Below are 138919 nucleotides of genomic sequence, written 5' to 3' on the forward strand. Positions count from 1 at the left end.
CATTTCTGAGCATAGTTTTAATCTTACTTGTTAACTATTTGTTTGATTCCCTCATACAATTTATAGTTCTTACAGTAATTTGTGATGTTGATTATCATTAGCTTTTTCTTTGTTGGTTGTTGATGCACTTGGTTATTTTGTTGATGCAATTAGCTCTTGATACTTTCATACTATCAATTCTTATTTACAACACTTATTGCTCTTTTCATTATCGGGTTTAGAATGCAATACAAACCCCCATTGTCCAATCGAAAATACAAATCCCCAATTGCCTAATAACCCCTAGGATTACCTTACACTGACTACAGTCGTTGGGAGACGACTCGAGTTACCCTATACTACTTTAGTTTAGGGAATTCGGTATTAAACTAAATTGGCGTGCTCATTTTAGACAACAAAAATGAGTTAAATCAGTGATCAAAAATCAATTTGAATTTATGTTTGAAAAGTCAACAATAAAAATTATACATCTTCTCAGATAACTAATTGAAAAGTATCGAGAATAGAATCAAGATTTACATATGATATTCATCGACCAAAAAAAGCAAATTAGATAGAGAATTCTAGAAAAGTGAGGCGTTAGCATAATGTATATTGAACTAATTAAAGATATGTATGAGACAATAGTGAAGACTTCGGACGGATTAACCGAAATATTTCCCATAAAGATAGGATTACATCAAGGATTAGCGATAAACCTCTATCTTTTTACACTAATCCTGGACGAACTCAATAGACACATCCAAGATACGATACCGCAGTACATGTTATTTGCAGATGATATTATTAGTAGATAAAATATGTGAAGGAATAAATCCTAAACTTGAATCTTAGCGGGAAATGCTAGAAATGAAAGGTTTTAGGCTTAATAATAAAAATAAACTATATATAAAATTTAAGTTTAGTAATATTATACGTAATGAGATAATTGTTAAGACAGGAGATGACGAGTTGTCTGTAACTGAACGTTTTAAGTATTTAGCATCATTTTTGCAAAACGATGAAGGAATTGAGAGATGTCTTACATAGAATACAAATGGAATGGTTAAAATAAAAGAAAGTGTCAAGTGTTCTATGCAATCATAAAGTACTTTTAAAATTTTTATTAAAAAATTACAAAACAACAGTTAGACCTGCTATGTTATATGGAGCTTAATGTTAGACTATGACTCAAGCACATGAACAGAAGATGAAAGTTACAGAGATAAGGATGTTACGGTGTATATATAGACATACAAGGATGGAGAAAATAAGAAATGAAAATATTAAAAAAGAAAGTCGGAGTTGCACCTATTAAGGGAAAATTCTGGGAGACACGTTTAAAATGGAACGAACATATACTTAGACGACCAATAAATGCTTCAGTTAGACAATATGAAACTATGACAAATGTGCACATCAAACGTGGAAAAGAAAGATCAAAAAAGATTTGGTTAGTAATAATAAAATAAAATAAAATTTATTAAATATTGTAAAATAATATAATGGATTTCTTATTTTATTACAAGGAATAAGACCCTATTTATACATCAATATAGGAACTATTCTAAGAGACATATTCTATATAAAAATATATTTGTATATAGGAATATCCCTAAATATTCTAACATTCTCCCTCAAATTAGAGAATATAAATCATATGCACCCAGCTTGTTACATATGTAATCAATTCGAGAACCTCTCAATGACTTAGTGAATATATCTACTGATCATGCGAGTTAACAAAACTAATAAATATTTCATCAGATATGACTTTCTCTCTGACAAAGTGACAGTCGACTTCAATATGTTTTATCCTCTCATTAAAAACTGAATTCAAGGTGATATCCATGGTGGCTTGATTGTCACATATAAGTGACATTTGTGTAACCTCTCCAAATCTTTGACAAAACAAAAAAGAAATTCTGGAAAAAATCGTATGTCTTTCATTAAGAGAATTACAATATATATACATCAATATATTCCTTGATCCTAGGGTCTGAAATAGTAAGCATAATCAGATCCCTTAATCTTAGACCTGTACAATCGTCTCGTATATTGATCAGTAGGATTCTTGATCAATAAGGTTACCTCATGAACATATCATCTCAGCTTCTATATTGATCAATAAGCAGCAGCTGGTTTGTTTGATTTGGAGTGGGAGTAAATGATAGTCTCTCATCCTACAATCATTAACTCTCCACACATGCAATTTGCAAACCATGTACATAATAATTCAATACAATTTGCTTGCTCAGGAGCTCATCGTAGCTCTTGGGCAGTTTCCACCTGAAGAAATCTTCTTCCTTCAGGCTTTGAGAGAAGACACTGTTCAGTATTTCTTATTGTTAGTCTCTCAATAGTTTAAAATCAGGGTATTTAAGCATATTCAAGCTCAAGAGAGTGCTAGAAAGAGAATGTTTTAGATTTGGAGTGATTTTGATGTCTATATTTATTAATGAGTTTTGATCAAAATTTATTCATGATCTAAAAAATTTTGAATTTACGAAAATATAATAGTGATTATGATGTATTTAAGCCTATCCATGAGAGTATGTATTAAATTCATTAATGATTAAATTTTTTAATTTCTCACTAATAGCTTAAAAAGTTTTGGAATCAAGGAATTTAAGTAGGTTGAGACTTGTGATAGAGATTGAATATTTCAGATTTTGAGTGATCTTGATGAGTTTAGACCGTTTAATAATTTTTTATCATAACTCATAAACGGTTGAAAAAAAAAATCTAGAATATAAGAATTTAAATATGGTTAAATTTAGGAGAATGCCAGAGAGAGAGGATAATGCTGGCTTAAAGTGATTCTAATGAGTTTTTGCACATCAATGACTATGATTTAAACTCATTGTGAATTTTTTAAACTCTCACTAAAATATTTTTAAATTAGGGAATTTAAGCATGAATTTCATGCTAAACCTTATTCTAATAAATTTAAATTTATTAATAACTTTTGATCAAAATTTATTAATGATTAAAATAAATATCAAAAGAATTTTAATATAATTAAGACTTAGGAGGGTCATACGGTGAAGTCTCTGAACTTGCATGTGATTGTTGTTGGAACATCACATTGTTGTAAAATAGGAAGGAGTAGAATCATTAAGAAATATTAGATAAAATTCGAAAGACGAATAATTGATAGGCTTACGCCCCTAGGTCCTATTGGTAGTTGTCCCTAAGGTCTAAGGCTTAACATCAACACTTGCTAGACATCACGTGTTGATCCCATCTTGGCCTCAAAGCTTTCCGCTCTCAGCACTCACTCAGGTCACACGTTGATCCCATCTCCACCTCGAGTTCCGACCTCAACATTCATTTGACATCACGTGTCGATCTCATCTCGCAGCCTTGAGTCCTGACCTCGAGTCTGGCCTCAGCACTCACTCGACATCACGTGTCGATTCCATCTCGGCCTTGAAACGCAACCTCGAGTTCCGCTCTTAACACTCACTCGGCATCACACGCTGACTCCATCTCAACCTCGAGCTTCACTCTCAGCACTAACTCGGCATCACGTGTCGACCCTATTTTGACCTTGCATTTTGGTCTTAGTACTCACTCGGTATCACGTGCCGATCTTATCCTAGCCTCAGGACTCCATCCTAGAGCCTAAGAAGTTGATTGGCCTATGCAATCAAGAGAGCTTAAGACTGTGTCTTTCGAAAAAAAATAAAAAATATTCTTAAAAAATACGATCAATTAGAATCTTTCTAAAATTAACTAGAATGGATATTTCATAATAATATCTTAAGCGGATATGAACAACTCTATAAAAGAGAGTTCATACCTATGCATACATCAACTCTAATTTTTTCTAATCATTAAATTCTTTTCTCACGTCAAAATCCTAATTTGAGCGTCGGAGTAGTTTGTTGGGACCCACCCCGGTGCTATTTTAACTCTCTTTTTAAATATTTTTCATATTTCTTCGTCTTTCTTGACAATTATTTTCAAGAACGTGCATGTCAGTAATTCATGAATCGGTGATTTGATCCTCCACAATGTATTAGAGGGAAGATGGTGTTGATGAATATGCATCAAACTTATTGATGACAAAATTGTTTCTAATTCTCTTAGATAACTTAAAATGTTTTGAAATTAAGAAATATAAGTATTTTTTAAATTAGGAGAGTACGAAAAAGAGAATATTTCATAAGTGATATATTTTAATGAATCTAAGCCCATTAATAATTTTGACTAGGTCGTATCAATATCTAAGAACTCCTGGAAAACAATTTCTCAAAAACTTTGATTGGGCTCAAAAGCATCTTTACAAAATTAAATAATTACAAATTGATGTGGTAAAGGGCAACCAAAGAAGAATCATTTTCATAGTTAAATAAGAAATCTTCCTAAAGAAGCAGGATAAAAGAGTCATCAAAAGATGACAGGACCATAAAGAGAAATTTCTCCATTACTAAAACTAAAACTAAAACGAACTAAAACAACCCTTGTAAGGGTGGAAATAATCAAATAACACAAGGAACTAAAACTAAAAGGATATAACTAGATCTCAACATAATCTTATATATTACATGGTCAGTATTATTTTGATTATACATAATACACAGACGCAGTATCATTATTCATTATTATAGAAGAGCAACACGCTTATTTATATTACATATATGAGCTAACCATCATCTCCTTTAACCGTTTGGATGGCTTAATCATGCTCGATGAGCAGTGGATTTGTCGACGACGACGCTCTCGAACGTCTCGAGGTGCACGGCCCTGCCGAAGCGCCCAATTTGCCGCTGCTCTTTCCCGTCGTCGTTTTCCTCCTTAGGCTTGACGCCGGCTTGAAGGTTGGGGAAGCGAGGTCCGTCATAGAGGCTCGTAGTCTTCTCCAACCGTCGCAAGTAGCCCGCATAGTCCTCGTGGCTTTTTTGAGAGTACCTGCTCGACGACGACATGAGTAGTGATCGATCGATCGCTCTTTCAGTTTTTGACTGAGCGAACGGCGATCGAGACTCCTTGTACCTTGGCCTTGATCTTTGTTGCTTTGGCTGGCTCTCGCTTTATAGGAAGACGCTGGGTGATGGGAGAACTTATTCAAAGTTTATTGGGGGAGCACTTTATTCGCTCTCCACTGAGCGTGTCCGATATGCTCACGCCGTTCTTCGGAATCTGCTGCGATAGCTTCGTGAACGAGGCATATATATATATTTTGTCGGATTCTATTGTAGACCCATCAGAAATTCATATGAATTTTAATTTATCGTTTATATACAGAAAGTTATTTTTAGAGAGAAATGCTATGTTGCGTGACGAAGAATTCGTGACCTGTGCTCGACACCTGCAATCCACCGTCGTTGCCGCACCCCTCGTTGTGCCGTCCGGTCACCGCCGGCCGCCGCCTCGGGTGCGATCGACGCGCCGCTCGCCGGCGCTCCGTCCAGTGTCGGATTCCGACCGAAATCCTGCGGAATTCGGCCGGAAACAGAGTTGGCAGTGGCGGCGCCGTTTCCGGGCATCCAGTTGTGATTTGGTCAGAAACGGCGCGGCCACTGTCGACGACGATTGGGTCGGATTCCAACTGAGGAAGGACTGACGCGGCTCCTCGACCGGTCTCGGGCTGCAATTCGGTCGGAATCCAGCCCGATCGCCGTCGACAGTTGCCGCACAATGGGGGTTGTTGTTTCCAGCCAAATTCGTCAGATTCCGACCACTATCTGATCGGAATCCGGTACCGATCGAAGCGCCGACGAGTGGTGCCTCGATCATGGCCGAGGCGGCGGTCGGACGACGCGGCGAGGGCGGCGACAACGATAGTGGATCGCGAGTGTCACGCACGGGTCGCGAATTCTTCGTCACGCAATGTAGCAATTCTATATTTTAATATACTCAAAACCTTTCTGAATTTAAAGAGTTCAAGCCGATCTAAGTACGATAAATATATTCATGCCTTTAAGATATCTATATGAGTACAGTCATCATCAGTCTCATCAATACAATTGCAGTTCTTTATAATTCACATTGTAATACTAGTTACTATATAAAAAGAAAACTGAACTCTAACTGTTCTCGTCAATACTGAAATTTATTGCTAACACTCATGGAATACATGTTCAGCCATGTGAAGAAACTACAGTTTGAATATTCTTGATGAACTGTTTGACTAATTCTTGTTGCTTGAAAGCTCAGAGATTTCTTCAAATTTCTTAAACTAAAGATTATCTTTCATCAAAGTAAATAGTCATATTTTAGATGATATATTTTTATAGCATAGCTTCATGCAGAATCAACCTTCGCCGAGTTTTATGCAAAACCGTGTATCGGAAGCTGTTTCGGTTCGATATCGTCGACGGTCAAGCCACCAATCATATGCCACCTCAACCCTTGCTAATCCTGTCAATGAAGGAATCTAAAAGGACAGAGCTAAGCAAAGGGATCAGCGAGGCGTCGGAATTCCCCGACAAACCACATCGACGCTCAAGTCAGCCAAGAGCAGGAAAGGAGAAAAAGAAATAGTATGCGTGTGTAAAAAGAATTCAAGAGAGAGCTCCTCTTCATATCTGCGGGGTTTATATAGTAGCTGAGAGAGCGTGATCTTCGGAGATTAACGCATGTGATTAGTTGTTAATGTGTCATTAATGCGGTAGGGATAATCTTTGACAGTTTTCGAACATCCAATGGCTCAGCGGGGTTGATTATCTTCATTCGATGGTTGTGTGCATAAGTGTGCGAGATATTCGGGGATCCAATTTGGGAATTTGGTCACCGTCCTTATCCTTTTAAATGAGCTGATAAGTCTGAGCCAAGGAGCAAAATGTCAGCGTACTTGTCCGTTGATGGCTGACCTGATGTGTGAGATTGGAAGATATGTGGTCGTACTACATGAATGACTGAACTGTGAGAGCATGTGGTCAAGCTATAAGAATGACCAAGCTGTGAGAGCATGTAGCCGAGCTGTATAAATGGCCGAGCTGTGAGAGCATGTGGGTGGGTTGTATGAATGGTCGAGCTGTGAGAGCATGTGCCTGGGTTGCATGAATGACCGAGCTGTGAGAGCATGTGGCCGGGTTGTATGAATGGGTGAGTTGATCTGTATGTGTGGCTGAGCTGAACTGAGCGAATGGCCGAGCTGATCTAAATGTGTGGTCGAGCTCACCTAAGCGTGTGACCGAGCTTACCTATATGCGTGTGGCCGAACTCAGTTGAGCATGTGACTGAGCTCACTTATATGCGTGGGCGAGCTCACTTGAGCGTGTGGTTGAGCTCACATATATGTATGACTGAGCTCAGCTGAGCGTATGGCTGAGCTCATCTATATGCGTGGGCGAGCTCACCTAAGCGTATGGGTGAGTTTATCTATATGTGTCACTGAACTCGAGTTATGATTTGCCCTTTAACCTTATACATGCTAGGTCAGATGTCATTTTAGATCGATTGTTGATCTCTTTTTGTCATGTCAGACCAGTCAAGACTTACCATATAAGAAACATCACAGGGCTTTTTGTTGTGTGATGTTATCTCAAGACAAAATTGTTATGGCGGTGTCAGAAATTTTATAATCTCTGAATTAATTTTAAATTTATCAAAAGTTTTCAGACTATCTTCCTCTTTTACACACGTAATTTTTATTTTTTTTACTATAAATTTAAACGACAGATTCTTCTTTAACTCCGTCAAACCCCAGATTAAAACTCGAATAAAGTAATACCTAACTCCGCCCTATTTATTATTTATTGATTAGCTAACAGACTTCAGTTGTACTCTCGATCGATGGCACCGGGAAGAAAGGAACAAACCTCTGAAGTCGACACATGAAAGGCCCACAATTTTCTACAGTGATGTCTACCTGTATATATGTTAGGCCAATCCTGAAAGCAGCGTTCAGCACGTGATTTGGCAGTTTCATCGAACGCAAAATCTGAAGTGAAAGCATTTTGTTTGTGTGTTCACAAAAACAAAAACAAAGAATCTCCAGTTCTCCATATTTATCCTAAGTTGCTTCTTTTTATTCAAAATCAAAAAATATATTATATATATGTCTATAAAGCATAAATTTATAAATTAACTTATTTAGATCAAAGTTCTAATTTTAAAAGTATAAATTTAAATTTATATGTACTTTATAGGCAACAAAATAAATAGTTGCACAAAGGGGGTATTTTATATTTTTAAAGCATGCTTGTTCTAGTGTTAATGTGGAGTTGCATATATACTTAAATTATTTAAGTAATTATAGTCAAAATTGCTTTTTTTATTGGTTAAAGCTATTTCAATTTAATTAAAATTGATTTAATTTAAATAAAATTTTTTAAATGCTATTTTTATTATAACTGAGTCAATTTTAATTAAAATTATTTCAAGTAATTATTGTCGAGTAATTCTTGCATTGCTGAATACTCACGTGAATACCTAGTCAAGCAGCAAGTGGGTGTTCTCAAATCTCACTCTCTTCGTCCCGCCGAAGTCCAAAACGGGAAAGAGAGACAGAGAGAGAGAGAGAGAGAGAGAGAGAGAGAGAGCAGGGAAGGCTGTGAACCCGCTTCCGATGGCGACAGCTGTCGCGGTTCTTTCCGCCCCGCTCCCACTTCGCTTATCACCGCCACAGCGGCGAAGATTTCTCTACACCTCACGGGCGGAGGTTACTTTTCGTACATCCAGAGGCGCAGTGGCCGGCAAGGTCCTAGACGACTCCGTTATCGAGCCGCGCGATCTTAGAGACTACATCGAGCAGTCCAGGGAGATGATCCGGCCGGATGGAGGCCCACCCCGCTGGTTTTCCCCGATCGAGTGTGGGGCTCGGGGGAAGGACTCGCCGTTGCTCCTTTACTTGCCTGGTTTGCTATGAGATTGATTCAGATCTTGTTTTTATTCATCTTTTCATCGTTAAATAACTGTGGAATTTACCAGTACTTCGAGTTATTGGTTAAAAACATGTTAGTTTGTCCTTGCTGATAGACACAAAATCCAGGTATTGATGGGACTGGCCTAGGATTAATACGACATCACCAGAGACTGGGAAAGTAAGCATTGCCTTAGGTTTTGAACTTCCACGATTTTTGCTCACTGCTAAAGGTTTCCTGTTTGCAATTGGTGTATAATTCCGACAAACGATTTTATTCTTTTACCTTCAGGATATTCGACATTTGGTGTTTGCATATTCCCGTCATGGACAGAACAACTTTTGCAGGTCCTCCCTATAAAATATCTCCTTTATTTCTTGATCTTCAAACTTTAGACATTTTACAATCGCAAAAAGTGTTAGAGATAAACTGTATCTATTTTCAAATTATCTTGTTTGATGAATAACTCTGTATATATTGAAGTGGATTGTTCACAAGTCCTTTGTCAATCACAAATGTTTCGGACTTTGAATTTTCAGTTTCATATCTACTCAGGGCAAACGACTAAATTCATATTTGTAGCAACTAGATGCTCCAAATATGAAATTTGGAAAGTATACTTGATGGATCATTATCTCAACAAAAGGGGAATCAATTCTATCTTTGACTGACTATGCTAGTTGCTATGTTGGGCTGAACCTTAGGGCTTGGAAAGGATGCTTTTTTCTATGCTCACAAATTTGGTTACTGCTGGCCTTGGTTCTTGTGGGCCTTTCCTCACTTTCTGAAACTCTTAGTTATAATATTGAGTTGAATGAAGTTTCAATATGTAGTTAGCAATGCGCATGCTCTTGCAGTGGTTTGACTGTATATTATGCCAAAACTGGAAAACACTTAGTTTTACATGGGCACATCTGGTTCATTTATTTGAGGTGTTTTCCATTAATATTACTTATAAATATTAAAATGAAATGAAGTTTGCCTCTAGTTTGTTGGACAATATCCTGTGCGTTTTTTTCTTCATGTTGTACTTCTCTATGTTTATCTCCATTTCAGAAATATGAAAAAGTCTATTAAGAGGTTGTCAAATTTTGACTTTACCATCTCTTCCTTTATGGGGAGTGTCTCTCAACTTTTCATTGTGTTCATCTTTGTGTTAAGCCATATCAATTCACAGATGACAATTTGGTGGTTCTTGAACTTAGTCATTAGGATTGTACATACATTTATTTTAGCGTGATCTTATCTAATAATGAGATATTCCTCCATCCTTTTCTTTTCAGATGCATCTTCATCTAACTCTCTGTGTTTCTGTTCCTCTATATATTGGCCTTCTGCATTCTTTAAACGATTCATTTGGTTTTTTAATTTTCTGCTTGAATATGGTGTGTGACATCAGTTTCTATCGTGATGATCACAATGCTAAACTAAATTCAAGTGCTTCATTATTTTATAAGAAAAGGAATATATAGTGCCATGTTATCAGCTTTTTAATACAACCAATTTGCTTAAATTTCGAAAGCAAACTCATTGTACCACACAATTAATTAGAATGTTAAAGGGATCATATGTTGCACTTTTTCCCCATTTGTTACCCTAGATATGCCTGCAATATATTAGCTGGTATAGTGTCACCATATAACTACAAATATTAGGTGTTTCTCTTCATTTGGAAATGTTCATAGATATGTTTAACATATTCAATTATTTTTCTCTGAGCATTATGTATTAGAGCTACTTAAGATTGCAGTGGGTGGATATTTAAACATTTATATCTTATGTATGCAGAAATAACATATTATCTATTTATTCTTTTCCCATAAGCTTTCTCTCTGTGCAGGTCTTGTTGAATTAGTGGAAAGAACAATCAAATCTGAAGAGTCTTATATAGAGAAGAAACCAATATATCTTGTTGGTGAATCTATTGGTGCATGTGTTGCTCTTGCTGTTGCTGCACGCAACCAAAATGTTGATTTGATATTGATTTTAGCCAATCCAGGTTCTGCAGCTCTTTACAACTTAGCTAGCCAGTAGTTCCGCTGAACAATGATGCTCTTGCATTTCTTTCTGATCTGTCGATCCTGCAGCTACATCCTTCTCCAAGTCTCAGCTTCATTCATTCACAACTTTCTTGAGAGTCCTGCCAGAACCTCTCCATGCTACTATCTCCAATTCCTTTCGTTTGATTACAGGTTTGTGGTCAAATCACTCAATTGGAACTGTGCGCTTCGAGAAAATGCTCATTGCTAGAACTGTGTTGGGATTGAGGGCAAGAAGAGGAAAAACAGAATGAAAGAAGAAATATAGAAAGGGGTATAGAGAGAAAATGGTGGGTTGAAAAATTGGAGGATAAATTTGATTGTTAATGTGTAGACATAAAAAAAAGTTAAAAGAAAGAAGTACTTGTACACAGGAGATTAATGATGTAATATGTAATATATGTAAACATATTGGGAATGGGCATTATGGAAACTAAAGACAAAGATGTAAGATCTGTAGGTATCATTGGAGGGTGACATCGACAACAGAAAAAAAATCCATATTGACATAGATCCACGTTATTCTCTATTGACTATAATTTAATACTAAACTATACAAGAAGCAAGGATTGTTAATTCATAACAACTTAACTCTGCTTTACATTAGTTCATGTCATGATCGGTGGAAGGAAATTGTAAGAATTTTGCGAATTATAATAATCCTCCTGGGAAAGACCTTATAATAACCATGACCACTATTGTAGGTGTGAATTGAGTAGAATCTTCTACAGATAGACAGGCCATGTTGGGCTATTGCATTCTTTTGGAACAAGAACAATCTCATAATTTGGAAGATCAAGAAGCAATATCCAGTGGTTAAATCAAGTGCAGATACATAATGCAAGGCTAAGTGCCTAGGTGTGTGTAGCTTATTTTGGCATAATAAATTGATGATTGAGTTAGACAATGCCTCCATTAAGCCAATGAATTTATATTGTAACGATTACAATCCAATATTTCATATATATATATATATATATATAGAAATTGGTTTGACACTTAGTAAAGGAAAAGATGCAATCCAAGGAGATTATCACCTTGTTTACCAGCTCCAATGATTATGTCTGACTTATTGACTAAGTTCTTGAGAGATTCAAGAATTAGATATAATGATAACAAGTTAGGATCCACATAATTTCAAGCAGCCTAAGGGGTAGCGTAGAATGCTTAGTTGTAAATAGTTGAACTATCAAATGGTGAGGAAACCCTAATAATTTTCCCCATATCAGGCCAAGGAATCCAATATATTATAAGACATTAAATATATTAAAGTTTACTGCTAGTTTAATGTTATTATGCCTAAGAAGATCAACATGCTGTACATTTTTTCCGAAGAATATACCACTTTTATTCAATTTACTAGTTTGATTTTTGGTTGACTAGTTAGGAAAGACAAACATTTATGCGCCAGCTTAATGGGAGCATTAAAATTAATGAGTTTAATCCTGTAAAGACAATAATAATCTACATGTTACATGATTATTAACTGTGAGTATTTATTATATGGGGTGTATTCACCTCATCAATAGATGCTGTAAATAAATCCATAATTGCAGCTAGTCAAAACTCCATTCTCCAATGACTACATATCCATTCTTGTTGTCATAGACGGTATGACCTCCTTTTCTAATTGTGCCCACCTTGGACAAGAATTTTTTGGGTCTTAACTGATAAAGAGCATGTAAGACATTCTAACTCTTATGATAAGTGATGATTCCTTGGTCACTCTAACAACCTTTACATTTGACAGATCCACCCAGAGTGTTCCTCAATAATCCTATAGTATTGACACTATCAAATTATTGATAGTCACACATAGCTTACCAGAACAATTCATGTTGGAAGGATCAATCTACACTGCCACAACATAGGATTCTCTTTTTTGACAACATCCATCTAGGGTTTCCATATAAAATTTGTATAGTAAACTCATTCTCTATTGAATACCCATCTATATATTTCCCTACATTGTTGCACATGGATGAAAATATCCTCCTAATTGTGATTCACCATACATGCTGGTCTATTTGACTCAAACATGTTGAGACCTGATGAATCTATGATAAAAAATAATTAAGATCAGGATGTAAGGCTGACAAGTTTGGTGATCTGTCATCTTTATGCATGACATTGTCATGTGACCCTATTGACCCATTAACTACAAAACACATTATGAAAAAACAATTTAGTAAATGTCAAAATACTAATTACCCGAAATGATTTTGAGAAAATAATGCCTACAAGTATTATTTCAAAATGATTTTGAGAAAAGTATTGCCTACAACGTTACCTCTCCCGATTTATTATAGTTGCTGTATATAGCTAAAGTTATAGTTGTAATAATAGAATAATGCTAGAGTATGTGTATGTATGAACATTGTGGGTGTGCTTTTCTTTCTCCTGTTTTTGATGTTATCATAGGGTAAAAACAGTTTTAATCAGACTCAATGTTATTTCTATCTTCCTCTGCCTTTGCCATGGATTTCTGGAACAATCTCATGAGTAACCTTTGGCTAGTGTAAGTTTACCAATCCACATATCTGGTTTGATCCACTGGCAAAGTTTATTTATTATCTACTTTTATCAACTCAACCTTTGATAGTGATAAGATTGTCTATTATATCACATGTAAAGTCATTCTGTAAACAAGATAATCTTATGAATATGATGCTCATCACTATTTTTTGCTAGTAAAATACCTCAATATGGCATCTTCAACCAAAGCATTTTCTGGTGAAAGTTTGAAATGTAAAAACTAAAACTATTCTTTCTTTCAGCAAAAAATGAATACCATTCATTCTAAATTTTGAATATTTTATTGTCTGATTATACAAGAATCAATTGCTATCAGGACAATAGCCTGAGTAAGCTTGCAATAATATGCTTCATCACTGCCATCAGATTAGTGGTCCAAAATAAATAATGATGCTTAACCTTGAAGTTTTCTTCCATGTGTATCATACTTAAAATTTCATATGTTCTAGGTCCAGGTATGGATGCTTCTTATGTGAAAGAAAATGATCTCTCTCTCCATCAAGTTTTTGGGGGGTTATCAGAGAACCTCAACAAAATTTTTGTTGGCCTTTCTGTGAGTGCTTACTATAATTTCAAATGCAGTGAAACCTGTCTTATACAATTTTTATTTTCCCTTGAGTACTATATAAAGTTGCATTAGTAATATCATTACTGAGTCATGTAGAACTTTTAATTAAAGGAAAGCATATACCATCCTAAAATGCATGACAAGTAATATGGAGGAAAAAATTGTGAACAAAGTAAATAACAAAGCTGCACTAGTAGCACACTATTTAGTAACATTATGCAAAATTACTTAATATCTGTTGTTACAGTTGTTTATTGTTTCTGTTCAGTGTTACAATTCTACTATCAGAAATTTGGTGTAATACACAACTAAGTGATATATAATTCTACTTTCTTTGGCAGTTTCTGGTCGATATTTTGCCAATGGAATCACTTATCTGGAAATTAGACTTGCTAAAATCAGCTTCGCTCTTTGTGAATTCTCGTCTTCATGTTGTAAAAAATCAGACATTGATTATAGCCAGGTACATCTTCAATCATTTCCTATATATGCTAAGTTCAATGCTAAAAAATAACTCACACTTCTTAATGTGTCTGCAAGTATAGCTGGACTTAAAAGTAATTGGGAAGATGTAATTACTCTGAATTATCTGTTAGTGATATTTACTCTATAATGCTGTTGAATTTATCAATGAAAATTAGCATCATTTGTCATGACCTAGGGTGCCACTTGCTTGGAGGTATCATATTAGCTAAATGTGTAACAAAAGGTAATTACAAAATTATGACAGCAATAAATAATTCAAGATGAACAAGAAGTGCTGAAAAAAATATATATTTATATTCATTTCTTTTGTTAAATGAGAATACAATGGAGATATAAAATAACAAAATAATAAATGAACAAAATGAGAAGTACATCAAGTAAAATCAAACCTGGTGTCCAGCAAGTTAAGGATCTACAAGGCAATGTGCTTCCCTCGAATGAGAATCTACAAATACTAGAATAGAAACAATTTAGAAAAAAGTTCAAGATGATTTGAATATGATAATAATATAAAATCTAAGAATTAAAATTCAAGGTTGATAGTTCTAATGATGGTCCAACTACCTCACTATAATCCAAACTCAACATCCACTACTAACACCCAACTATTATTTCCTTATCTTAATCCAAATACCAAAACATAAATACAAGAACAACCCTGAAACATAAATTTAATAAAATCAAATGTATATAACACAATTTTCCTCGGCCAATGAAATAGAGTAGGTATTTCAATTATACGAAACACCTGAGCTAATGGAACCCAAATAACAAGCCAAACACACTAAATTGTTACTTTCAACCTGCTCGAAATTGGCGTGCAAGGTTGAGGTTAGGTCACAACTATGCCTTAGACACATAATTCTTACTTTCAACCCACCCAAAATTAATGTGCGAGGTTCGGTCACAATGATGCCCTAAATGCAAGGCAACAAAAGATGGGTGTTAGGGAGTCAATAACTTAATCTTGCCCTAGGCCTGGTGGTAGTGGTGCACGAGGGTTGTAGGTAATTTAAAAGTGAGAGTTGTAGCTAGAGGGGGAAAGAAGAGAGAAAGAGTAAGGAAGGAACGAAAATGACAACGATGATTGCCCTTAGTCGAGTGGTGTTGACAACGTCGGTTTCTCATGAGAACAAACATGAGAGGGAGAGAGGAAAAGAAAAATAAAGGGAAGAGAAGGGGGAGATAGCTGATAGTGTCGTCAGTCTCTTTTTGCTATGGCAAGATCGCCTTAACAAGACAAGATAGAGAAGAGAGGTTGAGAGAGATAGAGAGTGAGAGGGAGCGAGATAGAGAGTGAGAGTGAGAGAGAGAGAGAGCTACAAAATTGATTTTTAGGTAGACTAAAGTGTATTGGTTAAGGCTCCAACTATTATAATTTTTGTCAATGCAAAAAATAATTTTGGCAACCAAAATGTTTAAGGTGATCATTCCAGCTTGGTTTAATATCCTTTTCGAAAGAAATTTTGACTTTAGAACTCAAAAAAAAAGTCTAAACATGCTCCATCTTGCTCATGTGTTAAAAGGAACATTACATTTTTTTGAAAATAAAGACAATTTTATCCTTAGATTTTAAGCTCTTTGAGGTAATAGTCTTCTAGAGACTACCTCATTGTCTCATTTAATTGTGTGGATTTTTCAAGGTGATACAATGGATGTGTTGTAGGTCGTGGAGTAGGAATGTGGTTTCTAGATCACATTATATCTTCTGGTTATCATAATGTGCATCTAGTTTATTCATTTTTGCTACATTATTATCACTTTGATCATCACACACTTGTTATTTTGTATCAAGCTTATTTATTACAAGAATTGATACAATCGCCCCCTCCCCTGTAGTCGAACTATCGATGTTCCAACACAAGGGACTATTCTTTGTCCTATCCTCATGCCCAGCTATGAGAGGCTAGAGAAATAGCATTAGGTGACGAATGATGACCGAGGGCACACATACAACAATACACTTTCGTGCACTTTGAATCCTGCAACAACAAAGATGACTGAGGGTGGAAGTTTTATCTCTTCTTCCTCTTTTTTTTTTGCCATTCCTCTTCATCTTCTTCATCTTTACTCTCCTTTGTGACACTATTACGGAACCCTTTTTGACCAAGTGTATGAAAATCTATTTGAAGGGCATTCTAGATATTGATGATAATTTGATCATCAAAAGCTTTTCATCAAATAGCACCATGTTCTCTAAGATCCCACAAGTGCCAGAGTCAACTTTCCCAAAGACACCCCTTGACTATTCTGCAACTATGCTCGAGTAGTCATAATGAACCTAGTGAACTTAGTCCCTGATTTTAGACTATGCTCGAGTAGTCATAATGAACCTGGTGAACTTAGTCCCTGATTTTAGGAGAACAGGTTGGTAGCTATTTTATTATAGGGCCGTTTAAAGGATATATCTTCAATTTTAATGAACTTTTGGCCACTTTGTGAGTTTCTTTCCATTCAGAGTTTTCTGATGTTGCATCAGTGCCATCATTAATATTTCATTGGTTGCTTAATAATGAGCAAACAAAAGGAAGTGTTTATGGTAAATTAATAATGTATCCCCATCTGTGCATGTGAAGAACATTCCACATGATATCTTTTTCATGTAACTTATTCATCATGTCTTATCTATTTTTAATTTACAATTTCCTTACATATTGATGAAGTTTGACATTAGCCTTGTTATAGTGGGAGGGATCAATTATTGCCAAGCCATGAAGAAGCTGACAGGCTTAGAAATTTACTGCCAAATTCAAGGATCCGTCATTTCCAAGAAAGTGGTCACGCCATTTTCTTAGTAAGATTTCTACTATCTTTATTCACAAGTATATCGGGGTAATTGGGTTAAATTATTTGAAGGGACCTTTGACCATTTTAGTAAGGTGGAATTCTTGAAATTAGTGCTTATCAACTTTGCTATATAATACAATTCTTTTGGTACAATCATTTTTCTGCCCATTATGATAATTTTTCGTTAGTGGTTCCTAGAAATATCTCATATTGTCGATGAAGTATTTTTTTAATCAACAAGTTGCATTTCAAATGTTCAGTGTGCATCGCATCTAACAAGAAAATATAACTTCTATGGGTTATGTCTCTCATGATTGTTATTAATGCAACAGAGACTCACATGTTGGTTACTGAAACATCATAGATATATTACTTTCGTCAATGCTGAAAGATGATATTATTTTGTAAGTTTGTGCAACTGATCATTTATCTTATAATAATGGAAGATTGCATCATATATTGAGACAGGAAAGTAGCATCGATTTGGTATCCATAGTAAAGGGTGCAGGCTTTTATCGTCGTTCAAGACAAGTTGATTATGTATCAGATTATTTATTGATGACTCCAGATGAGTTCCAGAAGGCAACAGAGCAATACAGGTGAGATATAAGAAGTTGCTTTTCAGCATAAAAGATTTTTTTTGCTGCAGCATCAAATCCTTGAGTAATTATTATATATATATATATATATATTTCAGATGGGTTGATCTTGCTGCTAACCCTGTGATGCTGTCAACTTTGCAAAATGGTAAGATAGTGAATGGCCTAAGTGGAATTTCATCAGAAGGACCTGCTGTGTTGGTGGGGAACCACATGTTAATGGGTTTAGAGCTGGGTCCCTTGTTCACAAGATTCGTCACTGAGAAAAAGATCCATCTACGAGGAATTGCTCATCCATTCTTGTTTAATAGGGATTCTGAGCAGCTAATGCCTGATTCATCATCATTTGATTCATATCGTCTCGTGGGTGCTGTTCCTGTCTCAGCACCTAATTTCTATAAGCTTCTGTCTGCCAAAGCTTTTGTCTTATTGTACCCTGGAGGTGCACGAGAAGCACTTCATAGAAAGGTAATCTTATATCTTAATGGCAGAAAATCAAAACAGCATCCTTCTTTATCTATATCATCAAAAGGGCACCCTTCTTTTAAAAATTATCAAAACAATCGCCCACCTATATTTTTCTCCCTAAAATATCCTCTGCACTACACCTTGGAGCTGTGTTCTACAAAACAGCATCACTCAGAGCTGCTTTGACCAAAGCAGATCCAAGGTGGTCTTTTTTTTAGGTTTTATAGTTTTTTTTGTTTTCTATTTTTAATAGAAAAATTTTGAAAGAGGAGTACCCTTTTGATGATATGAATAAAGACGAGTGCTGTTTTGATTCTCTGCCAATCTTAATTATGAAACCCATTCCTTAATTGTTTTTGTTTGCTGGAAGGCAGTCATTCTTCAACACTTGTTAAGTAGTAGTGACTTATACAGTTAACTTGAATTAAAATTTCAAACTATCAAAACTATTGTCTTTTTGAGTGAATAAGTTAAATAAATAAGCATTTTAATGAATGTGCAAAATGCAACAATATTCACAATCTGGAAATCCCGAGTTCCAACTATTTGAGTTAGCTACAACTTCTGGTGCAAGCAGATCCTGAAGTTGAACTCATTGAAAGGGAAATGATAAATTTAAGTTCAAGAGAAGGGTAAATAGTTGGTAACATAAACCTGGATTTTGCCAACACTGAACCATTGAACTAATGGACAAGGTTGGTTTTAAATAAGGGTAAATAGTTGGTATTTGTTGGATAAAGTCTTATATATAGAGAGGCGATGATTCCCACTAGTTATAAAATCAAATTAACGAACAATAAGAAAAAGTAAAGTGCAAGTAATGTTTGTTGTACAACTTATAGAACAGATATGTACACTGATAACTGTGATTAACATGAATTGTACATGATGCTCACTAATTAATCTACTTTGTATTTTCTGTACCATTTTTGCTTTTATGGTGTCTTAGCTGATGGTCTAATTAAACTTCAGATTGGTCAAAAACTTATTTATTACCATTTTCGTTCCTTCTACACTTGAGTAATTTTCATATTCTCTAGGGTGAAGAATACAAGTTATTTTGGCCAGAAAAGCCAGAGTTTGTCAGAATGGCATCAAGGTTTGGTGCCACAATCATTCCATTTGGGGTTATTGGAGAAGACGACATGTGTAATGTGAGTATATACTGATTACCATATTGAAATTCCTTCATTTCTTTGTATTTTTTCCTGATTATTTTTCATGTTTCTCCTCAAAGTAGAGCCATGTTATTCTGTTCCAGTATCTCATTATTTCCACCTTGATTTTTGTCATAAAGAATATGTGGCTTGTAATTTGGTAGCATCAAGTTCTGCTAGCTAAAAGGTTAAGTGATGAACTAAAGAGTCAATGTCACACATTAAGCAATGAACGTTGAGATAGAATGCTTGTAAATATTTTGGTTGTGTGATTCACCTCCCCCAACTTTAATATTTTCTATGTAGCTTATTTTTTCATTTTCCATACTCATGGAATGAAGGTAATGTATGTACCTTTCATGTTATAATATGTTATATTAAGGCCTACACACCGTCCTGATAATATTATCAGTGTTTTTTCTTTTACAACCATTACCATGCAATGACATCCAGTCATTTGTGCAGTTACCTTGTAATTCCCTCCAATTTCATTTCAAAAACCCTTAACCACCTTGTAAATATCAGAAAACTATTTCTATGTCTAGATAAGCTAAAATAGTAAGTAGAGTATATGGCATTGCATATCATGAATTACAACAAGAAACATATCCAAATTTGGATCCTGTTCAATCGAACTATGCTATTCTGTCACCTTGTTATCTTCCATTTTTTTTTTGGAAAAGAGGAAAAACTAAAAGGTGGCACTGCTAGCAATATCTTTAGATTACCTATTATACACAAAGATAAATTCTGAATTTGACTTGGGTTTACACCAGGGTGAGTTGGAATTATTTACTTAGGAATTAAACACTGTATTATGTACGAGTGTAGAACGTATTCTCGATTTGCTAATGCTGATTTAAGTCTGTGTTTCTTAGGAGTGATAAAGGTGCAAAAGAAAGTAAAGATGAGGAAAGAAAATGGGCAGAGTGATAGAATGATTCTCGTGTTGTTTATTTGGAGGGGTCAAAATCATATAAAACTCCCTCCATGTATTACCTTGTACGAAAAGAAAGAGAGAAAGAAAGCAAACTTTGTAATTTATTATAAAAACATTAAAATGAATAATAATTGCTAAAACAATTTTAATAGTTTTTTAATAGAACATCGGTTGCATGCAGTGGCTTTCTGTCTGATTTGGATGGAAGCCAAACTATTTTAGTCCGTTTAAGGAGAAAATTTTTTCCATGTATTATGGAGGAAAGGAATTAAAAAAATTAAAAAGAATTTTTTTTTCATGTGTTTAGGATGATGGGAATAAAAAAAGAAATTAAAATATGGGGAGGAAGGAGAAATAATTAAGAGGGGAAAGAATTAACCACTATAAAAGAAAAAAATAACAATTAAAAAAAATTAAAAATGAAAAAAAATTCAACGGCCTTACGTAGCTGCTACGATCTCGTGCGAGGGCTCCGTGCGGTTGCGGGGCCTTCGTGCGGTTGTGGGGTCTTGGGTGGGGCCTCCGCGCCACTATAGGGCCTTGTGCGGGGACTCTAGGGGGTGTGACGGTGTCGATGTCATATTGGTCAGTATGCAGAATGATAAATTCCGTCCGTGTTGCTCGATACGATACAAGATTTTAAACTATAGCCATAGCTAAATCAAATTTTCTCAAAAAATGAACAAGAGAAGTTTTAACAATGTTTGGAATGGAAGATGATGGAGGAACAAATAAACAATAAGGAAGATAGCTAGGCTTGAGTAAACTTGATATTTTTTTGTACTGGTTAATGGATCCATTTTGCAAAAGTTACAACACAACCTCTTACATGAGTTTTGTAGTTGAACTTCTTGAATTTTAATCCTATCAAATATTGTGGAACATGCCACCAAACATGGGTTTTGTTTACTTTCCACCAACTTACATGGTATATAGGAAACAGAACTCTCATACCAAATGAGGCCTCTCTCTTTTTGCACATTTAGTGGTTATTTGCATTTCAGTATTATACAATAAAACTGCAAAGTACCTACAAATGAATTTTTCTGTGTCCTGATAGAAAACTATTCTTTTGTGGAATCTCTTTTAGTCAGATACTGGTTTTGTTTATCAATTAGTTTCTCAATATTGTTCTTCCAGGTCTTGCTTGACTATGATGATCTTCTTAAAATTCCATTTTATCAGACATTAATCAAGCAAATAAATGAGGATGCTGTTAGGTTGAGGTACAGTGCTATTTTCATTTGATTTTTATTTTAAAGTAGTTAAATAATTGGAGATTATGACATAACACAAGTCATGGGCCTCACTAGGTCTCGTGATTAGAGAAAAGAGGGAAGGAGAATAGAAAACTTATGTTATCGATTAGATCATGGAAAAATGGATAGGCAACTTTGATCAGATTGGTTACCAACTCAATACTATCCACTCAGGCAACTCATAGGGCTACTTAATAGCTCACTAACTAATTACCTCAAGATAAAACTGACTCAAAACAATACCTCGATACAATCTCTCCAATTAGCTCCCTCTAGAACACTCACTTCAGTCTCAACGGTCATTTTGGCCTCTCCTGTAGGTTACTCCAAAATGCATGCATACAACTCTTTTAACTGCACAACATCATTCTTCTAATCCAATTTCAACCTTGTCCTATCTCGGTCTCTGTGACCAGTTACTGAACATTAAAACTTACCAATGGTCAAAATAACAATAACTCAAAAATTATAAAACAACTCAAAAGATATGAAACAATATGATAAAATTATGACTTAACTCATCTGTTCCGAAATTTTGGAAAGGGATTACTCATACTCATACTTGAATCCTCATCTCTATTTTCTTTTGGCCCAAATATTCCTTTAAGATTATCCAATGACTTCTCTCCATTAGAGGCACACACCTTTCTCTCACCCTCGCTAGGTTTGACCCAAATCATCAACCAACTCCAAACACTAACAAAACGGCCCCCTCAACTCCTCTATTCAATTCTTTTTGTTTTCTCTCTAACTCCCTATGGATTATTATCCAAAACTCCAGTCTCCCTCTTTATGGCCCTAGCCGTCTCTTTAAGGTTTCTCTTTGGTCCAAAAGAACAGACTCAAACTCAAAAATCTTTCACACAAGCATGAAATCTAAAGCTTTTTTGTGTTCTTATCTTCTGATTACTAGTTCCCCCTTTCCTATGTGGTGAAGTTGATCTTCAAGTGCAGTTCCACCCTTCCTCTCTTCTCTATCCTTTTGGTGCAACTCATTGATCTTGTATCCCTATTTTAGCTTAACTGGGGCCATGAACATTGTTGTAGATAACAAGCACACCAATTATGTAATACCAAAAAAGTTTGGCCAAATGTTACAAATTCACTCTTAAAACTATGCTTATTTGATGCTTTCGCAATGGCTTTTTAATTTATAAATTCAACATTAGTGAGATAATATGTTACACTTATTCTCAACAGGACTGACTCCAATGAAGAGGTGGGAAATCAAAACCTTTACCCTCCAGTTTTGTTACCTAAGATACCTGGCCGGGTATATTTCTTGTTCGGAAAGCCCATTGAAACAAGAGGTATAGCGTGTTTCATGCTTGTACAGGTCCATTTTATTGTTTGTCTTTTTACTATATGCTACTGATTTTTCATGCCCTTGCATGGACTAAAAGGAATGCGACTGGAACTAAGTGATAGATCTAACGCCCAACAGCTTTATCTTCACGTGAAGTCAGAGGTTGAGAATTGCATTGCATATCTAAAGGAGAAAAGAGAGGAAGACCCTTACAGGCATTTCTTGCCAAGGCTTCTTTACCAAACAACTCACGGTTTTGAAGCAGAAGTTCCCACATTTAAACTTTGATCATCTTGCCGCTGGAATGAGCTGTTCACCCTATTTTTTCTTGTTATTTATTAGTGACGAAGTCACCTCCATTTTAGCCAAAATTGGCTTTGTCATCATTCATAACATCATTGATTTAAGAATAAAGAAGAGAAATAATAGCTGAATATAATGATGACCTTCATCCATAATTTTTGTTTTGTCAGTACAAATCATTTAAGGCAGAAGTGGAATTGTCCAGCCAATGTAATATTAGACTGGCTTGATTGATGCTAGGAATTTTGCCATCTTCAAATTTCCTTGATTGAGATAAGTAAAAGATGTCAGGCCACAAGCAAGATGGCTGTATCCTCAGAATCCCGTGCATGATCTGTAGTTATTGGCAGGGAGTATGCAGCAATGCAGAAGGCTGATGGGCAAAAGCTCTTATTTAGTGAACAGCATTCATATAACAAAATGTCTCTGCAAATTGCTTTCCTCTCTGTTGTTGTGTTGAGTTACTTGTCTTACTCTCTGTTTATTTGGGAGGATAAAAATATTTAAGATGGATTTTTTTTTTCAAAAAGGATTAATTATTTTTCTTTTTTTAGGATCATTTTTAATTATTTTTTCGTCTGCCTAAATTGGATGGAAAAGCATTTCAGTCGAATTTACAATATAATTAGGGTTCGACGTATGACTTGTATTACATCGTATAATTTATAATATAAATAAATGTATTACACCGCAAGTTGCAGTTTCTCCAATCATTTAACCAAATGTGCAAAAATGCTGAAGCCTAGGAATTTTGTTTCAAAGAAAATTGAGATAAATGGGGTGTTAGGTGAGTCAGAGAATAGTTTGAACAATTACACAGGCCAAATTCCATCAATCTAAGAATTCTTAGACTGTAAACACGTTACAGATGCTGGGTTCTCTTCGATTATTATAGTGGTGAAATCTGTGTATGAAATTGTTCTGGTTGACACTTTCATGTTGACAGGTGCTCCTAAGCTTCCATATATTTTCATTGATTTGTTCTACTGTGTCTTTGATATATATGCTCAAGTTCCTTTACCGATTGATATTTTTGTTTACAGGCCCTTCTGTTGACTAAAGATGGCAGTTGGTCCAGCTCTGTTCTCTGAGATTGGGAAGAGAGCGAAAGGTAAGTATTGCATTGATATTAACTTGTAGGACGTATCAGGAGTAATATTTTGTAATCTGGGCATATCCATTAAACTTTGTAATGCTGCTCAGTTTTTGCAGTCAACACTTAAGTAGATATAGTTGCATTTATTGTATCTTGCTATCTTAGTATATTTTCAATTGTTATTACTATATCTTGCTGTTTGTTGCAACAAATTCATTGGATTTGAGAAAAAGAAAATGCATTTTTTGTTCCTTTCTTTTATTTGTGCCTGTTTCCCTCATTTTTTAAGGAAATGTCTTAGCTTTGTTTCATGTAAATTTTTGTGATCATTTAATCCCTTGTTACTACACCTTGAAATTTAACATATGTCAGATTCTTAGTCATTGTTGTAGATAGCTTCCACTACAACATATATATTTAAAGATTTTCTTGTCCGTTGACTGATTGTCAAAAGAACTTTTGTTGTCTGTAATAGAGTGACTGTTGAACTCATCTAGTCCAGAACAACTGAACAAACTTACGATAATCTTGTTCCTCTAAAAAATTTATGCTAGCACCACGGATAAATCAAATTTTTGCGTAGGTTGTTTATTACCTTTTTCTTTTGCACATTGTTTTTGTTCTTATTATTTAATCCTTACAAACATTCATGCATTAAAAACTTGATTTAAACCATATAGTTCAATTTTGGCTGGTTGATTATTAGTGGGTTTGTCTGAAATATATTTGAACTGTTATGTTACCTTGTCTAAGCTTCAGATTTGTATGTACTTCATGCATGGTAAGTAGAATTGAGAATATCCTCTTGGTGTAATGTTATCCTGATTTCATAACTCTGTTTGTTTTATGATAATTTTAATGTTATACTTGCAACTAGTGTTATAGTAATGATATTTCTTACTGTTTTTCCTCGTCAAATGATTCTGGTCCAGTAAGAACTAGTTCTTCCTTTATTATGAACATTTCATTGCTCATGTCATTCTTTAGAATTTGAATATAAATGGAACTTTCAGTCAGTACATTCTCTCAAAAAGCTCATTTGATTTCTATTACAACTTGCCCTTGGGGTAGTAAGATAAGAGGGATGTTTATGGTTAATTACATTTAGTGCTTGATTTGATCTGTCTAGCATGATTTGATGGAGGTGATGATGATGAACCAATTGGTCAAGATGACAACTGCTTGCTCACTTATATTCTTTTACTTTAGACAAATGATGTGTGAATCTAGACAAAATATATCATGTCAAAGATGATTATGAAAATAACGATATGTTTTAACCAAATATAACTATTATATATGTTGCAATTGCCTTTAATTATATTATATAGGAACAACTGGTAGAGGACTGTCAAAAGAGCCAAAAGATGATTCAAAGAAGAGGAAATATTCTTTGTTTCTCACTTCCCCTTTCCAATCCGGAAATAAAGGTTTGTGTCACTTGATATGGGTGATACATATTTGGTATTGGGTGGGATGACCAGAAATTGCAAGTTATGCTTTGTGCAATAAGTGCCAATTTTGCTCCATGGCCGGAGCAATAAGCTTTACTCTGCCGACGAATATGGATTGAACTTTGAAACAATGATTGGTACCATATTGCAATGATGAGTATTTCCTTCTTCTTGCTCCCTTAACTTTTTCCTCTCGGTATTGGACAACAAACGCTGCTAGCCTGCTATAGATTTCCTCCCTTACACAACGTGGGATAGCAAATACTGCAATACTTTACTCCATTCAGAACTAATCAGGGATAAGTACTGCTGTATAGATTAGAACTAATGGAGATATAATATTGGAGGCTGCTTCTCCTTCGTTTCATATTCTTTCACAACATTTCCTCTATTCATGTTCATTCTTTGAATTAATTATTTCTTATGCTGATTACCATGGTATCTGCATAAAAATGAAATGCCTCATATTTATGATTAACTTGGGATCACACATTTTTAGATCAAATCCAAATAGCATAATCTGTATAGTTCTATTTCAAATAATCTATGATATGCTAGTTAAATTGTGAATTTAGAAATGCCTTCTAGCTTAACCAAATCAATCTTCTCCATGTTATATTGCCTACGGTAGTATAGCCTATGTTGGCTTACCCTTCTTATTGATTTCTTATGTCATGATTGATTATGTCCTACAATTCCTCTACATGAGGTATTGATTTTCAAGTTCCAACGATAGTTTAAAAGTTTAGTTACTGATTATATGTGTATTAATACTACTACATTTTGACATTATTCTTCCAAGTAGTGCTTTCAAAAATGATCAATATACTAATTTTTTTGGCAGTTGTTTTCCAGCTTCAGTACCTGAGACTATAGCTTAATGAAAATGAGTATTCTGTATTAAGTTTCATTTTTAACCTTTTCTGTCATTTACATCTCAATGAGCTTCATCTCCTTGGTGGATCAGGGCCTTACAGCTACTGGCATTAAAGTGAATGAACAATTTCTTGGTGATATAAGTACTCAGTGCAGAAATGGTAAAACACTTATTGATGTGAAAGTTGATACAAATTCCAATGTAAGTGGTTATTTGTCCTTACCAATGTTCTAGCATACTCTCAGGTTCCATAGTATACGTCTATGAAGTCAATTGACTTCCAATTTCAAATTGCCTTGATCCTCATATTGATGATCATTTTTTGTTGGATTGCAATTGCATTTTGTAACCCCTTATGTGCATGGTATGCAATACCCAGAGGCTGACTCTCAGGATTTCAACTGACATATGCTATTTGTTATTAGGTTTCAACAACAACTACTGTAGATGAATTGTTAGCTGGTGCAAAGACGAAGTTAAGCTTCAAGCTACCTGATCAGAAGTCTGGTAAGGTTAGTTTCATGTAACTGCACATGCCTAACATTACACTGTTTATTCACTTATAATCATGCAATTGCTTCAGCATTTGATTTCTTCTTGTTTATTTCTTGTTGCCTGCAAGGCAGAGACCAATACATGCTTAATTTTTCATACCTCAAAAAGTGGTTGTTCCTTTGCAACATATCCCTTTCCTTGAGTGTTAATTAGAAAATGCTTGGCTAGCTACACTTCTATTAGTTATACTTCTTTGAAACTGAGTAAATTAGCCTGAGCCAACAATCTTAAGGACTATACCTTGGAATATATAGTTGGGATGTATATGACATCTCCTATAGTGCCTTTTATACAGATGTCACATGATAGTAGTTTATTTTGAGAAATGATTCTTGATTTGATCCCATCCAATTTGATTGATAGATATTAAACGTGCCCATTTGGAGAAGCTTTGAAATTGGTGTGGCAACTGAGACTTTTGTTGCACTTCGCATGTTGTAGTTGATGACTTGGTTTGAGCTTCAGATGGGTATAATTTAATAAACACTTGAAACTGAAGATGTACTATAGAGATTTTACGTTTGTGAAGATGAAGGCAGCAATTAAAGGATTGAGAAGGAACACAGATCATTTTATTTTTAAAAGAGATAAAGTATGACAAAATATTAAAGAGATAATATTACAAGTTGATGTTGTTTACTCATAGAGAGACAGAAATGCCTAAGAAGTAATGAGTTAAGTTCTGACATAATTTGAGAGAAGAGAGGAAGATACTATAGAAAGAATAAATAATTTTTCTTCATATCTTGCAGTCACTTGAGAGAATTGGTGAAAGTATAGAAGGAAAAAAATGGGATTATTGTTTAACCATGACATCTACTTTAAGATAGGAAAAGAAATATTGAGAGAGTAAAATTTCTGCATTTACTTTGAGAGAAGAAGATGTCAAGAGAGAGTCAAGACATTGAAACATCAATTTGGGTATGTTTCTTTTTATTAATGATGTATACTGTTCCTGTTGAGATCGGCTTCCGGACGCGTCACCGGACCCGTCAGCATGCAGGGGAAGAGAGGGGGTTGCATCCGTCGGAGAGGGCCACCACACCGAATAAGGAGAGAAGATCAGCTACCTAGAGGCCCTGAAACATCACCGGAGAAAGAGGTCATCCTGGCGCCGGGGAGACCCCGGACAGCCACTCCGACGCTCAAGTCAGCCCAGTCCGGAGGAAGAAGAAGTACAGTAAAATAGAAATACTGTAATGAAATGCTCAGCCCAAAAAAGATAAGAAGAGTGAGAGAGATCCCGAAGAGAGAGAGAGAGAGAGATCGGAGCCCCCCCCTCCTCTTTAACCTTGAGAAGATCTTGATTTATAATCTTGAGAAGATCTTGATAAGACCTTTGCTGACAAGGCATGGTCCTTGAAGAGACCTTTGTTGACAGGTCATATCCACCATTAATGCTTGCCATAGTTGACTATTAGAGAGAGAGCAATTATGGCGGATCAAATCCAAGTTGTCAAGAGAGCTTTTATGATAAGACATGGTCTTAGGAAGACCATTTCTGATGTCACATGGGCTGAGTAGACTGAGTGGGAGCTAGACTGAGTGCCGAGTGGGCTTACTGAAACTGACAGGGCTGAGCTGCTGAGCCGAACCGAATGGCAGTGCTGGACTGCTAAGCCGAGTGAGCAGGCTGTGCTGCCGAGCCGAGTGGGCAGGCTGTGCTGCCGAGCCGAGTGGGCAGAGTAGGCCAAGTCCTAGATGACCAAATCCGTGAGGGGGAGGGGGGTTATAACACCCATAACATAAGCCTCCCCGCTAGTCTAGTCGAAGGAGCGAAAGGTCGACTGACTAGACACAAATTGGCGTAGTAAAAAGGGTCAATCATAGCTTCGCACGGCTAAGATAGATACTATTCCTCCCAGGTCAGAACCCATGTTAGATAAGAATGAGATCAACTATGTTCCCCGGGAATAGTTGACTCGAGATGCTGTGCTAGAGACGAACATGCAGCTTTTGGCATTTGATCCAGGGTGAAGACTCGGATCTTGATGCATCACAAGCAAGTGTTGTATTAGGCCGAGGGGTTAGCTTGAGTCAACCTTAGTCAAGTCTATGCTGACGCGTCAGGTCCCACAGATTTTTTCTTCTCTCTTTTCTTTCTTTTTCCATATTTTTCTTTTATTTTTCTTTCTTTCTACCGCTTTTCCCGCTGCCGTCTTCCCCATGCCGGCGCCACCCAATGAGGCCAAGCTCGGAGATGAGCCGAGATGAGGGCTCGGCGGTGATGACCATGCGTGGCGGTTTGTGAGGGTTTTCGGTCAAGCGCCACGGGCAAGGAACGCACTGGTGCGAGCGAGGCTTGCCGCGAAGGGCGATGTTGTGAGCTTCGGTGGGCAAAGTTTGCCGCGAAGGGCCAAGTTGTGGGCTTCGGTGGGCGAAGTTTGCCGCGAAGGGCCAGGTTGCGGGCTTCGGTGGGCGAAGTTTGCTGCGAAGGATAAGGCTGCTGCGGAGTTTGCCGGGAAGGGCTAGGTTGCGGGCTTCGGTGGGCGAAGTTTGCCGCGAAGGATAAGGCTGCCGCGGAGTTTGCCGCGAAGGGCGAGATGGCGGACTCCGTCTGCCGCGAAGAGCGAGGTTGTCGGCTCGGTCTGCCGCGAAGGGCGAAGTGGCAGGCTTGCCGCGAAGGGCAAGATGGGGGACTCCGTCTGCCGCGAAGAGCGAGGTTGTCAGCTCGGTCTGCCACGAAGGGCGAAGTGGCGGGCTTGCCGCGAAGGGCGAGATGGCGGACTCCGTCTGCCGCGAAGAGCGAGGTTGTCGGCTCGGTCTGCCGCGAAGGGCGAAGTGGCGGGCTTTCCGCGAAGGGCGAGATGGCGGACTCCGTCTGCCACGAAGAGCGAGGTTGTCGACTCGGTCTGCCGCGAAGGGCGAAGTGGTGGGCTTGCCGCGAAGGGCAAGATGGCGGACTCCGTCTTCCGTGAAGAGCGAGGTTGTCGGCTCGGTCTGTCGCGAAGGGCGAAGTGGTGGGCTTGCCGCGAAGGGCGAGATGGTGGACTCCGTCTGCCGCGAAGAGCGAGGTTGTCGACTCGGTCTGCCGCGAAGGGCGAAGTGGCGGGCTTGCCGCGAAGGGCAAGATGGCGAACTCCGTCCCGCGTAGGCAACGACGGCTCGCTGTCGCGACTCGTCTTGGGAAAACAGCGGAAATAAGATGTTGCAGCTGCGATTCGGCTCGGGCAGGCAGCGACGAGTTTTCTGTCGCGACTTGCTTCGTGCGGGCAGCGGAGAAGAGGGGATCGGTTTGACTGCCGCGGTTCGGTCTAGGCAACGACGAAGCTTCTCGGGCGAAGATTCGAGGCCGGAGGCTCGAAGACTGGGCGAAGGTTCGAGGCTGGAGGCTCGAAGATGAAAGTTCGGGACGCCAGCGAAGGAAGGTGCGAGGGTTCGGACTTCGGCACTCGCCGGCGACAGAGAAGAAAGGGTTTCGCGATTTTGCTCGTGCTGGCCGCGGGGAGAAGAGGATTTGCTGAGTACTTTCGTCGCGCGGCAGACTTTCGGCTTGGTCAGCGTGTTTTGGCGTGCAGCTGCAAATTAACGTGGTGCAGCAGGCTTTTGATGAGGTGATGGCGATGTAACGCTGAAGTGGCGTGCAGCGATATTGGTGGCAGGCTTTCCCGTGGTTCCCCCTCTTTCACGGGGTGGTCACGTGCAGCGATGTTGACGCAGGATTGCTTGTGGGTGGGCTGCAGGCGGCCAAGGGAGTTGCCGTGGGGATGGAGTGCAGCCGCATGATGTTCTTATTGTGCAGTAGCGTGGAGGAGGGTGGCATGAGATGCTGATGTGGCAGATTTGCAGGGATACATGATGTACTGTCACGCTCGGTCGCCACTCGGCATGTTGTCCGAACTGGCGAGCTTATCCTTCGGTCCTTCTCAATCAATCGAGTAACTAATTATGTAATTGACTGAAGGGTGTTGTAATCGGCTGATCACACCATCTTTAATTAATTAAGGGTACTTTAATAGCTTAATTTCTCCATTCTGAGACCCATTCTGAGGTGGGGCTCATTTCCATATTAGCCTTCTATATTGTTTTGCCTCTACTGACCTCTGCCGTACAGGAGATTCATAAAGCGCCGTGTGTAGGGGCGGAAGAGAAAATGACGGTGTGTTGTGTTGGAGATCGTCACTATGGCGCATGGGAAACCAACGGCGTGTCGCATGGGAGCGATTGCAGAACGCCAAGTGAAAGGTAGGCCAAGTTGTGCGTGGTGTGTGCGCCAAGCTCAGTGACAAGCTTGGTACCCACGGATCAGTTTGAGGGTGGGGGACAACGCAGATGGGAGCCCGACAAAGGAGATCGACAGCTCAGATCGGGAAACTGGAGAAAGCAGTGGGCGCGCAAGAGGTAGTGCCTAGATATCTGCGTTGTGGTGGGGCCCATATTTGACTTTAGGCCAATCTTGATGGAGTGAAAGGAACAGATCATATGAAGTGATTGGTTTGACGTAGAAATTATGGTGGACGTGGAAGAATGGCTAACCCACCCCAGGTAATAATAACTCCCTGTGTAAATTATGCAGTCGGTTGATGCCGGGTCAGTAAACTCGTGGCTTGAAAGCCGACAAATCGGGTGCTACGGGCTGATGTATGTCGATCTGGAATTAGTGTAACGCCCGCCCTTACCAGAGCCTTGACGGACGCTACAGTTTGTTCATTCATTCTTAAATTCTATCTTTATATACGAAATCTATACTTAGCAGCGGAAATTAAGACATTTTGATAAGCATAGAATCGCATATATTAAATAGAACTTGTAAACATAGTTAACATGACAGTTTGACAAACACAAATTAACATAAGTTTATCAAATGAATTCATGTTTCATAGCCAGGACTTCGTCACGACACACCACACACATCCATCAGTTCTGTCCTGTCGCCTCCATCCATTGCTTAGTACCTGTTAGGATCTGCAGCATAAGAAAGTAAACTATAAGCATAACGCTTAGTAAGCTCCTTTCCTACTCACAAAATCCGAACATCACATAGAGCATAACATTTTAGACTTAAAACATGTAAACCATTCATGGCGTCATCAGGTACATTCGTTTACTTTGACCTTTACTTCCATTGTATGCATTAACCATGATTTTCATACATTTGTCTTTTCAAAACATATTATCTTAATAGATGAAAATAATAAACATCATTGTTGGGGTCCCCTAGCTTGTACCCATTCATTCATTTGCGCGCCATTCCAAGTTGGTACGAGGTAGCAAATCTCGACCTCTCGGTTACTAGGTCTTTTGTCTTTCGACCTATATTATTAATGTTAAATACAAGTATAAAATTAAAGAGAAAAATTTACCTAACAAGCCGACTTTGTAATTTCCATGAAACATTTATGAAGTGTGAAGTGATAGTCATGAATCCTCTTTTGATTGCTTGACGTCCACATATCAGTTGTCAACGCAATTCGACTAGCATTTGAGTCTAATAATTTCATTGTTTTATTTCTTTCATACTCGAATATCTTCATAATGTCATTCTTGATTGTGTTCCGAGAAACAACTTTAAATATTGGTTGCAAGGCATAAGAGTACCTTCTAAAGCCCACATGATCAACCATAGATAACGGGTACTCATGTAATATAATCATATTTGCAAGCTTCTGCTCTTGCGTGATCTTGGTTGAAATGGTATGTCCCAAGCTGCGTTGTCCCATCATTGGATTTTGTTGGTTGTAATAGAGATTGGTTTATGGTCTTCTGTTTTTTGTTCAAGCATGTTTTTATGTGGTCAAGTAAATGTTTGGTACCATTCTTAGTTTCACCACCTAAGGTCTTCTTACAATCATTACAAACTGCTTTCCATTTTCCTCCAATTAGCTTTTTTTCAAAATGATCCCATGCAATAGATCTAAAATTTTTTTTCTTTCCACCATCTGTATCCGCAATTATTTCAGCATCTAAAGTCTGATTTAGAGTTGTTTCATTTACCTCAATCGGAACACTCTCATTTTGCGAATGCGATGATGTTGATGCAAGAACTTGACTTCCCACAGTTGGAGTAGTTTGCATAACACCCTCAACCTCTTTATCATTAATTTCCATCTGAAAGGATATGAAATAATATCAAAAATCATATTTACTCATCCAAATAATCCTTACATTAACAAGATCTTGTAAGAAAAAAACAGATTTATTTTAAGGTCAGTCTGTGTTATGAGATATTAATAGTGTGCGAAAGCAAAGTAAACAAACTCTATCATCTAAATAAATAATTGAAAACTCTATCAGCAAAGAAACACTCTCAATTTTAGTAAAGTTTAAGAAAATTGAGAGGTTACATGGTTTCCACATTGCAAATACGCAAGCAAAGGAAACAAAGAAGAGATCAATCCTGCTGAAATCTTACAAGCGACTCGTGACGAACAAGAGCAGCCTTGCGTTGTGTTCCAGTGAAGCATTGCTCATGATGTCCTGCAAAAGGATTCGGCGGCCGGCCGTCGCTTGGCCCTCCATTATCTCCTACACCACCACAGCCACCTCCGCCGAAGTTTCCCTCCATCTCTTCACATCCCACCTCTTCCTCGTAATCAGCTCCGGCTAAAAGTAGTACCGAAACAGATCCAAATCCAAAGAAACGAAAGAACCAGAAACGCCAAAGTCGATCGGCAGCGAATCAAAAAACGTGAGCCGAGAAACCCGCGGATGTAGCGTCCGATCAGTGATCGCTTCACCGCCACGCCGCCCGCTCGATCCCCACGGAAAAAGGCCAGCAGAACAGAAGGTCTTCCTAGGGTTTGTCGTTTACTGCTGCAAATGAGCACGGAAAAAGGTCTAGCAGATAGGGGCGGTACCACTTTGGTAGTCGTGAACGAAAACGGTTCCACAACAAGAATCGGGTTGGCTAGGGTCAGTCTAGGGTTGACTTTTTTAAAGAATCGGGGCGGGTTCGGGGATGGGGAGTATTCCCATACCCGCCCCGAACCCGAATCCATACCCGAAAAAAAAAACCCCGAACCCGAACCTATACCCGAAAAAACTCCCAAACCCATCCCCATTTCGGATTTTCCCCGCGGGGCCCCGAACCCGCGGGAAAATTGCCACCCCTACACACGACGATCATTTTCCAAGCCCACCTCTCATGGCTATTGCCCACCACACCACCATTACATCACCGTGGATCTTGACGAAATCCAAGTACCCGAAACGCATAGTGGAATCAATAAGAACAAAGCAAATCGAGCATAAACATGGATGAGCTACCAAGACCCTGGGTGACCTTACAAAGTCTAAAGCCTTTTCCACTAACACATATAGTGGGTCTTTAGTGAGGAGTTGATGGAGACATATATAGCCAACTAGACAGGCAGAATCACTTGGTTGCATACACTATTTCTAGTCCTTTATGAGGCTCTAGACTGTTGTCTTTTTTTCTTCTATATTTCGTGCAAATAACAAAGTGAACTACTCTTTGCACTACTACTACTTTTTGTTTTTTGTTTTCTTATAAAACAAACTGTAGCTAGTCATCAGCATATATGCTTAAAAGTACTGACGTTTGAGTTTCAGAAATTAGTTTCAGCTTTTAGTGGCTCACTAGTGGTCTGAAATTATTTCACACCATACTTTGAAGAATAAATTTCAAGTCATTTTTATTTCAAGAGTCCTATCTAGAGCTAGCTACAGGACGTCCAACTCCAGGATTAATTGGGTGAGTCTAAACCCCTCATTTCATTACATTCTCCTTAAATATTTGTTTCGCTTATTAAAATGGTCTTAAAAGAACCATTGATAGTAGTTAGCTCTGTTCATCCCATTCAAAGGATCCACCCTACTGCTACTCATGCTCAGTTACGTATCTCGTCTTCACTATAGTAAGCCTATAATGCGCCTCATATTACAGATCCATACACTGATAAGTGCCATTTTAAGATTCGAATAGAAATTTTTTTAAAAAATTAATAATAATAAATAAATGAAAAGGTAGAAGAAACTTAGACTTGGCCGGCGTAAGTGTATTAATGTTCATGCATAAAAGTTGGAATAAACTTGCATAACTCATTAAATATTTATAAATTTATAATATCAAACTAACAAACAAATTAAATCTGTTGTTATTTTACTCTTGTTTTTGATACTGATGCGGGTGATCTAGATTGACGTGGCTCCCGTTGAAAGAAAAGTAACGGTCAGATAGTGATCAAAGTCTAAGTTGAGATGGCAAAATCAGTCAACATGAACTTGGCTCCATCATGTTGAAATAACCTGCGCCTCAAGTTCAAACCATGATAAAAATGTCGCATGGGGCTAGTTTTGGCCCATCCTACCAGGTCTATCTCGGTCGATCTCGTCTCGACAAATCTTGTCTGGCAATCTTTGTCTCAGTTATAATCATCTCGGTCGACCTCATCTCGGTCGACCTCATCTCGGTTGTAGTCATCTCGACAAACCTTGTCTCGGCTATAATCATCTCAGCTGACCTTATCTCGGCAAGCCTCGCCTCGGCAAACCTCATCTCGATCATCTCAAGCATTTATTCTCAGCCACTTCACTCGCCCTGCTTCATCTTGGGTTCTCACCTCAGGCCCCCTGAGCGCCAGCACGACACAACCGCTCGGAGGAGAATGTATTTGCAGGAGTCACAGATTCGGTCTCCTCCGATACCCTTTCTTTTGTGCATTGGGACAGACGGAGTACCAGATTGTTAGACGCAGTCTCCTCCGATAACCCCTCTTCTACGCATATAGTCAAGAAGAATGCAAAGTTGTCAGATGGGGTTCCCTCCGAAGTTCCCTTTTCCTACATATACAGCCAAAATGGAATGAGAATCAAAGGGAATTTCCTTTCTTGATAGACGGCCGCAAACAACTATGAAGATGTCACCCTGCCAGATGTGGAGGAGGCTAGTGCAGATGATAAATGAACCAACCTACCACCATGTTCGAGGTTCGATCTCTGAAATTCTATTCCTATCACTTTCTCTCTTGTTTTACATCATCCTCATCGAAATCCTAACTTAAGAGTCGGAGTGGCCTGTCAGGACTCCCCGATACACCAGTCTAATCTCTTTTTTGAAGTGTACTTCAAGTTCGGACAGGTTTGACTCTTTGGCTCAATCCGGAGATCGTCTATGTATATCAGATAGTTCGTTGACTGATGACTTAATCATCCGCGGTATTTGACCGGAACAGATACAATAATAAATTAAATGAGATGAATATATATTTTGTAAAAGTTAATTTTTAAATATGTATAAGTTAATTATATTTTAAATTTATCAAATATATATATATATGTCAATTGGTCTATATCATTAAAATTAATCACGTGAATTATTAAATAAATAAATCTGTGGAGTTGAATTTTAATTCCCAAGTATTGTCGGCGCCTGAAACTGAAAGTGGCCTCCTCCAATGAGGCTGGCGCGGAGTGAAGCTTCCATCCATCCATCTATCTGTCGCCGTCGCGTCGGCGACTTTCCAGGCCAGGTGACGTCTCCGCTGGACACCAATATTTTCCAATGATATATCATCACATATATTTAATCTTCCAATATTTTCTAATCTACAATGTTTGTGTGTTAATTTGTTATGTATTGACGTTAAATAACTGCCAAACCGGATCATGTTGGAGAGGTTAATTCCGGTTTCAGATTCCGATTCCGATTCCGGCCATGATTTCTTTGTCCAACCTTTACCACGTGGTGGAGGCCATGGTGCCCCTGTACGCCGCCATGGCGCTCGGCTACGCCTCCGCCAAGGCTAAAGCCTTCAGCGCCGAGCAGTGCGCCGGGATCAACCACTTCGTCGCCGTCTTCGCCATCCCCCTCCTCACCTTCCGCATGATCTCCTCCAACGGGGACACCCTTACGCGATGAACCTCCGCTTCCTCGCCGCCGACTCCCTTCAGAAGCTCATCGCGCTCGCCGGCTTCGCGGCCTGGGCCCGCCTCGCCAAGAAAGAGGACGCCCTCGCCTGGGCCGTCACCATCTTCTCCGTCTCGTCACCCTGCCCAACACCATCATCATGGGCGTGCCGGTGCTCGAAGGCATGTACGGCGCCGTCTCCGACAGCCTGATGGCGCAGACCGTGGTCCTCCAGTTCGCATTCTGGTACGTACTCCGATCGATCTCCTCCTTCTCCCATTTTAAACCTGCCAATCCCCAGCCATAATCCTGGGCTAGCTGCCGCATGCAGGTTCGTCGTCGTCGTCTTCTTGGCTCGAGTACATGGCGGCGAAGACCGCCGCGCGCTCCCAGCTGCAGGCGGATGCCGAAGCGCAGCGCGACGCTGAAGCGGACGCTCTGGCGGAAGAAGACAAGGAGGGGTGGCCGTCGGCGGTGAGCATCCTGGCGGTGGCGGCCAAGAAGATTCTTAAGCTCCCCAACACCTACAGCAGCATGCTCGGCTTATAACCTGGTCGCTCATCGCTTTCAGGTTCCATTTCTACCGATCCAACTCCTCCTGCATTTTCATGCGAATCATTTTTTAATATATATTTTTTATTCTCTCTCTCTCGCAGACTTCATCTCAAATTGCCTCCGATCATCGACAATTCACTGGCGATCATTTCAGTGTCAGCCGTTGGGCTAGCCATGTTCAGCGTGGGTCAGTCAAGAAATTTTCTTATTCTTTACGCATAATTCGATCGCAGGGTATTTCTCATAGATTATGTATATTAATTTGGGCTAAATCGATCGATTAATTAATTAATCGCAGGCACTTTCATGGCTCGTCGAAAAAGATTCATTTTATGTGGCTACAAGCTCGCACTTTTAGCCATGGTCGCGAGATTCGTGGTGGGCCCCGCGGTCATGGCCGCGGCGTCGCTCGCGGTCGGCCTTCGCGGGTTTTTTTTTGCTTGTAGGCATTGTACTAAGCCGTCAAACGGGTCAATCCATGATGGAGCGAGTCAATTCATAACGGGCCCATCAAATGGTGAAGCGGAGCGGATCGACCCACCAATTAGGCAGATTACGAAATTTTTAACCCAATCCAATTCAAAGTGGGCCGCGGGTTAGACAGACCAATCCAGGGCTTATTAAAAAATAAAAAATATTAAAAATTTTAAATTTTAAATATAATTTAAATGAATTAAATTGAAATTTTTAAGTTTGAATTATAATTTTTAAACTTAAATTGTAATTTAAATAGATCAAACCCACATATTCATTAAGTTTTCTATTTTAATTTTAAAATTTAAAATAAATAAATAAACTTTCTCAACCGATGGGTCAACCCAAGCCCACCACGGGCCAACTCATGCGAGTCATGGGCCCCACGGGCCAATCCATCTGAATCCATCTTAAAATGGGTTGATAAAATTTCAATTCAATCTGCCTAAATTACTTGACGGGGCGGACCAATCCGGCGGGCCTTACATTGTACAGGTAACTGTAATTTTCTTAAAAGATTTATTTAACATTTTTTCAGAAACAAAAAAAACGAAATAAAAAAATAATAATAGATCAGAAAATTGAAGCACTTGTATCGCTGCTGCAGGCTGCTCTTCCTCTCGCGGTGCTTTCGTTTGTTTATGCAGAGGAATACAACGTCCATGCAGACATCATGAGCACGGGGTTTGATTTCGATACCCTTTCCCTCTGTTAATTTGTTTTGATTTTTTTTTTTTTTACAATTCTACATTAATTCTAAGAATCATTAATATGTACAGGGTCATTGTGGGCATTTTGCTGTCAGTTCCTATCACACTCTTCTACTACGTTGTGTTAAGCCTGTGAAAGGGCATTTATTGAATCTGATAAATATTCTACAATAAAGGTGGAATCTGTCACATTAACGACGCTACACGATCATCCCACGACTATCTGATAAATCTCATCATGCATCAAAGGCATTTATTGCCGCAATAAAAAGGGTAATATGGTACTGACCCAAGGCCTGCGTAATAAATTGTAGTACTTGTGTGTAAACTATCTTTTTTGCGTAGAAAAATTAGATCTAATTTTTGGTCGGGGTGTGTTTTAAGTTGCATTTATAATAATTAATATTAATATTTATGCATAATTATTTTTTAAATCTAATCTAAGATGGTTCAATTAATATATCTCGCAAGATAATTTTTTACTAGCAAAAAAAAAATATCGATAAATCAATTTAAAATGCATGACCTTTAGATGATCTCGATACCTTAACTATGCATAACCCTAAATAATTTAAAATTTAACTTTAAAGAGTAAAAGCTTTTTTAAAAATCTCTTGCAATGTGATTTAAGACTAAGACTTTTTAATTGCAATGCGAATTAAAGGTTTGGCTTCATGTCCACCTTCATTTATTATTCACAGTGCCCTTAGATTGAGCATGATCAATCAAATTCTCCCAAGTCATGGTTGAACAAGGTGGTCTACAGGTACGATCATACTGTCCTAGTAAGAAAATCATCGACTGCAACAGCATCCTCAAGCTCTGGCATGTAAATTGTGGGATGAGGAACCCTATCAAATTGTGGTGAGTCAAACATTTGATGAAGTGGCTACTCTCCCTAAACGAACTGTTCAGCTAAGGATACAAGAAATTCCACTCGAGACAATCTGGCTATTATAAAACTCTGTTCCAACTTTTTCTCAAATTAAAATTTGGTCTGCACTTTTTTCCCAATTCATTCTGAAGCAACTTTGAATTACTATCATTTGCAAAGTAACCTTGATTCAATATAATCTAGTTTTCTAAACGTTCTAAAATCCATAGGGTACAAAGGTCAGAGTAGAGGTTCAAGGGAAAAGGATGCTTAAACAAATTTGCATCTCTCAAATAAGTAGAGAAAAAGAATGGTAAACACTAGGAACTCTTACTGACAGGTCAGAAAGGAAGAATAGTTCAACTCTTGTTTAAGTTAAGAGTTAGAACTTTATCTAATTCCATTTTTAACTATAAAAAAAAAGTTCTACTCTTTTTGTCAATAATAAACTGCTGATGTTACCATCTACTAAAAATTACTTTAGTCTTGTGAAGGTTTCAAGTGGAGTGGAAATTCCATCTCCAGTTCACAAGCCAGGGACTTTGGATATCTCTAGAATGACTAAGAGCTTTTTATTTAACCTAGCTAGATGAATAATCACATCCAACCTCAATTTCAATTACTCCATAGAATGCCAACCGTGATAACAGTTTTAAAGAAAGAAAACTATAAATCATAGAAGAGATCAATTTTAATAGGTTAAAAATACATTTATATTGTAAATAATAAAAAATATTAGATCGAGGAGTCTACGACAATGTAAAGTAAGATCCGTTAGCTCCTAGGACGTAAAGTAGACAATAGACACATGATATTTTTGGTATAATAAGGAATTGAATCTTACAGAATTCACGATCTGAAATCCACCTCACCATTTGTTTTGTATTCGTCCTATCATACGCTTTCTGTTTATGTATCTGAATTTATCTTTCTCCATATATCAGTGAGACTGACTTTAGGAAGACCGCTAATTAAGATGACTCTTTTTCATACAGGTGGGACCGTTGAGGTGATGAATTTTTTTCTTCTTCTACTAATATTGTATGTGTATAATAATTTTGATAGTATCATATTAAGGTTCATAAATATGCTATGAAATTTATACTATTTCAATTTAACTGAAATAAATAATTGAACATAAAAGTTTGATTTTTTAACAAAATATTAATTATTTTAGTTAAATCAATTTAGTTTTGATTTTAAATTTTAGAAATTAAATAAACTGAATTTTTATTTAAATAATAAAAAATATTAAATATTTTTATTTTTATTTTTAAATAGATTGAGTTTTTATTAAAAAATCTTAATATTTTTGTTAATCTTTTTTTAAAACAATTAATTCAGTTATGATCAAATTAATTTTGTTTATCAATTCAGTTTATTGGATCTTGTTGATGGTTGGTCGAAAAAAATAATTACCCATCATAATCTTGTTTTAGAACTATTGCATTTTGTGTGTTCATAATTTTTCTTTAAAAAGTAAAAAATATTTAAATTCGAACAACATGATGTGTATTTATAATGCAAGCAACTAATATGATATAATATAACATAAATTAACTTTTTAATTGCTTAATAATACATTTACAGAGAAATAATTTTTCATCATTAAGAAGAGGAAAAATACTATAGAATTTGATTATTTATATAGTAGATAAAAATTGAGATAATATAGAATTGATTAGTACGGGACAGACTTATTAAAATGGACAAGAGTAGAATTTTAATGAAATCGAGATAATACCCTTCTCTGCAGTGACTAATTGTAGTTTTTCCAATTTACTTTTTTACAGGGGGGCGCGTGGGGATCGTATAGACAATTGAGATGGCAGATTTCATTTTTGTAAAAGAGGACAATATAGAGTTTAGTTGATATCTGATATCTCAGGGGCCAAAATGCAAAGGAAACCTTTTTCGTTCTTTCTTTTCCGCCGAAGCCCAAAAATGGTAGTCGGCCCGGAAGGCCGGAACCCTACATGATTCATCCGATCGCATATCACCACTATCGATCGAAAATCATCCAGAACAAACTAGCGTCCGAGTCTCCAACTCCGCCTCGTCTAGCGTCCGAGTCTCCGACTCTGCCTCGTCTTTCTACTCAGGAGCTACCGCCGACCGGCCACCGATGCCGCCCAAGGGACAGCCTTCGAAGGCAGATCTCGCTAAGAAGCAGAAGGTCGTCGAGGACAAGACCTTCGGTCTGAAGAACAAGAACAAGAGCAAAAATGTCCAGAGATATGTCCAGAACCTGCAGCAGGCCGTCCAGCCCAAGGCCGATCCTGCAAAGATCGCTGTGAAGGTATTTTCCTCTCTCGGTCTGTTACTATTTAAAGGAAGACAGGAAGATTCATTTTTTATGGCATTTTGATTGGCACGAGCAGAAGAAGAAGGAAGAGGAGAAGGCTCGCGAGAAGGAGCTCAACGATCTGTTTAAGATCGCCGTTAGTCAGCCCAAAGTCCCAGTTGGTATGCTTTTCTCTCACGCCGCTATCCACTTTACCTTAAGTCTTCCTTCCATGATCAATTTGCAATTTTGAGTATTTTATTATAGATAAAATAGTACTTTTTTATAAGTGGGCATTAATATTCTGGCTTAGGTGTTGATCCTAAGTCGATTGTGTGCGAGTTCTACAAGGTTGGGCAGTGTCAGAAAGGATTCAAGTGCAAGTTTTCACATGACCTAAATGTTCAGAGGAAGGGTGAAAAGATCGACCTGTACAGCGATAAGCGTGATGAAGGTCAGGCATGAATCTAGGTTATTTCTGTTCGCATTTCTAGTTGATGTTGCCTGCATTTGACAATACATAATTCCTGAACAAGAATGCATTTTTTTTTTGTATTTTTAACTATCCATCATAGTTTTTTAGTTGCATGCACGACGCTCTTCAACTTGGTTCTACTAGTGAAAACATGCTAAGTATCTTTATTTTATTTTATTTTTTCATTTTGCATATCAATGTTCAAGAACTACTTTAATAGTCTAACCATGCAACTAAATCTAGTTTAAAGTATGGAAATAAGATAGACAATATGGCAAAGATAAAGAATAATAATGATAGGTCTATTTTAATTTTCCTTCATTTTGTGAACTCGAGAGAATTGCTAACTTTTGTAGTCTACAGTTTATTCTTTTTGCTTATGAGGAAGGATAGTAGGTATAAATATCTCCAAATGGCAAATGTGCCTTGGATGGGGTCATCATGAATAACTGAACATAAAAAAAGTTAACTTGGGTACGACCTATTGCCCTTGTTTTAATGCTCTAATTACCCAAAAGGATGGATGAAGAAAGGATGGATTGCATGAGAGTTGAGATACTTTTCTTCATTTACTTAGTGTAAAATTAAAGAAAGGGTGGATTCCAAATCCATCTGCATATCATTTTTGATACTTTTTCCATTCGCTCAAAATCTAGTGGAATGAACATACCTTCCTTCCTCCCATGCCAAATTTGATGTCCAGCTCTCATGCCAAAACCTAGCAGCTCCCATGCCATATCTCTCGACCAACCGACGAGCCAACAGCCTGGTGAGCTCACAGCGTCCAGGCTAGACCACAAGCTTGTGATGGCTAGGCCTAGCCACGAGCTCATGATCAGGAGAGTTTCTCCTCCCTTTCTCATTTTCCCTTCCTTCTTTCTTCCTCTCCTTTTTTTCTCTTTATTTCTTTTCTTCCTTTTTCACTGATCATCTTTTCCCACCCTTGATCCTTTCCCCTCCTCTATCCACCCTCTAGAGCCTAACATCAAAATAAATGCAGCAGCACCACAACAACTGGCAAATTCCAACACTTGTTGGCTATTTGGAATTAGTGATTATTATTTAGATGTGAGATGTCTATGAGTAAATCAAAAGAATCATATCACATTTGCTTCTCCTTTATCGTTAACTTAACTACTGGGATCAGTACTATAGCAATCATTTTGGAAAACGTGAAGTGCAAAGAACTTCTTTAAACTTTTCTCCTGTGTACTTTTTAAATAGGAGAAGATTATGAAAATTGACAAAATACTATTGCATAATTGCACTAGTAGTTCTAAAAGAGTTAATTTTTCAGCTAATGCAAGTTTTTCAATATCTTAAGCTATCAGATGCAGTGCAGAGGGAGACAAGCTAACTTATCTTAACACAATTAAAAGAGTAGACAATATCTTTGATTTACTAGTTGTAAAAACTTACACAGAATTTTATGGCAAGGAAAATGATTCATATAGCAGACAGTGTGTGAGACTTGTGACTGGTTTTTGTTGCTGAAAAATGAGCAAGATTTCTGGCACATAGTTTGTAAAGCTGGAAGTCATTTTCGTTTTTATATATCAGATAGTATCTTTTATGCTTAGACTTTGGTTTTGATGTTCTTTAGAGACGATGGAGGACTGGGATCAAGAGACGTTGGAGAAAGTTGTGGAGACGAAGAACAAGGAGTATAATCAGAACAAACCTACTGATATTGTATGTACCACCAATTTTTCCCTTGAACTTACACTGTTTTGCATCGTGCTACACATTTCAGTTTTCTTAGTTCAGTATATGCATATATATTGGTGGATGGATGTTGAAATCAATTATTCTAAACACTGGCTTAACTTAAGTTACTACGAAATCTGTTCTTTCTCAATCTTAGTCTAAGTCAATACTTTATTGGTAAGTTCCTATTTACTAGAACAAGCATACTGAACTTTTCCATTGAAAGTTTATAGTCTCCTTTACCTTAGCTCAATTAACAAAATGGCGTATGCATGTTACCAATTGTGTAGGATACAAAACACACTACATAATGATGCATGTTGACCAACTGAAGCAATTTATATATAAGAGAAAATTTACATATGGACCTCAGACATACATAGGAAATGTTTCTTATTTGTCTATTAGGCAACATGGTTTAGTCAAAGCCATATTAACTTTGACATTACTTGGATTTGATAAACATACGGTTCGATTTAAGCTAGATAATCCTTATGCAACAGTAAGCAAGGTAGTCCCTTACCGCATTTGCCTATGTGACTGCATAAACAATTTATGCTTTTAGAACAATGGTCGAGGGTATCGTTGATTGGTCAAGAGATTATGACATTATAAATTCACTAAAAATATATCAGATGTGCAGACACGTCCTTTATCGATATGAGGTGACATTGAAACAACATTGTTCTCTACTAGGGTTGTGACCAATACTGAAATTGTTGAAACATTCCCATCCATGAGCTTGCTTTTTTGTTTGTTTATGTAAATTGTTAATTTTAGTTTATGTTTGATATAAATAATATTGTGCTTTCTTGTGGAAACTTTCCATGCATGTTCTAATTGATATTAGTAATATGTTGTGCCTTTTTGGAATTTTCATTCATTTGTTGTCTCTTCATGTTAATTATTTTAGATTGTGTGCCTTTGTTTGCTCGATCTGCACTAGCAGGCATTGTGATACAGATTCATCAATATACACTGCTTTAGTTCTATGAAGTCAATTAGTCAATGTTGTTTCTTCTGGATCAATTTTAAATCTGCATTACGTTCTCTGAATTATATTTGCATTGGTGTTATAATCAAATCCACATGTCAATTAATCTTGCATCAAGTTGTAATCAAAATCAATTTGGCTCTTGTAGTCTGTTTCGGTTTCCTGAGCTTGTTTTACATTCAGTGCGACTCTTGTCAAATATAATTGAAGAAAGGGAGTATTTTGAAGCTTACTAAGTCTAGCCTTTATTCTGGTCTGCTGAGTGAATTTGGTCTTGTAGATCAATTAATTAAAGCAACAGATTTGCAGCAATTATTTATGAAAGTAGACAACAGACGTCAATATCTACTAATCTAGGTGTACATTTCTCTTTAAGTTCCTGCTGGATATTTATAACAACATTTGACTTTGGTGCTTTTCACTTAGATTTGATATTTGAGTCATGAGATTTGGTACAAAAAGAATGCATTGGAGACGTAATCGCAGATCCTTCTGATTTGGATCTATCAGCTTGGAGTAAATGCATTTTTTATTTCGTGCTTTGTTAATGATACCATGTAGATCTCATTTGTATGCCAAATCTTAGATCAATTCAAACTTAGTACATGATTTGGAATCATACCTAGGAACTATTTACTAGCTTGAAGTTAGATGTGATATGATAATTATTCCATCATAGGTGGCATGCTTCTGAAAAGTCAATCTATTTTTTGTTACACTAAGTTGCCAAGTTGGGACAGGCAGCAAACATGTTATACATCGGTTTCCTCTTGCATTATGTCACATTGTTATGTGTGTCTTAAAGTCAAGTGACTTCCACATGGTCCACATTTTTTACCACGATCTCGCTAATCATTTCTTAGTATCTATTTTTTATATGATACACTTGTTTCTTTGAATTGCAAATAGCAGAATAAGCCTCAGAACCATTGTCTTCCTTTGTGCGGTCTAGACAATCAATTGCTTGCCTACCTAGGCTTCTACCTATGGTTTGATTTTCATGACTCAGATCACATGGTAAATCAATATCTTTTGTTGAAGCGTAGGAGTTTTATTCTGATCTCAATGTACTTTAATCCAATGGTTATTTTCATTTCGGAAATGCTACTCCTGTAACTTCTTTACCATTTTCTCTTAGCCTTCTCCTATTGAACATTTCACCTGATCTCATTTCTGATGTTCAAGCTATTTCTCCTATGTCAGTTTGGCGATTAGTCAGATTGTTAACCTTGTTTGTTTTGAGTCTGTTGAATGCCTGACACAAAAATTGTATCAAAATATAAGTTAACCTGCAACACTTTTAGGTGCTTTTCTACTAATAACCTATTGCTAAGAGATCCTGCTAATACAAAGATGAGTGTTATGAATTGGATCTTGCTATATAATAATTAATTGAGATTGACACTCAACATTATATACCCACATCAGAAATTCTTCCCAATGGCATTGAATTTTTTTCTCATTTGTACCAATTATTCTTGGTTGAACTTTTCCCATTCTCCAGGCAGGTAGACTCTGAGAACAAATGTGATCACCTTGCAACATTTGTTTCTTTTCCTTGACCAACAGTCAGGTCTCATTTCTAGGAGATGAAGGGGCACCTATATTTTGGAGAAAGATGAAGTTGCAAAAGAATTTATAATCACTTTTTCCTTTGTTTCTTTCCCTTTTTTCCTTTTTGAAAAGGAGAGAGACTTATAAAATCAGGAAGAAATAAAGGAGAAATCTAGATGAAAAAAAAAAACTGCCACATGGTGCATTCACCAAACTCATTTGGTGAGATCAAACTTCAGTTCATATTTCATATTGGTCTGCCAACATCAAAACTTTATCCACTAATCCAAAACTCGGCTGGAGATCAGATTTCAGACTGAAAGTGCAGATTGTGTTGCTGATACAATCTGATGATTGCAGACCAATGCAATCAAAACTTTAGAAGTCACCAATTCATCCATCGGTGGTGCCTTCATCAATTCATCTTCGCTCCATTTGAATCTTGATGCCATCAAATGTTGCTAAGGGGCACAAAATGCATGTTTCTGGAATAAATTTGAAGAGGCGCATCTTATGATTGCAATGGTTCATAAAATGTCTCTTTCATGAATAAATTTGAATTTGCATGCTGTGCCAATGGATCATCTACAGGATATGGAATATGCACCAGCTGATGACTATTCGGTTTTGATGGTTGCTTTTGTTCTATTTTTGAGGATCAGTGATTTTGTGATTCTGTTTAATGCTGAATTAATTTTTCGTTTGTTAAAGTTCAGCATAGACAGTAGGAATATAAAGTTGTTGGCATGTTTATATTCATACTTTGATTAAGGTTTGGTAATAATTGCTTTACCTAGGTCTGTAAATTCTTTTTGGAAGCAGTGGAGAAGAAACAGTATGGGTGGTTTTGGGTTTGCCCAAATGGTAGCAAGGAATGCCAATATAGGCATGCACTTCCTCCTGGTTATGTATTGAAGTCCCAGATGAAGGCATTGCTTGAGGAAGAAGCTGAAAAGATATCAGTTGAAGAGGAAATTGAAAATCAGGTAAGTTTAACATTGCTTCTGCTTGTTGGTTGATTAACATTTTGTTCTCTCAATTTACATCAGCTCCAATTTTTTTCCCCACAATTCCATGAAAAAAGTCTTATTTGTCTCACTCTAGAGCGTGTTGCTTTTTTTGTTGCAACATCCTTTTATGCTTACACGAGGTCATTTCTTCACAGCGAGCAAAAGTTACTACATCAACTCCTATTACTCCTGATTTGTTCATGCAATGGAAAAGGAAAAAGATGGAAGAAAATGAAGCGGGACTTGCTGCAATGCGTGCTGATAGGGCAAAGAATGATCGCATGAGGTAATTTATCTTCATTTGTTGTTGTTAAAGTAACATTGTCTGCAGATCATTGATTAATTGATTGTTTCTCCTTGTGTCAGTGGTCGGGAGTTGTTTCTGTCAGATTCAAGTTTATTTGTTGATGATGATGAAGCATATGAGAAGTACAATAGAGATGAGCAACCTGAATCTACTGATCAAATGGTATTCTCAGTTTTCACTTTTTTCAAGTTGTCTATTTTAGTTTGTTGCTTCAAATATCGTTTTTTGGTTTTCTGCATAAGAATAACTCATCATATTCAAAAATAATAAATGAATAACAAAAAAGGAAAAAATTTGAAGGTGCAACTGTGTTTTCAATTATATATGATGCCAAACTTATCTTTCAGTGGAAAAATTGGGTGGCAGTGTAGCATAAAGGTAGTTTTAGAAAAATGCAAAAGGGTCATGCTAAAAATTTTGATTTTTTTTTTCTATCTTAGAGTCTTCCTTCACAAATGATTTTTGAGGAAAATTGCTTATATTGTGTTCATAAACAAAGTAGAAAGAAACGTGGTGTTTGGATGTTTATATAGAAGTTCCATAGTGTCAGAACACTGATCAAGTTTGACCCTAAATGTGAGCTAAGCTTACAAACCATCCTAACACGTCTTTTCCTCATATCTGAGTTTCAGCTTCAAGATCAATTTTGTAAACACCTCTTGCACTATTTGTATGGTTGCAGGCCCAGAGTGAACCTAAGATGGATGCACAAACTTCTTCAGCCTCTGCCGACCATGCTAAAGCAGCAGTTGACGACGAAGTCGACGACGTCGATGATGACGATGAGCTGGATATTGATGAGTTAAATGAGCTCGAAGCAAGCTTATCAAGAACGTCTATCCAGATACGTGAGCCAGGCACCGGGGCATAATTGCAACGTGCTGTCTGTAGTTGAGAATTAGTACGATGCCAGCTTTCTCCTAAGCGACTTCCTAAAGCTTGTCAATTCTCATTAAAGACTGTCTTGCTATAGCGAAGATGCTAGTTTTGATGCAGTAATCTTTTTCGCAAGGTATTGACACTGAACGATGGATCGTGAACTTTGTATATTTATTTTTTCTGTTAATTTCGACATTTGGTAATTCATGATCGGTACATCCAAGATGATCATGCATTGATCACTGATTGTTGTTGTTCTAGAGTATTCGAGTCTCATTAGTTTTGAGAAGCATTTAAAGATTTTTGTCCCCCATTAGAATCAATGTTGGACAGTATTTTCCAGTTGATTAACGATTGTTTAAATGATCTGAAAGCACTCTAACATATCTACTTTGCTAAATCATGGTCAATCACACTATATGAGATTGAGTTATATAGATTCTTGGATTTTTTTTATTATATTATTATTTATATTTAAATAAATTTTATTTTATTTTATTATTATTAATTAAATTTTTTATTTTTTTTCTTATTTGGTGTACATATTTAATTTTATATTATTTAATTAGAATATTTATTTATCATTCATTATTTATCTTTCAAATTTTTTTTTGATAGGTACAATCTTTATTTTTATTTTTTATTCATATATTTGAATCATAATTTAATATTTAATTTCATATAATATATTAGATTTAATTATTATGTTATTTAAAATTTTTTTAAGTTTGAAAAGTATTTTACTATAATAGCTGATATCATGCTCTTATTTGTTTGTTTGATAAATTGATCGTCAACAAATTATATTTTTATTTGGGTGTGCTTTCAATTGCCCACGTTTCGTTATCCAATTGAGCAAAGTGCTCCGCAGCCACTCCACGTGCCGCCACCAGCGGCGGTCGCGCCAATTCCGGCGCCATCGGGGAGCCACATCCGGAGCTGGAGCTGGAGCTGGCGCTGTCGCTGGCGCCGTCACTGTCGCCACCCACTCCTCCTCGGTGGCGATGCGTGATACAGCGGCGCACACATCACTCACAGCGACAGCGTCACAGGCGTCCCTGGTCGTTCGTGGATTCAGCGACAAGCGTCGTCAACGCAAAATTTTATAAACAACGCCAGCGCCGAGGAAGGATTCTCTAGATTACGCGACAATTTTTTAGGGGGAAAAAATTAAAGAGGATCCAAACAGTCATCAGCAGTTTACAAAATTCTCTCTTCCTCAAGATGCACTTGTTTCTGAGGAAAAAGGAGAGATTAAAAAAAAAAAGAAAGACTAGTACAGCATGCGAAGGCAATGGAAAAGTTACGTTGTTTCTGGTAAGGGAACTTTGTTTTGGGATATGATCAGTCGAACTCAGGCTCGGGAAGGAGGTTCAGATCGAACTTTCGAAGGGGTTTCTTGTGCGGTGCTGGCGGAGGTAAAGGGTTGGGGCGGAGATCTACCACTGAGGACGACTCCGAGTCACTCTGGGCGGCGTTAGGGGCTGCGGCCGGCGTCAGACCGGCGATGAATAGCGGGTGACAGATGGTAACGCGATTGAAGGCTGCCTCTGGTTTCTCTGGCCTGAAGCCGGTCGAGTCGAAGAGGAAGCAGGGACCGCGCGCCGTCGGCATCGCCGGAGCGACGGGATAAGGGCGAAATGGAAACCGCGCGGCGCCGCAGCGGCCGCGTTCGAGCAGATCGAGGTCGATCGACGGCGGGAGCGGGACCGCGAGGGGCGGCACCGGCGCTGCCTCCTCGCGGCCGCACGACTCCACCGTGCTGCTCTGGCTGCTAGGGCTGCCGCTGCCGCCGCCGGTCGCGCGAGGCGCGACCGCCGCGACGCCCTTTTTGGGATTGGCGGCGTCGGGGTGGGGGAAGTTGGTCTTCGCCTTGGATCCGCGGAACTGGCGGGCGGCAGCGTCGTACGCCCGCGCCGCTTCCTCCACGGTGTCGAAGGTCCCCAGCCAAACCCGGCTCTTCTTCGCCGGGTCTCTTATCTCCGCCGCGTACCGCCCCCACGGCCGCTTCCTCACCCCTCGGAAATGCATCTCCTTGCCTCCACCGCCTCCGGCGCAAATGCTCCCTCTGCCTTCCACCGCCTGCGCCACCACCATCTTCGATCGCCCTCCTCTCTCTCTCGATCTGGTGGAGCTTATATATCAAATTACAGCGAGATTTAGAAGGTGATTAAGGGGAAAATGAGAATTATTCGGCGCAGTCAACGAGTCGTTCGGCCACCCCATGCTCGCTGCTCTCGCATTCTCGTACCCGACGTTCACACCCGACTTTTTACCCCATCGCTCATCTGTACAGGGGCCCATTAGGAGACTCGAATGGACGCTTGACGTTTAAGACAAAAGTACGGCACGACTCCCTCCCCGCTCCGTCGGTGCGACGGACGGTCGTTAATTACTTTGACCGACTCTGCGGCCGCGTCCGCGTGGGTCCGTCACCTGTCAACATCGGCCGCTCATGCGCCGCATAATTTGGATCGTCTTCCGTGCGCGCCTACACCGCGGACGGCATCGTGGAGCTGCTCCCGTGGTTGGCGGTTACGCGGGACGGAGCGGGGGGCAGTAAAAGCCCGACACGTGTGCGCGGCGGAGCGCCATCATTGCGGGGCGATCGGGCGGTGAGGATTCGGCGGTGCGGCAGTCGCGGGCCTGTTCGAGTCAGCGAGCGGCACGTCGTCGCAGTGAATCAGCGAGCAATAAATAGGGACGCGGTGCGGTGGGTGGGTGGACAATGACGTGGATGTGGACGGGTTTGACTCCGCCGACGCTGCGCGAGGTGTCGCGAGGCGATTGGGTCCGGATCGCCTCAGCGATATGCGACGGGCGCATAAAGACTTGTGTGATTCGCCGGGGACAGCCACCACCGGCTACAGCGGCTCGAACGGGACTCATCGCGGACGTGGCCGTCGCTGTCCCGGGGCTGCGTCTTCCATCGTGGCGCACGCATATTGCGCTCGCAGAGGGAGGCTCGCTTTCGAAGACAATTACGGATCAAAGTAAACGAGTGTGTTGGTGTTTGTGGTTTCGGTTAGGGTGAAGGGTCTCCCATGCTGTTGAAATGGTTGACCTGATGAGGTGCAATCTGATTCTCACTTGAGTTGCATGTAAAGACTCATGTGTTCAACCTAAATATTTAATGTGATGGATATATAAATTACACTAGATGCAGGGTGATTCATCGCATTTAATGATTCATTTGTTAGAATTCTTGTTCATGGATATTTCTTATGAATGACTTATATATTTATATATATATATGATATATATATATATATATATGAATTTATTTTTCTATTAAATAATTCATATTTTCTTGATTTTATTATGATAAATAACTAGAATTATGGTTAGACAATTCTCATATTCGTGCAATATGATAATGAATAATTTAAAGGAAGATGAAAACTGAAAAGTCTATTCTCTACAGCAAAAAAAGATAGAATCCGTCACCCAGCGGCCATCACACAGTAGGTCCCACGACCATCTATGAGGAGGTAAATCGAGAAATTAAAGTTAGTCACTACGGAGAAGACATTATTTCGGCTTCGTAGAGATTCGACCCTTGTCCACTGTAATAAATCTGTCCTGTAATAATCAACTCAATCATGCCCAGGACATCTATTCTGTTATTCATGTAATATGAGAATGAATGAATTGAATTAAGAGACAATTGAATGTACACATTGATGGAATTGATAAATGAAAAATTACAAAAGGGTCCTCCCTCTACCCCATTATATAGGTTTTTTTTTTCATCAAAGAGGCTAAGCAAGAAAAGAGGTCAAGAGGGAGAAACACACTCATCTTAAGAGGCTAGCTTTAGTTTCTTCATACTGATCAAATTATCATGAACCAAGGTATGTTTTACTTTTAAGTATCATATTGTGAAAATCATTTAATTCAAAATCTTGGGCATTAAGAAATATCCAATATGATAAACTTAATTTACATATGTATATTCATATTCATGAAGATATATGCATGTTATGCTAATAATGTGGTATCAGAGCATTTGTTAAGAACTTATGATTTTTCATCAAAGAATGTTTTTCTCTCTTGATAGATTTTGTGTTAATTTTTTTTTATGTTGTGTTTTCTTCTAATGTCATTTACATGTACAAATATGAACATGTAATTATGAATGTTCTTGACATATACGATGACTTAATTGAGGAAGCTTATATATTGCACATGTCGAGTAATTATGCAAAAAAAAAAAAGACTAAAAGTGATGTATGTTTTTTATTGGCATCTCAACTTTCTAATGAACATAATGTATTAAGCATGTTACACTTATTTGTGTTTAGATTAGATCTTTGTATGCTTTCTATATAGTCATTCATTAGAAATAAATGATTATGATCATTACATATTTACTTAGTATAAGAGTTAATTATGAATGTTTTATGTTTGATTATGTTTCATGGATCGTAAAGTTAAAATTAAACACATATGCACCTGTTTATTGTCATTATTATTTAATTTAATGTCTATATTATGTATAATTTATTAGTCACCAAAATGGTTAAATTAAAAAATTCTAGACATTAATTAATAATATTAAATTATTCATAAGTATATGTGATGCTATGAGATGATATGATGAAATTACTTAATTCTTAGCATGGATAATTTAAAGTTCATTGATTATAAAAAATTAAGAATCATCCAAAGGTTGGTTACCTTATTTTATGATCATCAATATAATTGTGGTTAATTTATATACTTTGTTAGATATGTTTGCCCCCGAAGCATAGCTGAGTTGGTTATGACAAAGCAAAGTTGTAGAAATGGGCAAGAGTTCGAATCAAAGTGAAGCCGAGATAATATCCTTCTCTGTCATAGCTAATTGCAATTTTTTGATTTTACCTCCTCATAAATGGTCGTGGAGTCGATCGTGTTCGAATCTCAATGAAGCCGAGATAATATCCTTCTGTCATAGCCTATTATGTGAAATTTTATTTGAACATCAATTATGTGTGTATTGTAGTATCACCCAAAAAGAGAACTTCAATATGCATTTAAAGTATATATGATTGCTATCTTAATTTTGTATTATGATTTATGAATAACATTGAAGTATGAGCATTCTATATATTTTGAAGCATCAACAACTATTACTCTTCATTCACAAGCTTTGTTTATTACAAAGTTTAATAGGTTTATTTTTTTTTGAATGAAGCGAACAAATTTGATTCCATTTAGATTCATTTGATTGAATCCCAGCGATTGAAGTAGATTAATTCTATATGATGGAGCTTGCATTGAATATTGACTACTCTGTCAATATTCCGAAAGACATATATAAAACGAAGTTTGATGGTCGCTACTTGAAAATTTTGGATAACTTTAAAAATTATGATAATATGGTGGCGGGTATGAAAAATATTAGAAATTATATGAGTGTTATAGGGGAAATAAAAATTTAAGATTGAGGAGATTAGGACGAACTCAAAACATTTTCTCCAGTTGAATTTTTGTCGATATTTGGAGAATCCAACAAATCTCTAAAATAATGATTGAAATTTTTATCCATCGCTCTCTAAATTTTTAATACATAATAATTTTTTTTATAAAAGATGGATGAAAATACGATGTATATATTACAAAAAAAAATGAACATTGCCCAACGTTTCAAAAATTGAATATTGATAACGTTCTCAAGAAAATAATTAAACCGTTGCTTGATTGATTTTTTTAAAAAATAAATAATTAAAAAACCTACAACGGGTACAAATGGACTAGCTCATAGTTTTTTTTAAATATTTTTTTAATTTTTTAATATAATAATTAGAAATCACCAAATAAAATTTTTTACTCGGTGATTTCTAATGCCTTGAACAATATCCCCTGCAATGGGGGATATTCGACGTTTGGGGATATTTCTTCAAATATCGCCATCAAATATCCCCCATTGTGGATGCTCTTATGAAAAAAATTTAAAGAGATAGATGTGATTGATTGATATAAAACATGATTATGCTCACATCAAGTGCCCCCTTATGGTCGATCTGACAATAAATTAGGTACTAAGTGGGAGGGCTTGTGGCTGCGATTGTGATGATGTCGTGGGCAGCAGATTCTATTAATGGAAAGGTTGATAATTTGATAATTTTAGTGGGAAAAGCTATGGGATAAATACTTGTCATATACTTCATTAGGACTAATAAGGACCTCTAAATTTTCATTAATCCTCATTAAGAAAATTGAGATATTTAAAAATGGATTGTGTCCTTTTTGGCCCACTTGGGCTCCTTCTCTCCCTTCGTCTTCGAAGTAGAGATTTTGATCGTCCTTCGGCATACTCCCAGTGGCCTGCAAATCAAAATGCTTGAGTGAGGGGTCGACGTTGCCAACACGACTCCTCTGACGGTCAAGTCAGCGTTGGACTATGAGAGTAAACTCGTGGAAATACGAGAGAGAAGAAATATTCAAGAGAGAGATTAGAGAGATTGTTGGTGGAGAAAAATTATTTTTGCGTGCGAGAAATGATCATCATAGCTTCACTTACCTCTATCAGTCCATATATAGCTGACGAAAGGGAATCTCCACATAGGCAACTACATGAGCAAGATGTTGCCCACCATTGTCGGGCTGTTAGATCGTATAACTGACATTGTCGATGGTTAGGAAGCTAAGGGCAGCAACTGTTAGACCATATACTTGACATTGTCGGTCATTAGCTAGGTGTCACCTTATGCCAGATTGTTAGAGGTTGATTGGAGGTTGAGGCTGAGTGTCAGATTGGTTGAGTATCTGATTATCGAGTTTTTGAGTGAGTCTCTCAAGTCTGAATGGGTCGCCGTTGTATGAACGTTGAGTGCTCAGGAGCACAGACCCTGAGGGTTTTTCTCTCGAGTCTAAATGATGTTGTTGGTGGTGCTAAGTGCTCGGGAATGTAGACTGTAAGGGGCCTTCCTAAGTTTGAATGGGATGTTGCTGGTGGCGCCAAGTGCTCGGGAACACAGATCCCGAGTGACCTTCATAAGCCGAAAGGAACATCATTGGATGAAGGCTAAGTGCTCAAGGAAGGAGATCGACGAGTCGGGAGTATTCGGGGAAGGAGACTGGTGAGTCAGTAGTGCTCAGGAAATGAGACAGGAGCATCGAGAAGTGAGGTTAGGTGCTCAGGAGTAACTCCGGATACTGTCACATGTCCCCCTCCAAGTCGGACTGAGACGCAGAGTCGAATAAAGTCCGATAAAAATGTTGGATCGAAGAGGATCAGCTTGGCAAGGATTCCTCTGCATGAGGAATTTGCTTGATGAAATAAGTTAGGATATATAGGCGGGGCTGAAGAAGGCTTTTATTAAGCCATGCTGGGCAATGGGGTGGTAGTCAATCCGGACGGAAATCCTAAATATATATCATCACATGTCCCTCCTTTAAGTTGGATCAAGGAGCGGAGTTGAATAAAGTTCGATTAAGTATGGGGTGACAACGATGACCATAAGTATTTGTCGGAGGTTGAGGTTGAAGAAAGCCTGCTCGGCGTATTTGGAGTATATGTCTTAGAGCTGATGGAGAGGTTGAGACGACCCAACTAAACTCTTAGGGAGAGTTGACCCTTATGGAGACTTAAAAGAGGGAGATGACCCAACGGACGATTAAGAGTTCCATTCGAAGGAAGTTGATTTATGCGAGCATGGTTGGACACACTGAGAGGAAGATGCATACCCCGGTTGGGTAAAGTTGATCCTACCCCGACCCGAGAATGTCATTGGATAAATAAGTACATCATATTATTGAAATACTGGAGTATTGATTTTGCCCCAATTAGGGATTATAACTTGATCTCGCAATCAGGGGGTCAACAAGAATGCCAAGACTCTAAGAAAGTCAATCTGTCTCGATCCGAGTGAGAAAGCTTAATCTTATGGTCGTGAGGATAATAATAAGAATACCCAATAATATGAAGATCAAATCTTGCCCCTACCAAAGAGAAAAATCTGATCCCGTTGTCGTGAGAATGATAAGAAAATCAAAATACCAATATTCGACCAGGGAAAGGAAATCAATCCCTTACCCATGAGAATAAAAAAATTCAAGAAGGCTAAAAATTCGATCAATCCAGGTCAAGGAGAAGAGCTTAATCCCTCCATCTTGGGAATACGTACAAATATTTGGAGAGGTCTAAAATCCAATCAGTTCCGGTTGGGAAGATCAATAAAAATACTAAGAAAAATAGAAGACCAATCCCGCTTGGGATAATGTTGAGAATACCGATAAGACTAAGAGATCAATCCCATCCGGGGATAGTAAATAAGAATACCACTAAGATCAGAAGATCAATCCCGCCTGAGGATAGTACATGGATACCAATAAGATCAGAAGATCAATCCCACCTATGAATAAATAAATGAGAATGCTAATAAGATCATAAGACTAATATCGCTAGGGAATATTAACAAGAATACCGATAAGATCAGAAAACCAATGCCGCCTGGAGATAATAAATAGGAATACCAATAAGATCAAAAAATTCAATCTCACTTAAAAATAATAATAAGAATACCAAGAGTCAATTCCATGTCATACTGTAATGCACGCCGATCTTGCCCCGACTAGGGAGAGGAGCTCAAACCCATAAATCGTGAGGATGAGGCTATTATAATGTAGCGTACACTGATCCTATCCATGGTAGGGAATGAGCTTGATCCCGTAGACTATGAGGGTGGGGGCTAAAGTATTGCAAGGAAGTTCCCAAAGTAAGAGACTATTAAGAGAAACTAAGCTTGAGTGGTTGGGCGATCACTGTACAGTGAGGCTGAGATGTATGGGGCCATTAATTGAGCTGAGATTGTGCGGCCAAGACTGATTATTGACTTGAGCTTATTTGGGCAAATAATTGAGTTGGGGTCAGCGATTGAGAGGAAAAATTGAATTGAGATTGTGCGACCACTGAATTGCTGAATGCTGAGTAATAAAGTTAGGTTGTGTGGCCTAGGCAGAGACTGTGTGGCCGAAGGAATAGAGATGAGGCCGTAAGGCCATGAAACAACATAACACAATTGGAGTCATACGGGCTAGGTGGAACGACAACAACAAAGTTGTGCAGCCATGGTAGAGGCTATGTGGATAAGCTAAGAGATTGAAATAAGGTCATGCAACCGAGCCTGAGATACTATGAGAAGAGGACGTGTGGCCGAGCTAGAGGATTGACGTAAGGCTATGTGGCTGCTGAATAATTGAATGCTTAGCAAGAGTCAGACTGTGGCTGAGGCTGAAGCATTGAGAGTCAAGGTCGGGCAACAAAGACTGAGGTTGTGTGGTCATTGAGTAATAGAGTTGAGGTCGTGCAACTACTGAGTAACAAATTATGGTTGTGTGGCCAAGGCTGAAGTATTAAGAGTGGAAGCCGTCCAACTAAGGCTGAGGGCAAGTGACCATTGAGGATCAGAACACAATTAGGACCAAACGGTCTGATTAAGGCCATGTGATCATAAAACAACAAAAGAAAGAATGGGTCAGTATCAGCATGAAACAACAAAAGCAAACATGAAAACATATTGCAGTAAAGTAATAAAAGTTAAAGTGAAACCATGTTAAGACCGTGCGACAGAGGTGAAGAGTTGAGGATGTGAGGCTACTGAGCAACAGAGTTGAGGTCGTGTGGGTGAGATGGAAGACACCTGAGCCTGAGTGGGTAACAAGTGCTTGAGCTAGAGTTGATACTGAGATCGCACAGCCAAGAGCAAAGTGAGTGGTACTCATGCGAACTTTAGCATCCAAGTGCTATAGGATTTTCGTTAGTTTTGATGTGATCCGGATGGTTGACATTCCAAAGCTTATAGTTGACACTGAGATCGCACAGCCAAGAGCAAAGTCGTCAAGCTTTTGAGTACCTACATAGAGGTCAAAGGCCAAGTACCTGCATGGTGGTAGGGTTGTCAACTACCTACATGGTGATCAGTTAGCCAATTTGGATCCTTGAATCAACCCTGAGGTCAAGTGGTTCTGTAAAAGGTCCACCTGAGTTAAGAAGTTGATCGCTTCTTGTAAGGAAAAGCTTGTGTTTTATATCCCCCTTGCCAGTAGGAAGCTATGGATGCATCCCCTTGAATCGTTGTAGCTAAGGCTAAGGTCGAGTAGTCGTTTAATGATCGAGCATTGAATGATTGAATTGTCAAATGTCGAATGGTCGGCCGAGTGTTGCTTGGTCTGGTGACCAAGTGGCGAATGGCCAAAGGGCAGTGCTTTCCTACATTACCTTGGGTATTAACGGGACAAAATTGTCTGTTTTAGTAGAATGAGCACAGTTGATTTGTATAATGGGGTTGTTTGCATAGCTAAGAATGAGATACGGAGTAAGAAATTCTCCACTAGCTTTCTTGGGGGAGCATGGAGATTGGAGCATATCATGTTCTTGTGAGCCCTTTGATGGATGCGTCCGTCGAGACGTTGATGCGTCACTCGCCTCTTTTCCACGGAGCAAATGGCAGTGGAAGGATTCAAGTCTCCCATCCTAATGTCAGAGGAGCGAAAGGTTGTGGAGATGCATGCCTAAGAAATCTAACTCGTTGTTCTTTTCCATCGCCAGCCTCTGAAGATTTTTCTCTTCCTCTGACGTGTAGTATGAGGAAAGGAAACTAGAGAATTCGCGACTTACAGGTAGTGGAAGCGTTGAGAGCGATGTTGCTCCATCGCTCACTCATCATTGTAGTTTTTTGTATCTTTTCCCACAGACAATGTCAAATTGATAGTGTCTTTTTGTTGGGTTGCAAGGGTGCAAATATAGTTCCACATCTAAAACACATGGAAAAGATCATGGGTTTAAAAGGATGAAAGATATCTCCATTGGAATGAGGCCTTTTGGGGAGAGCCCAAGAACAAAGTCATGAGGGCTTAGGCCCAAAGTGGATAATATCATACCATTGTGGAGATATTTTGATTCCATTGGTACTAACACTTTTTTCGTTCACTCAGGCTCCTCCTCTCCCTTCGCCTTTGAAGCGGAGATTTCTATAGACCTCTGGCGTGCTCCCGATGACCTGTGAGTCAAAATGCGTCAGTGGGGGACTGGCGTTGCCTACGTGACTCCTTCGACGGTCAAGTTAGTGTTGGACTATGAGAGGAAACTCGTGGAAACATGAGAGAGAAGAAGTGTTCGAGAGAGAGATTAGAGAGATTGTTGATAGAGAAGAGTTGTCTCTGCATATGAGAAGAAAATCATCATCCCTTCATTTGCTTTTGTCAGTCCTTATATAATCGACGAATGAGAATCTCCACGTAGATGACCGCACGAGCAAGATATCACCCACCATTTGTATCATTGTATGATTATTAGACCGTATAATTGACACTATCGGTGGTTAAAACACCAAGGGCAATAGCTGTTAGACCGTAAATCTAACATTGTCGGTCGTTGACCAAGTGTCACCTTGTGCCAGGTTGTCGAAGTCTGAGCTTGAGTGCCAGATTGATTGAGTATTTGATTACCGAGTTTATGAGTAAAGTTTTCCAAGTCCAAATGAATCACCATTGTATGCATGTTGAATGCTTAGGAGCGCAAATCTAACGGGCCTTCTCAAGTGCTTAGGAGCACAGATCCCGAACGTTCTTCTAAGTCTGAATGAGAAATCATTGGACGAATATTAAATACTCAAGGAAAGAGATTGGCGATTCGAGAGTGTTCGAAAAATAAAATTCACGGATCGAGACTAAGTGCTCATGGTACCATTCAAAACAATACAAACTTTTTTGTGTTTTAGAGAATTATGATCGTTTAATCCTACGCGTTCCAATAATGCCTTTTCAACCGGACACCATTCTCCTTCCGAGACCCGCAGGAGCGGACCCCGCAGATCTCCCGCGTCTGCGCAAGTTAAAAAACCGGGTAGGATCCGTAGTGAGTCTTCCTGGCAATAAACGAAAAGAAAAGGTGCAAAGGAGGAGAACCGGTCTGGTCCGCTTTGGACCGCCGAGCGAAAACCAAAGCCAACGAGTAAACAAATCGCGAAAAAGCTGCGGCCTCATCCTCATCTTCCTCTCCGTCTTCGTCTCCGTCTTCTAGAATAGGAAGGGGACGCGCCGCCTCCCCCCGCCTCTCCGCCGTCCTTGCGCCTCTCTTCTCCAGCGCCAACCCGACTAGGGGAGGACCAAATGCCCGCCCCAAAGCGCCCGCTTTCGCCTCCTCCCGTCCACTCCATCCCCGCCTCGGATGAGACCCCTCCCTCCGCGACGCCCCTCGCCGCCCCACCTCCGCTACTGCTGAAGCATGAGCCTGATGTCGAGGACAGGGAGGCTACTGCACAGGAGCTGCGGGATGGTGTGGACTGGTCATTCTTTCTTCACCGTAGGGTCATCTCACCGTCGTTGTTTTTTTGCTGCAGATTTCGATGGCCGGGTTGGTGGCGGAAGATCGTCGGACGAGGGTGAGGAGGAGGAGGAGGACGACGAGGAGGCGGAAAAACCGGAGTAGGTTACCATTCTCACCTCGTTTGTTTCTCTTCGTGCTCTTTGGTATCCTCTTTCTCTCTGATATCGTGTTCTGATTGTAATTGCCTGGCTCGAGTGAACGAGAACGTGACGACGGATTTTTTGCTTGTTGTCGTGGTATGTGCCTTTTTTTCTATCGTCGAAGGTAAAGATTGCGTTTTGGGGCTCGTGAATGGCGCCGCGTTTGGTGGTTGCCCTCCTCTGGAATGCCAGTGTTCCATGGCTCTGCCCGTGTGACTGCCTATACTGCGGTCAGGTTAAAGTTGTAGTTGAACATGGATCGCTAAGCAGGAAACTGAAGTTGCTAAGAAGAAATAGTTGGATGGCGTTTCGAACAGTTAACTACTTGACGTGCAACATTCATATGTTTATTGCGTTTCTAACATTGCCTTTTTGGTTTTCTCCAACAACTTTCTTGTTTTGTAGCCCGCATGAAATTTCCTAGCGCAGACCCTGTTTTTCTAAGTGGATAACATCAACTTCATCATTGCTTTGTTGTTTTGTCAATAAATTTCCTGAAGGCCATGATCTATTTTGATTTCTCAGTTCTAAAAGTTTCATTCTAAATCTATATGTTGTTCAATTTCTTGCAGTCTTGATGATAACTGTATATGCCATTAATGTTTACTTTCCTTAGCCTGTTATAGTATTTCATCACTAGTTGCCCTACAACTTTTTTCAGAAGAATGTCATCTAAGAAAAAATGTTGTCATAGAGCTTCTCATCACTAGTCCATGCATTCTTTCACAATCTGCTTCTGATATTTTGTCTATATCCTATTTTGTGATCCTTCTTTAGTGTTTCAAGATCCACTAATTATATTAATAGGAAGTACATCCATGTTAGTTATTATAGTTCTAGTCATTACAAACAATCAAACATTGAGACTACATAGCTTGGAACCGATGTGTTTTAATGAGGTTAGAAGCTTAGGGTTTTTTTGGAATATCCTTCTTCACTCAAAAATAGTTATAACTTGTATCTGATCAATTTGAGTACATATGGACAAATTTGGGCTACAATCATCGTGCCTTGCAATTTTGGATTCCAGAACATCTTTGTTAGTGAGAGTGTGAGACAATCGAGCTTGTTAATTCTGTCAAGGACAAGATAATTATCTTCTCTAAACTAGTAAGTTGCCTCAAGACAAGTAAAACAATAGCTTATTGAGCATTTATATGCTCATATGAAACATATTCAGAAAATGGAATGTTGAACTTGGTTCAAAATAAGGAGTATAGAGAATATAAGATGGGAATGGTTGTTAAGGCCTGAATGGTTGGGTAATAGGATGGGCCATAAAGCAATGGCAGGGAAGTAACTGCAATAGTTACTCTTGCTCTCAGTAAGAAAATACAGAAATTCCTACACATGTAAGTCACAATTTTTGATGATTTCTTTAACTGGTTACCTTGACAATTTGTGTACTTGTGAAGCCTATATCAGTTCTCTTTTACCATGTTATCGGATTTTATTGGCAATGGCACCATATCAGCAAATTCCTACCTATTTATTCATTCAACTGTATTAAGTTATATAACTTGTTGTTAGAACCCTGCTAATGTACCCTTAAGGTACTCTGTTTCTTGTCTTGTAGAATCAGTCCTCAAAATATACAAAGGTAATTTCACTTGTCCATGTATGAACATTTATATAGTCGCCAAGTTTACTCTAATCGTTGTTTGAATGATTTTATGAGAAGTCACATTTTTCATAGTATCAATTATATCTGATCTTGCTTTGTTTCAATAGAAATATCTGCAAAGTTTAAGTTTCTCTACTATATTACTGACTCGTCACTCGTGTCGGTCCACAGATTTATTTTTGTGAAACTTGCTGACATTCGGAAAGAAGTGCAATGTCCTATCTGCTTAGGTACTATAAATGATCACTTCTCTGTATGGATGCTTTCTGTAACTTGTTTTGTAAATTTTTGTGTCTGTGGTAAGGTAGGTTAATTGGCTCTGCTAAGTGCTAGCTGCATTTATATGACTGTGTTTATACTAATCAGTCTAACTCTCTTGGCTTCACAAGGCTTGTCTTCACTTTTAACTAAAATTTTTTTATTACGCTTTAACTACAAAATTCTATTCACTGTTTTTTTGCCCATGATCAGAAAAATAATTAGGTAAGATCATAAGATATCCTTTTGTAATCCAGAACCTCCAAACCTCCAATATGAAAATTAACATTGTCAACCTTTAGCCACTTTTATTTGTCTTTCCTAACTTAAAGGTAAATCTAACATTTAGCATAGGAGAGGGTAGACATTCTTGACTTGTAGCTTCTCATTAATTTGTTTCAAGAAATTTCCCTTGTCTGTTTGTGGATCAGTAGATTTGGCTATTCTAATCAAGATCATTTTTGATTAAAATTTAAAGGGAATTTTCTGTTTGATCTATTTCTTCTTAAGAATTGATTCCATTTTAAGTTATAATCAATGGTGATCATAATTTCCATGAGCGTACTAGGTCTATGTTCCAAAGTTTCTGTTTTTTTGTTTGAAAAGCTTCTGTCATTCATTATTCTTTTCACTGTGCTTAATGGATCTGTATAACCAAGATGGGAAGCCTAGCTTATAATACTCCTCTGGCATCTATCATTCTATTGCCCATGGTATTTTTAGCTATTCCTTTGGCACCATGTCTCAGTTGGTATAGTCTATATTCATTTTTTTTATACTATTCTTCTAGCTACTTGATAGCAAATGTCTCTCATGCATTCGAAGACTTTGTTGCTAAAGCATATAATGTGTTTTGCTACTAAATGATTTTTTTGGAGCCTTTCTAATTAGATAAAAGGACTTACTGATGAGTGCTAAGTTTCTATCTTGATTCAAAATTAAATGCTTATAGATGACAGGCAAAATGCAAACCATGAATGCCTTATGGTAGACAAAATTTGGGAATTCACATTTCAGACCCTTTCATGGAGCAATCATGCCTGACAATTTAAAGCATTTATATATACATATAACAATAATAATAAAAGAGTTAAAATCATGTGTTTGTTTTCTTTTCACATTCTAGTCTATATTTTAGATCGTTTTGATTAGTTGTTTGATACTCTTATACTGAAGATAAATTTGTTACCCTTTTCCAGGAATAATACGCAAGACAAGGACAGTAATGGAATGCCTTCATCGGTTTTGTAGAGAATGTATTGACAAATCAATGAGGCTTGGGTATGTTAAAATATTCTATCATTGAAAAGCGTGCATTGTTACTGTGTATTCTACTGGCTCGTAAACTAGTTGTGATTGTATCCTTCCTGCAGAAATAATGAATGTCCTGCATGCCGCACACACTGTGCAAGTCGGCGTTCTTTGAGGGATGATCCCAACTATGATGCCCTTATAGCAGCACTATATCCCGACATTGACAAGTATGAGGAGGAGGTACATCATATATAATTGATTGCATTTCTTTGGTCATTCTTACTTGAAATGTTTGTTGTGTGGTGAACTCTTAGTTTAATATATAATTGATTGCATTTCTTTGGTCATTCTTACTTGAAATGTTTTTGTTGTGTGGTGAACTCTTAGTTTAATTGTGGTCAGGAGTTGGCTTTCCATGAAGAGGAGAAATCCCGCAATAAGAAGGTACTCTATACGATTAAATGATCGATTAATTTAGATAGATTTAGGATACAGTGGTTTGGTTGTCTTATTGTCAACTATACAACCTATATCTTACTGATCTACTATTCAAACTAGATACAAGCATACATAGCTGAGACGTTTCGCCGACAATCTGAAGCTCTTGGTAGGAGAAGGTCAACGACTAGAGCTAACACACCATTTGGAAGAAAACCACAAGGAAGTTACCAAGGTCATCTACGTGGTAGAGGCAGAAATATTGGTAATGACACTGCAGTTGTCGGGTCTGATGAAGAAGAAGAATCCAATGCCAATGATGAATCCAAAGATTCCTCATCTGCAGATGAGCCCTCCCCTGACCGAAAGCCAAAGAGATGCAAGAGATGGGGAGCACCTCCAGCTAGAACAGTAGGAAGTGTAGACATGGCTGAAGAGAACGAGGATTTTGAAATCAACAGAGAGCCTCTTGGTACATTGCCTTTGCGAGCAGGAAACAGAGAGATGCTCGCATGGGGGAAGAATGGCACTCGGAGTCAAACTAGACATAATACTTCTGGCGGTTCAAATGGTAGGTTGACAAAAGGGGGGCGCGTTGCCAAATTGGTTGATTACCTTCGCAATCTAGAAGAAGTTGATGACGAGGTAAATTAATAGGAAGGGTAATCACTTATTTCTTCAAATTCGTGTCTAATAACCATTATGTGCCAACACCACTTACCACTCTGATTTCTGATCTCCAGTTTGATATACACTTGACCCTGATTCCTTTGGATAAGGAATGCATGCCAAATTTGGAGCGACAATTTCTTAGCTGCAGGCCAACCATGTCAATCAAACACCTGTGTCAAGTAAACTGTTTTTTTTCTATAGGGTTAAATAGCTTAATCTCTTGAAGTTGGAGAAGTTTTCTTCTAAGTTTGTGTTGTATTTTGCAGTTTATTGCTCTTCAGACATCTACACTAGTTGAAGAAGTTGAAATATATGCAAGGAAACCTCAAGTAGAAACCATGGCAATGAGGTGTGCCCACCCAGATGAAGAGGCATCTACTGATCCTTCTTCGGTAGGCCTACACAGATTGGAGGGAGAAGAATCCCTTACCACACTCTATGCTTCTTTCACTAGTGATAGTAGGGAGCTGGTGAGATGTCTCAAGTGGTATATGATTAGTCATTTCCTTTCTCATCTTAGTTGTAACAGATCATTTTGTGTTTCTTTTCAGGTTCTGGTTTATCGTCTGAAGATTGAGAGCTAGAAAACTCAGCATCGAAGAAGGAAATTGTGAATACAACACCAACATGCCTATAGTATAACAAAACAACTACTAATAGCTGGTATCGAGAGGCAGTGGTAAACCAAAGGCGCACGGAGATGGATAAGACGAATGTATGATCCAACACATTGTAGAAAAAGATAGCTTCCATGCTGACACCCATTATTACTAAGCTTAGGGTTTAGCTTGCTGTTATTTAATTGTTCGAATGAAGGTGAACCTGTTTACCTTTAGCTTGTCGACATCTATTTAAGGAAAACTGCATCTCATCTCTTGTTATAATCTTTGGTTGGTTTCTCTTTCAATTACACCTAGATGTTTAAACTTTTATATGATATTAAAATCATTCTGAAACAGTTTATCACCTTTCAATCAATAATGGCAGATTCAATGTTCAGAAGACTTCCCCCAATAATTGATCTATAATTGCATGTGGATGAGTAAGACAAGCATATAGTCCGAGTTAGGGTTTATACATTCCATGTGCATGCTCGATGCCAGTGCCTACCTACACATGCACCATTTTTTTTCTCAGGGATTAATATGACTATAATTGTATGACATTTTTAATGATTTTTTAAGGAACCAAAATATTAATATATCAATTAATTGAGTATTGCTATAAGCTTGTTGAAACAAGTATATTTTTAAAATAAGGCACAATAAAAAATAAAGTGTTTTTTTATTTTTTATCTTAATAAATTATTATATAGAAAAGCTATTTTTTTAATATAAAAGAGAATAGGAAGGGAGACAAGGACAGATGAGTGATGATGTTTGGAAATATTTAACAGATAAAATTAGGGTTTCTCCTGCAAATGAGATCGCCATCCGAACGACCATCAGTCTTTGTCTCTTGTCATCCACCTCGTCGTCGTGTCTTATCAGCGTGACAGCTCCTCTTCACTTAAATTTCCATCTTTAGTAAACTCAGTTTTTTATTTTTTTTAAAAAAAGCTAATAAAAATATTATTTGTACCATGTTTTAATTTATTTAATATTTTATTTTTAATATAAATTTCAAAGAGTACAATCGAAAGGAGGTCTTATTTATCTTAATGGATGTCCCTTTTTAATTTTAAATTAAAATAGCACTGTTATCTTATAGTATATTATTCAATATTAATTTTATCTGTCATTCGGTTCCATTAGTCAGTTATATGATAAATTTGTATAAATTTATTTCGTAATTGTTAGAGTAGTTATAGTTCATAGCTATTAGTTACAACATAATTTATGTTGTAGTAATTATGAAACTGTATTTGTTATAATATAAATATTATTGAAAAAGATAAATCTATGTTGTAATAATTATAGATTCGTAATTATTATATTGTGAATATTATTGAACAAGTTAAAATCCGTCTGACATTATATTTAATAAATATAATAAAGATAATATATTGAACACTGTATTTGAGAGCAACTCTATTATTTTACAAGGGAGATCGAGCAACGATGCCTTTTTGATTGAAAATAAAAAAGATGTACTTTTGATTTTTGTCCAATTTAAAATATTAAAAGCTTTTCTTAGGAGTTTCATAAAGTTGGGTGAACGCTTGCTATTGAGAGCTTTGAAAAGAAGAAGGATATCAAGTTGATAATTTATGTATCTAGTTCTTGTGATCTAATTAATCCTATATTGATCAATTCAATCGTATAAAAAATTTTCACTGACTACTAGAAATATATTAAAAAATATAGATGAATCTGTTGGATATTGGGGCTTTAATGGACCAATACGATTTTGTGGAAAAATTGGAATGCCATCAATTGATGAAAGTCGTAATTGACTTCAAAATCGAAATCTACGTTTCGCGTAGATAGATTTAGACTATTAATTTGCTCAAAATCGATTAAGGGTGAATGAGAAATTAATTGTTTAAAATCGGCCCAAATAACATTAATTATTCATTAATGTTATATATAAGAAAATGCAAGGGAGAATAGTCCCACATCGAAAATTTCCAATGTGTTTTCTTTCCTTATTAATAATGTTGTGTTAATGTAACACAAAAGAGCTCGCCACCCGCCACGCGTGCTTTGTAGGGGTACTTTGCACTTCGCACATACGTGTCGTGGCAGGTGACCGGGTAGGCGTACTTTGCACTTCGCACGTACACGTACGTGTCGTCGCGAGGAGCATTGAGGAGCTTAAATTTATGCTCCAGGTGACATTGCGATACCTACGTGGCACTTGGGTGACGTGTCAGGATCATATCTGACGTGGCAATGCCTATGTGACATCCACGAATCTTGATAGACAGATGTACTGGATGAGATTTGAATCCTCATTACTTAGAAAATCTATCTCACTTTTTACTATCACACTAGAGTTCCGGAGCCATTAACAACTTAATTTGAAAAGAGCAAGAAAAAATTCATAAGTGCAATGTACAAGTAAAACATTTAAAAGAAAATTTTAAAAATTATAAATTAAATTAAAATTTTAAAATAAGATGAATATTTTAAAAGTTATGCCTATAAATTATATTTTGATGAATCATCTATTTCTATAATAATCCACAAAAATAAAAAAAATTAAAATAATTTTTGAAAAAGATTCAACATGAAATCCGTGTAAAGCTACATGGAGCATCGATACTGATCCTCTTTTGCAATTAAAGGTGGAATTCATCATTTTAGTTCTATCGATTAGTACGATCTATGAAGAAGTAAATCAAAACTATAATTGATCATGACACAGAAGGGTATTACCTGACTTTATCCGGATTTAAACTCTTGTCTGCTGCGTCGATACTGATCCTGTTTACTAAAAGGGATTAACTCAAGTGGTGGCATCGAAAGCTGCAAAATCTATGTTTTTGGTATAATTAAAATAATTGCATTTTGCACTAAAAAACATACTTCGTAACTCGTAGAACAGTCGCGTAATAATTATATTTTTGTTTTTTTCCTATTTGTTTTGGTGTTTGAAGCTCGAAGCCAGTAGGCAGATCTCTCTCTTCTCCTCCAATCCAATAGCAATCCGCTTCCGGCGCCAAAGGAGCTAGTTTGATGGGGCGATCCGCCTCCCGAAGCCGGATTCCGGAGACTGGTGCTCCGGCTGTCGGCTCCCACGAAGCCACAACGCCGCCGCCTCCGGAAATCCTCGCTAAAAGGGCCCGCAGAATCCGCCACCGGATCAAAAACCTGCCTTTCCTCGTAGAGCAGCGGAGCAGGCCTTCCACTCCCCTTGTGAGGTGGAAGCTCCACGATGCGGCGGGGATGGCGCCGGAACTGGCCGTCCTGGAACGAACGGGCGAGTGCGGGGCTGCAGCGGTCTTCTCGGCGAGGAAGCTCGCGGCCGCGCTGTGGCATTTGCATGTGGTAGAGGTCGTTGATGGAAGACTGGGAGGCAGTGGAGCTCGGCTAGGGTTCGAGGTAGGGTTGCTTTACTTGCACAGTGTAAAGATCGAGTTTTTAATGTGATTTTGACCTACCTTTATGTCCATCTTAGCTTTTTTATTCTGAGAACTGTTAAAGTTGCCTTGGAGAACGCTTTTTTTTTCTCAGACAATTAGATTCGTTCTTCTGTGTCGACCGTGAAGTAGGTTGGTTGAATCCATTGGAATGTGCCTGGAAGTGCTTATATTTTATCTTTCTCTCGGAAAGAAGATTCACCTTTAATAATCACTGAAGAATGTTCATTAAAAAGTGGAATCTCCTCTTCTTTGAAAGGGGCAGATCACTTGAGTATTTCAATTATAGGGTTCTTTAGTTTTGCAATGAGAATTGGAGAAACTTTTCTTGCTTTATTATCCAGCTATTGATTCTGAAGAGATTGCTCAATCTTGTATGGAAAAAAGGTGAGTATTTTGTTATCATCTATTGGAGTTTTGCCTCAATTCTCCATTTACACAAGTGAAAGTTATGATAAGGAGATCAACAATTAAAGGAACTTTAAAAATCAACAAGAAATTTGAGGTGGATCGGGATAGGTTTTACCGATTGCAATGAACACTTCAAGACAAAAGATCTTCATCTTGATCATTCTAGATTAGTTAAGAAGACACTTATTTGGTTCTGTCAAATGTGCCTAATGTGATGATCTTAGTTGAAGTTGGTGTAAATATGGTCTGAATTGGTAGCTGGTGTTTCTTTTTAATTTTGTTTTTTGATTGGTTCGATGACATTTCTTCAATTTGTATAATGTTAGTCGTATCATTTGCTTTCAACATTGCAGCCTAATTCAAGGCCACTGCATTCCCTCAAAGTCGCCGGTCATGATAGAACAGATCTCCTTGCTAGCATCAGTTATGAGCATGTTAGTCCAACCTCACCCAGCATGAACGTTGCTCTTCAACAGGTAATGCTGTTATTTTGGCTGATAGGTTAAATGAAAGTTGAAGATGACATCTTGTTGGTTTCTTTCATTTGTAAGCAGCTTGAGGAATCTAGTACATATCTTGGTTATGCATTGGAGAAGGCAACAAAATGGGATGATGAGTTCGTAAGGTCAACAACGATGGAGGTTTATCAAAATCATGGCCAACTGAAAGTCTTCAAGGATCGGCTGAGCACTGCCTCTGCCATTTCTTTTCTTCGAGCAGAGCTTGAGCAGGCTCATTACTGCATTAACAGGCTTGAAAATGAGAAACAGTCTACCAAGAAGAAGGTCAATCACATCATGAGGAAGGTTGTGGAAGAAAAGGCCTCATGGCAGAGCAAGGAGCATCAGAAAGTCCGAAATGCTATTGAATCCATCAAGTATGACCTTGATCGAGAGAGGAAAAGGCATAAAAGGATAGAGATTATGAATTCAGAACTAGTAGATGAGCTTGCTAAAGTCAAATTGTCTGCAAACCAGTACTTGCAAGACTATGAGAAAGAAAGGAAGGTGCGCGAGCATATTGAGGAGGTTTGTGAGGAGCTTGTAAAGCAGATGGGGGATGATAAAGTTGAAGTCGAAACATTGAAGAAGGAATCTATGAAAATTCAAGAGGAACTCGAGGAAGAGAGAAGAATGTTGCAGATGGCAGAGGTTTGGCGAGAAGAAAGGGTACACTTGAAGCTGGTAGATGCAAAAATAACACTCGAGGAGAAGTATGCTGAGTTGAACAAGCTTCAAGCCGACCTAGATACTTTCCTAAGAATCCATTCTGGTACTAATGCAGATGTGTCTGTCCTGAAAGAAGCCGAAATGCTGAGAGATGCTGTTAGCTCAGTGAAGTTTAATGCCGTCGAGTTCCATTATCAGCCACCTTCATCTTCAGGTGACATCTTCTCTCTCTTTGAAGAACTCCAGCCGGGAGAAGAGACTAATGCAAAGGATATTGAACAGTGCAGTGGATACAAACCTGCAAGTACTCATGCATGTAACACCCACAGTGCCAGCCCTGATACCGACATCTTCCTTGAAGATCCAATGAACTTATATGCTAATGGGACACTTGATGGAGATAAGGATAGAGAAAACGATAGATTGGAGATCATGAGCTATGGTGAGGGGCAGGGTTCTTGCACTTCTCCAGGCAGCGACCCATCAGCCAATGGCATTCCTGAAGAAAGCCATGCATCGGCCAGTGGAAGTAGTGAAGTTTGTTCAAGAACCACAAGGCAATCTAGGAAGAAAATATCTTCCATAGGTAATCTTTGGAGGTCATCCTTTGCAAGCAATAGCAATTACAAGAAAACTCAAGTGGAGACAACAAACAGAAAGATACTAAATGGCAGAATGTTGAATGCCACTCTTTCTCCTGATATGGATTCAGGCGAGGTAGACCCAAGCTCTCCAAGTGTGGGTATGCAGCGATCCTGTGATTCGACAAATTCTTGTATCAGTCGAGGAGTGCAAGGATGTTCCGAATTGCCAGGTGAAACAAAAGACCACAGCTTGAAGAAAAAACTACTTGAGGCAAGAATGAAGAGCCCAAGGTTTCAGTTGCGCCATGTTCTTAAACATAAATCTTAGTGTCAATTTTTTTCCCCTCGACTGAAGATATCTATCTTGAGTTGCAGATATCTTAGCACTTTGTCAAATATAAATTAAGCACGAGCATGTACAGTCAGTGTTCCTTGGAAAGACACTTGGAGTCCTTTTATGCATCAGTTAAAATTGTTGAAATTATTTAGCATATTGATGCCTCCTCCAAGCTGCTGAAAATTCTTGAGCATTTGACTGGTGCATGATGCAATATTTTACCTTTTCTACTTTACATGCTCCATATGACCTAGAAAGATGACAAGAAATATAATGCATCAATTATTTCTTATCTAGTTTAATCATGATTTTTCTTCCATGTATGATATATAGTATCATGGTCGGAGTTGAAGTTTCTTAAACTGGTTGGCAAGTTCTAAAAAGAGAATACATGAAGTTGAAATTGTCTTGAAGGTAAATAGATAAACTGATACATCTAGAAAGTTTGTCTACGTATTTGTTGGCAAAACATATAGAAAGCTTGTTTATGGGGCATGGAACACATTACCCACATCCCTAAATGTATTTTAAAAACATTGTTGAATCTTTTGTATCTAAAATCATCTTCAATCAATAATTACTTGACTTGATTCACAAGCGAATTAAATCAAAAGGGCCTTTCCTAAAAGTGGGTGTTTAAATTTACATAATAGTACACTTAAAAGGGATTTCCCCTTTATTCCCATAGAAAATAAAGAATTGTCTTATAGATAAAACAATAAAGAATCCTTCATTGCCATTTCTATATTGTTAAAGAAAATCAAATACAACAAGCAGAATTTGCTCCTATTCATCAGTCTAAATTTTCATCTTGCTAGTTACTAACAAAGATTAACCCACATGATAAGAGTAACTTAATCTACTAGACTTGGAAGAAAAGCTTGGATTTTTGGCATATATGTCTTCTCCCCTTGATAAGCAAGTAGCAACAGGAAATAGTTCTTTGCTTAGTATGTATCAAATCCCTTAACTGTAGCAAAGAACAAAAATTTCAGATTCTTTTTCCCTCACTCAAGTAGACTCCTTGCATTATTCCATCTCCACATCAATCAATCCCTGATGCTTTATTTATTCATAGCATCCACAATAGTTTGATTAGACCTATCTGCCTATCTATCTCTCAGTTGACTTTGGCATACGATCTAATTGCTGAGAGTTGACACTTCTGAATCTTGGTGAGTTCTTTCTTTAATGATGCTCTTGTCGAGGCTATTTGTTTATGGATTGATTTCTTAATGATGATGTTTCTGCTACTAGTGCTTGCAAATGCAATGCAAGCCGCTTGCCATTTTGAGCCTTTGAGGATGGAGTTGTTTCATCTTCTTGCTCTGTGCTTTTCCGTCGGCATTGTCGGCGGCAACAGCACTTCCGCGCCCGGTGACGTCAACCTTGGCGCCCTCTTCAACTTCGGTTCGACGATCGGAAGGGCGGCGAAGCTGGCCGTCGAGTTGGCCGTCGAGGATGTCAACAGCGATCCGCGCGTTCTCGCCGGCACCAGACTCAACTTGCTGGCACAGGACACTAAGTGCAGTGGGTTTCTTGGCACTGTTCAGAGTATGTGAAGCTCATTGACTTGCTAAATTTGGCATCTTTGGATAGTTATCTGATTCGAGAATGCTTCGATCTCCAGGTTTGCAATTGCTGGAGAAAAATGTGGTGGCCATTATCGGCCCACAGTCCTCCGGAATCGCCCATGTCGTCTCTCACGTTGCGCATGAACTCCATGTCCCTCTGATCTCCTTCGCAGCTACTGATCCTTCTCTTGCTTCCCTTGAGCACTCCTACTTCGTACGCACAACCCAAAGTGACTACTTCCAGATGAACGCCATTGCCGATTTGGTCGCTAGCTTCGGTTGGAGAGTGGTCACTGCCATCTTTGTAGATGATGACTTCGGAAGAGGTGGAATAAATGCTCTGGATGATGCTCTGATGAAGAAACACATCGCGATCTGCTCCAAAGCTGCTGTTCCTCCTAACGCCGAAACAAGTGCGATCAACGATGTGCTGATGAAGGTGATGTTGATGGAGTCTAGAATTTATGTTGTTCATGTAAACCCTGATTCTGGTCTCAAAATTTTCTCCGTCGCAAAATCCCTTGGAATGATGGCTGCTGGTTATGCATGGATCGCATCGGATTGGCTCGCTACTGTCCTAGATTCATCTCATCCACCCAATGCCGACACAATGGAGCTCATACAAGGTGCCATTGCTCTGCGCCAGCATGTTCCGGATTCCAATCTCAAGCGAGCATTTACTGCAAGATGGAACAATTTGGCACAAAGCAGGAACATGACATCAGGCCTGAACACTTATGCTCTGTACGCTTATGATTCAGTGAGGCTAGCTGCCAATGCTATTGATCAGCTCATCAGTGAAGGGCAAACATTTGAATTCTCCGGCGATCCAAGGCTGAAGGATTCAAATGAAAGTCCACTTCATTTGAGCGCGCTCAAGTATTTCTCCGGCGGCGAAAAACTGCTTGAGAAACTGTTGGAAACAAACTTCACTGGTCTGACAGGCCTGTTTGAGTTTGACTCCAATGGAAACTTAATCCATCCAGCCTTCGATATCCTTAATATCGGGGGGACAGGTTTCAGGAGGATAGGCTTTTGGTCAAATGAATCCGGTCTTTCAGTTGTTCCTCCTGAAGTCTTACACCAAAAGCCAGAAAATGCCTCTAACAGCACCCAGGAACTCTACACTGTCATCTGGCCCGGCGAAACTTCAACTAAGCCCCGCGGTTGGGTGTTCCCGATCAACGGAAAGCCTCTAAGGATCGCAGTCCCTTACAGAACAAGCTTCAAAGATTTTGTATCCAAAGATACAGGCCCAGACAATGCCAAGGGCTACTGTATTGATGTTTTTAAGGCTGCAGTGAGCTTGCTGCCGTATCCAGTTCCTTATACATTTGTTCTTTTTGGAAATGGTTCTGAGAATCCAAGCTACGACGATATGGTGGAACAGGTTTCTGAAAATGTGTGTGTCTCTCTTACACTCAAGTTATGATCTTCACTGCTTTAGTTTCAGTACAACTTACTTGGTTCCTTGTCCAGCACTTTGATGCAGCCGTAGGAGATATATCGATAGTGACCAATCGAACAAGATTCGTCGACTTCACTCAGCCATATCTGGAGTCAGGGCTCGTCATAGTTGCATCTGTCACAAGAAGATCCTCAAATGCTTGGGCTTTCTTGGAACCTTTCACCATAAAGATGTGGTGTGTCACAGGGGCTGCCTTCCTTTTAGTTGGACTAGTAGTTTGGATTCTTGAGCATCGTCTGAACAACGAATTTCGGGGGCCGCCGAAGGAACAACTAAGAACAATATTTTGGTTGGCATGCCTCTCCTCTCCTATCGACAATTACAGTTCCTTAATTCGATCTTGTGGATAACATGCCTAGTTTATGTTTTGCAGGTTTAGCTTCTCAATCATGTTCTTCGCGCACAGTAAGTACACCTTGCTCTGGTTGATCTCAGGCAACTATTTGCAGACTGACTTTTGATCTGTTTCAGGAGAATCAGCTAAGAGTACCCTCACGCGGTTCGTGCTGATTGTGTGGATGTTTGTGGTCTTGATCATCAACTCAAGCTACACAGCCAACTTGACATCTCTTCTCACTGTTCAACAATTCTCTCCGAACATCAAAGGGCTTGAAAGCTTGATCTCGAGATCAGACCCCATTGGCTTCCAAGTCGGTTCCTTTGTCATGGACTACCTGATCGAAGATCTCAGGATAGATGAGTCTAGACTCGTGCCACTCGACGGCCCGAACGAGTATGCTAACGCACTCGACCTCGGGCCGCAAAAAGGCGGCGTCGCGGCGATCGTCGATGAGCTTCCTTACGTCGAGCTCTTCTTGTCGGAGAATTGCCGGTACATGACTGCTGGGCCGGAGTTCACAAGAAGTGGCTGGGGTTTTGTATGTCTGCGGCTTCTTTCAACTGCAATTAAACCACGCTGAATTCTTGACGACGCCTCGATCGCTGTTTGTTTGCGCAGGCATTCCCAAGAGACTCCCCTCTCGCCGTCGACTTATCGACGGCGTTGCTGACGCTGTCGGAGAAAGGTGACCTCCAGAGAATCCACGACAAGTGGTTGACGGTTAGCGAATGCAGCGCGGACGACAGTCAATTCGATTCGAACCAGATGAGACTCGCAAGCTTCTGGGGCCTTTTCCTGATTTGCGGCCTCACGTGTTTGGTGTCTATCGTCATCTTCTTCCTGAGGGTCCTTCAGCAGTACATGAAATACGGCGGTAAGGTAGGAGATGAACGATCCGAGTCCGGCGGTGGCAGTATCCAGTGCACGAGTAGCTTTAAGGGTCTGATTTCGTTTGTGGATAAGAAGGAAGAAGACGTCAAGAAAGGCAAGAAGAAGGAGAGGCCGAGTGATAAGCAATGACAAGATCAGCATTTTGATTCTTTTGTTTCCTTGATTTTGATGATGGCGATTGTGTTGGTGTGAGATTTTTTTTTCCCTTTTTCGAAAATAAAAATTGTTTATTTGTTGAATGGGCCGGCGGCTGTCGTTGACCTGCGCAAAATCTAGCAGAGCATATCCAGCTATTTGCTGCACCACCAAAGTTGCCGTTTTGGACGACAACGATGTGTTGCGCAGTCTCTCTCGCGCCAAATAGGACGCTACAAATCTAGCAGAGCCCATTCCAACACGGCCTCCTCCTCCAAGTTCCATCCTCCGCCGTCAACGTCGCCGTCGCCGTCGCCGTCGCCGCACCATGACCCGTCTCCGCGTCCGCTCCCTCCTCCGCTTGGACCGCACCTGGACGCGCTTCCTCGGCTTCGCCTTCCTCCGCCGCTTTCTCCGCGCGGTCTGGGACCACCTCCTCCCCAGCTCCTCCTTCGCCGGCGGCGCCCGCTACCGCCGCGTCAAGGCGCGCTTCTCCGCGCCTCACCTCGACCCGCCCGACGACCCTCACCGGGCCTCCTCGCCCGACCTCGAGGCTGCTGACTCCGACCTGATCACCCTCAAGATCAGTCTCCTCGGCGATCGCCGCACGGGGAAAACCAGCTTCATGGTACCGCAAAATCGCGCCTTTGATTTGGTCCGATTACCTTGTATTATTCCTTGATGATGTCGATCGGTCTTCTGGAAGCAGATCAAGTATGTGGGAGATGTGGAAGAGCATAGCGGAATCCAGGCGGCGGGGCTGAATTCGATGGATAAGATATTATTTGTGCGTGGAGCGAGGATCGCCTTTAACATTTGGGATGTTGGAGGTGAAAAAACCCCGTTTTTTTCTTTCTGTTCCATATCAAATTTTTAGTCAGAATTGGACTGCAAGATCTTCCATAACGATAATTGCAGGGGATGATCAAATCCTCAATCATATACCTGAAGTTTGTAAAGGAGCGGTGGCTGTTTTGATCATGTTTGATCTCACCAATCGATCTACTCTAAACAAGTTCATCCTTTCCTCCTCCTCCTCCTTGTTTAATAGATTGCATACTTTCGAAATCAATCTCCAACTGAGAGCTTCTCCCATCTCTTTCAGCGCCATCGGATGGTTCCAAAAAGCAAGAAATTGGAACAAGGTGCAAAAGTCTGCTTATCATCTGAATTTGCCGATCATATTCCTAACCATACTGAAAGCCATTCTCTTTCCTTCTCACCATTCAGACTGCAGTTCCAGTCCTGGTGGGAACCAAATTCGATGAGTTTGTTCAGCTCCCTCTTGAAATGCAGTGGACAATTGTGAATCAGGTACGTATTCCATGCTTTTAACTATTGAACATTTGAAGTTATTTCTGCATGATCTAAGTGATCCAAAACACAGTCATTTCAGCTCCCCATTTTCTGGAGTTGATCTGAAAACCCTTTTTTGTAGTGCTTCAGTTCTTTAATCATGTATTGTTAGCTGGCTGTGGTACTACAACATGTTCTCTGTGCTTTAGAAAACTGCCTTTTGTGGTGTCTGTCTGCTCCTTGTAGATTAAGATCTGTAGTCACTTAACGATGGATGACAGGACTTCTTCCCTCTTTGGTAGATACAATCTCTCTGTGAATCTGAAGTTTATCAGTAAAAGAGAATTTAACAACATTGTTAAAATTTGTGTTTTTTTTTAATGTCAAATTGAAGCGAGAAGACTTTCTCCTCCTTAATTTCTACAGGCCAGAGCATATGCGAGGGCGATGAAAGCGACACTGTTCTTCTCTAGTGCCAGCCACAACATTAATGTGAACAAGATTTTCAAGTTTGTAGCAGCCAAGCTCTTTAATTTGCCATGGTCACTGCAAAGAAATCTAACTGTCGGAGAGCCTATCGTTGATTTTTAGGAACTTTAATTTTAATTTAATTTTTAAATTGTCTCATTTATTTTGGTCATTGCTGAATTGAGAATGTTTGTTAGATGCCTCAGGGAGAGTGTTTTTTGTTCAATAAAAAATGACATCTGTCATTCAGCAATCTCACACGGTCAATCTCATGATCATCTGTATTTTTCTCAAACAATCAAAGTTTAAAATCAGAACAAATGATTAGTATATATATTTAGTTGTCTCTCTAATTTCAAATCAATGGATCCATTCTCATATTACGTGAATTAAAATTGTACTTATTAAAATAAATTATAATAAAATGGGTCATTCAATTCAATAATCATAAATAAAAATTGTTTTCTAATAAATAAAGAATATAAAATTCATCATGATGTAAAATCGTATGAAAGAATTAAAAATAAAATAAAAGGATTGGAATAAGAAAAAATAAATTGAATGATAATTAATAGGATTTTTTTAAAAAAAATAAATTTCTTAAAGTTAATTTAATTATTTTAAATCGACTAAAATACCTTTCAAATTAATCACTTTTATTTTATTTTTATTTTTAATTGTTATAATTGCTCAATCCAACTTCAACGTACGGCCCAGGACGAACCGATATGGCCGTTTTTCTTAACGGATCACGAGGACGGCCCAGAGCCCGCCAGGCCCTTTTACAACAAACCCTACCAATTTCCCCCCAAATCCCAACGCTTCAGCATCCATCACCGCGTTGCCGTTCGAATCGGCGATCGCCGGTCACCGCCGATCGCTGCAACCACGTTGCTGTTCGAAACGACAGCCCTGCTGCTCGCGGAGCCACCATTGATGCCTGCCACGAATCTTTCGGTATTCAGTTGTGCCTGCTTTGAGTCCCTCGCAGTCCTTGGAGTCACTCTCGTTGCCTATCGAGCCGTCTGAGCATTGACTGGCCTTAAGTAAGGTGAAGAATCCATTTTCTGTTTCATAGGATTTTCTTTTGCGTTCGTTGTGTTTTTGTTGTTAATTTGGGATAATTTAGAGTTCCGATTTCAGCGAGTTGGGTGTCTAAAAGATTCAACTTCTGAGCAAGTTCTTTGTCGATCGGAAATAGGATTTGGAGAGCTTTCAGTTCGTGAACGTCGTGAACAGGGAGCGGCCTGTGTTCTTTCATGATGTCACAACGTCTATACAAGTTTTCAAATTGGTACGCTAAAGAGCTTTCTTTTAGATTTTCAATTCATAATATAGTTCATCGACGAATTGTAACAGCATATCTTTCTCTAAATCTCTGTCTCATTTCAGGTCAATGTTTGATAGGTGGTTGTCTAGTAAACCATGCTCATACGAACTGGTAGGTTAGAGATATATGCCCATGTTAGGACAAAAGTGTACTGAATAATTATCGTGGCAATAAAGTGGATTGTCCTCATACATTCATAAGCTCGAATTGTCTATGAAGACTCTTTTAATTGTATTTTTGTCCACTTTATTGAGGCATATTATGAGAACAATTAATTATAATGCCTTTTTATTTGATTTTTTATTTTTTAATATTTTCTACTAGTCACAATCTTTCTCTACTAGTGACACAATCTTTCTCTTGTTACGTCTAGTGGTATTAGAGTCCAACTTCATTCTCGACTCTAGATATGCCTCACACATTTTATTTCTCCATTGCTTGACTACAATGCTTTCTCCTCATCTTCTTTCTTCTCTCTATACACTCTAATACTCCTATTTTGCCACCACCATGATCAACTCAATAAAATTTCCCCTCTCATTATTTGGAACTCAGTCCTTTATCTGACCATCCACAATTCCTCATGCAACAAAAATTGTAATGAGAATTGCAAGAACCTAGGGATTTGTACATAATGCAAATTGTAGAGAAAATAGCAAGAAATTCAGGATCTAGTGCAAGAGCATCTTGAGATCCATAGAAATTTAATTTTTAAAATTTTATAAAATGCAGAAATTTGGATTTGGAGCAAGAGTATACACCATATCCAGTGCAACACAGATTGCAAAAATGGCAAGAGAGATACATACTTAGTAAGATTTCACAGACCGATCAAGGTTCAGGCATGTAACAACTTCAACAACAGAATTGATTTGTATCATTTTGGTATGGCTGCAACTTCTTTTAATAAACACTTTTGTTTATTTTATTTAGCATTAGTTTATTTTCTTGAAAAAAAAAGTTTAACCATGCTGTAGTCCAGAAAAAAAATCATACATCAGTCCAAGAAATAACCACGAGTCCATTTTTTTCATTTATTGTGCTCTAGTTTATTCTGGTGCTTTATAATCACTGTTGTTAATACTTAATCAGTAATGAAGTGAGGAAATGCCATGACTATTGTCCTGGCTATGGGGATCTTGAAACTGAATTTTTCATCATGTAGATGGATTTTAGATCCATGAAAAGTAGATTGAATAACTTAGAAAGTTTTTATGAATCTGTGGATAAACTATTTTGTGATTTGACAAAAGTAAAAAGTCCCATACACAAATTACTCAATGAATGTCAAGTCTTCAGGAGTATCTGAAAACTCTAATATGCATCTTGACATCAAGAATCAAACTCATTTTCTGAATACCCAATATGAACACAGAACCATACACGACTTAAAGAGACATCATAAGGAAAACTCAAACCCCTTAGTTTTGAAGACTAAGATCCAAATTGCATATTTGATTGGTTAGTAGACATGCCATGGAAATGCTTTCTTATGTACTGTTATTATCCTTCCTATTTTCTGTCTTTCCCCTTATCTAAGTTTCTAAGTTCTAAGAGTTTTGGATGTTTCTTTAATTTGAGTAGGTAACTGTGTATGAATTATTTCCATCCCTGCTAATTGCTTATTTTATACTTTTTTGTACTCTGGCCAAGTAGATGGAACTGGAGTCCAATCGCCAAAAGTTGGAGCATGCAGTTGTGTCGGAGATGATTGGAGAGCCTGCTATCATAATTGATGGTGTGCCACCTTTACCTCCTGATTCTGTACATATTTGTGGAGATGTCTCAACTCGCGTTGGATCCACCTTTGATCCTTGCTTTGGTGAGTGGCTAGAGGGAAGAAAGGTTCACAAGTTATTTGGAGATCACTATTTTTCTGGAATAGTTGTCAAGTATGATAGTGAATCAAATTGGTACAGAGTCATCTATGAAGATGGGGATTCTGAAGATCTTGAGTGGCATGAACTAGAGCAAATTTTGTTACCTCTTGACATCTCTATTCCATTAACAACCCTGGCTTTGCAAAGATGTAACTCAAATCCATCCGATTCCATGTCAAGAATAACTTCTGTGGTAATGGGGAAGGATAGTAAAAAAAAGGGTGGGAAGAAGGAAGAAGTCAATAAAGACGCTTCACAAACATGTAGATGAGGGGAAATATTTAATGCAAGGACAAAACCTTGTTCAATCGATAACATGACTGCTGAAGCTTCCAACATGCAAAAGACTGGGCAACGAACGCAAGAAATCCTAGTGAAGGGAGCAACACCTTTGCTTCAAATTAAAGAATATGGAGGTAAAGACTAGTTTTAGAAAATCCTTCAATTGCTGTTAAAAAGATTCTGTACCCAAATATTGTTTTTTTATTTTCTTTTTTTTTCTGTATATTGAATTGTTTGCTTCATGAATGCATAATAGTTGCGCTTCGAAAAATTACAAACCTCTTGTTTGGTCTTGAAAAGTTTGGCTTTCTGTCATGTGAATAAGTTTTGTTGTATTTGTTACAGGTCGGAAATGTACAAAATCTAGTGATTTATTCAATTTGGATAGTAAATAATTCTTTGGCACTCTGTTTCCCTTATTTTGTCAAGTTGATTATTAATAGCATAAAAATTGATTTGGGGAAATAATTTACTCAATGCATTTCGTCACTTGAATAATCTAGTGATCCTGAACAACTATTAACTGGAGATCTAAGCTAGATTCCAGTGCTATTGGATGGAATCTAGAGAGAGTTTGCTATCCTCAAGAAAGAGAACAAATCTCTTCAATCCAACTAGGAACAATCGAAGATCTACAAATCGGGCATCCTCTACCGCCTGGTTGTAGTTCCCGGGCACACCTAAAGACAACAGCACATGTTTGGGCATCAGAATTGTGTGCAAGATCTCCATTTGCATGTGTTGAGAAACAAAATGCAAGGAATCTAGAAGGTAAAAACTCATTGATAGCTCAAGTGCAATGGAAGATATACCTATCTATGCAATAACTAGTTCACTCGAGGAGTATCGAAACAGATACAGCAGCTGCCTTTGGTTCCTGTTTGTTGCAGATAGCCATTCAAGATACTCCCAGTTAGATCTGCATTAAAGCTGATCAAAAATGCTTCTCAATAGGAGGAAATAGTTGATTGATTAATCGATAATGAATAAAATCAGAACCTATTCCTTGAAGAATCAGGTGACAGATTTCAATGTAACAGTGGTCTCTCATCAGAGTAGAACAAGTAGCACTCACTTGATTGCCTAATCGCATCAACGACGTCTTGCTTGATAGAGTCATGCAGTTCAACTTGCTTCTTCATGCAATTCTTGACTAACTTGCGAAGTTCATGAAGTTCTCGGTGTATCTGCACGATACCATCTCTCAATTCATCCATATATTCAAGATCCTGCTGAGTTGCAAACAAATGTCATTGTATCAGAATTTTTCTTGTCAAGGGGATTTTAAGGAGAAAATTGAACTTCTAAGTACGGTTTTAGATGGTCGGTGCGGGGATGAAGCATGTTTCCGACATTCAGACTGGCACATGGTGTGGTTTTGCGGAGTTGAACATGATGAGAAGATATCAACAACGGTCTCGGAATTGTAACTACACTCCTCCAATTTTTGCCAAAATGGATGATCTTCATCATTTGCAATAGAGTCTTGAGCAAAAGTTTGTTTCCTTTGCATCTCTAACAACGATAAGACTAGTGTGTTTAATTTGTTGCAAAAGTCACTATCAAGGGAAGCCGAGACTCTTCTCCTGGACAAAATCGACAACATGATTAACTAAAATGCTCAAAACTCTATCATTATCATCATTAAAACTATGTAAGTTCAACCGATAAGTGGGTTTGCTAAAAGTGTTCAGGCAAAGATATGAAGTAAAACAACTCTAAAAACTACCAACTCTTTTTCAGAAATTTTGCCCCCAAAAGCGGCACAAGTAGATGAAGATTCAACTAGCATGATCAGTCGGTTATGTTTAAGTGAGCTACTTGAAATGAAGTAGTACCTAAATATTTTGATAATGCTGTGATTACAATACAGTATTCAGATTTCGATACTTGATTAATGGCTTGAGAGAATGTGCAGTGAAGGAAGAACATAGAAAATGAACTGAAAAATGTATCAAACTTCTTTCATAAGAAAAAGAATGCATTGAAGTTCATCTCAGGACACTTTCAATCAGAGAATTACCTTTCATAAAAGCTATAAGCAGATTGGAATCAGAATTACCTTTCATAAAGCTCTATCATTTCAACATTATCTGCAAATTTCTGAAAGAATCCGACACACATTGGTTGCCTTCTGACTGTCCATTGTCTCCGCGAACCGGAAGGCTGATGCATCAGTCTACTTACACTTCGCTGCGAGTGCCAACCATTTGAAGGTAACAAGTCTGCCATACTTTGCAAATCAATGTTACTCATCCACAAATTTCTTTCATCCCATGAACCAATTGTGCTATGATTTCCTTCCCGCAAAGAGTTGGTGTTAGGGTAAGTGCTTTCTGAACCATATCTCTTGGCATTAAACTGATCAGTAAAATGTGTACAGCTTGAATCTTCAGCATCCAGAGGAAACTCAGCCTGAACACTACACTGTTTCTCGAGAAATTGCTTCCTCCTACCGCAACGATCAAGCAGGACTTAGATTGAAATACAAAACGAGGCAAATGAAAGTTATAGAACTTGCTCAAGCATTCTAATAGTTTGGAAAGTTAGCATCAGAATTCATGCCAAATTAAAAGCAGTATTATTTTTCGAACAATCCACATAGATGCAGGTAAAGCACATATTCACTAAACCAATTGGCAAGTGTAGCAATCCTTGTATTTACCTGGGATGTGAGATTGCTGTTCGTTTATGCAATTCATCAGGCTTCATTGATGTTGATCCTACTGTGTGCCCAAATGTTGGCTGCAAAGATGAACATGAACAAATATATATATTGATCAACAGGTTCTTTAATGAGAATGAGATTGAGGATGAGTTATTGGTGTTTAAGTTGCAGATTACCCAAAGAAGGCGATGATGCTGGAACTGAGAGACGCAATGGTGCCCGCTCAGTGCAGCAAGCTCACTCCGTCTTTCCTGTTCTATTCTTGCGACGAAATCTTTCATGCATCGCTGATCGCTTGATGTGTTATCTGCCGTCGCCGCCGCCGGATTTTTTCGAGGGGATTGCTTGTTCTTGATATTCGATGAGGAAGCGACGGCGCGCGTCCTGTTCCCGGAACTCAGCATCCTCACGATGTTCTCCACCCGGCCAGTCCTCTCCCTCGATGAGGAGGAACAATTTGGGGCCGCCGCGATGTCGGAATCCGAATCCCCCGAGTTGTCGCTGAAAAGCTCGTCCGCCGACGAGGAAGCAGCGGTGGAGGTGGCGCTGTCGCCGCTGTTCTCCGGGCCGTTCTTGGGACTGAACGCCGAGTCGGCCTCCAACCCCCGCCACATCTGTATCAGCGACGACGCCCGGACGCTGCTCGGCAGATCGACAGCCGCGGCTGCAGCGGTGCCAGCGGAGGAAGAATCAGAAGCCTCGCGCAGAAAGGATTGGGCGCGGGCGGAGACTGGCGGGGAAACTGTAGCCAGCGCCGATATTTCAGCCTCGCGGGCCTGCCGGTCGAGGGTCCTGACCAGCTCTCGCTCTTGCAACGACGCCCACCGTTCCATGATCCCCGGAGACCCCCCGTCCTCCTCGGACCGGTCGGGGGAGGAGGAGCGCACATCTGTGCTTTGACGCTGAGGGACGATGACCTTGCGGAGGTGAGAAGCGTTGAAGGAGCAACCGCCAAGGGCGTCGGCGTTGGAGAGTCCGGCGAGTTCGAACCACTTATCGGAGACAGAAATGCGGGCCACGGAGGAAGCCATGAGAAGAGCGTAATGGCTGCAAAATCTTAGGCGACACAAACGACGATGGCGGAGCCGGAGAAGGAATTGGCGAGATTGCAAGCGCTGATCGTGATCATCCTATAATAGTAAGAGCTGGGAATCCGTTCGGCGCTCTTCTATTCTGAGGGCGGAGCAGTTCCACGTACGGCGGGATTCCCGTTGGTTGTCGCCATGGAACGGACGGCTGGTGCTGCTGGAGCGGGCTTTGAATTGGTTTGAGAAATTTAATGGGCACGCACGCGGTGCGCGTGATGAGATTGTAGCGCGGGAGAAGCAGTTATGAGCGCCGTCAGAGGGATGGATGGGGAGAATCCAGATTGACGGAGAGATTTTGAACTTGAAAGATTTGGGCGGCGGAGGGGGCTGTTGCGGCCGGGAGAATCTAGCGGACAGATATCGAAATGGTCGTCGCGCTGGCGCAGCGATCGGACCGATGAGCGTCCCTGTTCAACGGTCAACGTCGTAGAGGACCTACTGTTTAGTCAACGGCCACAGCGCAGTGGACCCCACCCGAGATTTTATTATATAGCGTCTTATATTACGTTTAAAATAGGCTTGTTTATTTGAAAGATTATAAACTTTGAAAAATATTAAATTTATTACATTTTTGTTAAAAACCTATCGGACCAAAAATATACCTGGTGTTAAGAAAAAATAAAGTAAAACCAAAAAAGACACTTGAATCTCTGACCTGAAATTCTGAAACATGATTAGGACAGCAAGCACTCGAGAATTGAAGCACGGGATGAAGATTAAAATTGAAGGTTAAATACACAAGAAATGTCAACATATGTTGGTGGATTTGCATCAGATTTTACAATGCACATTCTAAAGCCGTTCGGCCAAGAAATAGTATTACAGCTTTCGTCAAACATGGCACCTGTCCACTGATAGTCTTCAAAGGAAATTCCTACGACTCCTCGTCGCTTTCGTCACCGAAGATTGAAGATACCTTGATAGCCACCTTTGGCTTCTTACTATTGCTACCAGTTGAAGTCTGTCAGATGGTGAACAGGAAAACGAGTAACAAGTCGTTTTGCTGCTAAAATATTTGATATCATGGAAAAGTAATATGGAAATCATTGATGTTATCCAAACAGAATAAACTGCCTTACTGAGAAAACAAAAGAGCATACTCAGTTAAATCATATAGCTCTTCTATCAAATCGAATCCATGGGCTGCAAATTCCCAAACAAAACTAAGTTGTTTGTGTCAGATATATATTGTATCCTGTTTAGACAAGATAATTCTGAGTATTTTCAGAGAAACCGTTTACACCGTGCATTATGTTTCCAACAATTTCATCATTGTAAACACCAGGACAAATAATAGTTTATATTTATGATAGACGCATAGGATATATATAGCAACATTGATTTATAAGTACATGCTAATTAGAAATTGATGTAAAGGAGGGAGTAATATTAACTCAATGCAACTAGGGCAGAAGTCCAACAATGACAAACTGTGAGCCCTATCGATTTAGGATCATATGCAGCTATTAAAAAAGGGTTATTATCAAGCATTGTTGGAGATCTGATATTTGATTAGCAAGCTATGTTGTAACACCACAGCTTACATTATACAGAATCCTAAACTTAGCAGTAACAAAAACAAAACCTCAATTAACAAGATAGGATCCAAAATAACCAACCTTGGCATTGCCTTGCTTAGAAAAGCCAAATTTCAGAGCCTGTCGCTGATCCTGTTGTAGTACTGCTGCAGAAGCCTTTGGTGCACTAATATCACAGGAGGTCCCAGAACCTTCTGGCTGTTGCTGTTGTTGGCGTTGTTTATGTGCATCCGCCCTGCAAAAGAGTAATAAACATGTAAACAAGATGTGATGCTCTATGGTTCACACACACACTTAAATAAAATAAAATCAAGGTGCAGCAAGGTGTAGGAAAGCAAAAGTATATGGGATACATTTGTGCAAACTTGGCCATTTCCTTCTCTTGACGTAATTGTTCTCTTTTCTGCCTATCATCACGGCTGCTGCTTCCATGCATTTCTCTCATTTCTTTGAATCTCTGTAGATTTTAGAAAGAATAAGAGCCACATTCACATTTTGTAGGGACTATCATTATTCTAATAAGTACATATGAGGCTATCAATTTAGTTACAACTATGAAACTGAGAACCATTTAAGAAACTTTTTTAATGACAATGGAAAGGAATACCAAAAATATGTACTTGTTTCTTGGAGTTTGGCGCAATAAAAAAATTGAGCGAACCTTAATGTGAGCTACCATAGATAATTTTACTAGTAAAATTTACTTCAGTTCAGAAGCCAAAAACATTAATCGCTTTCATCATCTATCTTTTACCAACTATTGGAATTGGATGCTAGAAGGCAATTAATCTCCATTAGGACAAAATATGTAACAGCACGGGAGTTCAAAAATCTCTTGCACAACTTATATAAATGAATTAGTCTGTCCACGAAGAATCCAGATAATATTTTGCAAATAATCGGAACCATCTTAAATTGAAAAAAAAAAAACTGATACTGAATAACACGAGTTACCTTTCTATGATTGTGGTCATAAGAGCTCAGATGACTTTCAAATTCTATTGCCAATTTGTACTGTTTGTTGCAGAGATTGCAAAAAAAGACCTTTTTTATTTCCTTGACCTCAGATTCAATTTTCTGCTCGCGCTCTGCTACAACCTGGATTGTCATCATTGGCACGAAGCAGGCAGAAGAAGCCACCAGGTAATAAAAAGTGCACGAAATTCTCAAGACCCACGAGAGTTGATGCTTCCTTATGATATACCAATCCCATCAAAAATGACAGGCATATATGACAGTATGCTGCCTTATACTATAATGCAGGTTTACAATGTCAAGCATCAACCTCAAAGCATCTAACACTGGAAACACCACAATCAAATAAATGCTAGCATCAGAAACCATACCTCCCGCTTTTTTATATTTTCTTCAGTCTCTGCTAATTCAACATCAAGCTTTCTTCTTTGCACATTTCCTTCAGCAGTGAAAAAATCATCCTCTTCTTGCTTTCCCACCCCAAGCTTTGGATCCCTCATTCCAGCTTTTATGGGCTCTGTAATGCCTGATATCCACATCAAAAAAATACAAGCTCAGTAAAAGCAGTAAAGCCATGGAACTATATGATCACATAAAAAATTGCTTCAGACAATTATGCAGGTTCAAGATATAAATCTACTAACACGCCTCCTGATTCAGAAAAAAGTAAAGGAAGACAAGGAAATCTGGAGAGCGCAGATTGTGTCCTGAAAGGTAAACTGTCCCCAATTCAAAACAAACTACATATAGACAATCCTATGAGATCATGAGCTCAGGGATGCATACTTCATGCCTCATGAGATAACAGGGAACACAGAATCTTGGGGATCATGAGGGCACAGAAAAAATTATTTAGCCCACCAATTAAAACAATTTAAACACTACCATGGGTGATAGTGCAAGTCACATTTCAAATTTCATGGGAAGAAGACAAAACATTTTTCAGTACTTTGACTAAATTAAGTGGATTTCAAACGAATTCATCTTTCAAATCATCCGAACCTCATTCAGCATTTCAAACTCTTTACATTGTCATATATACCTCTTGATTTGGTTGGAAAATTGTGCATTTCAGTCTACAAATAGAAAAAAATTGAAATGTGAAAATACTAATTGATTGACCAGAGGAAACAATTAAATAGGTTAAACTCCATGGTCCAAAATCTTGATTCTTGATAAAGAGCCAGATGTGAAATAATAACCCCGTTATAAAGTTCATAACATGAGAGGGAAACATCATCAACAGGCAATATATCATGGATACCAAGAGTGGAGTCACATATTCATCTTCTTGACTTGCAAGGGTATACTATCCAAAAAGTTAATAAAAAAACAAAGCATAGAAAAATTATATTTCCTAATGCAAGACGAACAAAAGAAGTTCAAAAAGCATTAACAATCTGATAAGAACTAAAGCCCTTTCACATATGAAAGAATAAAGAAATCATAGAAGAAATCACTGATCCACATGATAGAAGCAGTTTAATACAGAAGAAATAAGTAATCATTGGCATACCAACAGCTCAAAGGCAGAATCTAACAACATCCTAAAGCCAAAATAAGTACCTTGCTCATTCTTCCCAAGACCCTTTCCTTTCCACCCCATCTTCTGCAGAAGTCTAAATCCTACATTGGATGATGTTAATTGTGTATCCAAAGATGCTTGCTCCAGGTTATCAGTATCAAGGTTTTCTGTGGGCCTATGGGATATAGGCAAACGAAAATCTCCTGGCGCATCCTCAGACAAGGAATCAGGGTATGCCTTTTCAAAGGAAGAAAAGAGATCATTAGATTGAAAGTGTCCAAACAAATGCGACCATGAAGAAAAAACAAAGTGACTAGCATGGCTTTGTGTATGGATGTCAGAAGTATACAGTATATATATATAGGATCATAAGAGAACATTTATCATGAAGAATATATGTTCAAGGCACTTGCAAATAGAATAGGAAGATTATAGAAGAAGCTAGGTCAAACAGTCTAAATACAGACAGCAGATACATGCTAAAATCGATTAGGCAACTACATGACAGTTATTTACCTCTTCCCTTGCTTCTTGATTATTTTGAAAGAAGGCCTCATGTCTACCACTGAACGTTTCATCTTCCATTATGATGAATCTAACACACTGTTAAATTATAATGTTAGTTGAAGTGTGGCTTCAAGAAAAACATAGAAATAAAAGCATAATGATAACGTGCCACAACAATTAAAATTTCAGTAGGAATGAGAGCAAATGAAATAGACACACCTCAACCTAAAAGAAGCAATGTATTCACAAAAGAGAAAAGTGATTGGGGAATAAAAAATATATATTTGAGAGGACATGTTATAAAAGATGATTGTAAAAATAATATGCATATGATATAAAGAATGAATACTAAAATTGAGTAAAACGAGGTCCTATAGTATAAATAACAAATATATATTGTTTTCTCAATCATTTTTTACGTCATGTACATTCATTCACACGTATATTCATGTGCATCACTTATGTATATTTGCTCTTTATAACATATGCATTTGTTCATTATATTATGTGTATTCATTTTATACAACTCCAGAACTCATCTTTATATCATATACATATTGCTTTCTCTCTCGTTTTTTATGTCATACTTGTTTGCACATATGTGCATGTTCACCCATTCTTTATATTTATTATTTAGAACATATGTATTCATTTTTTATATCATGTGTATCCATGTTAATCAACTGTAGGATATTTGTATACCTACAATAGAAACTCGTTATTAGAAAACATACAACATGCTAAGACATAGACAAAGATTAGTAGTTGTATATCTTTTAATATTTATGCTCATTATCAATCAATTAGTTAAACAATATAGTTCTCAATTTTTACAGGATCAAATGATTGCTCCAATTATCATAGGCAGTTAGGCACAAGACAATCAAGATCCAATAATTGATCATTACTTAAATCCAATGCTTGGATGTAAACAAATATGTGAGATATAAAATCACCTTCTGCTAGTGATGCTAGAAGTGATCATGCAATGTGATAATATAAGAGAAGATAGAGGCAACACGAAGTAAGATTAAGGGAACAGAAGGGCATCTAGGAAAACACAATATGAATACAATATAGCAGTTAGTGGCATCTAATGAGTACTCTTAAGTGGCTTGAATCAATGTTCTGATATATAATGCAAGGTTGAACTCTTTGTGATGCTCCTACCAATTTCTAATTTTTTTTCTTATTTGCTCTTTTGTGAAAGTTCAGTTTTTGAAAAATTGTAAAGCTTTGGAGATAATTGTGATGCATAGATAATGAAGGTGATTTTCCATAGTGAATTAGTTGAATGTGAATTGAATTTCACATAATAAATCATCATATTTGATGAATGTGTTGGTTTGTATTTGTATTGTAGTAAGCAGTGATTAAATTTGTCATTATTAAAAAAATAAAACTCTGGAAACTAATTATCCACAACCAAGGTGGCTAACACAAAGTCAACATGGTAACTGAAAACTCCTATTCAATGACCGAGACATTCTCTGGCTGTACATTACTCATCACAACTATAGGTACTATTGGAGGAAGATTGTTCATTTTCCATAACCAAGTGGAATGGTCAGAAGACCCTCCTTCCATGACGGGGTCTGGCCAATTCCACAACAAAACTTTATTAGTTGCAGTAGCTTTCTGCGGTCCAAAGATTGGTAATGGCCAGCAAATAGGCTAGTAAAAATCTGTCTTGTAATGTTTGTACAACTTTTGTTCTTCAAGAGAAAATATAGGAAATTATCAACGATTATTTGGCATGACTTTTGAAATTTATTGTTACTGTGTTGCTGTAATTTGTACAACAAAAGAACTAACAAACAATGGATTCTAACAATTAGCATAAACAATATATTATTGCAACAAAAAAGTAAAAGTCATCATACAATGTTAAAATATTAGGACATATTAACAAATACAAATACTGAACTGAATGGTGACTCGTATATTCTATTGCTATTTTTAAAAGCAACTAAACAAAATTTGTAAATCCATAAAAAACTTGTATGTATGGAAAAGATGTCTATCAAAGTTGCATTATTTAAAATCATCAATTAAATCTAGAGAATATCAGGAATTCAATCAAGAAAGATGAATTACGACGATTGATTCATCATACATCATACGAGATTCTAAACTAAAACTGAAAAGGGATTACAACAATATTCCTCTCGGCACGTTCGAATTAAAATCTCTAACAACTGTCTATATTATAAAGACTTTTGGCTCATGTATTTATCAAAATTTCTCTCTCCCCAGCCCCAATTGGACAAAGAATGCAAATCTTATAAAAAACTTCAAGTATGTCAAAATGAATCAATATACAATAACAACAACGATCAAGTTTTATCCCACCAGGTAAGGTCGGCTATATGGGTCCTTTTACATCATTGGACTTTATCCCCTACTATATCATCATTTATATTTAAATATATTTTATCTGATTTCATTATTACTAACCAAATCTTTTTTTTGTCTTCCTCTTTCTCATTTGATGTGCACATTTGTTATAGTTTCACATCGTCTAACCGAAGCATTTATTGATCATCTAAGTACATGTCTATATCATCTTAAACGTGTCTCCTAGAATTTTCTCTCAATAGGTGCAACCTAACTTTCTCTCTAATATTTTTATTTCTTATCCTGTCAATCTTTGTATATCCACACATGCACATTAACATCCTCATCTCTGCAATTTTCATCTTCTACTCATGTACTCGAGTCATAGCTCAACATTTGGCTCCATATAACATAGCAGGTTTAACCGTCATTTTCTAAAACTTCCTTTAAGTCTTAAAGCTACTTTACAATCACAAAGAATACCTGAAGTTCTTCTCCATTTCAACCATCTTACTTGAATTTTATATAAAACATCTCTCTCAATCCCTCCAAAATTGGTCCTAAATACTTAAAAGTGTCTCATTACGTCATCTTCTATCTTAACAATTGTCATTACGTCTAATATTGTTAAACTTAAATTTCATATATTCTATCTTTACATCATCCTATGTCATTATGAGAAGAAAAAAAGGTGATGTGGTTTACCCGATATTAAATTGTATCAAAACAACACGTATGAGAATGGAAAAGAAGCAACGTAATGCAAGTTGAAAAAGAAGTTGTAATCATATTTGATAAGTTCTGGGCTATAAGTAGGAAATAACAGATTATTAACACTGAAAGTTAGATAGTTGCTAATTATTTGTTATCTTAAAGATTCCTTTTACAAGTTTATGCCCACAAACACTGTAAGCCCTAAAAAATTAACAATTGCAGCCGTAGACACATTTTAGCACAAATAATAAACCATGCAGCAGCAACAAATTAGGGACTATAAAATAGATAAAAGTGTAAGTACAAAGTATAACTAATTTAATATTTTATCAATCACTCATTACTTCAAAAAACTGCATATCAAGTTGACTACGCAACTAACAAAATGAGTTAGAATAGTCATGTACCCAGGATAGAACGAAAGACGCGAATCAATTGCCGTTCCAATCGTTTGAACCGCTCGGCCTCGCTAGAGCTGCAATTTCTGGTCCGCCGTCGCCAAGGCGAGGCCTGAATCAAACACTGCGACGAACGAAAACGAAGGAGACTTAATACGATGCAGAACAAGGAAAATCATTTGTGAAATTGAAATAACGGAAGATGCCGGCAGGGTTTTGGCTCGCCTGAGTTTCCACAGACGCTCGGTGCTCGTCGCACGCTGCAGCGCGGAAAACCAGCGGATGCGAAGGGGGCAGGCAGCAACCGCAGCGGGCCTCTCTCGTGATCTGGAAATTTAGGGTTTGCAGTAGCGAGTTAGCGGGTTAACGGGTTAGCGGGCTGGATTAACGGGTAGCCAATTTTGGTCTTAGTTAAAACTCGGAACAAAAATTAATCAATAATCCTTCCAAATTTCATAATTATACATTCGATTAATTTTTAATTACTTCATGTTTTCAAAATCCTCATTTAAATATTTGAACGCGAATTCTTTCTATAGAAAAAAAAATTGAGAATAAAAAATTTATTATATTATAAACTCAATTCTTCTATAGAAAAACTTGTATAGTTAGTTAGAGAAATACTACGCTGCGCGATGAGGAATCCACGACCCGTGCGCTAGGGGCGGAGTCAGGATTCTTCTGAAAGGTGGGTCAAATTTAAAATGGACACTGGAGAAATTACTGAACTCTGGAGAATTAACTAGAAATCAATCGCGTTTGGGAAGCGTCATCTGGAATGACCCGGATGCCAACCAATTCAACATCAACCAACTAATCCAACAAAATCAAAAATTCCAACATCAACAAATCAATTCCACAACCAAATTCAATCCATCAACATATCCCAACAGCCATGAACTAATCTCAACCAAACAAGAATCTAATAGAGCATCAACTCTAAACCGAATCAAACACCCACGATCAGATCACCATCCAATAGATCAATCAAAGAAACTAATAAATCAGCAACCTAATAAAATAGTAATTCTAAGCAAACAGACTCAATTAATCATAATAAAGCTTACCTTAGTTCGAACCCTAATACAACTCAGATTTCAGTTCCGTTTCCTCCTCCCTGTCGATCCAAAGAAAACTTATGATCCGTGCCCTAGCATTTAGCTTAGCCCTAATCACGCTCTGCCGCGATTCCTCCGATCACAATCTTCATCTATCGATCTCCCAAATCGATCTGTAAACTCCATCAAATTCAGAAATCCAACACAACAGCAACAACCCAAATTAAACAGGATCTCACCTTGGTCCCTTTTCTCGCTGGCGAAGGAGGCGACAACTCTCTGGGCTGCGAACAGTGAGATCCAGAGCGCGAAGACGGCGACGGTCGGGGCGATCGCGGGGAAGGGAGATGCGGCGTGAGTAGGCAGGGGAGAGGAGAGGGCGTCCGTTTGTTCGCGAACCCTAGCGTGACGGCGGCAGACGACTCTGCTTCATGGAGAACGACGACAGAGAATCACCGTGGTCGTCGCTCAAGGAGAAGGGAGAGTTGCGGCAGAGGGAGACCTCACGCCGATTGCGATTTCGGGCGGAAGAAGAAAAGGAAATGCTGCGTCGCGAAGGGGAAGAGGAATCGCGATCGGTTGGGAAAAAAAAGAATCGCTGCAGGGGAAAGAAGCTGAAAAGTTGCGACTTTACAAATTCCTAACGGATTAACGGGTTTTAAACCCGAATTCCATTAATCCTATTTTTTTTCCCGTATTTTACAAAGACTGGGTCATGGCCCAGTTTGGCCCACCAGTAGCTCCGCCACTGCCGTGCGCGACACCCGCGATCCACCACCGCTGCTGCCGCCCTCACTTTGCCGTTCGGCCACCACCAGTCGCCGTCTCGGGCGCGATCGACGCGTCGCTCGTCGGTGCTCCGTCCGACGTCGGCTTTCGGTCGGGATAGTGGTCGGAATCCGATGGAATTCGATCGGAAACAGGGTCGGCAGTGGCAACGCCGTTTCCGGCCAAATCATGCTCGGACAGGGGTGAGTATTCGGTTAAAACCGAACCAAACCGAACCGAATAAACCGAAAACCGAATAAACCGAATTTTTTTAACCAAACTGAACCGACTGAATTTTTTGATAATAATCGAATAAACCGAACCGATTAAATATCGGTTAATTCGGTTAAAAACCGAATTAACCGATTTTTTCTAACACAAATAACATAATTTGATTTCTAACACGAATAACTTAATTGAACAATTACAAATCATGGAATTATACCTGTAATTCGTGTGGCCGTGGGCGCCTGGGCGGTGGTTGTAGGCTTAAGGAAAAATCAGAAATGAGGGGAGGGAGGACTGAGTCGGTGGCGACTGGGATCAAGCGGGCCGTCACAAAGGAGGGGATCAGGGACGGACGCGAGTGAGGAGTAGGACCGGGAGCGACTCACGACGGCACTTAGGAGCAGGAATCGCAACAGCGTTGAGGAGCAGTGGAACCGACGCGCTGAGGAGCACGAATCGCGAGTGAAGGTTTGTGAAGTTAGGGTTTTGAGGAGCGGGAATCACTCGAGGAGAGTGGGAATCGACGAGGAGAGTGGGCGCGAGTTAGGGTTTGTGAAGTGGTGAAGCGGCGAGGAGCCGAGGACGAGGAGGGTGGGAGAGAATCGTGAGTCGCGACGGCGAGAGAAGAATTCGGGAGCTAGGGTTTTTTTTTTCTGGCGGTTTCGGCTTTCGGTTTTGTTTCGATGCACAGCCGCAGACCGCAGTTCGTGGACCGTGGGCCCGTGGCTCCGTGCGGTGCGGTGCGGCTCGGTTTAATCGGGTAAACCGAATAACAACTTCAAAAACCGAACCCGAACCGATTAAATCGAAAAACCCGATTTTTCCATTAAATAAAATCAAAATTCCGAATAAACCGAACCGAATTAAAAATTCGGTTCGATTTGATCGGTTTGTTCGGTTTACCCGAAATTTTGCTCAGCCCTACGCTCGGATTCCGACCAAATCACGGCCAGAGACCGATCGAGGAAGGACCGGCGTCGCACGACGGTCCTTCCTCGGCCGGTCTCCGATCGCGATTTGGTCGAAATCTGACCGCGATTTGGCCGGCAACGGCACGACCACTATGAACGACGATCCGGCCGGAGACCGGCCCGATCACCATCGATAGTGGGCGCACAGTGGGGGGGGGGCGTTGTTTCCGACCAAATTCACCATATTCCAACAACTATTCGGTCGAAATCTGGCACCGGTCGAAACGTCAGCAAGTGGCGCATCAATCGCAGTTGAGACGGCGGCCGGATGGCGCGACAAGGGCGGCGACAGTGACAGTGGGTCAAAGAGTCACACACCGAGTTGTCGCGTAGCATAGTAATCTCGTAGTTAGTTAAACTACCAAAGCATTTGAGTGGCAGAGAAGCAAAAGAGAAGGAAAGAAGTCCCATGATTCGTCCTTCCATTCTCTCCCACCCCAAGCAAGCACATATACCAAAACTCGACGAGGAGAAAGAAAGGAAAGCGGCGGTCTGCCTCGCCCAACGCATTAACAAGTCCCCATCCCACTCCCTTTCCCAACCTCGATCCCATTTCTTTAAGTTTCGCTCAGAAAGGCAGCCCGTTCCACCACTTTTTTGCTGGCCAGCCTCTCCTCCCATGCACAGCACACAACACCACCACCGCCACTGCCACTATAACTACCTCGCTCTCACTGCAATGTCTTATTACATGCACGAGCCATCGCCGCCCTATGGAGTCGAGGAGGCAGCTCCCACGTCTCGTTTGTCTCCTCCTCCTTTTCGTCGAGATAGCTGGTGATCGAATCTGAAGCCTCGGGATTTTACAGTTTTGTTGTCGTTGTTTTATGTCTGTGTTCTTTGTCCTGAATGATTAGTTTCTGGGCAGAGAGTAGAAGCTTGAGACGCATTAATGGCGAGCAGCAGGAGGTGAAGGCGTGGATTCATTTAGGCACGAGCTATGAGACATCGGATCCGTACTACTACGCAGGATCGCCATTCTCGATGCCTCCCTATGGAGACGCCATGGGTCCTGCTTCCTCTTCCGCGCAAGACTACCCTCCCTTTTGTATCTACCCGCCGTTCACTCCGCTGCCGCCGACTATAATTCCTTACCTCCCTTCCCCGCCGCCGCCGCCGGAGTCCACCAACCCGCCGGAGTTCCCCGTGCCAAGCCCGCCGGTGTACATCCCCGGGCCGCCCGAGACGGTGCCGAGCCCACCGGAAGCGATACCCAACCCGAGCCCGCCAGTGTACGAGCCCAACCCGCCAACTATCGTCCCCAGCCCAACGGGCTTCGTGCCGAACCCGCCGCCACCGAGCTTTGCCATCCCCGGCACGCCGGGGTTCCTGCCGTCCCCGCCGCCACCGAGCTATATCGTCCCAGGCACGCCTGAGTTGGTTCCTTTCCCGCCGTCGCCGCCGCCGCCGCAGCCGATCTACGTGTTCCCAACTCCGCCGGGTTTCGTGCCGAGCCCGCCGGAGTTCGCGCCGGGGCCTCCTATTTTCCTGCCTCCGGTGGTGTACCCGTCGCCGGTCGCGCCGCCGCCCCTGGTGGGCGGGCGCGAGCGGTGGTGCGTGGCGAAGCCGACCGTGCCGGACCCGATCATCCAGGAGGCGATGAATTACGCGTGCGGCTCGGGAGCGGACTGCGACTCGATCCAGCCCAGTGGCCCCTGCTACGAGCCCAACACCATGATCGGCCATGCCTCGTTCGCCTTCAACAGCTACTGGCAGCGGACCAAGGTCGCCGGAGGGACGTGCGACTTCGGGGGAACCGCCATGCTGGTCACCAAAGATCCAAGTCCGTCATTTTTCCTCCAAAATAATATTTTTTTATTCTGAATTAAATTCCATTACAGAGCTCGCTGCATCTCCAGGTTACGACGGCTGCCATTTCATCATTTTTTGAAAGATTCAACAGTGCCACGAGAAGTTCCAGGGGAAGCCAAAGAAAGAAACAGAGCAATTAAGTTCTACAGTTTGCTCCCAAATGGCTAATTTGTTAGCCATGTAAAAAAAAATCTGGGTTGTTTTTCTTGGCTAGACATTTTGAGATTGATTTAGAAGAAAGTGGATGAACTATGTTTGCTGTGTACTCAAAACGAAATTGCTCAGTTTCAACTACTATAAATACAATGAGGGTAGGATGAACTGTGTGTTATTGTGTTATCATTAGACCTTGACTCTAAGCAGTCTAGTTTGTAGACTAATTATTAGATGATCAACATCTAACCAAATCTTTAGAGTGAAATCCTAATTTTGTTTTCTTCTAGTTTTTATGTTCAGAAAACACTAGTTAATAATTCATACCAGCTAAATTATTATTTGCTTCATGTGTAATGAGTCTTTATAGTCAATTATAACTGATATGTTAAGTCAAAAGTATTACAGATGATGTGATTCTCTCTAAAATAAAAATCAAAGTCAAGCAAAGGTTAGAGGTTCCGATTAACCTAACAAGACAAGTTAATATGAATCAGAGAGAAACGATCTTATCAGGGTGAGATAGTTGTTGCCTTTAGCTCAAACTATACTTCGAACTCAGTATGACCTCTTCGCCACTTGTTGCCTTTAGCTCAAACTGTACTTCAAACTCAGTATGACCTCTTCGCCACTTGACCATTCAGCCATTAGCCAGTTCAGTCAATCGGCAGCTCAGCCTCTCGACAACTTGGTTACTCGATCTCTCGGGCACTCGACTATATATTCTGTCTCTTAGCCACTCAGGCTCTCCGCCACTCTACTTCGAGACCTCTCAATCACTCCACCACTCGGTCTTTCGACCATTCTGCCTCTTAGTCACTCGGCCACTCTACTTCTAACCTCTCGGTTACTCCACCACTCGGCTACTCGCTCACTCTGCCTCTAGACCTCTCGATCACTCCATTACTTGACCACTCGACAACTCAGTCACTCGACCTCTCCACTACTCAATCACTTTGCCTCTAGACCTCTCGGTCTCCACCACTCGCCCACTGAGTCACTCAGCTTCTAAATCTCTCAATCACTTGGCCTCTCGGTCTTTCGGCCATTCGACCTCTCAACCACTATGCCTTTAAACCTCTCGGTCACTCTACCACTCGATCACTTGCCTCTAAACCTCTCGGTCACTCCACCTCTCGACCGCTCGACTATTCAGTCTCTCAGTTACTCAATATCTTAGCAACTCAGCCTCCCAGCATTTTAGTCTGATTCAAAAGCTGCGTAGATTCCTAAAAGATGTAACAGCTAGAAGATATAAAAGGGGTGTGATTACTAATTTGTCAGACCTGACCTCTTGATCGCTTTTATATCTGTACATAATGTCAAATACAAACAGGGGTGTGATTACTAATTCAATGATTATCGTAGAATAACTAGAGCAGTTATAAGGTATCAGATCTAGTCCCTCATATGTTTCATGCTTGTGCTTATGACCGCCGAGCTTTCCTTGAATCGACATGGAAATGTTTTTCAATTAAATATATAAATCCTTCAACAACTACGAAAGGAGTTTCTTGACAAAAGTTCGATAACTTTATACACTTTTTCTTCTTCTATATTTTCATATTCTCTCATTAATATTAATTTAAATGTGGAAGTAGTTTTTAAAAATTTTTCAACACTAATCTAATCCTCTTTTATCAGTCTACTTTCAAGTTCTTTCGCCAGAGAAAGTGAAATCTCGGATGAATTGAATACTCTGTTGATTGATGATTAAATTGTCCACGATTTAAGATCGAAACAATCTATTAAACGAACCGGCTCACAAGTTTTATCCAAACGAGAAAGTCATGCAATCCTGTAGTTAATCTCCTAAAAATCCTTGGCGACGTGGCTCTGTCAACCAGTCAGAGCACGCGAGCACAGTACATCACACACACACTCTCTCTCTCTATCTCTCTCTCTCTTTTTGGCACTGTTTGATTGAATTATTCGACATTCCAAGTGCAGTGCACGCGTCTCTGTAGTCCATAGATACTGGCAAAACCCCGCGTCAGCGCTCTCCAGGTGCTCCGCCTCCATTGGCCTCGGGAGGACGCCTCGGTGTTGCGCTCGCAGCGGCGGCCGCGTCGCTTTCGGCGTTGGCATCGGTGGCCCGGCGCTCTTACGAAGACTGCGCGGGCGGTGGAGAATCGTGTTGTAGTGGGGCAGAAACGTGTACACGCGTCGTGAGGGAGAGCTTACTCTGTCGACAGCCATGGCGTCACGTACCATTCCCATACCCCATCCCACACTGCTTCGGTCGTAGGAGCTCCAGGAATCGATTGTATTTAGCAAGAATCGAATTTTCTTTTCCTTTTTTAACGAAAAATGCCATACAAAAACAGAGTTGGGTTGGTTCCACGCCGTATATCAATCGCAGGAAGCGACAAGCTGGGCCTCCCTATCGTTCTCACTGATCTAACGCGCACCAATTTTCTTCCACCACCGCTTTATCCACCACAGACGCTGCTTACCACTTCTACTAATTTATCCGCTTCTCAGTCTTGGACATGCTGAGTGATCCCAGGCCCCGCAGCGCCGCCGCCGCCGCCGCCGCCGCCGACCATGAAGACGCTACCGCCGGGGACGACGCAGAGTTCCGCGACATCCACGCGTTAGGCTCGCCGAACTCGCACCCCGGCCGCGGCCGCCTCCGGGACCTCTGGGAGGGCGACAGCGTCCGCTCAACGGCCTCCTTCTCCGTCGGGAGTTTGGAAGGCGTCAACGAGGGCGGCTTCACTAGTATGAGCAGGGAGTTCAACGCGATGGTCGTCGCAGGCTCCGACTTGCAGCAGCAGCAGCAGAACGATGGCGGCGTCGGCAGCGGCGCTGCTGACGACCAGCTTACGGGCATCGGCGAGGATGAGCTGGAGGAGACCAATCCGCTGGCGATCGTCCCCGACAACAACCCCTTTCCTTCCCCCCGCCGCCCAGCATCCGCGTCCAGAGGCGGCGGCGAGTCCTCATCCTCCTCCGTCGGGGTCCCAGTCCACGTCGTCAAGAAGGAGGAGGTGGAGTCGAAGATCGCCGCATGGCAGGTCGCCGAAGTCGCGAAGATCAACAACAGGTTCAAGCGCGAGGAAGTCGTCATCAACGGGTGGGAGAACAACCAGATGGAGAAAGCCACGACTTGGTTGAAGAAAGTTGAGGTGCCTGATCCTATTAAATCAAATCGATTGTTTGCCAACGAAAGATCCAATTTTTTTCTCTTCATTAATTCGATTTCTGTCGGAACGGAGCAGAGGAAGTTGGACGAGCAGCGGGCCAAGGCGATGGAGAAGATGCAGAACGACGTGGTGAGGGCGCAACAGAAAGCGGCGGAAAGGCGGGCGTCGGCGGAGTCGAAGAGGGGAACCAAGGTCACCAAGGTGCTCGAGCTTGCCAATTTCATGAGAGCCGTGGGCAGAGCTCCGTCGAAGCGATCCTTCTTCTAGCAGCTCGGATTCCTGAAATCGCTGCACACGAACACTTTCCAGGCTTTCCAAATCGTAGAACTCGAATCGAGTGATCTGCATGTATGGGAAGATGAACAGGCTGAAAATTGTAAGTCGAGAGGTCGAATTGTCCAGTAATATATTGCCATATTCCTGTATTGTTGCAAGATGAGATCAATAATGTTTGGTTACTGGTTGTGTTTGTGAGTATCCTCCTTTTTCTTCCAAATCAAAGAAAGAAAATGATTGAAAACATTTAGAGGGATTCAAACAAATCATGAATAAGATGGATGTGATCGATTGGGGGAGAGTTGTGAACCTTCATCTTCCTCCAATTTCTGAACTTGTGTATTTAATTTTTTTATAAAAAAAGTCTTTTTACTGAAATTAATAGAGCCTCAGAGATCCTGTCCACGTTTACAGCCAGCGTTGTCGTCGACGACCAGATCTATCTCTCTTCTGCTAGTGGTGGGGCCCGGCACGTGTGATCATCCAAAGGTGGACGCTGTCCTGTGGGCGTAGCCAATCCGCCAAAGGTAGGGAATATGCTCCTCCCCTCCTTCCCGATTCCTTTATCTATTTATTCTTCAGCCCGCACGGCAGAGAGCGCAAGCGATGGCAGAACCGGAATCCGGAATGGGAGAAAACTACGGTGCGTATCTCATCTCACTTTTCGTCTTCCCGATCGATCAATCGCTTTTCTTTCTCATTGGTTTTGATTTCAGATGCTTCGGCCCTCGCTGGGTTCCTCGCCGTCGCAGTGGAGGCCGCCAAGGGTGCCGGAGAGGTATTCGATCCGTTAACCCTTCTGATTCTTAATCCATTGTCGACCTTGATCGTTCGTTTTCTCTTAGATTATTCGCAAAGGCTTTTACCAGACGAAGCATGTGGAGCACAAGGGCCAGGTGCGTTTTTTTTTTCGCTTTCGTCCTGGATTTTCACTTTAAAAGAAAATCTTTTACGTTCGCAATTGGAATAAAGATTTGTTGATTGTTTGATGTAGAATGGTTTAGATGCTTCAGTGAAGCTTGCATTCGAAAATGTCTGCCAAAATGGAGGATTTCTTTTTTCCCCTTAATTTATTGGGCATTTCCCATTTCTATGCATGATAATGTGCAGTTGCAGAATTTGAATATATGCTCTAGAATGATGCTGGCAACAGGAATTTATTCTATCAGTTCATACATTCTTAACTATTAAACATTGTGGATTGTTGACAATCGAAATGCAGATTGGGAACGTGGGAAAAAGTTTAAAAATTCATGCAGTAAACTTGGAACATTTTCTTTTCTGTACTCTATTCGTAAGTGTTTCAAACAATTGGATTGAAGCTGATGTGATTACGTGCTACACACTACAAAAATATATAACTCCATAGCATTCTAACCAAGGGAGCTGATTCTCGTCCTTTTTGTTTCTCAAGTGCAATCACTGGGACATCTTTTATTTTCATGATAAATATATGAAGTAGAATGGAATTTAGAGATTAGAAGTAATGAATATCTTCAGGCCAAATTACTTACACTCAAGTGCTGTGTGAGTTATTCTACAGTGATTTTGTTTTCACTTTTCAGTTTCTTTAATACTGATTTTTTTTGGGCCAATGAATAGTGTTAGATTCTAAAATTAGAGTAGTTTTAGTTTGCCTTGTCTCCCAAGAGGGAATGAAAAATTAACACATATTATTTCTGAGCCTACAAAAGAGAGATGACAATTGCAATCATTATGGGAATGCAGGTGGATTTAGTCACTGAAACTGATAAGGCATGTGAAGAACTCATCTTCAATTACCTTAAGAAGCACTACCCTTGCCACAAAGTACATCTCGTGTCTTTGTAATCTAGTAGATTAATTTTGGTTTATTTTTTGGGCCAATTGGTGCCTTTAATGTTTCACATGTTAACTATTTATTGCAGTTTATTGGTGAAGAAACTTCTGCCGCTTTAGGCGTTTTTGAGCTGACCGATGAGCCTACCTGGATTGTTGATCCATTGGATGGAACCACTAATTTTGTCCATGGGTATACCAATCAAAGAACACTGCTAATCTTCTCTCTTGCTTCTGCCTTATTCATTCCTCAGGGATTTAATGCAGGTTCCCCTTTGTCTGTGTCTCCATTGGTCTCACTATCGGAAAGGTTCCAACTGTTGGTGTTGTCTATAATCCAATAATTGAGGAGGTATACCCTTGGAATCTTAGATAAACCAAAATGATAGAGAATTTGTATTTCCTTTTTTTAAAAGAAAATTATTCCTAAATTGTTTGGAAATCTTCTTTCTATTTTTGTTATTCTACTATAAATTAATGGCTAGATAATTTCCATGTGATAAAGTTTTAGCTACAATTAGTGCTTCACAAACTTTGGGTAAGTTCATTTATTTGTTTTTGGAGGATGATCAACTAAAAGTTAGGAATGTTATCCAAGTTTTGTCCTTTGATGTTATTTCATGTAACATATGAATGTAGATGTTTAACTGGATGAGCAATTTTTATGACATCAACAAGTAGAGCAATTAGATATTCACATTGTTCTAAGGACTTACGACTTATAATTATTATTGCCTTGTTATCATGGATGTTTTCACTATCACTCTGAGTCATGTTTGCTTTGCACTAACATATCAAGCTTTATGAAATCTGGCATCAATATGATTTATAATATCTATTGATTATGATGATAGAGTTCATGCTTTTATTTATAATTTGTTAATTTCTGCTCACGTCTAAAGCTGAATTTGTTTAGCTGTCTAAAGTGTTTAATTACCTGTTATTCTTTGTAGCTCTTTACTGGAGTTCTTGGACAAGGTGCCTTCTTTAATGGAAATCCTATAAAAGGTATATTACAATATTGGGATGGAACCTTAAAATGTTATGTTCTTGTTTTATTTTTATACTCTTTTTGTGTGCTTGTCTATATTTGAGGAACATGAGAAGATATATGTGTTGGAAATTCCACTTATGTAGCTAAATTTTTTTGGTTTTGCAGCTTCATCTCAAAATGAACTAATCAAGGCCCTTCTTGTCACTGAGGTCAGCAATATCTATATAATCTGTATGTTGTTAGTAAGAATACATCTTTCACTAACCAACAGTGCAGTGGGGTTGTAGTTCCTCCCAATGCATTTTGTGGTCACTTTTATTGATACTGGAATGTCGGTCATGTGGATTTATTATATCAATTATCTTCTGGGACATGGACTCACCTCTATTTCTATTACATGTTCTACATGTTTTCGGAAAGTTTTACCTAAAGTAGTTCATTGTAATTTTAGTTGACGATGATGATCAGATAACTGAATGTTTGTTCGTTAACTTCATGGCACATTGTCAGAAGTAAATGCTGCAAAAGAACTACTTCAATTAGCATATCTGCTAATGGAAGAGTAGTGAAAATTCAATAAAGAGCTTGATGCCTAGATGCTCAGGTCATAAGCTAATGTAAGAAAAAGACGACCTGAGAGGTAAGTCACACTAATCTAACTGGAAGAACATCCAAATTTGGTTTGGTTGTTCCTGATTGCTATTAGGTAATGGAACAAAGAAATTTAATCTATGCTGAGCAATTCTAATGTGCTCAAGTATTTTCTTTGACTTCCATGGCAACTGGATCTGGAAACTATGCATATATAATGTCTTCTGAGATCGGTTTGATAATTCCTTTTCTAAAGTTGATTTCTTTTACCTATTAAATGTTATTCATGATCATCCTTCTTAATTCTTAATTGTATCCATGTCACATGCTTTGGTGAATCATGAAGTCAGTTACAAGCTTTTTGTTAACCCAAGTAGTTCAATTCCTCTTTGCGCTTTTTACCGTAACTTATCAGTATCATAAAGTGAATCATGTAGCTAACCGTACCAGTTTTACCATATTACCACTGCACTGGCATTTCTGTCGTTTCTACAAGTGTATACGTTCTAGTATGTGGGTCCAAGGCTCTCAGACAGATTGTTTCTCATCTCTTTGGCATTGCAATGAAGAATATAAGATTTCTTCTTCCATCATATTTGCATTAGATATGTTGGAGTATCTATGTTGCATTAGCTTGTAAAATCCTTGTTTAAGTGTGGCAGTTCGATTTCAATGTTTTCAAGGTTGTTTTGTGCTTTAGTGCTTCTTTCATACTATTTATGTAAAAGCTAGTAAACTAGTAATTAACACAGGATTTAACAGACAAGGTTAAACTGTGCAGGTTGGTACAAAGCGCGATAAAGAGACAGTCAATGACACAACCAACAAAATCAACAAATTACTTTACAAAGTAAGTGGAAATTTGCAGCGCGTATATCTGAATAATACAGTTTATTAACTGTATTTCTGTTACTCAGGTAAGATCTCTCAGGATGTGTGGTTCCCTTGCTCTGAACTTTTGTGGTATCGCATGTGGGAGGCTCGACTTGTGCTATGAAATAGGATTTGGTGGACCATGGTACTTATTGTTAATATGAACATTCAAAACATGCGAATCCAACAAATTCTCCTTAAAAGATTTTCTTTCGTTTAATCAGTTGCTAATCACAGGGATGTAGCAGCTGGTGCCGTAATTGTTCGAGAAGCAGGTGGACATGTGTTTGACCCGTAAGAAGTCTTCAACATCATTCTTCTCTATTTGTTCGTTCGTCTCGTCGTCAATTGGATTTCCTAAGGTATTCTGAAAATTTTCTTTCGGTGCTGCATCAGATCTGGTGGAGATTTCGATCTAATGTCTCAAAGAGCTGCAGCATCAAATAGCCACTTGAAGGATGCCTTCATTCGAGAATTAAATAAATCCGAGTAAAGGATACTTTATTGAGCTTGTTTGAAATCAATTTCTAGCTATTTTATTTTCCTACTGATAAAACTTGCGAGTATAGAGAAAACATTACTGAAACCATCTCACAAGTTGTAGATTCAACTAGTGTCATTTAATATGAAACAGAGGATTTAGTTTGGTGATCCTAAGATTTTTAAAATTTAAAAGAAGTTTTATAAAATAATAGTTAGATTTGATATGTTATAAAAAATTGAATGTTGGATTATAAATATAGAAATTTGATATCCTGACTTATCCCGTGCGACCTGTGCGTGACACCTCCGATCCACCACCGTTGACGCCGCTCTGTCCGACCATCGCCATCCGCCGCCTCGGGCGCGATCGACGCGTCGCTCGTCGGCGCTTCGTCCAGCGGTAGATTTCGATCGCGATTTGGTTGAAATCAGGCGAATTTGATCGGAAACGCAGTCAACAGTGGCGCGTGTCGGATTTCGATCAAATCGTAGTCTGATTTTGGCCAAATCGTGGTCGGAGATCGATCGAGGAAGGACCGGCGTGGTCGGAGACCGGTCGAGGAAGGATGGGCGTCGCACCTTGGTCGGTCTCCGATCGCGATTTGATAGGAATCCGTCACCCGACACTGTCGACCGCGTTTCCGACTAAATTCGTCGGATTCCGACCATTATCTGGCCGGAATCTGTTGCCAGATGAGCGTCGGCAAGCGGTGCGTTGATAGCATCCTAGGCGGCGGCTGGCGATGGCTGGACGGCACGGCGAGGGTGGCAAGGGTGATCGAAGGTATCATGTACGGATCGTGTGGGATAAATCACGCAGCATATCAATTCTCTATAAATATATACTTGCAGTTAACTTTCCAGTTTGATTGCTTCAGTCTATTTGAGATTCACTTAATCGCGTTGGTATAACGAGAGAAACAGAAAGACGAAATATCGTTTTCATCCATAGCGATTAAAACCCGGATATAAAACGGCGTTATATACTTGAAGCAGTATACAAAGCAAATAACTGTTCCATCCACATAGCTGTTACACGGAGGAGTAGAAGACTTCGAAGGGGAAGCAGCAAGCGACGAAGGCGAAAGCAAATCGATCCTCTCACTTGCCGGGGACGAAGTTGGTGGCGTACGCCCAGGCGTTGTTGTTGACGGGGTCGGCGATGTGATCGAGGAGGTTCTCGATCGGCCCTTTCCCCGTCACGATCGCCTGCACGAAGAACCCGAACATGGAGAACATCGCCAGCCTCCCGTTCTTGAGCTCCTTCACCTTCAGCTCCGAGAACGCGTCCGGGTCGTCGGCCAGGCCCAGCGGGTCGAAGGCGCCGCCGGGGTAGATGGGGTCGAGCCCCTCCCCCAGTGGGCCGCCGCCCACGCGGTACCCCTCCGCCAGCCCCATCAGCACCACCTGCGAGGCCCAGATCGCGAGGATGCTCTGCGCGTGAACCAAATTAGGGTTCCCCAGATAGTCCAGTCCGCCCTCCGAGAAGATCTGCGACCCCGCCTTGAACCACACCGCCTCGCCGAACTTGACCCCGTTCTTGGAGAGGATCTCCGGGAAGACGCATCCGAGGGCGCCCAGCATGGCCCACCGGCTGTGGATCACCTCCAGCTCGCGGTTCTTGGCGAAGGTCTCTGGGTCCGCGGAGAGGCCGGCGGTGTCCCAGCCGTAGTCGCCGGGGAACTCCCCTGTCAGGTACTTGGGGGTCTGCTCCGAGAACGGGCCCAAGTACTTGGGCCTGTCCGGCCCATACCTTTATTTACAATTTTAATTACATATTTTTTTAGATATAATAAATAAATAAATAAAATAATATATTAAATAGATGAGGATGAGATACCAGATGCTCTTGGGAGCGGTGGCGACGGTGCGGCGCATGTAGAAGCGGCCTTTGTTGGCGGCGCCAGCCTTGCGCGCCAGCTCGCTCTGCTGCCGGAGCACGGTCTGGCCGGCGAATGCCGAGTGGTGCACTGCCGATGTAGCCATGAATTTCACCGCCGGAGCTCGACTGAGGTGGAGTTCTAGTTGTTGGTTAACGACGAGTGAGCGAGTCCAAGCGGAGGAAGGCGGTGGCTCGATTAATAGGGAGCGGAGGAAGGGAAGTAGTGGGCGAGGAGGCCGCCACGTCAGTGGGAAGCCATTGGTCGTCGTTCGATTCCTAGATATTGTGAGAATCCAGTCCGGATGATTTGTCTCGGGACGACCAATTAGGGGACGACACGTTGGTGGTTTGATATGGTTCGCAGGGTCACGTCTGCTAAGTTGCTTGGAAAAAATCTGGGCGCAGAAATAAGTGGACATTAGTCACTCTGGCTACTGCTCTAATGAAACTTATCTAGTGCATTCAATCGCAAATTTTATATACATATTATAAGAAGGTTGAATGAAGTGGTGAATTTCCAATTTTGAGTTAAAGTTCAAAAGGGAAAAAACCAATTTGATCTTAAGTGTTTTTCTCTAGTCATACTACAACTAATTGTAAGTTGACATAAGGTCTGTATAAGACTTGATCAATAAATACAACTTAAGAATACCTTCGCCACCAACTTAAGAGGATTATATTTTTAGAGAACAAGTTATTCTTTTAGTAAATACAGGTGCTTTTTGAGTATTTTGAGTGATTTGTAATTCTGTCATTGACAAGTATTCTGGATTGATTTTCCTATGAGTTGAACTCCAATTTGTGTTTTTGAAATGTCCAGTTAATTAAGATCACGAATGCTTCGAGGATGATGCAGGTAGAGAAGTCTGATCTGCATGCAAGTACAGACAAAGTATAGTGCGTGGGTGATCCAACTTTAATAATGCATGGATTGATTCATGCAGTGAACACGATTGTGGCACGCAACCACCGTCGAGTACACCTACAGAGCTCCTATTCTTCTGCATCATCGAGTGTTATCGTTGTGGTTCATGGCCACTGATTTATCTCCAACTAGGATAAGGGAGAGCAAAATTAAGATAATTAAGAATATAATTATAAGAAACAAAATAAAATTATGGCTATAAAAGAGACCCATTGCCCATCCTCTTAATCTCAAGCTTGGAGTAGATGGCGGAGGGCAAAGGCCCAAAAGGTAATCAGTTTCCAATTCCTGCTTCAGAACTATTTATTAATTCTTTTGTAGTAAGCTAGCATTTGGAAGCTGTTTAATTTAATGCAATTTGACTTGTGTGTCAAACTGGCAATTCGGAAACTGTGACAGGTCGTGACGGTTATCATAAAGGTTGATCTTGGATGCCGATGCTGCGCCGAAAAGATAAAGAGCACTCTGTGCAAGCTCCAGAGTGAGCACTCGATCTAAGTCGTCTATTGTTTCTGAATAGATGGATAGGAACAGAAGGAAATTTTAATGGGGGCTTAATACTGTTTTATTTATTTATTATTATTATTATTCTCTTGATGTTGTTGACTTGTTTAGAGCGATTCAAGATCAATTCCATCGTGTTCGATGAGGAGAAGAACACTGTGGCCGTCGCCGGTCCCTTCGATCCCAACGCCTTCATAAAGAAGCTCTGCTGCATGGCCTACAAGGTGATCAAAGACGTCTATGTCAAACCGGACCCACCTCCCAAGCCGCCTCCGCCAAAGCCCGAGCCGGCGCCGCCTCCGCCGCCCCCGCCGCCCCCGCCGCCCCCGCCGCCCCCGCCCTGTCCGCCGCTGTGGCCGTGTCTGCCTCCGTGTCCGCCTCCTTGTCTGCCTCCGTGCCCACCTCCTTGTCCGCATCCGTGTCCGCCGGTGTGGCCACCGCTGTGCCCGCCGACGCCCAGGCCGTGCCCCACCCCGATGTGGCCCTGCTGTTACCAGCCCTGCGCCTGCAACGAGCCGAACCACGACTGCTGCTCCTGCAACACTCCACGTCCGCATCCATGTCCGCCGGCGGTGTGGCCGCCGCTGTGTCCGCCGACCAAGCCGTGCCCCACCCCGATGTGGCCCTGCTGTCACCAGCCCTGCACCTGCAACAAGCCGAACCACGACTGCTGCTCCTGCAACACTCCACGTCCGCCGGTGTGTCCGCCGACCAAGCCGACGCCCAGGCCGTGCCCCACCCCGACGTGGCCCTGCTGCCACCAGCCCTGCGCCTGCAACGAGCCGAACCACGACTGCTGCTCCTGCCACTCCACGGCCGCCGCTCATATGTTGTACCGGCTATCCATGCTTCAAAATCGTGTGCGAGTCCGAGCCTTCCCCTCCCTGCTCCATCATGTAGTTCAATTCTCTTACTTCGCACGTAATTAATTCACTGGGCGAATCTTGAGGTTGAAGAACGTACGTCAACCTCTTATTGCAATAATGTAACCGAACTTTATCGTCAATCTAGTTGCTTTTCTATATATCCAGAGACTATACAGTCTACTTCTCTTTATCGCGTCGATGTGAGTTCACCGGCGTGCGATGCTGCACCGTCGCCGCTGAGGGAGGAATGCATGAAAACGTACGGCAGTGGTCCACCGGGGCCGCGTTCCTTTCTGAGCCAGTGAAGGAACGTGGACGGAGCCATGGAGGTGAGCGGCGAGGGCGATAGACTACCTGCCTGCCGGCGAGTGATGACAAATGATATGGTGATAAAAAAAAAACCGGGTCCACGGTGGATCCTTTTGGGATTCTGAATCTCGTCGAGAAGACGGACCGCTCCGGTCCGGTCGGCCAAAGGCAATGTGGATTGTGGCCCGGACCGGAGAGAAAAAAAGCACGTGGTGTTTGGGAGGGTTCTAACGCTAGATTTCTATCCGTCTTTGTAAAAACATCTTAACAACTGTACATTACTCACTTGACAAAAAAATTTAATTTTTTTTAAAAAATAGAAATGTATAATCACAATAAATATATATATTTTTAAATGAGTTTATTTACAGTACGAATATGATAAAAATAAAAATAGAAATAGATTTCTAAAAGTTCAAAAAGTAAAAAAATACTGTTTCGTGTTATATATATTTTGTTTAAATTAATAATAATATTTATAAATTTCAGCCGTCTAATCCGTAATTCAAATTTATTTTTTTTTTTTATTACTCATAGATTGATCCGCTTAACTCATAACCCATGACCGATCAATTCATCTTACCATGATGAATTTTTGATGGACCGACTGTCTTGCTCCACATTGACCCGTTCGAACACTAAGCAATAATAAAAAGATACATATGTGGTCCTCAAAGACAAAACAGCGCATGTGAGTTAACATAATAACAATAAACAATAAATAATAAAACTTAATTCGGAAAATTTTCAAAATTGTTAAGTGATCTGATAATGAATACCAAATAATTCATGTCTTTCCTCTGCTTCAACTCAAATTTCAGTTCTGTCATCACACAAAAAACTTAAAAGTGGACTGAAGCAAATGAAACAAAAGACAATCATTGTAAAATACGGTAAAAAAAAAATAAAATAAAATAAAAAAAAAGAAAATATAAAATAAAATAAAAAGGGTTAATGGTTAACGGGTTTAAAACCCTAAACCCATTAGGAAATCCATAACCCCCGACTCTTCTTCTTCCGTTCGCGTGTCTGACTTCTCCACCCTCACGTAGTAAAGGGGGCGACACCGTTTCTCCTTCTCCTTCGCAACGAAACCGACGCTGCCTTCTCCATTTCTTTTTCTTCCCTGGCCGATTGCGACGCAACCTTTTCTTCTGCTTCTTCTCCTCATCTTCTTCTGTGTCTCGCGTGTATCTCCCCTGCATCGCTGTCCGCCGCTTCTGCCTCACCGGAGGGAAGTCGCCGATCGTTGCCTGGAGAGCTCACCGTCCGCCGCCTTCTCTTCCTTCTCCCTGAGCGACGCCCACGGCAAAACCTCTGTTGCCGTCGTTTCCCCTCTGCACAGCCGACGCCACTGCTTGCCGCCGCCTCTCCTCCGTGCCCTAGCCGCAACCCTCAGTCACTTCGCCGTTCACAGCCCAGCGAGCCATCGCCTTCCTTCGTCGATGGGCAAGTCTTAGGGCTTCAAACCAAGGTAAGGTTTTGGGTTTTCTATTTGGATTCGATCGCTGGTTGGATTCGTAAGAAAATACCGATGATGTTAAATTGGTTGAATCTGTGGAATGGGTTTAGGTATCGCCTGCTAAGAATTTTGGTGGTGTGGACGGTGGTGGAAGAACCAAAGCTTGTTTTGGATCTAGTTTCTGATTTGAGGTAAGCTTTGCTAGGACTTTGTTGGATCTATTAGGATTTAAAGGCTGATTTGTTTTGCTGCTGTAGGAATTTCAGATTTGATGTTACTATACTATTGGGTTATTATTATAGGGTCTAGAAACATTAGAAAATGGTACTTGGTTAAATGGTGGTTTTCCCATGGAACCCTTTGGCTAAACAACGTTTACTCATTTTTCACCATCAAAGATTAGAACAGGTAATTTCTTATGTTATTTATATCTATTCATTCGGTTAACACAGTGTCAATAACATAGTGTTGGTGGGCATCAGTGTTAATAATCCAGTGTTAGGAAACCATGAATTAGGTTTGATCATTAATAATTAGATGGGAGTCGATAGTCCATTAATTGGATTTATTAACTAAATGGGACGAATTTCGATAGATTTAAGTGGATTAAATTATGGGATTTAAATTACTGTAAATTTAATACAGTATTATATTAGTAAGCATTGTATTGTTGGTTATTCTAATTACAGGACATTGAACTGGAGTTCTAGACGGAGGTTCTTTTCTGATACGGACCACTTTCTGAAGGCGGGTATTTTATTGTGATATGTATAGATTACTATTACTGGCAGTAATTTTGTTTGCTTACATATGTCTATGTTGAGCATTTATCACCTCTTGTTATTGGTACCATGCTGTTATCTACTATTCATTTGGCATATTAGCATCTTGATAGATTTACTGTTCATTGGATATATGTCATCTTATTTCTGTTGCATATACTATGGTTACGTAGCATCTCTGCATTATTACATGCTGGCCAGCATTCTGTCCACTCGGTCACGCAGTAGCAGTGACGTCAGAGTGCACAGAGGTCACCACCATATCCACGCGACCTCACCATTTGAGTGTGATGGATCAGACGGGCATAGTTCCCACGCGACCTCACATATGGGTGATGGATCAGACGGGTATGATACAGTTCCCACGCGACCTCACCATTTGAGTGTGATGGATCAGACGGGCATAGTTCCCACGCGACCTCACATATGGGTGATGGATCAGACGGGCATCAGGGTGACCAGGACATGTCATATCTACATGTTGCATATTGCATGATTACACTTGCCTTTGGTTATGTTTACTGTATTTGGTTATTGCACATGTTTGACATGCACTTACAGGAGGCTTATATATCTGTTATGGACTACTTTACATGGTTATCGGGTACTAGTATGTACACTTCTTTTGTTTTTCAGTTATGTAATCTTATTACCTTCAGTAGATTATACATGCATGACTATTACTGCTAGGGATAGTTTACTATACATGTCCACTATATACCCGTTGAGTTCATTGAACTCACTCCGTTGGATTATATGTTTTTCTTTCAGGTTGATGTCTATCTGGAGAGAGCCGCGCTGCTAGTCCCCCTGGCGACAAAGTTGGTTTTAGTTCGCTTATGGTATTTGTATGGTTGTTTTGTTATCGTACTCTTGGTGTTTACTTTCATTGTAGTATTTGGATTCTGTACATTGGTTGATTTCCGCAGGTTTTCTCTTTGGTATTCCTATCGAATATGTTTTCTATGCTAGAGTGTGAATCATCTTATATTTTGATATTTATCTTATGGTGTGCATTCGTATGTGACATTGTTGTTACTTTATTTTGTTTATCTATCGTTATAAATTCATAGATTGTTATGGATAGGCTGTGTTGGCCTTATTGTTATATATGTATTCAGGGAATTGTCAATTGTTACAGAGGAGATGCTGTCGAAATTTTCGGACAGCCGTCTCCCGGGGCGTGACAATTTATTTGGTATCAGAGCGTAGGTTTTCGAGTCTTTCGGTGTTTTCGGATTTTTGTATCGGAGTCGTTTTTGCGATAAGGTCATGCTTGGGACTAGCGGCGACAGGGCATCTTCAGACGACAATAGGTAAAATGTCTAATATAGCAACCTTGTACCTTTCGTAATACTTGGTGATAATTTTAACAGATATGACTCTTGTAGTGGTGTTTGACTAGAATTAGGATGATATCTGATTTATTATCTTACATTTTACATCGTAAATACGTATTACTAGATGCTTCTGCATCATTCTCTTTGGCAAGAGACTTTAATTCAAGGTTGCACGTTTTGGCTTAATTCAGATTTATTAACTACAAGGTAAGATTACATTGTATATTTATCGGATCTTTCCAACATGTCAATAAAGGACTAAAGGTTTTTAGGGAGTTCTCTCACAAGGACTAAATAAAGTCTAAAGATCATAATCATGTCATATGTTGAGCAATGCGTAGGGAGCTATGCATATCAAGTTGGGTGGCCTTCCAACATTAAACTGATGTTTGAGGACCTATGAGGGACAAAGGACCAAGGAGGGACAATGACCAAGAAGTGCAAGGCTCAAGAAGTTTGTTTGGAGAAAAATAATTATAAGATGTTTGAGGATTGTTGGGGATAACATTAAAAAAAAAAATCCTATGCAAGAAAATAGGCTCGTGTTTAGCATTATATATATTGAATCGAAGTGTTGTTGTGATTAAATTTTACTGAAGGAGAAGTTAGTGAAATCAATGCTGAACATTGAAGATATTGTTGGGTATGATGCTGCTGCAATAAAGATGGTTTTGAGGTTAATTTCCTCTGGTTGTCTTGATAATTCTGGTAAAATCTGAAGGAGAAACAACTTTCATATCTGTCTATTGACTTGTTTCAGTAATTCAGGCCTTGGATCTATCTGATTCTTCACATGTATATGCTTGTATAGCATAGCTGGAGTCAATGGCTAAAGCATGAAACTTTCAGGTCTCTCTTAGCATATCTTTAGGTCAACTATATGGCTTGTTGAGGTTCTTCATGTAGTTAGTCAATTATGATTCCACCTGCATATATGTTAAACTCTAAGGTAACTTTATTCTTACTGAAGACTGCATAATGAATTGATATAGACTTGTTCAGAATACTTCACAAGAGAAATGGAGTATAATAGTAGGTATTCTGTCATCTAGTTATATTAAACATCTCGAGGGGAACGAAGCTCATCAGATCAACCAAGGACAATGATTTGAAACTTAAATAAATGCCTAGAAATGTGCCATTGGGTGTAAGGAGAAATTGATTTTTAACTGCATAAACCGAGAATCACAAAGGAAAAAGATTTGTGAACTGCAAGTAGCACAGAATGAGATAGAGATTTATGTTGTTGCAATGATATTCCTAAGTGGCTTGGGGAGATTGTTGATATAACAATGCTTGTAAGTGATCGGTTTTGACTGCATTACCTTGGGATAGTTTGATATGTTTAGTAGATGGCTTAAGTTGGGTTGCTTGTAGAACTAATATATGTGCATTAAGTTTGTAGGGACTTGATAGGTTGCACATAAAGTGACTCGACGAAGTTAAATTGATTGGTTTAGCTTGATAGTTTAGGGATCTGGTACAAGATGGATAGTGATCAACAAAGGATGACCATGTGTTTCTGTGTTAAGGAGCATTAGGTTAGAATTCACCATTAATCCTTTAAATTGTGCAATGCCTCTTATCAAATGTTGTGCATTCTTTTTGAAGAATTCCAAACATTCTGACGAGCTGGACTAGAGACTTGATTTGTTACCATCAGGTGTTAGCCGGCTTCTTTCTTTGGCACACACTTCTTGGTAGCTTTCAAGTGTTTTTCCTGTCATTCAATATGAAGATTGATGCATCTGGGTATAAACCACAGTTTGTCAATTCAACTAAGAGTTGATAAGAAGGTTCTGTTATGATGATGCAAAAGATGCATAATGGAGATAGGTATCAGACCCAACACACATTATGTCAGAGGTATCGGTCCCCATTCAGCCTGATGCTACCTACGAGAAGGTCTAGTATGGATTTTGGATCGCAAGGAGTGTCAGTTGTGGGGAAAGACCATCCGACTCGTTAAAGTTGGATGGCAACATCATTCTGACGCAGAGACTACTTGGGAGCTTGAGGATACGATACGAGCTCGATATCCCCACCTTTTCACTTGAGGTATGTGTAGTTATGTTCTGTATCTATACATCATAGATATTGCTAGTGTTTGTTGATAAATGCCGAAATTTGGGGACCAAATTTTTATTAGTGGGGGAGAATGTAAAATACGGTAAAAAAAAAAAATAAAATAAAATAAAAAAAAAGAAAATATAAAATAAAATAAAAAGGGTTAATGGTTAACGGGTTTAAAACCCTAAACCCATTAGGAAATCCATAACCCCCGACTCTTCTTCTTCCGTTCGCGTGTCTGACTTCTCCACCCTCACGTAGTAAAGGGGGCGACACCGTTTCTCCTTCTCCTTCGCAACGAAACCGACGCTGCCTTCTCCATTTCTTTTTCTTCCCTGGCCGATTGCGACGCAACCTTTTCTTCTGCTTCTTCTCCTCATCTTCTTCTGTGTCTCGCGTGTATCTCCCCTGCATCGCTGTCCGCCGCTTCTGCCTCACCGGAGGGAAGTCGCCGATCGTTGCCTGGAGAGCTCACCGTCCGCCGCCTTCTCTTCCTTCTCCCTGAGCGACGCCCACGGCAAAACCTCTGTTGCCGTCGTTTCCCCTCTGCACAGCCGACGCCACTGCTTGCCGCCGCCTCTCCTCCGTGCCCTAGCCGCAACCCTCAGTCACTTCGCCGTTCACAGCCCAGCGAGCCATCGCCTTCCTTCGTCGATGGGCAAGTCTTAGGGCTTCAAACCAAGGTAAGGTTTTGGGTTTTCTATTTGGATTCGATCGCTGGTTGGATTCGTAAGAAAATACCGATGATGTTAAATTGGTTGAATCTGTGGAATGGGTTTAGGTATCGCCTGCTAAGAATTTTGGTGGTGTGGACGGTGGTGGAAGAACCAAAGCTTGTTTTGGATCTAGTTTCTGATTTGAGGTAAGCTTTGCTAGGACTTTGTTGGATCTATTAGGATTTAAAGGCTGATTTGTTTTGCTGCTGTAGGAATTTCAGATTTGATGTTACTATACTATTGGGTTATTATTAGATCTCTTTATTGCTCTGTTGAGAGATTATGTAGGGTCTAGAAACATTAGAAAATGGTACTTGGTTAAATGGTGGTTTTCCCATGGAACCCTTTGGCTAAACAACGTTTACTCATTTTTCACCATCAAAGATTAGAACAGGTAATTTCTTATGTTATTTATATCTATTCATTCGGTTAACACAGTGTCAATAACATAGTGTTGGTGGGCATCAGTGTTAATAATCCAGTGTTAGGAAACCATGAATTAGGTTTGATCATTAATAATTAGATGGGAGTCGATAGTCCATTAATTGGATTTATTAACTAAATGGGACGAATTTCGATAGATTTAAGTGGATTAAATTATGGGATTTAAATTACTGTAAATTTAATACAGTATTATATTAGTAAGCATTGTATTGTTGGTTATTCTAATTACAGGACATTGAATCGGATTTCTGGACGGAGGTTCTTTTCGGATACGGATCCCTTTCTAAAGGCGGGTATTTTATTGTGATATGTATAGATTACTATTACTGGCAGTAATTTTGTTTGCTTACATATGTCTATGTTGAGCATTTATCACCTCTTGTTATTGGTACCATGCTGTTATCTACTATTCATTTGACATATTAGCATCTTGATAGATTTACTGTTCATTGGATATATGTCATCTTATTTCTGTTGCATATACTATGGTTACATAGCATCTTTGCATTATTACATGCTGGCCAGCATTCTGTCCACTCGGTCACGCAGTAGCAGTGACGTCAGAGTGCACAGAGGTCACCACCATATCCACGCGACCTCACCATTTGAGTGTGATGGATCAGACGGGCATAGTTCCCACGCGACCTCACATATGGGTGATGGATCAGACGGGTATGATATCAGACGGGTAGTTCCCACGCGACCTCACCATTTGAGTGTGATGGATCAGACGGGCATAGTTCCCACGCGACCTCACATATGGGTGATGGATCAGACGGGCATCAGGGTGACCAGGACATGTCATATCCACATGTTGCATATTGCATGATTACACTTGCCTTTGGTTATGTTTACTGTATTTGGTTATTGTACATGTTTGACATGCACTTACAGGAGGCTTATATATCTATTATGGACTACTTTACATGGTTATCGGGTACTAGTATGTACACTTCTTTTGTTTTACAGTTATGCAAATCTTATTACCTTCAGTAGATTATACATGCATGACTATTACTGCTAGGGATAGTTTATTATACATGTCCACTATATACCCGCTGAGTTCTTTGAACTCACCCCGTTGATTTCATTGTTTTCAGGTTGATGTCAGTCTGGAGCTGCGCTGCTAGTCCCCTATCGAGATGATGTCGTCTCTTTGGTTTTGGTTTTATTATGTTATCGATAGATATGTTTCAGAGCTTAATCTGTCTTGTGGATTTTCATACATATGTTTTGGTTTGTGGTATGCATGTTATAGAATAATAGTTGTGTTTATTATATCCAATTTTAGGACTTGTGATGTAGGTTGTTATGTTTATGGATTGTAGCCGTGTAGGCTTATTTTGAGGCCTTGTAGGCCTTTTGTATATATATGTATTCAGGGTAATTGTCAGCGTTACAGGGGAGATGCTGTCGAAATGTTTCGGCCAGCCATCTCCCGGGGCGTGACAATTTATTTCACTTGGCTACCAGGATTCATAAACTCTAGTACTTATCCTGGAGGTCTAGAGTTCGAATCCTGGGGGAGGCAAAAATCCACTGGCCAGGGGTGGAAAGTCCTAGTGAGTAACGACACGGCCGAGGGTCGTCGATTGACGACATAGGGGTCGCCAAGGGGGCCGCTAGTTGGGCCGCCCAAGGGACCGCCGATTGGGCCGCCAATTGGGCCGCCCAAGGGGCCGAGGGGCCGGGTCGTTACAATCATTATGGTCACCACATTATTCAAGTATTCACCTGCAGGTATAGGGCGAGCAACATCCAGAAAGACAAAAGGGCAGTAGAACAACTAGGCATTTCTCAGATTATCTTATCTGAGGAAGCTTCAGTCGACAGTATGACAATATCAGTTCTATGAAGGAAGAAAACACAGTGGTGGGACAACACCGCCCATAGTTCAATCCAGCAGCAGAAATTGAGACCACCAAGACCGAGCCAAGGACTTGAAACCTGCAGGGAAGATGAGAAGCATCAGACAAAAAACGAATCTGGATCTGTCTAGTTACTTCCAATATTGAAGGGTAATAAATCAATTGCTCAAATCACTTTAGCACCATGTTGCTACTTATCAGTAAGGTGTTCTGGAACCAAGTGCAGCTATAAAAAGTTATTTAGAAGAGAGAAGTTACCAATTTTGCTTCTACTTGGTGGGGGAAAACAAAATTCTTAACATTTACACAACAGTTGAAGTTACAAATCATCTTGAACACTGAGGATGAAAGGGAAATTAGGCAAAGAAAATCAAATTCCATTAAGTCAATCAGAACTTTAAAACAGTCGTAATACATGACTATTTCTAACAAGAATCTTCAAATTAAAACATTGAAGAATGTTTTTATTAAGTGAATAGCTTATGCAGTATCAGGGCTTAAAACTGAGTTCTTGATTAAATTATCTGTCTAAAAGGTTAAGGCTTTTAAAACATTGCATTAACATGGATTGCATCTAATATATTATCAAGGAAGAAAAATACTTCGTGATCTTAGGGGTAGCAAAAGAAATATATACAGGAATGGAAGGAAAATTTGTAATACAAATGAGTCATACCAAAAGATCTGCTAATATATTAACAATAATCTATATAACTGCAATAAAGTTAAAGCAAAGCTATTGATTAATAATTAATATAAGACTTCAGCAAAAAGGTGGAATCTACCACCCAACGGCCCCACACGGTCGGCTCCACAATCATCTGTGAGGAGGTAAATCGGGAAGTTGCAGTTAGCCACTACGGGAGAGGGCATTAGCCTCACTTCGCCGAGATTAGACCCTTGCCCACTTCAGCAAGTCTATTTCGCACTAACCAACTCAACCATACCCCGGGGGCAATAATTAATATAAGACACATCTTAACTTTAGTGACCCTGATTGATATAACTATTAAAGGGTAGCCCGGTGCATGAAGCTCCCGTTAGTGCGGGTCCCGAGGAAGAGTTGGATCACATCTCTTCCTTATTATCTATGATTCTAAAGCCATATGGAATATCTGAAGAGATTACACTGCCTTTTGAGCCATATAAGATAAAAATGGATATTCATGGCTCCTCCTGGGTCAAGCATAGGGATCAACTTATTTATCAGATCATATAGAATTCATAACCATCACTTGTTCTTTGTACAAATAATATCTTTATGCTTAAAGAAGAGTAATATGGAATTATTGATATAAACTTAATTATCTCAACTATCATTTAGACAATGTTCTGTGAGTAAGCTGGTGTGACAAAGGGAAATTTCTGACATGTATCAGTATCATGCAAATTTTTAATAATATATGTGCAGTTAACAATTCAAACTGTCATTGATTGTCACCCATTTCTACTACTCATGCATCCACAACCTTGGTTGTGAAACTCTCACGCTAGCATAAAGCAGCAAACAATTTTCAGCAAAAAACATAACAGGGCAATTATCAATGATGCCAATATAGAAAGCAAATGAGAAAAGAATCATTCTTATAATCCAATTTAAATCTGAATATATATAACCAAAGCTTAAATGCATTCTAATGAAGACAGAATCTGTGGTTTGGCAATTTGAAAGCCAATTGAGTTAGCTAGCTTTCCTTTTCTTATAATTAATTTAAACAAATCTGGTTTACCAATGCTTATTAAGGTTATTTGAATAATTATGAAATGAATTTAATTTTTTTTAAAATGGATTGTGATCTGGCATCAATCAATTATTTCTGAAATGAAATGACATGAAACACCAGTTCTTTATCAATCCATGATACTGCATTGCATTAGAGAAATCTCTTGACAATTTATGATTTATTAGAGGAATCATAATTTGTGTCGATTTATGTCATGTCAACCAATTATAGTAACTTATTGCATTTGCTATATGTTATCTCATTTGTTTACTTTGATGCTTTTCTTGAAGCTTAGATTGTATTTCTTAATTCAAATTATTACACTTCTAAGCTAGAAATTTCCATTCTTGACATGATATATTAATTTGAGTTTTTTGTTCCAAGTAAATCTAAACCAAGGATTAAAGTCATTTTGCAGAGTTTTGGCGGTCAAAGAGACAAGACAGATTTGGTTCCATGTCAGAATGACAAACCATGGTGTCAGTGGCAAATTAAATAATGAAGAAAGAAGAAATAGCTACATACCTAGAGAAGTTATTCTAGGTGTTTCTTCCTCACTCGATCAAAGCTATTTGTGACTTTGGCCCTCCTAGAGTTGTCTATGAGTTGAAGAAAGCACTCACAAGTCCGGGATCCTCATGGAGCTATTCACTAATCATTGTTAGGTTTAGGTGTATCATCAATCCTATGTCTCCACATGACAAGATGTTTTCTACTTCTATGGCATCATTGAATTTGAGATTCCACTCTCTTTGACCTCTATACTTCTAGCATATAACATAAAATTAAAACTTTCTTCTTTTATAATGACTTCGACTTAATATCTATCTATTGGATTTAATTTAATGCCTTGGTAGGTTGGAATTATTTTTAATTGTTTGAAGCAAAACTTTTTATAAAATAGTATTTGTATTGAATCATATTGAATCGAAATGTATCGTCACAATTGTTTTTGATAAATCCTGAATCATATGAGTCTAACAACTATGTTCCTAAATATTCTCATATTATGTTTACTCATATTCTATGAAATTCCTCTCAAAAGTAATTATGTTTCCAACTTAAAAGACTTTAGCAAGGGCTACTATAAGATCACACCCTGTTTGTCCCAACTATTTGTGGCTAGCTACATGAGTTTTAATACCTCAATTACACTCATGCAAGGCTTTATCTCTAGTAATATCAAATCAGTTCAATTATTTTTTAAATAAATTAACTAATTTTTCTTCAATCTCCTTCTATCCTGTACACTTTATTTTATAATTGGTTCAACTCTCCTACCAATAAACTTTATTTATTGTCTTTGAATATTTCCTCTCATTTTATTATTGGTTGCAGCCACACTTAATTGCTTTGGAACATTATTTTAGTTATAGTATCTAAATAAATTGTGAATATGATCCAAGTAATATATGTCCAATTTTGCTTGCTTTTTACTTATTCTTTACAGTACCATCACATATCTATCGTAGCTTTTGCATCTCTGCTACATTAACTTGCATGTATTATTTCTTAATAGCCCAATCCTCTAACCTTTAAAATATGAGGGTCATACCTCATATTTTCCTTTTAGCATAAGAGGCACATCAGGATACAACAAGACTCCAGAAGCTTCTCTCCATTTCAATCCTACATTCTTTATCTTAATGATATCTTTATCCATGTCTTATTCTTGTTGAATAATAGCCTCAATATATCTACAATTCTTACTTACAAGAATTTTATGTTCATATGTCTAAACAATTCCATCTTTTTTTTTGTTATTGTGAAACTATATTTCATATATATAGTCTTAGTTTTTCTTAAATTAAAATTTCGAGTTTCTAAATTTTTCTCCACAATTCAAATTTCCAAGTCAATCTATGTATACTCACCAATTAGCACAAATAACATCTACAAGAATATATATGTTCTATTATCTTAGCTGAAAAGATAATAATGTTCAAGTTGCTAAATTGCCAGATGATTTCAAAGGTAAGTTCATGATTTAGTCACCTATAGAAAAACATATTTGTATCACCATCATTCCCCAACTCCTATTCCAGCAACCAATGAATTGCAAAATGACCAAATGCACATGAACATAAGATGGGATACCAGGTAAATGTAATACACATGACACAAAAAGACTAGTAGAATTAATCAGAATAGGCCGAACAAAAATAACTTAGAGGTCTTATGTTTGTTAAGGATGATAAGGATAATCTCACACAATCAGCTCAATATGCTGAAAATCAGGGATGAGTTGATTTGATGATAAGGATAATCTCACGCAATCAGCTCAATATGCTGAAAATCAGGATGATTTGATTTGAGATTTCAATTGTAATTATCTAGCTACAAATCAGGGTTTTTTGATTTACTATGATTTGTAGATACCATTTATATTCATTTGCTTTCCCTACAAATATTGACAATGTACAGGAACCAAAATCAAGAAATACAAAACACTTCAACCTGTTCTGGTTCATCTTCTCCTTGCTCTTCTATTTCTCTTCTATCTTTGCTGAAGAGAAAAAAATTGGAAGTTTCAGGATATGTAGAAAACTACTTGAAAAGGTCAAATATATCTATTTCACAAGTTTAAGGAAAGACAAAGAATTTCAAAATACGGAAGAATACAGAAACCACAATCGCGACAGGAAAGGAGATGAAAAGAATTGACTGCGAAAATTAAACCTTTTTTTTATTTCTGCTAGCCACCACCGTGGGTGTTTTGGTCCTCTTCGACCACCTTACTAAGGTACACTTTAGGGAAATCATCAGGCCCGAAGGTCTTGGCTGCCATGATCCTCTCGACGTCGGCCTTCCTGAGGACGGTCCGTGGAACGGGAGGGCGGTTGCGGCGTCTATCACGAGTGTAGTATTTGATGTCTAAGACGATCTCGGGCTCGGAGGTGGGGATGCAGACCTACTCCGGCGAGGTGGCCGGACTGAAGGGGCGGTATTCCGTGGCCATGGGAAGGGCTGACCGATACTCGGGGTCGGCGCAGGGTCCTGGTGATCTCCCACGGCTTCTTGATGTACTTCCGCATCGACTGCAACGCAGACTTGACGAAGGACGCCATCGTCGGACATCGGAGGAGGCGAGACGCAGGCGAGACTCGGGGTCGCCGCACGTGATTCCGCCCACGCAATTCTAAATTTTACGGAGACAGCTCGTACAGTTCTGGATAAAAATTAAACGAGCTCCCGGAGCACTGCTCCAGTTAGATATGAGGATCGAATTTGACGTTTACAAAAATATCGTTTTCAACTTCTAGAGTTACCTCATCGTATCCGACCATTGTCGATCATAACGGACATAGTTAAGTTAATTACAAGATAGATTTAGTTGAAGTGGACAAGTTATTGAATCTCGATGAAGTCTAAAGTAATACTCTCTTCCGTAGTGGTTAACTATTTTTTGATTTACCTTCTCACAGACGATAGTAGGATCGATCGTGTGAAACCGTTGGGATGACGGATTTCATCTTTATACTAAAGTGGAGCCGATCGTGTGCACCTCTGGGGCATGATTGAGTTGGTTATTGTGGGACAGACTCGCTGCAGTGGGCAAGGATCGAATTTCGGATGAAGTCAAAACAATGTCCTCCCCATAGTAGTCAACTATAGCTTCCCGATTTATCTCCTCACATATGATCGTGGGATCGACCGTGTGAAGTCACTGAGAGTGGCGGTCCTGTGAGACTCCATGGTCGCCGCCCATATGGAATAGTGGCTATCCATGCTTCAAAGTCGTGTGTGAGTTCGAGCCTTCCCCTGTCTACTCCATCATGTAGTTCAATCCTCTTACTTTGCATATAATTAATTCACTGAGCGAATCTTGAGGTCGAGGAACGTCAACCTCGGATTGCAATAATGTAAGTAAACTCTACCGTCAATCGAGTTGCTTCTCTATCTAGAAATATACAGTCTACTTCTCTTTATCGCATCGATGTGGGGTCACCGGCTGACTATGCTGCACCGTCGCCGTCGAGGGAGGAATGCATTAAAACGGTGGTGGTCAACCGGGTTTGCGTTCCTTTCTGAGCTAGCGAGGGGACGTGGGCAAAGCCATGGAGGTGATCCATTTGGGATTCTGAATGTAGACGAGGAGACGGATCGGTCCGGTCGGCCACATTTGGCAACCTTGGCCTCCTTTGACCTTGATCACATTAAGCAACACTTAAGTCGTATTATTAAATTATCAAAACATTTAAATACCATAGCTCGATCATCCCTAATCGGGTACCCTCCAACTCCTGTCAAAATACCTCTTGCTCCAATCGCAACACCCAACGGGATGTCAGTCCAACAAAGGAACAATCTCGCGAATCTATGGCTCGGGAAACTCCTCAGAGAAATCTTAACAGAGGTAAGACCCCCTTGCTTGTTGAAGAAAGAAACAATCGGGACACTCCTTTTTCTAGGGGATATCTTGGAGGAGGAATTGTCGCGTCACTCTCAATCGCCACAGCTCGAGGAGTATGTGGGGTCGTCAGATTCGGAAGACCACTTGGGCCAATTCGAGAACACCTCCTTGTTACACCAATATATTAATGGCGTTAAGTGTAGAGTATTCTTGACGACTTTGCCTGAACTAATATAGACCCAGAGATGGTGTAACCGACTTCCACCCAGTTCCATGTGCTTCTTCAACAATTTCAGTGTCATCTTCTTGCATCGCTTCGCCAGTAGTAAGTGATACCACAAAACTCCTCTCAATCTCTTTGCAATGAGGCAAAAGATCCGAAAGACACTAAGGGAGTACATCCAACCATTTAATCGAGTCGCTCTCGATGTCTCCTTTGCAACTTCAGAGGTCCTCACAAGCGCCTTCTCTCAAGGACGGTTGGAAGGGGACTTCTTCAGATCTTTGATGAAGAGGCCTTCTGCTATCTATGACATTCTTCTAGGATGAACCAAGAAGTACATTAACGTGGAAGAAGCTCAACTCGCTCGAAAGAATAATGTCAGCACGTCGATATCTATCACCATGTGGCAAGATAGGAAGGCTCCTCATCCACCTCCTGGAACAAGGCACCTCACCCAATTCTCAATTATGTTATGGCTCACACGGGGGAAAAGGTTGTGCAAACTGTAGACAAGGTCCCAACTTCAGCTGTCAAACAAAAATGACAACCCATAGAGAGAACTACCTGTTTTTTGCTTTTCGTCAGATGCATGATCACACTACCAACGAATGCCATCAATTCGCCAAAGAAATCCGTCGACTAGTAGAACAACACTACTGGGAAAGAAGGTTGCCACCAACGTCACCTCGATATTCTCCAACTAAATACTCTCGGCATGATGACTCCGGAATCCAGTCCGGACACCAACGAATGACCTAGCCGTCAAAGTTGTCTCCATGTGGCACAAATAAGTCAAAAGTCAAGTTGAGATTTAAATCAAAGGTCAGACAAGGTCGGGCCCGATCAAGATAGGGCTCGAGTCAAGTCAAACCGAGATTAAGTTCGATCAAACCACGACCCCAAGTCAAGACTAGCCAAGTCGCATTCGAGTTGGGTCCATCTTCAATCTAACTCTAATTCGACGCAGCGGTGATCTTTCCACTTGGGAGTGAAAGCCCGACTCCTTGATCGATGAACAGTGGGCTGCGCCACTGTTCATCGTCTTCTCACGGACGATACTCTGCCGAGAAGCGTAACTCACGGCCAGCTCCCGCCCATTCCTTCCACTTCCATCGTTCTTCTGGATCCTTGAGAACCAGCAAGGCAATCGGAGCATCGTTGGTGCTGGCAACGCGAAATACGTGGTGCCAAATACGTGGTGCTGGCAACGCGAAAATCATCCGACGACCGAATTCAAGCTCCCAAATGGATTCAAAGGCTGATTGACAACCAGCCGAAGGGATTCGAAGGAGAAGGGATGCGATTTCACTGTTTTATTTCTGAACTTTCGGCATTGCTGTTTCTGAAAATTTCGTTCTGGAATCTTGTGTTTATTGCATTTTGCCCGTTAACAATTGCTAGTTGTTTGAATTTGGTTAATCTCTATTGCTAGTTAAGTGTTTCTTTTGGATTTAATCTCATCCTGATTTCTCCGTTGAACCCACTGTTCTGTGCCAACCAAGCCTTCTTGCGATCTGATTTCTGCCAATTCCGATAACCTGCTGTTTTCTGATAACCTGCTGTTGTGTGCCAACTTCAGCTGATCCGTGCCAAATTTTTCCCAGAGTATCCGTAGGGGTAGGGTTTTGTAGTAAAAGCCTTTATCCTTGATGTGATTAACTGAGTTGGAGTTTCCTTGCAATCGGGAGTGCAAAGTCTGATTTGTATTTAAGCTTACTGTTGCGTGCCAACTTTGATTTCCTTGTATCAATTGAGGAATGTGAGTAGGACCAATCGGTGGAATCCATGGCAGTTGGTTAAGGTTAAGTAGCTTCATTGCAAAACTGCGTTATAAGCTAGATTTTATTCTTCCTTGTTCTATAGTTGAATTGCATGCCTTCACTGCTTTGAAGATGTTATGTAGAGTTGCATTAGGCTTTGGTTTGCATGAGGATTTGGTAAATTTCAGTTAACAAGGGCTTGAATTTGCATTCTACAATTGTTTTAGATCATAACTAGGATAGATTGCATTCATTGATTTTAAATTGCATTGCATTTTAGGGGTGATTCATTGTCTTGCTTTAATAGTTGCATATTAGATTAGTTATTCACATTCCTCGTTTATTCACTGATTTCGCATTGCATTTCATTTGAAAACGTCAACAAAACACCAAAAACCCCCATTTATATAGAAAACCCAAAAAAAGAACGACACGATAAGCTCAATTCATTCAATTTTCTACTAGTCCTTGGAAAAACACGACTCGAGGCCCCTATACTTCATTTATTTGCATTTATCGTGGGTTTTCGATAAAATTTATAAATTCTAATTTGAAGCCCTATCGTGACACCTAATTTAGGGCTTTTCATCCTCGACACTCGACTTCATGATTCTTGACTCCTCGACTCCTTGATGCCCGACGTCCAACATCACGAATACCCGAGGGCCTACATGCCCAACTCCACGATGCCCAACTCCTCGATGCCCGACTCCTTAGATGCAGAGAACATGGGACGATGTGACACTTTCTTGACCAAAATATAGTTAATGGAAGATGCAGAGAACATGGGACGGGATGACATTTCCTCAGCCAAAATGTGATTAATCGAGGAAGTGGACAGCTAGAGGATGTGACATCCCCTCAACCAGAATGTGACTAACTGGAGACGTGGGTGTCATCTTTCTCTCTTAGGAAGTAGTATAAAAAAGAGTTCGCTCCCACGGATGCAGGTAGACACACAGGAAAAAGAACATATTCTTCTCTACTTTATATTTTTCTTCTTTGTCTAATTATCTAGGCATGATTTCAACATCGGAGTGGTTGCGTTAAGGTCTCCCTTGAATGACTGTCTCAAAAGTCCTTGAAGTTCGTGTATTATCCGCTTATTTGGAGTCGCCTGAAGGATATTCACCTCAACATCAGCTTTACATGTGGTTTGCTCATCCCATATCTCGAACCGGATTAGTCTCTTAATTAAGAGACAATAATAATAATAATAATAATAATAATAATAATAATAATAATAATAATAATAATAATAATAATAATCTCCATGAAATAATAGCTAAACCCTATATATTGACCATCCTTTTGCACTTTGAAATTGACTAAAAGAGAAGAGAATGCGTGGGAGAGAAGAGAAGAGAGAAAAACAAAAACAATATGCTAATTATATGCAAAATGAAAAAGCAAGATCGATCGGGAGTGGGTCAAATTCATAGAGACGAGGAGGCATTTAATTATGAAAAGTTTAAAAGCCAAAGATGCATGCTAGCTACTTGATTTCAAATCGACATAGAATCAGCTAACCCTCGGGGCATATATAGTTGAATTAGTTACGATAAAACAGAATTACAGAAGAGAGTAAGAGTTTGAATCTCGACGAAGTCGAACAATATCCTCCTCCGTCGTGGTCAACTGTAGTTTCTCTATTTACTTCCTCACAGATGATCGTGGGACCGATCTCTCGATTTATCTCCTCACAGATGGTCATGGGACCAACCATGTGAAACTACTGGGGTGACGAATTCCACCTTTGCAGAAGATATAGAATCAGCTGATTCCAATTGATCAATCGGATTTCACATGAACCTACCTACTTTTGAAGCTCAAATGAAGGGCAATTTACCAAGTTTAAAAAACATACTTAAAATGCACATGCACCACCTTACTTACTTTGATATAATTCATTAAAGGGCACATTATTTAATTATATTATTCCCTAAAATACTCCTTCCAATATTATTTCAAAGTAATTTTCAACGACCACTTTTATGGCCATGAGGTAGCTAGCATGCAAACCATCAATGGCAGCCGCGAAGTTGCAGTCGCCTAGCTGCGAATCGTCCTGCCCAATGACGATGCATGGGGCCCTGATTTCGTAGCCATTAGCATGAATAATGCACATGCTTTGATTGCCAACTCCGCCATGATTAATTATATTGTACGAACGGCCAGGAAAATTATGATCAGTTAGGTGGTCGGTCGAGCTCACGGCCCGGCAGGATGGATTTGATTTGGAGCTAGCTGTAATAGAGGATTGAAGAGGATGACATAATCTGTGTCGTGATCAATTGTAATTTTTTGATTTACTTTTTCATAGATGATCATGAAATCGACCGTGTGGAATTATGGGTGCAGCTGTTTAATGTTGATGACATTAATTCCATATCTAGACAAGTTTAAACATTTTTGTTAGCTGATTGCCATTCTGGATTTTGTCCTATCAGTTGAACTCCAATTTGTCTTTTTGAAATGTCCAGTTAATTAAGATCCCGAAGGCTTCCAGGAAGATGCATGTAGAGAAACCTCTGCTTGCAAGTAGGTACGTGTAGGGTCTTATATTTATGCATGCTGCATGACGTTCTAGACAATAATTAATCAGATATTTATATATTTATGGATCAATTTTTAATTATATATGATATATTACAAAATTAATTTTTTTTCAATGAGAAAATAATTTTGAAATACTGATTGTCGAGCGACGAGCCATTTGTGTTTCTCGATTTACTTTATTGATCGATGGAAAACTTTTATAAGACCAAATCAATAATCACCTCTAAAATTAATCAATTCAAAAAAATTAAATATCCAAATTAACAAAAATAAAATAATACTACTTGAATTCCTTAACTTACTGACAAATACAAAAGTTGAGTTGCTACAAAAGTTGTTATTGAGTGGTCAAGTTGACCTACTGAGTGCTTCCAAGTGACATGTGAGTGCCCTGGTCCCTGGAGGAGAGGTCGACTGATCGAGAAATAAAGCAGAGTACTCAATCAATTTGCACTCCCTTTTGTGAGCATAGTCTCTTTCGCAACTTCCATAATTATCCATAATTAATTCATTATAAATCAGTCTTATTATCATCATTTAATTTTAAACGTGGGCCGGGAACTAATGTCCTATTCATGATGACGTCTCCTTGCGTTCGTCATTTTTCCATTCGTATTATTTTTCGAACAAACGCTTAGGGAAATCCACTGTTATTGATATGGTTCATGGTCACTGATTCATCTTCAACTAGGGTAAGAGAGAAACTAAGAGAGGAATATAATGGCTATAAAAGAGACCCATTTCCCATCCTCTTTCAGTCCAACCAGATTCAGCCTTTCAAGCTCAACAAGCTTGAAGTAGATGGCGCCGAGAGAAGAAGGAGAAGGAGAACAAGAAGGAAGGCCCAAAGGTAATCAGTTTCCAATTCCTCCTTCAGAACTATTGATTATTTTGTAGTAAGCTAGCATTATTTGGTAATGCAATTTGACTTTGTGTGTGGGCATGCACGTCAAACTGGCCGGGAATGAACAGGTCGTCACGGTTATCATAAAGGTTGATCTTGAATGTCGATGCTGCGTCAAGAAGATAAAGAGCGCTCTGTGCAAGCTCCAGAGTGAGCACGCGATTCGTCGTCCATTGCATTTAATTGAGTAGATGGATGGATAGGAATAGAAGGAAATTTAATCTGTTTTTTTTTTTTTGTCTTGTTGTTACTGTTGGATTCCGTGCGTTTTTTTAGACAAATTCAAGATCAGTTCCATCGCGTTCGATTGGAAGGACACTGTGACGGTCTCCGGCCCCTTCGACCCCAACGCCTTCATACAGAAGCTCTGCTGCATAGCCCACAAGGTGATCAAAGACGTCTATGTCAAACCGGACCCACCTCCGCCGACGCCGAATTCGAAGCCGAAGCCGCCGCCGTCGCCGCCGAAGACGCCGCCGCAGACGCCGCCTCCGTGTCCGCTGGTGTGGCCGTGTCCGCCTCCTTGGCTGCCTCCGTGTCCACCTCCTTGTCCGCATCCGTGTCCGCCGGTGTGGCCGCCGCTGTGTTCGCCCTGCTCCTGCAACGAGCCGAACCACGACTACTGCTCCTGCAACACTCCACGGCTGCCGCCCAGCTCCTGCAACGAGCCGAACCGCGACTGCTGCTCCTGCAACACTCCACGGCTGCCGCCCAGCTCCTGCAACGAGCCGAACCGCGACTGCTGCTCCTGCAACACTCCACCGCTGCCGCCCAGCTGTAGTACTGGCTATCCATGCGTCAAAATCGTGTGCGAGTCCGAGCCTTCTCCTCCCTGCTCCATCATGTAGTACTTCGCATATAATTAATATATTCACTGAGCGAACGAATATTGAGGTTGAGGAACGTCAACCTCGGATTGAAATAATGTAAGCAAACTTTGCTGTCAATTTGCTTCTCTATCTAGAAATATAAGTGTTGATGTGAGTGTTACACAATTTTATTCTCGGAGATTACGATGAAAATGATTGAATTGAAATCTAAATTTAAATTTAAATTATCAGGTCATATTAATTTAATTCAGTGCAATCCAGATCTAAAATTTGCACCTTTCTTACATACTCACGCTTGAGAGAAAGCCTTTTGTCATATATTTATTCACAGCATACATGCTAAAATCAACCATTAAGCTTTGAAATTTTCAACGTGGAATTAAAATCACATTCACAATGAAATCCACCTCTGTGTCCATTCACATTTCTAACCGTGAGTTCATCGGCGGGCTATGTAATTAATTCACTGGGCGAATCTTGAGGTTGAAGAACGTACGTCAACCTCGTATTGCAATAATGTAACCGAACTTTATCGTCAATCGAGTTGCTTTTCTATCCAGAGACTATACGTACAGTCTACTTCTCTTTATCGCGTCGATGTGAGTTCACCGGCGTGCGATGCTGCACCGTCGCCGCTGAGGGAGGAATGCATGGAAACGTACGGCAGTGGTCCACCGGGGCCGCGTTCCTTTCTGAGCCAGTGAAGGAACGTGGACGGAGCCATGGAGGTGAGCGGCGAGGGGGATAGACTACCTGCCTGCTGTGATTAAAAAAAAACCAGGTCCACGGTGGATCCATTTGGGATTCTGAATCTAGTCGAGAAGACGGGACCGCTCCGGTCCGGTCGGCCAAAGGCAATGTGGGTTGTGGTCCGGACCGGAGAGAAAAAAAAACACGTGGTTTTTAGGAGGGTTCTAACGCTAGCTAGATTTATATCCGTCTTTGTGAAAACATCTTAACAACTGTACATTACTCACTTGACAAAAAAAATTAATTTTTTTAAAAATAGAAATATATAATCACAATAAATATATATATATTTTTAAATGAGTTATTTACAGTACGAATATGATAAAAATAAAAATAGATATAGATTTCTAAAAGTTCAAAAAGTAAAAAAAACATACTGTTTCGTGTTATATATATTTTGTTTAAATTAATAATAGTATTTAAATTTTATCAATCTATTTAGATTAATTCACACAAATTGCGAACCAAGTGGACCAACCCATGGTGAACTTAGTTGACCTACGAATTAATTTTTTTTAATTTAAAATTAAAATAAAAAACTCAATAAATTTATAAGTTTCAACCGTTTCGTCTTATCCCATAGTATAGTATGATAAAATTTTGATGGACCGACCCACCCTACTTCACATTGACCCGTTCGAACACTAAGCAATAATAAAAATATACATATGTGGTCCTGAAAGACAAAACAGCGCATGTGAGTTAAAATAATAACAATAAACAATAAATAATAAAACTTAATTCGGAAAATTTTCAAACTTCTTAAGTGATCTGATAATGAATACCAAATAATTCATGTCTTTCCTCTGCTTCAACCCAAATTTCAATTCTGTCATCACATAAAAAATTTAAGGGTGCATTTGATTGAAGGTTATCCATTACTTTGGTTATCCATTTAGGGGGCGCTTGGTAGGCGGATTTAAGAGAGGGGAATGGGAATGAAATTTATTTCATTTCCATTCTTAATGCTTGGTAGACGGGAATGAGAATCAAAATAAGGATATGATATCCCTGATTTCATAACCTACCCCTCCCCCGGTTATCACTAAATCATTCCCATTTGTTCCCGTGGACAGCGATACCCCGCGCCCCGCCGCGATTCTTCCCTCCCCCTCTTGGCTGCCCCCTTTGTCTTCTCCCCCGTTCATCTAAGCTCTCCCATCTTCCTCCTCTTCTTCTCTCAATCGGTGTCGGCGGCGACGTCGACGACGAAGATGGCAGGAGGCACACACTCGGCCTTGTGCGATAACCGCCAATCGAGAGCTTGGCACGCCGGAGCAGTAGCTGACGACGCCGCAGACCGAGCACCACCGGAACTCGTGTCGGCGGGTCTCCGGCCACCTGCAGTTGCGCTGCGAGCAGAGGCGCAGGTCCTCCAGAAGCCGCGTTGGGGAGGATTGGGACCAGTTGACGAGGAATCGGTTGGCTGGGTGCGGCTCCGGAGGGGGCAAGTTCCAGCCAAAGTCGCTGAGGAGGGGGCTTCCTTCGGCGGCGGCGGCAGCAGTCTCCTCAGCGATTCCCTCCGTTGTCGCCCGACGATGCGGCCCATTCTTCCACGCTGGCCAAAGAAGGTCGCGCGGGCGCTCAGCGCGACGTCGACGCGGAGATCCTTGGCGTTTTTGGAGCCGCCGCTTCCGTCGAACTGAATGATCGCCAGATAGTACAGCGACCACGAATGCGATCGAATCGCTGCCTTCGCCATCAACGACGCGTCGCTTCCTCTATTTCCCAGGGCGTAAAATCTTATACCCATTTCTCTATACTAAGCACCATCAATCCAGTAATCTTTTCCATTACCATTAACCCCTCAATGAAATCCATTACCATTCTTATTACCGAATTTATACCAAGTACCCCTTAAAGTTATCAACCAAAATCTTATTTGATTTAGGTAATCGATGATTCTCAAATAATATTTTATGTCTGACACATCAGCATATGTCAGCAAAAGAAGGCATCTAACCTGGAATTGAAAAATCAAGGAAAGCTGAGGTTTTTCTTGATTCCGAGTTAACTGAAATTTCTGGACAAAATTACCCTGCGAGCGTCCACGATCGGGAAACTCTCCGCGAGCGAAACCCTCCGCGAGCGAAATCCCAGCCGCGGCGGCGAGGCAGACCGCAGAAGTTGATTCTCTATTTATCCCATTTTCGATTTTTAATTTCCTTTCCTTCGTTACTGCTCTCGTCTGGCGACGGCAGTAGCGCATCTCCCGAATCCAAACCCTACTCTCCTTATCCATTGTGCGACCGATCACCGGTGGCGGGTGGCGGAAGACGATGCGCCGGTGCTCCCACTGCAGCCACAATGGCCACAGCTCCCGGACTTGCGCCTGCCGCGGCGGGGTGAAGATCTTCGCAGGGTGCGCCTCACCGATGGTTGCATCCAAAAGAGTGCCAGCATGGGGAACCTCTCCCTCCTCTCCGGATCCAGCGGCGGCGCCTCTCCTGCGGATGGTCCGGAGCCTGCCGCTGGCGCCGCCACTGATGGTTATGCGTCAGAGGATTTCGTGAAGGGGTCGTCGGCGAGCTGCCGCGAGCGGAAAAGAGGTGAGTTTTCCCATACTTCTTGTCCCGCTTAATCATATTGTTCTATCATTATGATTGTGTAAATTTGTTAAAAAGATAATCTTTATCCACTTGCCTGTGGCGGCCAAAAACTAGTGAAACTTTTCGGTGGATGTTTACAGCAAGAATACTTGTTAATGGTTCCATATCACCTAATTTTGGAAATACTGGAGTAAGGTTCAAATAGCATATGCAATATTCACATCCTTCATCTGTGTTAGTGTTTGGGAGCACCTTTTGTTGTGACTTTTTAATGCACTCTGTAACTTATTCAGTCACTAGGTCTCCTAGGTCTCCTAGGACATTTTTGAGGATGCATGCATTTCCTTTTTTTGTGGTTATGTTGTTGGTGTTATTGTATAGTAAGTTATGGTAGCTGAATGATCCATTTGATTATGATAGTGTTGTGCAACTGAAATAAAGAAAATGACAAAAGGCAAAGATAGCTATTTGGTGAGCTGAATCAAAGATGTCATTTTAGATATGAATAGATCAGGTTGGGGAGCAAACTGTCACCTATTATCTTGATTAGGTAAAGGATTCATTGTAAAATGGTCTGTCAATGCTATTTGCACCCATTTTATCTGAAATGGGTATCTTTTAGCTGTTGATTTCACACAGTACCTCAATGCAAGTTGCGCAATCAGTCATGACAGGAAAGTGTGTATACTACATAAAATAAGGATAAAATAGTAACTCCAACTGTCTGTATATAAAAGATTTCTCTCTTTTTAGCTACAATCACATGGACTAACATTTTAGAATGCGATCAGAGTGACGATGGATTTACTGAATTTGCATTACTGTACTTATTATTATTATATTTACAGGTAATCCATGGACTGAAGAGGAGCATAGAATGTTTTTACTTTCTGAATTCTCTGAGCAAGAAATTATAATATTGGGGAGTATATTTTCAAGGATGAAAACAAGCTTGACAATTTCTTCGCATTGCCAAAGATATTTAAGAGAAATTATGTGTTGAAGTTGTTCTCTAAGATTCATTCCGAATAAATTAACTATTTGAATTAGATTGTCATTTTGGTATACATTGTTGGTATTTATATTTTGGATATACTTTTGGATAGTCGTGCTATCATTTTGAACAAAACTTCTTGGACGAATGTCATTTTGGATTGAACTTAAGTTATGTTTGTATGAATTTTTTATTTTGTGTTTGTGTGAATATATATATGATTCAATATTATGAATAAGTAGGTGTTTGAAGTGTTTTGTATTTCTGATGTATATTTTGATTTGTAATTATTTTGAATATGACTTTTGATATAGCACCATATAGAGCTTATCAAAATATGAATTGTGTTTGTGTGAAACTAGTTTTGCCAAAGAGTAGTGTATGTCAAGTAATATTTTACCACAAGCAATATTTATTTTCATGTATTCCGAGTTTGAAATGTAAATTTCTAATTAGCATTTTCAATTTCTAATCAATTTTTAATTTATTCAATTCGATCGATTCGATTTTACTCAAATACTTACCACAATTTGTTAGAGTCTCTCTTAAGATAATTTAAAATTTTAAAAATTATAATATATATTATATTATTAATATTATAATTAATAATTTAAATTAATTTTAAAAATAATTAAATATCAAATTAATTTAATTTACTAAAAAATAATTATAATTGAACTATGGGTAATATAGTAAACATTAAAGTAAGTAATGTATTAAAACCTTCAAACAAACAAAGTTTTGTCTTATTACCTAGAATTAAACCAAACAACATTAGGTTATGTTTTATTCCCTATAACCTTAGTTATGAATGAGGCCTTACTTGGTAATCACATAACCAAGGTAATCACGGATGACCCCCAACCAAATGCACCCTAAAAGTGGACTGAAGCAAATGAAACAAAAGCCAATCATTATGGTCACTACATTATTCAAGTATTCACCTGCAGGTATAGGGCGAGCAACATCCAGAAAGACAAAAGGGCAGTAGAACAACTAGGCATTTCTCAGATTATCTTATCTGAGGAAGCTTCAGTCGACAGTATGACAGTATCAGTTCTATGAAGGAAGAAAACACAATAGTGGGACAACACCACCCATAGTTCAATCCAGCAGCAGAAATTGAGACCACCAAGACCGAGCCAAGGACTTGAAACCTGCAGGGAAGATGAGAAGCATCAGACAAAAAACGAATCTGGATCTGTCTAGTTACTTCCAATATTGAAGGGTAATAAATCAATTGCTCATATCACTTTAGCACCATGTAGCAAGTACTTATCAGTAAGGTGTTCTGGAACCAAGTGCAGCTATAAAAAGTTATTTAGAAGAGAGAAGTTACCAATTTTGCTTCTACTTGGTGGGGGAAAACAACATTCTTAACATTTACACAACAGTTGAAGTTACAAATCATCTTGAACACTGAGGATGAAAGGGAAATTAGGCAAAGAAAATCAAATTCCATTAAGTCAATCAGAACTTTAAAACAGTCGTAATACATGACTATTTCTAACAAGAATCTTCAAATTAAAACATTGAAGAATGTTTTTTTTAAGTGAATAGCTTATGCAGTATCAGGGCTTAAAACTGAGTTCTTGATTAAATTATCTGTCTAAAAGGTTAAGGCTTTTAAAACATTGCATTAACATGGATTGCATCTAATATATTATCAAGGAAGAAAAATACTTCGTGATCTTAGGGGTAGCAAAAGAAATATATACAGGAATGGAGGGAAAATTTGTAATACAAATGAGTCATACCAAAAGATCTGCTAATATATTAACAATAATCTATATAACTGCAATAATGTTAAAGCAAAGCTATTGATTAATAATTAATATAAGACACATCTTAACTTTATTGACCCTAATTGATATAACTATAAAGGATAGCTCAGTGCTCAAAGCTCCCGTTAGTGCGGGTCCTGAGGAAGAGCTGGATCACATTAAATCTATTGTACGCAGTCTTACCTTGCATTTTACAAGAGGTTGTTTTTACGACTCGAACCGGTGACCTTAAGGTCATGTGGCAACAACTTTATCTTTGCACCAAGGCTCCCCTTCACCCTGACTATTAAAGAAAAAAATATATAAATTGCTCTTTGAATTACAGTCTCCCATTTTGGTCTTCTTTTTTCAGTCCATCTCTTCCTTATTATCTATGATTCTAAAATAGAATACCTGAAGAGATTACACTGCCTTTTGAGCCATATGGATATTCATGGCTCCTCCTGTAGAGGGATCAGCTTATTTATCAGATTATATAGAATTCATAACCATCAATTGGTCATTGTACAAATACTATCTTTATGCTTAAAGAAGAGTAATATGGAATTATGGATATAAACTTAGTGATCTCAACTATCATTTAGACAATGTTCTGCGAGTAAGCTGGCATGAGAAAAGGGAAATTTCTGACATGTATCAGTATGATGAAA

General features: G+C 39.6%; 16 protein-coding genes, 3 long non-coding RNA genes and 2 pseudogenes across 21 annotated transcripts in view; 14 read left to right on the plus strand and 7 right to left on the minus strand.

The window, feature by feature from the left end:
- Positions 1-8500: 8500 nt before the first annotated feature.
- LOC141829387 (phytyl ester synthase 2, chloroplastic-like) lies at positions 8501-23365 on the plus strand. Of its 2 annotated transcripts, none has more exons than XM_074716845.1 (14): positions 8501-8789; positions 8924-8975; positions 9087-9142; positions 10636-10794; positions 10883-10987; positions 13819-13922; positions 14279-14400; positions 17109-17217; positions 17679-17809; positions 17908-18277; positions 19318-19431; positions 21515-21600; positions 22834-22943; positions 23037-23365. In XM_074716845.1, the coding sequence occupies exons 1-14, from the start codon at positions 8501-8503 to the stop codon at positions 23225-23227; spliced, it is 1998 nt and encodes a 665-aa protein (XP_074572946.1). In that variant the 3' UTR covers positions 23228-23365. The 2 variants fall into 2 exon arrangements, with proteins under 2 accessions (XP_074572946.1, XP_074572947.1); XM_074716846.1 differs by having other exon boundaries at positions 13825-13922.
- A 939-nt stretch (positions 23366-24304) lies between these two features.
- On the plus strand, positions 24305-27665 carry LOC141829767 (mitochondrial outer membrane protein porin 6-like). The gene is made up of 5 exons (XM_074717282.1): positions 24305-24353; positions 26648-26652; positions 26760-26870; positions 27095-27181; positions 27588-27665. Exons 1-5 carry the CDS (start codon positions 24305-24307, stop codon positions 27663-27665), a joined length of 330 nt encoding a protein of 109 aa, XP_074573383.1.
- A 9175-nt stretch (positions 27666-36840) lies between these two features.
- LOC141829207 (putative auxin efflux carrier component 9) lies at positions 36841-38907 on the plus strand (annotated as a pseudogene).
- Positions 38908-41611: 2704 nt separating this feature from the next.
- On the plus strand, positions 41612-49062 carry LOC141829206 (zinc finger CCCH domain-containing protein 11). Its single transcript, XM_074716622.1, has 8 exons — positions 41612-41944; positions 42027-42111; positions 42243-42383; positions 44008-44096; positions 47457-47645; positions 47825-47955; positions 48036-48138; positions 48659-49062. The coding sequence occupies exons 1-8, from the start codon at positions 41771-41773 to the stop codon at positions 48845-48847; spliced, it is 1101 nt and encodes a 366-aa protein (XP_074572723.1). The 5' UTR covers positions 41612-41770; the 3' UTR covers positions 48848-49062.
- Positions 49063-49986: 924 nt separating this feature from the next.
- On the minus strand, positions 49987-51057 carry LOC141829208 (ethylene-responsive transcription factor 4-like). Its single transcript, XM_074716623.1, has one exon. It carries the CDS (start codon positions 50950-50952, stop codon positions 50200-50202), a length of 753 nt encoding a protein of 250 aa, XP_074572724.1. The 5' UTR covers positions 50953-51057; the 3' UTR covers positions 49987-50199.
- A 9747-nt stretch (positions 51058-60804) lies between these two features.
- Positions 60805-66441, plus strand: LOC141829509 (putative E3 ubiquitin-protein ligase RING1a). The gene is made up of 10 exons (XM_074716997.1): positions 60805-61120; positions 61185-61269; positions 63107-63165; positions 64393-64474; positions 64567-64687; positions 64850-64891; positions 65006-65530; positions 65629-65736; positions 65824-66027; positions 66109-66441. Exons 1-10 carry the CDS (start codon positions 60955-60957, stop codon positions 66139-66141), a joined length of 1425 nt encoding a protein of 474 aa, XP_074573098.1. The 5' UTR covers positions 60805-60954; the 3' UTR covers positions 66142-66441.
- A 2736-nt stretch (positions 66442-69177) lies between these two features.
- LOC141830036 (uncharacterized) lies at positions 69178-72191 on the plus strand. Its single transcript, XM_074717517.1, has 3 exons — positions 69178-69543; positions 70346-70468; positions 70547-72191. The coding sequence occupies exons 1-3, from the start codon at positions 69178-69180 to the stop codon at positions 72071-72073; spliced, it is 2016 nt and encodes a 671-aa protein (XP_074573618.1). The 3' UTR covers positions 72074-72191.
- A 789-nt stretch (positions 72192-72980) lies between these two features.
- LOC141829768 (glutamate receptor 3.5-like) lies at positions 72981-76484 on the plus strand. The gene is made up of 7 exons (XM_074717283.1): positions 72981-73036; positions 73263-73636; positions 73713-75058; positions 75136-75413; positions 75498-75529; positions 75596-76002; positions 76083-76484. The coding sequence occupies exons 1-7, from the start codon at positions 72981-72983 to the stop codon at positions 76482-76484; spliced, it is 2895 nt and encodes a 964-aa protein (XP_074573384.1).
- Positions 76485-76717: 233 nt separating this feature from the next.
- Positions 76718-78377, plus strand: LOC141829295 (septum-promoting GTP-binding protein 1-like). The gene is made up of 6 exons (XM_074716741.1): positions 76718-77118; positions 77200-77320; positions 77409-77505; positions 77596-77635; positions 77721-77804; positions 78213-78377. Exons 1-6 carry the CDS (start codon positions 76819-76821, stop codon positions 78375-78377), a joined length of 807 nt encoding a protein of 268 aa, XP_074572842.1. The 5' UTR covers positions 76718-76818.
- A 713-nt stretch (positions 78378-79090) lies between these two features.
- On the plus strand, positions 79091-80463 carry LOC141829296 (uncharacterized). Of its 2 annotated transcripts, none has more exons than XR_012601879.1 (3): positions 79091-79305; positions 79398-79548; positions 80317-80463. It is a non-coding gene; the product is annotated as an uncharacterized LOC141829296 (long non-coding RNA). The 2 variants fall into 2 exon arrangements; XR_012601880.1 differs by having other exon boundaries at positions 79456-79548.
- Positions 80464-82774: 2311 nt separating this feature from the next.
- LOC141828904 (uncharacterized) lies at positions 82775-85445 on the minus strand. The gene is made up of 5 exons (XM_074716293.1): positions 84591-85445; positions 84412-84491; positions 83809-84198; positions 83059-83332; positions 82775-82975 (listed from the first exon to the last, which is right to left on the minus strand). The coding sequence occupies exons 1-5, from the start codon at positions 85443-85445 to the stop codon at positions 82775-82777; spliced, it is 1800 nt and encodes a 599-aa protein (XP_074572394.1).
- A 769-nt stretch (positions 85446-86214) lies between these two features.
- LOC141829413 (uncharacterized) lies at positions 86215-93793 on the minus strand. The gene is made up of 9 exons (XM_074716874.1): positions 93722-93793; positions 93506-93620; positions 90057-90143; positions 89582-89777; positions 88387-88541; positions 87995-88138; positions 87394-87497; positions 87122-87275; positions 86215-86463 (listed from the first exon to the last, which is right to left on the minus strand). The coding sequence occupies exons 3-9, from the start codon at positions 90123-90125 to the stop codon at positions 86377-86379; spliced, it is 909 nt and encodes a 302-aa protein (XP_074572975.1). The 5' UTR covers positions 90126-90143; positions 93506-93620; positions 93722-93793; the 3' UTR covers positions 86215-86376.
- Positions 93794-97153: 3360 nt separating this feature from the next.
- LOC141830142 (uncharacterized) lies at positions 97154-98600 on the plus strand. Its single transcript, XM_074717628.1, has 3 exons — positions 97154-97298; positions 97390-98304; positions 98381-98600. The coding sequence occupies exons 1-3, from the start codon at positions 97235-97237 to the stop codon at positions 98410-98412; spliced, it is 1011 nt and encodes a 336-aa protein (XP_074573729.1). The 5' UTR covers positions 97154-97234; the 3' UTR covers positions 98413-98600.
- Positions 98601-100924: 2324 nt separating this feature from the next.
- On the plus strand, positions 100925-102100 carry LOC141829693 (remorin 4.1-like). The gene is made up of 2 exons (XM_074717215.1): positions 100925-101617; positions 101711-102100. The coding sequence occupies exons 1-2, from the start codon at positions 100979-100981 to the stop codon at positions 101900-101902; spliced, it is 831 nt and encodes a 276-aa protein (XP_074573316.1). The 5' UTR covers positions 100925-100978; the 3' UTR covers positions 101903-102100.
- A 359-nt stretch (positions 102101-102459) lies between these two features.
- Positions 102460-106814, plus strand: LOC141829664 (inositol monophosphatase 3-like). Its single transcript, XM_074717188.1, has 12 exons — positions 102460-102554; positions 102628-102689; positions 102757-102807; positions 103640-103720; positions 103819-103922; positions 103997-104081; positions 104683-104737; positions 104889-104932; positions 106096-106164; positions 106232-106332; positions 106425-106481; positions 106584-106814. The coding sequence occupies exons 1-12, from the start codon at positions 102518-102520 to the stop codon at positions 106678-106680; spliced, it is 843 nt and encodes a 280-aa protein (XP_074573289.1). The 5' UTR covers positions 102460-102517; the 3' UTR covers positions 106681-106814.
- Positions 106815-107625: 811 nt separating this feature from the next.
- Positions 107626-108730, minus strand: LOC141829663 (chlorophyll a-b binding protein 5, chloroplastic). Its single transcript, XM_074717187.1, has 2 exons — positions 108511-108730; positions 107626-108423 (listed from the first exon to the last, which is right to left on the minus strand). Exons 1-2 carry the CDS (start codon positions 108654-108656, stop codon positions 107772-107774), a joined length of 798 nt encoding a protein of 265 aa, XP_074573288.1. The 5' UTR covers positions 108657-108730; the 3' UTR covers positions 107626-107771.
- Positions 108731-109707: 977 nt separating this feature from the next.
- On the plus strand, positions 109708-111005 carry LOC141829662 (uncharacterized). Its single transcript, XM_074717185.1, has 3 exons — positions 109708-109744; positions 109875-109958; positions 110093-111005. Exons 1-3 carry the CDS (start codon positions 109723-109725, stop codon positions 110908-110910), a joined length of 924 nt encoding a protein of 307 aa, XP_074573286.1. The 5' UTR covers positions 109708-109722; the 3' UTR covers positions 110911-111005.
- An 8669-nt stretch (positions 111006-119674) lies between these two features.
- Positions 119675-124530, minus strand: LOC141830146 (uncharacterized). Its single transcript, XR_012601925.1, has 3 exons — positions 124242-124530; positions 124020-124068; positions 119675-119917 (listed from the first exon to the last, which is right to left on the minus strand). It is a non-coding gene; the product is annotated as an uncharacterized LOC141830146 (long non-coding RNA).
- A 5369-nt stretch (positions 124531-129899) lies between these two features.
- Positions 129900-132210, plus strand: LOC141829769 (uncharacterized). The gene is made up of 4 exons (XM_074717284.1): positions 129900-129904; positions 131260-131308; positions 131431-131512; positions 131639-132210. The coding sequence occupies exons 1-4, from the start codon at positions 129900-129902 to the stop codon at positions 132208-132210; spliced, it is 708 nt and encodes a 235-aa protein (XP_074573385.1).
- Positions 132211-134122: 1912 nt separating this feature from the next.
- On the minus strand, positions 134123-134695 carry LOC141828940 (F-box protein At1g67340-like; annotated as a pseudogene).
- Positions 134696-137381: 2686 nt separating this feature from the next.
- LOC141829982 (uncharacterized) overlaps positions 137382-138919 on the minus strand; it is a 4812-nt gene continuing 3274 nt past the window's right edge. The window contains exon 3 of the long non-coding RNA XR_012601913.1: positions 137382-137642. This is a non-coding gene — a long non-coding RNA (uncharacterized LOC141829982). The remainder of the gene's footprint in view (positions 137643-138919) is intronic.

This window comes from Curcuma longa, chromosome 5, assembly GCF_044706935.1.
Source record: "Curcuma longa cultivar G26 ecotype Majalengka, Jawa Barat chromosome 5, ITB_CL_G26_1.1, whole genome shotgun sequence".
NCBI classification, from domain to species: Eukaryota; Viridiplantae; Streptophyta; class Magnoliopsida; order Zingiberales; family Zingiberaceae; genus Curcuma; species Curcuma longa.

Excerpts from the sequence above, each read along its gene's own strand:
- LOC141829387 (XM_074716845.1), top strand. The coding sequence starts at position 8,501 with ATGGCGACAGCTGTCGCGGTTCTTTCCGCCCCGCTCCCACTTCGCTTA. Across the intron at positions 10,795-10,882 it reads ATTGATTTTAGCCAATCCAG|CTACATCCTTCTCCAAGTCT; the intron begins GTTCTGCAGCTC and ends TCGATCCTGCAG. Across the intron at positions 14,401-17,108 it reads CAGACATTGATTATAGCCAG|TGGGAGGGATCAATTATTGC; the intron begins GTACATCTTCAA and ends GCCTTGTTATAG.
- LOC141829767 (XM_074717282.1), top strand. The coding sequence starts at position 24,305 with ATGGCAGTTGGTCCAGCTCTGTTCTCTGAGATTGGGAAGAGAGCGAAA. Across the intron at positions 26,871-27,094 it reads AAGTTGATACAAATTCCAAT|GTTTCAACAACAACTACTGT; the intron begins GTAAGTGGTTAT and ends ATTTGTTATTAG. Across the intron at positions 27,182-27,587 it reads CTGATCAGAAGTCTGGTAAG|ATATTAAACGTGCCCATTTG; the intron begins GTTAGTTTCATG and ends TTTGATTGATAG.
- LOC141829206 (XM_074716622.1), top strand. The coding sequence starts at position 41,771 with ATGCCGCCCAAGGGACAGCCTTCGAAGGCAGATCTCGCTAAGAAGCAG. Across the intron at positions 42,112-42,242 it reads TCAGCCCAAAGTCCCAGTTG|GTGTTGATCCTAAGTCGATT; the intron begins GTATGCTTTTCT and ends ATTCTGGCTTAG. Across the intron at positions 42,384-44,007 it reads CAGCGATAAGCGTGATGAAG|AGACGATGGAGGACTGGGAT; the intron begins GTCAGGCATGAA and ends GATGTTCTTTAG.
- LOC141829208 (XM_074716623.1), bottom strand. The coding sequence starts at position 50,952 with ATGGTGGTGGCGCAGGCGGTGGAAGGCAGAGGGAGCATTTGCGCCGGA.
- LOC141829509 (XM_074716997.1), top strand. The coding sequence starts at position 60,955 with ATGCCCGCCCCAAAGCGCCCGCTTTCGCCTCCTCCCGTCCACTCCATC. Across the intron at positions 61,121-61,184 it reads TGCACAGGAGCTGCGGGATG|ATTTCGATGGCCGGGTTGGT; the intron begins GTGTGGACTGGT and ends TTTTTGCTGCAG. Across the intron at positions 64,688-64,849 it reads TTGACAAGTATGAGGAGGAG|GAGTTGGCTTTCCATGAAGA; the intron begins GTACATCATATA and ends AATTGTGGTCAG.
- LOC141830036 (XM_074717517.1), top strand. The coding sequence starts at position 69,178 with ATGGGGCGATCCGCCTCCCGAAGCCGGATTCCGGAGACTGGTGCTCCG. Across the intron at positions 69,544-70,345 it reads GAGCTCGGCTAGGGTTCGAG|CCTAATTCAAGGCCACTGCA; the intron begins GTAGGGTTGCTT and ends TCAACATTGCAG. Across the intron at positions 70,469-70,546 it reads TGAACGTTGCTCTTCAACAG|CTTGAGGAATCTAGTACATA; the intron begins GTAATGCTGTTA and ends ATTTGTAAGCAG.
- LOC141829768 (XM_074717283.1), top strand. The coding sequence starts at position 72,981 with ATGTCTTCTCCCCTTGATAAGCAAGTAGCAACAGGAAATAGTTCTTTG. Across the intron at positions 73,637-73,712 it reads GTTTCTTGGCACTGTTCAGA|GTTTGCAATTGCTGGAGAAA; the intron begins GTATGTGAAGCT and ends TTCGATCTCCAG. Across the intron at positions 75,530-75,595 it reads AATCATGTTCTTCGCGCACA|GAGAATCAGCTAAGAGTACC; the intron begins GTAAGTACACCT and ends GATCTGTTTCAG.
- LOC141829295 (XM_074716741.1), top strand. The coding sequence starts at position 76,819 with ATGACCCGTCTCCGCGTCCGCTCCCTCCTCCGCTTGGACCGCACCTGG. Across the intron at positions 77,119-77,199 it reads CGGGGAAAACCAGCTTCATG|ATCAAGTATGTGGGAGATGT; the intron begins GTACCGCAAAAT and ends TTCTGGAAGCAG. Across the intron at positions 77,321-77,408 it reads TAACATTTGGGATGTTGGAG|GGGATGATCAAATCCTCAAT; the intron begins GTGAAAAAACCC and ends CGATAATTGCAG.
- LOC141828904 (XM_074716293.1), bottom strand. The coding sequence starts at position 85,445 with ATGGCTTCCTCCGTGGCCCGCATTTCTGTCTCCGATAAGTGGTTCGAA. Across the intron at positions 84,199-84,411 it reads ACAGCAATCTCACATCCCAG|GAGGAAGCAATTTCTCGAGA; the intron begins GTAAATACAAGG and ends TCGTTGCGGTAG. Across the intron at positions 82,976-83,058 it reads CGCACCGACCATCTAAAACC|GATCTTGAATATATGGATGA; the intron begins GTACTTAGAAGT and ends GCAACTCAGCAG.
- LOC141829413 (XM_074716874.1), bottom strand. The coding sequence starts at position 90,125 with ATGGAAGATGAAACGTTCAGTGGTAGACATGAGGCCTTCTTTCAAAAT. Across the intron at positions 89,778-90,056 it reads ATCAAGAAGCAAGGGAAGAG|GCATACCCTGATTCCTTGTC; the intron begins GTAAATAACTGT and ends TCCTTTGAAAAG. Across the intron at positions 86,464-87,121 it reads CTAAGCAAGGCAATGCCAAG|ACTTCAACTGGTAGCAATAG; the intron begins GTTGGTTATTTT and ends ACCATCTGACAG.
- LOC141830142 (XM_074717628.1), top strand. The coding sequence starts at position 97,235 with ATGGAGTCGAGGAGGCAGCTCCCACGTCTCGTTTGTCTCCTCCTCCTT. Across the intron at positions 97,299-97,389 it reads CCTTTTCGTCGAGATAGCTG|AGAGTAGAAGCTTGAGACGC; the intron begins GTGATCGAATCT and ends GTTTCTGGGCAG. Across the intron at positions 98,305-98,380 it reads GCTGGTCACCAAAGATCCAA|GTTACGACGGCTGCCATTTC; the intron begins GTCCGTCATTTT and ends CTGCATCTCCAG.
- LOC141829693 (XM_074717215.1), top strand. The coding sequence starts at position 100,979 with ATGCTGAGTGATCCCAGGCCCCGCAGCGCCGCCGCCGCCGCCGCCGCC. Across the intron at positions 101,618-101,710 it reads CTTGGTTGAAGAAAGTTGAG|AGGAAGTTGGACGAGCAGCG; the intron begins GTGCCTGATCCT and ends GGAACGGAGCAG.
- LOC141829664 (XM_074717188.1), top strand. The coding sequence starts at position 102,518 with ATGGCAGAACCGGAATCCGGAATGGGAGAAAACTACG. Across the intron at positions 103,923-103,996 it reads ACCACTAATTTTGTCCATGG|GTTCCCCTTTGTCTGTGTCT; the intron begins GTATACCAATCA and ends GATTTAATGCAG. Across the intron at positions 104,738-104,888 it reads TAATGGAAATCCTATAAAAG|CTTCATCTCAAAATGAACTA; the intron begins GTATATTACAAT and ends TTGGTTTTGCAG.
- LOC141829663 (XM_074717187.1), bottom strand. The coding sequence starts at position 108,656 with ATGGCTACATCGGCAGTGCACCACTCGGCATTCGCCGGCCAGACCGTG. Across the intron at positions 108,424-108,510 it reads ACCGCTCCCAAGAGCATCTG|GTATGGGCCGGACAGGCCCA; the intron begins GTATCTCATCCT and ends TTGTAAATAAAG.
- LOC141829662 (XM_074717185.1), top strand. The coding sequence starts at position 109,723 with ATGGCGGAGGGCAAAGGCCCAA. Across the intron at positions 109,745-109,874 it reads GGCGGAGGGCAAAGGCCCAA|AGGTCGTGACGGTTATCATA; the intron begins AAGGTAATCAGT and ends GGAAACTGTGAC. Across the intron at positions 109,959-110,092 it reads CACTCTGTGCAAGCTCCAGA|AGCGATTCAAGATCAATTCC; the intron begins GTGAGCACTCGA and ends TGACTTGTTTAG.
- LOC141829769 (XM_074717284.1), top strand. Across the intron at positions 131,309-131,430 it reads ACAAGAAGGAAGGCCCAAAG|GTCGTCACGGTTATCATAAA; the intron begins GTAATCAGTTTC and ends GGGAATGAACAG. Across the intron at positions 131,513-131,638 it reads CGCTCTGTGCAAGCTCCAGA|ACAAATTCAAGATCAGTTCC; the intron begins GTGAGCACGCGA and ends GCGTTTTTTTAG.